The sequence below is a fragment of the Schistocerca piceifrons genome, chromosome 3, assembly GCF_021461385.2.
Source record: "Schistocerca piceifrons isolate TAMUIC-IGC-003096 chromosome 3, iqSchPice1.1, whole genome shotgun sequence".
Lineage (NCBI taxonomy): Eukaryota > Metazoa > Arthropoda > Insecta > Orthoptera > Acrididae > Schistocerca > Schistocerca piceifrons.
The window spans coordinates 600,901,499-601,043,609 of NC_060140.1; the positions used below are offsets into that span (position 1 = coordinate 600,901,499).

General features: G+C 47.4%; 55 non-coding genes across 55 annotated transcripts; all 55 read right to left on the reverse strand.

Moving 5' to 3' along the window:
• Positions 1-321: 321 nt before the first annotated feature.
• Positions 322-440, reverse strand: LOC124791051. The gene has a single exon (XR_007016488.1). It is a non-coding gene; the product is annotated as a U5 spliceosomal RNA (small nuclear RNA).
• A 953-nt stretch (positions 441-1,393) lies between these two features.
• On the reverse strand, positions 1,394-1,600 carry LOC124790999. Its single transcript, XR_007016445.1, has one exon. It is a non-coding gene; the product is annotated as a small nucleolar RNA U3 (small nucleolar RNA).
• Positions 1,601-9,577: 7,977 nt separating this feature from the next.
• On the reverse strand, positions 9,578-9,696 carry LOC124791052. The gene has a single exon (XR_007016489.1). It is a non-coding gene; the product is annotated as a U5 spliceosomal RNA (small nuclear RNA).
• An 8,076-nt stretch (positions 9,697-17,772) lies between these two features.
• On the reverse strand, positions 17,773-17,979 carry LOC124790920. Its single transcript, XR_007016376.1, has one exon. It is a non-coding gene; the product is annotated as a small nucleolar RNA U3 (small nucleolar RNA).
• A 2,411-nt stretch (positions 17,980-20,390) lies between these two features.
• Positions 20,391-20,509, reverse strand: LOC124791054. Its single transcript, XR_007016490.1, has one exon. It is a non-coding gene; the product is annotated as a U5 spliceosomal RNA (small nuclear RNA).
• A 953-nt stretch (positions 20,510-21,462) lies between these two features.
• LOC124790921 lies at positions 21,463-21,669 on the reverse strand. Its single transcript, XR_007016377.1, has one exon. It is a non-coding gene; the product is annotated as a small nucleolar RNA U3 (small nucleolar RNA).
• Positions 21,670-29,524: 7,855 nt separating this feature from the next.
• On the reverse strand, positions 29,525-29,643 carry LOC124791019. Its single transcript, XR_007016459.1, has one exon. It is a non-coding gene; the product is annotated as a U5 spliceosomal RNA (small nuclear RNA).
• Positions 29,644-36,078: 6,435 nt separating this feature from the next.
• On the reverse strand, positions 36,079-36,285 carry LOC124790922. Its single transcript, XR_007016378.1, has one exon. It is a non-coding gene; the product is annotated as a small nucleolar RNA U3 (small nucleolar RNA).
• Positions 36,286-38,695: 2,410 nt separating this feature from the next.
• LOC124791020 lies at positions 38,696-38,814 on the reverse strand. The gene has a single exon (XR_007016460.1). It is a non-coding gene; the product is annotated as a U5 spliceosomal RNA (small nuclear RNA).
• A 953-nt stretch (positions 38,815-39,767) lies between these two features.
• Positions 39,768-39,974, reverse strand: LOC124790923. Its single transcript, XR_007016379.1, has one exon. It is a non-coding gene; the product is annotated as a small nucleolar RNA U3 (small nucleolar RNA).
• Positions 39,975-47,863: 7,889 nt separating this feature from the next.
• Positions 47,864-47,982, reverse strand: LOC124791055. Its single transcript, XR_007016491.1, has one exon. It is a non-coding gene; the product is annotated as a U5 spliceosomal RNA (small nuclear RNA).
• A 953-nt stretch (positions 47,983-48,935) lies between these two features.
• LOC124790924 lies at positions 48,936-49,142 on the reverse strand. The gene has a single exon (XR_007016380.1). It is a non-coding gene; the product is annotated as a small nucleolar RNA U3 (small nucleolar RNA).
• A 2,411-nt stretch (positions 49,143-51,553) lies between these two features.
• On the reverse strand, positions 51,554-51,672 carry LOC124791105. The gene has a single exon (XR_007016533.1). It is a non-coding gene; the product is annotated as a U5 spliceosomal RNA (small nuclear RNA).
• A 953-nt stretch (positions 51,673-52,625) lies between these two features.
• LOC124790926 lies at positions 52,626-52,832 on the reverse strand. The gene has a single exon (XR_007016381.1). It is a non-coding gene; the product is annotated as a small nucleolar RNA U3 (small nucleolar RNA).
• A 2,410-nt stretch (positions 52,833-55,242) lies between these two features.
• LOC124791021 lies at positions 55,243-55,361 on the reverse strand. The gene has a single exon (XR_007016461.1). It is a non-coding gene; the product is annotated as a U5 spliceosomal RNA (small nuclear RNA).
• Positions 55,362-61,806: 6,445 nt separating this feature from the next.
• LOC124790927 lies at positions 61,807-62,013 on the reverse strand. The gene has a single exon (XR_007016382.1). It is a non-coding gene; the product is annotated as a small nucleolar RNA U3 (small nucleolar RNA).
• A 2,402-nt stretch (positions 62,014-64,415) lies between these two features.
• LOC124791056 lies at positions 64,416-64,534 on the reverse strand. Its single transcript, XR_007016492.1, has one exon. It is a non-coding gene; the product is annotated as a U5 spliceosomal RNA (small nuclear RNA).
• Positions 64,535-70,986: 6,452 nt separating this feature from the next.
• Positions 70,987-71,193, reverse strand: LOC124790928. The gene has a single exon (XR_007016383.1). It is a non-coding gene; the product is annotated as a small nucleolar RNA U3 (small nucleolar RNA).
• Positions 71,194-73,577: 2,384 nt separating this feature from the next.
• LOC124791057 lies at positions 73,578-73,696 on the reverse strand. The gene has a single exon (XR_007016493.1). It is a non-coding gene; the product is annotated as a U5 spliceosomal RNA (small nuclear RNA).
• A 953-nt stretch (positions 73,697-74,649) lies between these two features.
• LOC124790929 lies at positions 74,650-74,856 on the reverse strand. Its single transcript, XR_007016384.1, has one exon. It is a non-coding gene; the product is annotated as a small nucleolar RNA U3 (small nucleolar RNA).
• A 2,411-nt stretch (positions 74,857-77,267) lies between these two features.
• Positions 77,268-77,386, reverse strand: LOC124791058. The gene has a single exon (XR_007016494.1). It is a non-coding gene; the product is annotated as a U5 spliceosomal RNA (small nuclear RNA).
• A 953-nt stretch (positions 77,387-78,339) lies between these two features.
• LOC124790930 lies at positions 78,340-78,546 on the reverse strand. Its single transcript, XR_007016385.1, has one exon. It is a non-coding gene; the product is annotated as a small nucleolar RNA U3 (small nucleolar RNA).
• Positions 78,547-80,956: 2,410 nt separating this feature from the next.
• Positions 80,957-81,075, reverse strand: LOC124791059. The gene has a single exon (XR_007016495.1). It is a non-coding gene; the product is annotated as a U5 spliceosomal RNA (small nuclear RNA).
• Positions 81,076-82,028: 953 nt separating this feature from the next.
• LOC124790931 lies at positions 82,029-82,235 on the reverse strand. Its single transcript, XR_007016386.1, has one exon. It is a non-coding gene; the product is annotated as a small nucleolar RNA U3 (small nucleolar RNA).
• Positions 82,236-85,784: 3,549 nt separating this feature from the next.
• On the reverse strand, positions 85,785-85,903 carry LOC124791060. The gene has a single exon (XR_007016496.1). It is a non-coding gene; the product is annotated as a U5 spliceosomal RNA (small nuclear RNA).
• Positions 85,904-86,859: 956 nt separating this feature from the next.
• On the reverse strand, positions 86,860-87,066 carry LOC124790932. Its single transcript, XR_007016387.1, has one exon. It is a non-coding gene; the product is annotated as a small nucleolar RNA U3 (small nucleolar RNA).
• Positions 87,067-89,476: 2,410 nt separating this feature from the next.
• LOC124791022 lies at positions 89,477-89,595 on the reverse strand. The gene has a single exon (XR_007016462.1). It is a non-coding gene; the product is annotated as a U5 spliceosomal RNA (small nuclear RNA).
• Positions 89,596-90,548: 953 nt separating this feature from the next.
• LOC124790934 lies at positions 90,549-90,755 on the reverse strand. The gene has a single exon (XR_007016388.1). It is a non-coding gene; the product is annotated as a small nucleolar RNA U3 (small nucleolar RNA).
• Positions 90,756-93,166: 2,411 nt separating this feature from the next.
• On the reverse strand, positions 93,167-93,285 carry LOC124791023. The gene has a single exon (XR_007016463.1). It is a non-coding gene; the product is annotated as a U5 spliceosomal RNA (small nuclear RNA).
• A 956-nt stretch (positions 93,286-94,241) lies between these two features.
• LOC124790935 lies at positions 94,242-94,448 on the reverse strand. The gene has a single exon (XR_007016389.1). It is a non-coding gene; the product is annotated as a small nucleolar RNA U3 (small nucleolar RNA).
• A 2,412-nt stretch (positions 94,449-96,860) lies between these two features.
• LOC124791061 lies at positions 96,861-96,979 on the reverse strand. The gene has a single exon (XR_007016497.1). It is a non-coding gene; the product is annotated as a U5 spliceosomal RNA (small nuclear RNA).
• Positions 96,980-97,932: 953 nt separating this feature from the next.
• Positions 97,933-98,139, reverse strand: LOC124790936. The gene has a single exon (XR_007016390.1). It is a non-coding gene; the product is annotated as a small nucleolar RNA U3 (small nucleolar RNA).
• A 2,410-nt stretch (positions 98,140-100,549) lies between these two features.
• LOC124791062 lies at positions 100,550-100,668 on the reverse strand. Its single transcript, XR_007016498.1, has one exon. It is a non-coding gene; the product is annotated as a U5 spliceosomal RNA (small nuclear RNA).
• Positions 100,669-101,624: 956 nt separating this feature from the next.
• Positions 101,625-101,831, reverse strand: LOC124790938. Its single transcript, XR_007016391.1, has one exon. It is a non-coding gene; the product is annotated as a small nucleolar RNA U3 (small nucleolar RNA).
• Positions 101,832-104,230: 2,399 nt separating this feature from the next.
• Positions 104,231-104,349, reverse strand: LOC124791063. The gene has a single exon (XR_007016499.1). It is a non-coding gene; the product is annotated as a U5 spliceosomal RNA (small nuclear RNA).
• Positions 104,350-105,302: 953 nt separating this feature from the next.
• LOC124790939 lies at positions 105,303-105,509 on the reverse strand. Its single transcript, XR_007016392.1, has one exon. It is a non-coding gene; the product is annotated as a small nucleolar RNA U3 (small nucleolar RNA).
• A 2,411-nt stretch (positions 105,510-107,920) lies between these two features.
• On the reverse strand, positions 107,921-108,039 carry LOC124791065. Its single transcript, XR_007016500.1, has one exon. It is a non-coding gene; the product is annotated as a U5 spliceosomal RNA (small nuclear RNA).
• Positions 108,040-108,992: 953 nt separating this feature from the next.
• On the reverse strand, positions 108,993-109,199 carry LOC124790940. The gene has a single exon (XR_007016393.1). It is a non-coding gene; the product is annotated as a small nucleolar RNA U3 (small nucleolar RNA).
• Positions 109,200-111,609: 2,410 nt separating this feature from the next.
• On the reverse strand, positions 111,610-111,728 carry LOC124791025. The gene has a single exon (XR_007016465.1). It is a non-coding gene; the product is annotated as a U5 spliceosomal RNA (small nuclear RNA).
• A 953-nt stretch (positions 111,729-112,681) lies between these two features.
• On the reverse strand, positions 112,682-112,888 carry LOC124790941. The gene has a single exon (XR_007016394.1). It is a non-coding gene; the product is annotated as a small nucleolar RNA U3 (small nucleolar RNA).
• A 2,412-nt stretch (positions 112,889-115,300) lies between these two features.
• LOC124791066 lies at positions 115,301-115,419 on the reverse strand. The gene has a single exon (XR_007016501.1). It is a non-coding gene; the product is annotated as a U5 spliceosomal RNA (small nuclear RNA).
• Positions 115,420-116,372: 953 nt separating this feature from the next.
• LOC124790942 lies at positions 116,373-116,579 on the reverse strand. The gene has a single exon (XR_007016395.1). It is a non-coding gene; the product is annotated as a small nucleolar RNA U3 (small nucleolar RNA).
• A 2,413-nt stretch (positions 116,580-118,992) lies between these two features.
• LOC124791067 lies at positions 118,993-119,111 on the reverse strand. Its single transcript, XR_007016502.1, has one exon. It is a non-coding gene; the product is annotated as a U5 spliceosomal RNA (small nuclear RNA).
• A 953-nt stretch (positions 119,112-120,064) lies between these two features.
• Positions 120,065-120,271, reverse strand: LOC124790943. The gene has a single exon (XR_007016396.1). It is a non-coding gene; the product is annotated as a small nucleolar RNA U3 (small nucleolar RNA).
• A 2,413-nt stretch (positions 120,272-122,684) lies between these two features.
• Positions 122,685-122,803, reverse strand: LOC124791103. The gene has a single exon (XR_007016531.1). It is a non-coding gene; the product is annotated as a U5 spliceosomal RNA (small nuclear RNA).
• A 953-nt stretch (positions 122,804-123,756) lies between these two features.
• On the reverse strand, positions 123,757-123,963 carry LOC124790945. The gene has a single exon (XR_007016397.1). It is a non-coding gene; the product is annotated as a small nucleolar RNA U3 (small nucleolar RNA).
• A 2,410-nt stretch (positions 123,964-126,373) lies between these two features.
• On the reverse strand, positions 126,374-126,492 carry LOC124791068. The gene has a single exon (XR_007016503.1). It is a non-coding gene; the product is annotated as a U5 spliceosomal RNA (small nuclear RNA).
• A 953-nt stretch (positions 126,493-127,445) lies between these two features.
• Positions 127,446-127,652, reverse strand: LOC124790946. Its single transcript, XR_007016398.1, has one exon. It is a non-coding gene; the product is annotated as a small nucleolar RNA U3 (small nucleolar RNA).
• A 2,412-nt stretch (positions 127,653-130,064) lies between these two features.
• Positions 130,065-130,183, reverse strand: LOC124791106. The gene has a single exon (XR_007016534.1). It is a non-coding gene; the product is annotated as a U5 spliceosomal RNA (small nuclear RNA).
• A 953-nt stretch (positions 130,184-131,136) lies between these two features.
• Positions 131,137-131,343, reverse strand: LOC124790947. The gene has a single exon (XR_007016399.1). It is a non-coding gene; the product is annotated as a small nucleolar RNA U3 (small nucleolar RNA).
• Positions 131,344-133,753: 2,410 nt separating this feature from the next.
• On the reverse strand, positions 133,754-133,872 carry LOC124791107. Its single transcript, XR_007016535.1, has one exon. It is a non-coding gene; the product is annotated as a U5 spliceosomal RNA (small nuclear RNA).
• A 953-nt stretch (positions 133,873-134,825) lies between these two features.
• On the reverse strand, positions 134,826-135,032 carry LOC124790948. Its single transcript, XR_007016400.1, has one exon. It is a non-coding gene; the product is annotated as a small nucleolar RNA U3 (small nucleolar RNA).
• A 2,410-nt stretch (positions 135,033-137,442) lies between these two features.
• Positions 137,443-137,561, reverse strand: LOC124791026. The gene has a single exon (XR_007016466.1). It is a non-coding gene; the product is annotated as a U5 spliceosomal RNA (small nuclear RNA).
• A 953-nt stretch (positions 137,562-138,514) lies between these two features.
• On the reverse strand, positions 138,515-138,721 carry LOC124790950. Its single transcript, XR_007016401.1, has one exon. It is a non-coding gene; the product is annotated as a small nucleolar RNA U3 (small nucleolar RNA).
• A 2,411-nt stretch (positions 138,722-141,132) lies between these two features.
• On the reverse strand, positions 141,133-141,251 carry LOC124791070. The gene has a single exon (XR_007016504.1). It is a non-coding gene; the product is annotated as a U5 spliceosomal RNA (small nuclear RNA).
• Positions 141,252-142,111: the final 860 nt, after the last annotated feature.

A 142,111-nucleotide genomic window follows, 5' to 3' on the forward strand; every position in this document is an offset into this window, starting at 1 on the left:
CAGTGCAAGTAAACAGTCTCAAATCATCTAGAACTGAGGTACGGAAAGGGTTCACCAAGTGTTTCCAGGTAGTCCTGTAGCTCGCTCTCTCTCTCTCTCTCTCTCTCTCTCTCTCTCTCTCTACACAATCGTCTAACACACTGCACGCCATTTCAGGGCAAATGTACTTGTTTCATTATACTACGACACGGCCTATTACAATTTCAAATTTTAAAAAAACAAATATCTGCCTGATCCAACGTCATCCGCTACTCCACGCCCTTCATTCACACAACACAATCTACCTCTTGTTACTTACATTACGTTTTCACTTGTGATGATGGCTCAGCAATAGCCGAGCACTACGAAAGATACGTTATAGACTCATTTAATGTTCCCCTCCACGGAAATCTTTAGTAAAAGGCGAAAGATTTATTCGTTTTGAAGGGAAACCAGAGTGCCGATCAACGCCCTCACTTCAATACTTATGGCTGCTTCTCTATTACTTCTCCGCGAGAACGCGGAAAATTCTTTCCGTCTTGTCTACTTCTCTACCGTCAACAGACTTCCACTGTCATGCAAGCACACACCCCAAACTAACTGTCAACGCTGAAACACGTGTCTGCCAAATGTCGTCGCTATTACTCTTTAGTTAACTATTTCCATCATTTCTGTCACCATTCAAGCTGCTTCATTACCTCACCTGCCGACAGATGGCAGCACGCCTAATTCCTGTCGGCGACTCACCGTCCGACATACAACGTCCGACACACAACTGCCCGCACTGCTCTGCATCTAACACTAATCTCTCTCCTCCCTACCACACTCGTTCACTGAAAAAACTGACAACTAGACAGTTCTTTGTACGCAAATCTAGGCCACATCCGACGCAACGTGTATGTAGATGTATGGTGCAAGGGAAATATCCCCCTACTCCCACACATCTAATTAATACTAGTTGACAACAGAAATAAAATTTCTGTCGATAGTATTTGAACCAGTCTTATTCATTTGCCAATTTCATGCATTCCTTCTTGCAGATAACAGTGCCTTGCAGATCACTCAATTCATGTTTGCTAGCCAAACGTGCTCCTCCTAAATGTTTCGTACATCATGCATTAGTGGTGATTATCAAGACTGTGTTGTGTGTCAGCTTTTTATGGTCATCAATTGCACTCTTCTTGTGTTGCTCACTCATTCTTGTAACTCAAAAGTACGTCGTTGTCATCCAAGCCTAGCACTTGGAGCAGGCCAAATCAAATGGCTCGTCCCCGTGACACTCGAGAAACTTCCACAAGGCTTTCATGACATGTGGCAATCAAAGTCCTTCCACAACCTGCAGCGACATTTCTGCAACGACGCGTGTCCCGATACCAAAGGTATGACTTACGCTTCTAATCTATATAATAAAACCACCACTCGGAAAGCGCTATTCCCTTCCCACATCCCTCAGAATGTGGTAAACGATCATCGATTACAACCAAGATGCGATGAATCTCGATCGCAAGCCTCACGCTCAGGGAAAGTGCTACCACTCATCATCGTGGTTACGTCTACTCCAGCTTTGAACTAGAGAGAGTTGAAGACATACTACAGAAATGATCCTGCGAAGTATGATCTTGCTTGCAAGCTTTTTTTTTTTTTTTTTTTTTTTCTTTATTGTTATTTTCAAACCCGTACAAACAGGCAGGCTGTCAGCAGCATGGTACGCCGCTCTTCAGCCGTAGAGGAGATAAAGAAAGAACAGAAAGAATACACAAATGTGACAGAACGGTGGGTAATAAAACAGTAGACACATAAAGACAAACACGGAGCCGTTCACACTCGACGATAATGCACTACAAACTGGTGTCACGACGCACTAACACTGAAGATGGCGATGGCACAGGTGAACGATGGAGTATGACGGGAACACTGAACACGAAACACGACGGCACTCACGAGACACTGATGGCGATGATCTCCGGCGCGCGAATGTCCACTCAGCGTGTACGAGTCCGGGGACCTGCCAAGAGTGGAGGTGGAGGAGGAGGAAGGGGAAATGGGAGAGGGGAGAGCAGAGATGCCATGGGCAAAGGAGAGAGGGGGAGGGAGGAAGGGGGAGGGAAGCCCGGAGGAGAGGGTAGGAGGGAGGGGGGAAAGGAAAGAGAAGGGAAGGGAAAGGGGGGGGAGGGAGGGTGCCTGAAGGAAAGGACACAGGAGGGGGGGGGAGGATCAAAGTTGATAGGAGGGGTAGATGCAGGGGAAGAGGACATCATCAGGGAGGGGGAGCTGGCGGAAGCCACCTTGGGAGAGGGTAAGGAGGGTGGAGAGATGGAGACCGGGTGGGACGTGGGAGTACAGGCGCGGCAGCGGGCGGGGGTGGGAGAGGATCGGGGAGACGAGCGGGTGAGGAGGATCGAGTTTACGGGAGGTGTATAGGATTCGTATCCTTTCGAGGAAGAGGAGGAGGCGGGGGAAGGGGAGAAGGTCATATAGGATCCGCGTGGGGGAAGGGAGACGGATGCGATAGGCAAGGCGGAGAGCATGGCGTTCAAGGATTTGGAGGGATTTATAAAAGGAAGGGGGGGCGGAGATCCAGGCGGGATGGGCGTAACAGAGGATAGGGCGGATGAGGGACTTATAGGTGTGGAGGATGGTGGAGGGGTCCAGACCCCACGTTCGGCCGGAAAGGAGCTTGAGGAGACGGAGTCGGGAACGTGCCTTGGCTTGGATTGTCTGGAGATGGGGAGTCCAGGAGAGGCGACGGTCGAGGGTGACGCCAAGGTACTTAAGGGTGGGGGTGAGAGCGATGGGACGGCCATAAACGGTGAGATAGAAATCAAGGAGGCGGAAGGAGGGAGTGGTTTTGCCTACAATGATCGCCTGGGTTTTGGAAGGATTGACCTTGAGCAACCACTGGTTGCACCAAGCGGTGAACCGGTCAAGATGGGATTGGAGAAGGTGTTGGGAGCGTCGCAGGGTGGGGGCAAGGGCGAGGAAGGCGGTGTCATCGGCAAACTGGAGAAGGTGGACGGGGGGTGACGGCGGCGGCATGTCCGCCGTGTACAACAAGTACAGAAGGGGGGAGAGGACGGAGCCTTGGGGCACACCGGCGGAGGGGAAAAAGGTGTAGGAATCGGTGTTATGGATGGTGACATAGGAAGGACGGCGGGAGAGAAAGGAACCGATCAGACGAACGTAGTTAATGGGAAGGGCGAAGGTTTGGAGCTTGAAGAGGAGACCGGAATGCCAGACACGGTCATAAGCGCGTTCGAGGTCAAGGGAGAGGAAGATGGCGGAGCGACGGGAATTAAGCTGTTCGGAGAGGAGATGAGTGAGGTGAAGGAGAAGATCGTCGGAAGAGAAGGATGGCCGAAAGCCACACTGGGTGACGGGAAGGAGGCGGTGCTGGCGGAGATGCTGATGGATGCGGCGGGTGAGGATAGATTCCAGGACCTTGCTGAAGACCGAGGTAAGGCTGATAGGACGGTAAGAGGAGACGGCGGACGGCGGTTTGCTAGGTTTAAGGAACATGAGGATGCGGGAGGTTTTCCACAGGTCGGGGTAGTAACCGGTGGACAGGACTACATTGTAGAGCCTGGCCAGGGTGGAGAGGAAAGAGACAGGAGCTTCACGAAGGTGACGGTAGGTGGCACGATCGTGACCAGGAGCGGTGTTGCGTTTTGTGCGGAGTGTATCAATGAGATCCTGTGTAGTGATAGGGGTATTGAGTTCCGTGTGTGTAATGTTGTCCAAGTACTGGAAACCAGGAGCGAGGGGAGGGACAGAGGTGTCAGTTCGATCGCGGATATCCGGGAAGAGGGAGTAATCGAACTGAGGATCATCGGGGATGGAGAAAACATCGGAGAGGTAGGAGGCAAAGTGATTGGCCTTACTAAGGGCGTCAGGGAAGGGGTGATCATCGTGGAGAAGAGGATAGTAGGGGGAGGGTTTAGTTCCGGTAAGGCGACGGAAGGCCGACCAGAACTTGGACGAGTTGATTGGTAGGGTTTCATTCAAACGGGTGCATGTCTGTCGCCAGTCCCGGCGTTTCTTAGCCGCGAGCAAATTACGAACGTGTCGCTGGAGTTGCCGGTGGCGTCGTAGTGTGTCCGGGTCACGCGTGCGGAGGAAGGCACGGTAGAGACGACGGGATTCACGGAGGAGGAGAACGGCCTGCGGGGGTAAGGTAGGACGGTGGGGGTGGATGGCGACAGTAGGAACGTGGGCCTCCACGGCCTCAGACAAGGTCTGCTGGAGAAAGGAGGCGGCATGGGTGACATCGTCAGGGTGGTGGTAGGTGAGAGGGTGGCTATCGACCTGGGTGGAGAGGGTATCCCGGTAGGCATTCCAGTCGGCTCGGGAATAATCGTGGACATACTTAGGGGGAGGATCAGTACGAGGGTCGGGGCGAGGGCGACGACCGTCCGATACGGTGAGGAGGACAGGGAGATGGTCGCTACCAATGGGTTCCAGGACATCCACCGTTATGCGGCCAAGGAGGTTGGGGGAGGAGAGGATAACATCAGGAGTGGAGTTGGATGCGGGACGGGTGTGCTGGGGGATGGGAATGAGGTCGCCTTGAAGGGAGGAGAGGAACCGATGCCACCGCCGTAACTGGGCGGCGGAACGACTATGGATGTTGAGGTCGGCGGCGATCACGTAGGAGGAGAAGGTACGGTCAATGTGGGAGAGGAAGTCGAAGGGAAGAGGGGCGTTAGGGCGGACATAGATGGTGGCGCAGGTAATGGTAAGGCCAGGGAGGAAGAGACTAAGGATCAGGTGTTCGGTGGGGTCGGGAAGGAGAGGTTGGAGCCGAACGGGGATCTGGCGGTGGTGGCCAATGGCAACTCCGCCACGCGCAACTGGGAGGGGATTATCGGAGCGGTGGAGGAGATAGGGGGAGGTGTGGATGGAGTGGTGGGGTTGGAGGAAGGTTTCATTGAGGAGGAAGGCATCCACACGGTGGGTAGCAAGGGTGTGCAGGAAAAGGTTCTTGTTGGCGGGAAGGGAGCGGATATTGTTGAAAAGGATACGATGCTGTCGTGCCATGATAAGGATTTAGACGAGGGTGTCAAGGCGGGAGAAGGTGAAATGGGCCTGGTTATTGGAATAGGTGGCGTACATTTTAAGGTGGAATATGGAACGGGCGGCGAGGGAGATCTGTTGGAGGGTGTGGGGGCGCTGAAAGGGATGGACGTTTTGGAGGACAATGGTGAGGAACCTGATGATGTCCTCAGCAGTGGGAGGGGGACGAAGGGAATTGCCAGGAGGGGTGGGGGCGTCCAGGGGACGGACAGGGACGGTGAGTTCAGGGGTGGTGGGAGGGGGCCGGGCTTTACACTTTTGGGAGTAGGTAGGGTGGGGGAGGCTGCAGGTATTACAGGAGGGAGGGGATTGGAGGTTGGGGCACTGCCGGAGGAAGTGCGCTTGGCGACAATGCGGGCATGTGGGGGCCTCGCGGCACTCGGCTGTTGTGTGTGCATTATAGCGCAGACATCTCTGGCAGCGCAGGGATTGAGGGGGGGAACGGGAGGGGTCGACTTTGTACCGCTGATTGAAGAGGAGGGCACCCTCCTTCAGGAGACGGTCAATGGAGGGGGCGTCCTCAGAGAACACCCGCATAAGGCGGGTGGGGCCGGTCGCGTTAAAAATGCGGCGGACTGCCCGCACCTCCAGGGTGGGATGGGCCTTCAGCTCCGCCAACACCTCCTCCTCCGTGATCGACGGACTAAGCCGAGTGATCACGGCGGTGAGGGTCGGCGGGCGACGCGGGGGTTGGGGTTGGCGGGTAGGAGATGGGGAGGGAGCAGGGGTGAGGGAGGCGTTAGGGCCAAAACGGGTGATGGGGAGGCGGGAGAGGATGTCAGTATGGAGGGTTGGGCTGGGGGAGGAGATGAGAACGGAATCCCGTCTGGGAGTAAGGAGAGAGATGGGGGCGCCAGGGAAATGTTGGCGGAGGAGGAGGGAGAGATTCCGGGCCTCGAGGAATGAAGGATCGGGACGGGACAGGAGATATTTGTAGAGACCGGGTGGGGAGGAGGAGGAGGAGGAGGAGGAGGAGGAGGGAGCGGGGCCTGGTGGGGAGACGTCCATGGCATTTTGGGGTGGGGATGGGGGGCGGGGTGGAGCCTTTTTATGAGCAGAGGGAGTGGGGGCGGCACTAGGGCGTTTGACAGCGGCAGATGGGCGGGTGGTGACAAGAGGGACGGGAACAATGGGGAGGTGGTGGGAAGGGGCAGGTCCCGGCACGGATGCAGCAGGCGGCGCCGGAGATAATGACTGTGATGGTGCAGGCGAAGGTGGCAGTGACGGCGACGGTGAAGTCGATGAAGATGGCGGTGGTGGTGGTGGCGGCGGTGACGGCGATGGCGACGGGGAGAGCTGGGCGTGGGCAGTGGCCCGACGGGCCACCACCCGAGCCGGAGCGGCAGTGACAGGCTGGGGGAGGGGGGGGGAAGGGATCAGAACGAGAGGAAGAGGCGGGAGAGGGGGCGACAAAAAGCGAGGGCGAAGGGATAGAGAGGAGGGGAGGGATGGAAGGAGGGGGGTGGGACTGGGCACACCAAGTGATAGTGGTGGAGGCGGCGGAAGGGGACGTATACACGATGGCGGTGGTGGTGGTTGTGACGGTGGTGGTGGGGGCAGACATGACGACAAGGAGAAGAAAGAAAAAACACAGCACTAAAAGGACAGGACACACACTGGGGGACGACGGACGGCGACGGCGACGGCGAACGGCGAACGGCGAATGGCGAACGGCGACGGCGAACGGCGACGGCGAACGGCGACGGCGAACGGCGACGGCGAGAGGCAGGAACGCTGCTGCCGCGGACGGGGCCGGGGCGGCTGCGGCTGCTGCTGCTGCTGCTGCTGCTGCTGCCGCTGCTGCTGCCTGGACTGCTGCTGGCGGGACTGCTGCTGGCGGGACTGCTGCTGGCACCGGAGGGCTGCTGGCTGGCTGGCCGGCTGGCTGGCCGGCTGGCTGGCTGGCTGGCTGGCTGGCTGGCTGGCTGGCTGGCTGGCTGGCGGCGGGACCACTGCTGCAGGCCGGGACCGGGAACTGCTGCTGCTGCTGCTGCTGCTGCTGCTGCTGGGCTGGGCTGGGCTGGCTGGCTGGCTGGCACCTGTAAACCCTAACACTTCGATTAGCGCGAAAGATTGCACCATCGAAGGGCGGTAACCTTTCGGTGTACCGCCGGAGATGCTTGCAAGCTATCACCGCTCGCTACTTATGCCACGAGACCGTCAACACGCCCTACGAGAATACGACACACTCTTCCCATTTCGCGATTTACAAGCTCGGACATTCTGCAAAGAACCAACTTCTACTCTTACTTGGCCGCCATGATCTCACTCAGCTATTTTGTGCGCTACCAGTGCTTCTTGCGTTCCGAAATGAGAGACCATTGCCTCAGGCGAGACTGTATGTAAACACCGCTTGCACCTCCGGCCGCTAGATGGCGGCCTGGGGCACATACAGTAGCATTCTATGGCGCAAGCAGACATGCCAAATAGCCACTGAAAGAGAAACACACAAGAGGGCATTCATAGGACTCTTGTGCTTTCTTTAAAACCGCCTCTCTCTTCGAAAATTTTCGCACAGCACTAGCTCATTCACCTCACTCTAACAGTGCGAACTCTTGTCGATATTTGGCCTCTTTCATGCATACTTCCTCTTTCGTTTCACTTTGCGTCTTACTTGATACCCGCCCTTGGAGCTGCTGATATACAATACTCGCAACAAATGTGTTTCTCTCTGTATCTCTTTTCGCCTATCACGAGTATTGCTCTTCCTCACATGGCAATTATGAAAACACCCACAGCTGAACAAACACTTCCATTCAGCGCCACGTCCATACTATCAATCATACACCAGTAATTTCACAGCTACTTGCTCCACTAATACATTTCTTATGTCTACTGTTAAACAGATGAAGAATCAAAGTACACAACAAGTCTCTATGAACATCACTGTCAGGACATTTTACACACCTACGCATGCCATGCCAATCTGTATGCTTCAACTATGATGGCCCATGTGCTATGAATAAAGAAATTTCTCATAAAATAACAAATAATTTTACAACTATACAACTACTCCGACAAGCTCCTTACTAAAATGCTACATGTTTAGCAATCCCCCCATCATCTCAGAATAATCCCAAGCAGTGCTTTCATCCCATGAGCACTTCTTTGCTTGCAAAACCGCAAACTACTTTTTATACTAGCTTCCTTGTCACAGTGAACAGGAAACTAATGCTAGTGCCTCAGTTTACTAAAAAGCTTTTTTCGCTTGCAACATATAAACTACCAACTTGAACCTCTGGGATTTTCAAACACACACACATACAGAAAACTTTATTCCACAGAAATTTAGGAGTAACAGTGGTTACCTCACATTTTCATACATACTCAAATAGCTACTTCCGTGCACTTCACACAATGTTCTCATCGTGTTCCACCAGAGAACACAGTTATCACTATGCATGGATTCTGGTAAAAGAGCATTAAAAAAACAAACAGCCTGATCAAAGTGATTATCTGCACATCCTCTGCCAATATCATGTCACTCTATACCCGAGGGAAACTAGAATGCAGGGAAAGGAGCTTTGTTGTGAGCACTGTGTTGGTATTTCATCATTTACTGACCAAAGTCTTCTCAAGCCAAGTATGCACCAGCTCTGTGTATGGCTGGGTCAATCAAGAGCCCCTATCAATTTTACTTAAAAGACAAGCAGCATCAACAACTCACAGGAGGCACTGAACATTTTTACCATTATCTGCACCACCTTCCACTGATTTACTGAAGAAGAAACTGCAAAGTCTGCCCAATTTTGTACACAAGTAATCTTGAAAACATTGGAGTCAACAGCAGATACATAGTTTCCAAGACTGTAGCTAGGAACAACCCTTCAATTTCAAGATTTCTCTCTCACTGAGACACACCATACCCAAACTACACCTAGCAGGAAACTGCTACTTACTTCATTTCTAGCTATTTATGTCATATTCAACAACTGTCTCTTTCTCACCTAAATCTTCTACACAACTGAGTACACTGTTATGAACAAACACATTATGGCAACAAGCCAGTGTCACTAATATCCACTCTATTGAAAACAATTTAAATACTTATCCTGCCCAACTAACCACCATCTTCGGCCCAAAGCTCACTCACATCATACCTACAAATCACAAACTTCTGTGGTAAAAATAATTTTGGGTTTCAAAACATAATCTACTAATCACATACCAGTATTTCTTACAAAGCCTATCATTCATCATTCACTTCCAAATATCAGTTTATATGCTGTTGTGCAACTGCAGTGCAAGTAAACACTCTCAAATCATCTAGAACTGAGGTACGGCAAGGGTTCACCAAGTGTTTCCAGGTAGTCCTGTAGCTCTCTCTTTACACAATCGTCTAACACACTGCACGCCATTTCAGGGCAAATGTACTTGTTTCATTATACTACGACACGGCCTATTACAATTTCAAATTTTAAAAAAACAAATATCTGCCTGAACCAACGTCATCCGCTACTCCACGCCTTTCATTCACACAACACAATCTACCTCTTGCTACTTACATTACGTTTTCACTTGTGATGATGGCTCAGCAATAGCCGAGCACTACGAAAAATACCTTGTAGACTCATTTAATGTTCCCCTCCACGGAAATCTTTAGTAAAAGGCGAAAGATTTATTCGTTTTGAAGGGAAACCAGAGTGCCGATCAACGTTTTTTTTTTTTTTTTTTTTACTTTATTGTTATTTTAAAGCCTGTACAGCAGGCAGGCTGTCAGCAGCATACTACGCTGCTCTTCAGCCATAGAAGGTACAATTAGCAAAAACAGGAGAAAAACATAAAAGTTACAAAACGGTGGGCAATAAAACAGGAGACACAGAGAAACAAACACGGAGCCGTTCACACTCGACGATAAGCCACACTGCAAACTGTTGAGACGACGCACAAACACTGAAGGAGACGATGGCACTGGTGAACGATGGAGTGTGACGGTAAACACTGAACACTAAACATGACGGCACACACGATACACTGATGGCGGTGATCTCCGGCGCGCGAATGTCCACTGAGCGTGTGCGAGTCCGGGGACCTGCCAAGAGGGCAACAGGGATGAGGAGGGGGAGAGGGGAGGAAAAGAGGATGCCATGGCTTAGGAGACGGGGACAGGAGGATAGGGACAGGGGAGGGGGGGGCCCGGGGGACGAGGGACGAGAAAAGGAGGAGGGAGGGAAAAGGGAGAGAAGGGAGGGAGGGTGCCCCGAGGAGCAAGCACAGGAGGAGGGTGGGAGGATCAAAGTTGGTAGGAGGGGTAGATGGAGGGGAGGAGGGCATCATCAGGGAGGGGGAGCTGGCGGAAGCCACCTTGGGAGAGGGTAAGGAGGGTGGAGAGATGGAGACCGGGTGGGACGTGGGAGTACAGGCGTGGCAGCGGGCGGGGGTGGGAGAGGATCGGGGAGACGAGCGGGTGAGGAGGATCGAGTTTACGGGAGGTGTATAGGATGCGTATCCTTTCGAGGAAGAGGAGGAGGTGGGGGAAGGGGATAAGGTCATACAGGATCCGCGTGGGGGAAGGGAGACGGATGCGATAGGCAAGGCGGAGAGCATGGCGTTCAAGGATTTGGAGGGATTTATAAAAGGAAGGGGGGGCGGAGATCCAGGCGGGATGGGCGTAACAGAGGATAGGGCGGATGAGGGACTTATAGGTGTGGAGGATGGTGGAGGGGTCCAGACCCCACGTTCGGCCGGAAAGGAGCTTGAGGAGACGGAGTCGGGAACGTGCCTTGGCTTGGATTGTCTGGAGATGGGGAGTCCAGGAGAGGCGACGGTCGAGGGTGACGCCAAGGTACTTAAGGGTGGGGGTGAGAGCGATGGGACGGCCATAAATGGTGAGATAGAAATCAAGGAGGCGGAAGGAGGGAGTGGTTTTGCCTACAATGATCGCCTGGGTTTTGGAAGGATTGACCTTGAGCAACCACTGGTTGCACCAAGCGGTGAACCGGTCAAGATGGGATTGGAGAAGGTGTTGGGAGCGTCGCAGGGTGGGGGCAAGGGCAAGGAAGGCGGTGTCATCGGCAAACTGGAGAAGGTGGACGGGGGGCGACGGCGGCGGCATGTCCGCCGTGTACAACAAGTACAGAAGGGGGGAGAGGACGGAGCCTTGGGGCACACCGGCGGAGGGGAAAAAGGTGTAGGAATCGGTGTTATGGATGGTGACATAGGAAGGACGGCGGGAGAGAAAGGAACCGATCAGACGAACGTAGTTAATGGGAAGGGCGAAGGTTTGGAGCTTGAAGAGGAGACCGGAATGCCATACGCGGTCATATGCGCGTTCGAGGTCAAGAGAGAGGAAGATTGCGGAGCGACGGGAATTGAGCTGTTCGGAAAGGAGATGAGTGAGGTGAAGGAGAAGATCGTCAGAAGAGAAGGACGGCCGAAAGCCACACTGGGTAACGGGGAGGAGGCGGTGCTGGCGGAGATGCTGGTGGATGCGGCGGGTGAGGATAGATTCCAGGACCTTGCTGAAGACCGAGGTAAGGCTGATGGGACGGTAGGAGGAGACGGCGGACGGCGGTTTGCCAGGTTTGAGGAACATGAGGATACGGGAGGTTTTCCACAGGTCGTGGTAGTAACCGGTGGACAGGACTACATTGTAGAGCCTGGCCAGGGTGGAGAGAAAAGAGACAGGAGCTTCACGAAGGTGACGGTAGGTGACACGATCGTGACCAGGAGCGGTGTTGCGTTTGGTGCGGAGTGTATTGATGAGATCTTGTGTGGTGATGGGGGCATTAAGGTTCGTGTGTGGAATGTGGTCCAAGTACTGGAAACCAGGAGCGAGGGGAGGGACAGAGGTGTCAGTTCGATCGCGGATATCTGGGAAGAGGGAGTAATCGAACTGGGGATCATCAGGGATGGAAAACACATCGGACAGGTAGGAGGCAAAGTGATTGGCCTTACTAAGGGCGTCAGGGAAGGGGTGATCATCGTGGAGAAGAGGATAGTAGGGGGAGGGTTTAGTTCCGGTAAGGCGACGGAAAGCGGTCCAGAACTTGGACGAGTTTATAGGGAGGGTAGCAGTTAAACGGGTGCATGTCTGTCGCCAGTCCCGGCGTTTCTTGGCCGCGAGCAAATTTCGAATGTGTCGCTGTAGTTGCCGGTGGCGTCGTAGGGTGTCCGGGTCACGCGTGCGGAGGAAGGCACGGTAGAGACGACGGGATTCACGGAGGAGGAGGACGGCCTGTGGTGGTAAGGTAGGACGGTGGGGGTGGATGGCAACAGTAGGGACGTGGGCCTCCACGGCCTCAGACAAGGTCTGCTGGAGAAAGGAGGCGGCATGGGTGACATCATCGGGACGGCGGTAGGCGAGAGGGTGGCTATCGACCTGAGTGGAGAGGGTATCCCGGTAGGCATTCCAGTCGGCACGGGAATAGTCATGGATGTACTTAGGGGGAGGGTCATGACGAGGGTCGGGGCGGGGGCGACGGCCGTCTGAAACGGTGAGGAGGACAGGGAGATGGTCGCTACCAATAGGCTCCAGGACATCCACCGTAATGCGACCAAGGAGGTTGGGGGAGGAGAGGATAACATCGGGAGTGGAGTTGGATTCGGGACGAGTGTGCTGGGGTATGGGGATGAGGTCGCCTTGAAGGGAGGAGAGGAACCGATGCCACCGCCGTAACTGGGCAGCGGAGCGACTATGGATGTTGAGGTCAGCGGCGATCACATAGGAGGAGAAGGTACGGTCGATGTGGGAGAGGAAGTCGAAAGGAAGAGGGGCGTTGGGGCGGACATAGATGGTGGCACAGGTAATGGTAAGGCCGGGGAAGAAGAGACTAAGGATCAGGTGTTCGGTGGGGTCGGGAAGGAGAGGCTGGAGCCGAACGGGGATCTGGCGGTGGTGGCCAATGGCAACTCCGCCACGCGCAACTGGGAGGGGATTATCGGAGCGGTGGAGGAGATAGGGGGAGGTGTGGATGGAGTGGTGGGGTTGGAGGAAGGTTTCGTTGAGGAGGAAGGCATCCACACGGTGGGTAGCAAGGGTGTGCAGGAAGAGGTTCTTGTTGGCGGGAAGGGAGCGGATATTGTTGAAAAGGATACGATGCTGTCGCGCCATGATAAGGACTTATACGAGGGTGTCAAGGCGGGAGAAGGTGAAATGGGCCTGGTTATTGGAAAAGGTGGCGTACATTTTAAGGTGGAATATGGAACGGGCGGCGAGGGAGATCTGTTGGAGGGTGTGGGGGCGCTGAAAGGGATGGACGTTTTGGAGGACAATGGTGAGGAACCTGATGATGTCCTCAGCAGTGGGAGGGGGACGAAGGGAATTGCCAGGAGGGGTGGGGGCGTCCAGGGGACGGACAGGGACGGTGAGTTCAGGGGTGGTGGGAGGGGGCCGGGCTTTACACTTTTGGGAGTAGGTAGGGTGGGGGAGGCTGCAGGTATTACAGGAGGGAGGGGATTGGAGGTTGGGGCACTGCCGGAGGAAGTGCGCTTGGCGACAATGCGGGCATGTGGGGGCCTCGCGGCACTCGGCTGTTGTGTGTGCATTGTAGCGCAGACATCTCTGGCAGCGCAGGGATTGAGGGGGGGAACGGGAGGGGTCGACTTTGTACCGCTGATTGAAGAGGAGGGCACCCTCCTTCAGGAGACGGTCAATGGAGGGGGCGTCCTCAGAGAACACCCGCATAAGGCGGGTGGGGCCGGTCGCGTTAAAAATGCGGCGGACTGCCCGCACCTCCAGGGTGGGATGGGCCTTCAGCTCCGACAACACCTCCTCCTCCGTGATCGACGGACTAAGCCGAGTGATCACGGCGGTGAGGGTCGGCGGGCGACGCGGGGGTTGGGGTTGGCGGGTAGGAGATGGGGAGGGTGCAGGGGTGAGGGAGGCGTTAGGGCCAAAACGGGTGATGGGGAGGCGGGAGAGGATGTCAGTATGGAGGGTTGGGCTGGGGGAGGAGATGAGAACGGAATCCCGTCTGGGAGTAAGGAGAGAGATGGGGGCGCCAGGGAAATGTTGGCGGAGGAGGAGGGAGAGATTCCGGGCCTCGAGGAATGAAGGATCGGGACGGGACAGGAGATATTTGTAGAGACCGGGTGGGGAGGAGGAGGAGGAGGAGGAGGAGGGAGCGGGGCCTGGGGGGGAGACGTCCATGGCATTTTGGGGTGGGGATGGCGGGCGGGGTGGAGCCTTTTTAGGAGCAGAGGAAGTGGAGGCGCCACTAGGGCGTTTGACAGCGGCAGATGGGCGGGTGGTGACAGGAGGGACGGGAACGATGGGGAGGTGGTGGGAAGGGACAGGTCCCGGCACGGACGCAGCAGGCGGCGCCGGAGATAGTGACTGTGACGGTGCAGGCGAATGTGGCAGTGATGGTGATGGTGACGATGATGACGGTGGTGGCGGGGATGGCGATGGCGATGGCGATGGGGAGAGCTGGGCGTGGGCAGTGGCCCGACGGGCCACCACCCTAGCCGGAGCTGCAGTGACAGGCTGGGGGAGTGGGGGGAAGGGATCAGAACGAGAGGAAGAGGCGGGAGACGGGGAGACAAAGAGCGAGGGCGAAGGGATAGAGAGGAGGGGAGGGATGGAAGGAGGGGGGTGGGATTGGGCACACCAAGTGATAGTGGTGGAGGCGGCGGAAGGGGACGTATACACGATGGCGGTGGTGGTAGTAGTGACGGTGGTGGTGGGGGCGGACATGACGACAAGAAGAAGAAAGAAAAACACAGCACTAAAAGGACAGGACACACACTGGGGGACGACGGACGGCGACGGCGACGGCGACGGCGACGGCGACGGCGACGGCGACGGCGACGGCGACGGCGACGGCGACGGCGACGGCGACGGCGACGGCGACGGCGACGGCGACGGCGAGAGGCAGGGACGCTGCTGCCGCGGACGGGGCCGGGGCGGCTGCGGCGGCTGCTGCTGCTGCTGCTGCTGCTGGCTGGACTGCTGCTGGCTGGACTGCTGCTGGCTGGACTGCTGCTGGCTGGACTGCTGCTGCCACCGGAGGGCGGGCGGGCTGGCTGGCTGGCTGGCTGGCTGGCTGGCTGGCTGGCTGGCTGGCTGGCTGGCTGGCTGGCTGGCTGGCTGGCTGGCTGGCTGGCTGCGGGACCACTGCTGCAGGCCGGGACCGGGAACTGCTGGCTGGCTGGCTGGCTGGCTGGCTGGCTGGCTGGCTGGCTGGCTGGCTGGCACCTGGAACCCCTAACACTTCGATTAGCGCGAAAAAGGCACAATCGAAGGGCGGTAACCTTGCGGTGTACCGCCGGAGATGCCGATCAACGCTTTTTTTTTTTTTTTTACTTTATTGTTATTTTAAAGCCTGGACAGCAGGCAGGCTGTCAGCAGCATACTACGCTGCTCTTCAGCCATAGAAGGTACAATCAGCAAAAACAGGAGAAAAACATAAAAGTTACAAAATGGTGGGCAATAAAACAGGAGACACAGAGAAACAAACACGGAGCCGTTCACACTCGACGATAAGCCACACTGCAAACTGTTGAGACGACGCACAAACACTGAAGGAGACGATGGCACTGGTGAACGATGGAGTGTGACGGTAAACACTGAACACTAAACATGACGGCACACACGATACACTGATGGCGGTGATCTCCGGCGCGCGAATGTCCACTGAGCGTGTGCGAGTCCGGGGACCTGCCAAGAGGGCAACAGGGATGAGGAGGGGGAGAGGGGAGGAAAAGAGGATGCCATGGCTTAGGAGACGGGGACAGGAGGATAGGGACAGGGGAGGGGGGGGCCCGGGGGACGAGGGACGAGAAAAGGAGGAGGGAGGGAAAAGGGAGAGAAGGGAGGGAGGGTGCCCCGAGGAGCAAGCACAGGAGGAGGGTGGGAGGATCAAAGTTGGTAGGAGGGGTAGATGGAGGGGAGGAGGGCATCATCAGGGAGGGGGAGCTGGCGGAAGCCACCTTGGGAGAGGGTAAGGAGGGTGGAGAGATGGAGACCGGGTGGGACGTGGGAGTACAGGCGTGGCAGCGGGCGGGGGTGGGAGAGGATCGGGGAGACTAGCGGGTGAGGAGGATCGAGTTTACGGGAGGTGTATAGGATTCGTATCCTTTCGAGGAAGAGGAGGAGGTGGGGGAAGGGGATAAGGTCATACAGGATCCGCGTGGGGGAAGGGAGACGGATGCGATAGGCAAGGCGGAGAGCATGGCGTTCAAGGATTTGGAGGGATTTATAAAAGGAAGGGGGGGCGGAGATCCAGGCGGGATGGGCGTAACAGAGGATAGGGCGGATGAGGGACTTATAAGTGTGGAGGATGGTGGAGGGGTCCAGACCCCACATTCGGCCGGAAAGGAGCTTGAGGAGACGGAGTCGGGAACGTGCCTTGGCTTGGATGGTCTGGAGATGGGGAGTCCAGGAGAGGCGACGGTCGAGGGTGACGCCAAGGTACTTAAGGGTGGGGGTGAGAGCGATGGGACGGCCATAAACGGTGAGATAGAAATCAAGGAGGCGGAAGGAGGGAGTGGTTTTGCCTACAATGATCGCCTGGGTTTTGGAAGGATTGACCTTGAGCAACCACTGGTTGCACCAAGCGGTGAACCGGTCAAGATGGGATTGGAGAAGGTGTTGGGAGCGTCGCAGGGTGGGGGCAAGGGCAAGGAAGGCGGTGTCATCGGCAAACTGGAGAAGGTGGACGGGGGGTGACGGCGGCGGCATGTCCGCCGTGTACAACAAGTACAGAAGGGGGGAGAGGACGGAGCCTTGGGGCACACCGGCGGAGGGGAAAAAGGTGTAGGAATCGGTGTTATGGATGGTGACATAGGAAGGACGGCGGGAGAGAAAGGAACCGATCAGACGAACGTCCGATCAACGCCCTCACTTCAATACTTATGGCTGCTTCTCTATTACTTCTCCGCGAGAACGCGGAAAATTCTTTCCGTCTTGTCTACTTCTCTACCGTCAACAGACTTCCACTGTCATGCAAGCACACACCCCAAACTAACTGTCAACGCTGAAACACGTGTCTGCCAAATGTCGTCGCTATTACTCTTTAGTTAACTATTTCCATCATTTCTGTCACCATTCAAGCTGCTTCATTACCTCACCTGCCGACAGATGGCAGCACGCCTAATTCCTGTCGGCGACTCACCGTCCGACATACAACGTCCGACACACAACTGCCCGCACTGCTCTGCATCTAACACTAATCTCTCTCCTCCCTACCACACTCGTTCACTGAAAAAACTGACAACTAGACAGTTCTTTGTACGCAAATCTAGGCCACATCAGACGCAACGTGTATGTAGATGTATGGTGCAAGGGAAATATCCCCCTACTCCCACACATCTAATTAATACTAGTTGACAATAGAAATAAAATTTCTGTCGATAGTATTTGAACCAGTCTTATTCATTTGCCAATTTCATGCATTCCTTCTTGCAGATAACAGTGCCTTGCAAATCACTCAATTCATGTTTGCTAGCCAAACGTGCTCCTCCTAAATGTTTCGTACATCATGCATTAGTGGTGATTATCAAGACTGTGTTGTGTGTCAGCTTTTTATGGTCATCAATTGCACTCTTCTTGTGTTGCTCACTCATTCTTGTAACTCAAAAGTACGTCGTTGTCATCCAAGCCTAGCACTTGGAGCAGGCCAAATCAAATGGCTCGTCCCCGTGACACTCGAGAAACTTCCACAAAGCTTTCATGACATGTGGCAATCAAAGTCCTTCCACAACCTGCAGCGACATTTCTGCAACGACGCGTGTCCCGATACCAAAGGTATGACTTACGCTTCTAATCTATATAATAAAACCACCACTCGGAAAGCGCTATTCCCTTCCCACATCCCTCAGAATGTGGTGAACGATCATCGATTACAACCAAGATGCGATGAATCTCGATCGCAAGCCTCACGCTCAGGGAAAGTGCTACCACTCATCATCGTGGTTACGTCTACTCCAGCTTTGAACTAGAGAGAGTTGAAGACATACTACAGAAATGATCCTGTGAAGTATGATCTTGCTTGCAAGCTATCACCGCTCGCTACTTATGCCACGAGACCGTCAACACGCCCTACGAGAATACGACACACTCTTCACATTTCGCGATTTACAAGCTCGGACATTCTGCAAAGAACCAACTTCTACTCTTACTTGGCCGCCATGATCTCACTCAGCTATTTTGTGCGCTACCAGTGCTTCTTGCGTTCCGAAATGAGAGACCATTGCCTCAGGCGAGACTGTATGTAAACACCGCTTGCACCTCCGGCCGCTAGATGGCGGCCTGGGGCACATACAGTAGCATTCTATGGCGCAAGCAGACATGCCAAATAGCCACTGAAAGAGAAACACACAAGAGGGCATTCATAGGACTCTTGTGCTTTCTTTAAAACCGCCTCTCTCTTCGAAAATTTTCGCACAGCACTAGCTCATTCACCTCACTCTAACAGTGCGAACTCTTGTCGATATTTGGCCTCTTTCATGCATACTTCCTCTTTCGTTTCACTTTGCGTCTTACTTGATACCCGCCCTTGGAGCTGCTGATATACAATACTCGCAACAAATGTGTTTCTCTCTGTATCTCTTTTCGCCTATCACGAGTATTGCTCTTCCTCACATGGCAATTATGAAAACACCCACAGCTGAACAAACACTTCCATTCAGCGCCACGTCCATACTATCAATCATACACCAGTAATTTCACAGCTACTTGCTCCACTAATACATTTCTTATGTCTACTGTTAAACAGATGAAGAATCAAAGTACACAACAAGTCTCTATGAACATCACTGTCAGAACATTTTACACACCTACGCATGCCATGCCAATCTGTATGCTTCAACTATGATGGCCCATGTGCTATGAATAAAGAAATTTCTCATAAAATAACAAATAATTTTACAACTATACAACTACTCCGACAAGCTCCTTACTAAAATGCTACATGTTTAGCAATCCCCCCATCATCTCAGAATAATCCCAAGCAGTGCTTTCATCCCATGAGCACTTCTTTGCAAGCAAAACCGCAAACTACTTTTTATACTAGCTTCCTTGTCACAGTGAACAGGAAACTAATGCTAGTGCCTCAGTTTACTAAAAAGCTTTTTTCGCTTGCAACATATAAACTACCAACTTGAACCTCTGGGATTTTCAAACACACACACATACAGAAAACTTTATTCCACAGAAATTTAGGAGTAACAGTGGTTACCTCACATTTTCATACATACTCAAATAGCTACTTCCGTGCACTTCACACAATGTTCTCATCGTGTTCCACCAGAGAACACAGTTATCACTATGCATGGATTCTGGTAAAAGAGCATTAAAAAAAACAAACAGCCTGATCAAAGTGATTATCTGCACATCCTCTGCCAATATCATGTCACTCTATACCCGAGGGAAACTAGAATGCAGGGAAAGGAGCTTTGTTGTGAGCACTGTGTTGGTATTTCATCATTTACTGACCAAAGTCTTCTCAAGCCAAGTATGCACCAGCTCTGTGTATGGCTGGGTCAATCAAGAGCCCCTATCAATTTTACTTAAAAGACAAGCAGCATCAACAACTCACAGGAGGCACTGAACATTTTTACCATTATCTGCACCACCTTCCACTGATTTACTGAAGAAGAAACTGCAAAGTCTGCCCAATTTTGTACACAAGTAATCTTGAAAACATTGGAGTCAACAGCAGATACATAGTTTCCGAGACTGTAGCTAGGAACAACCCTTCAATTTCAAGATTTCTCTCTCACTGAGACACACCATACCCAAACTACACCTAGCAGGAAATTGCTACTTACTTCATTTCTAGCTATTTATGTCATATTCAACAACTGTCTCTTTCTCACCTAAATCTTCTACACAACTGAGTACACTGTTATGAACAAACACATTATGGCAACAAGCCAGTGTCACTAATATCCACTCTATTGAAAACCATTTAAATACTTATCCTGCCCAACTAACCACCATCTTCGGCCCAAAGCTCACTCACATCATACCTACAAATCACAAACTTCTGTGGTAAAAATAATTTTGGGTTTCAAAACATAATCTACTAATCACATACCAGTATTTCTTACAAAGCCTATCATTCATCATTCACTTCCAAATATCAGTTTATATGCTGTTGTGCAACTGCAGTGCAAGTAAACACTCTCAAATCATCTAGAACTGAGGTACGGCAAGGGTTCACCAAGTGTTTCCAGGTAGTCCTGTAGCTCTCTCTTTACACAATCGTCTAACACACTGCACGCCATTTCAGGGCAAATGTACTTGTTTCATTATACTACGACACGGCCTATTACAATTTCAAATTTTAAAAAAACAAATATCTGCCTGAACCAACGTCATCCGCTACTCCACGCCCTTCATTCACACAACACAATCTACCTCTTGCTACTTACATTACGTTTTCACTTGTGATGATGGCTCAGCAATAGCCGAGCACTACGAAAAATACCTTGTAGACTCATTTAATGTTCCCCTCCACGGAAATCTTTAGTAAAAGGCGAAAGATTTATTCGTTTTGAAGGGAAACCAGAGTGCCGATCAACGCCCTCACTTCAATACTTATGGCTGCTTCTCTATTACTTCTCCGCGAGAACGCGGAAAATTCTTTCCGTCTTGTCTACTTCTCTACCGTCAACAGACTTCCACTGTCATGCAAGCACACACCCCAAACTAACTGTCAACGCTGAAACACGTGTCTGCCAAATGTCGTCGCTATTACTCTTTAGTTAACTATTTCCATCATTTCTGTCACCATTCAAGCTGCTTCATTACCTCACCTGCCGACAGATGGCAGCACGCCTAATTCCTGTCGGCGACTCACCGTCCGACATACAACGTCCGACACACAACTGCCCGCACTGCTCTGCATCTAACACTAATCTCTCTCCTCCCTACCACACTCGTTCACTGAAAAAACTGACAACTAGACAGTTCTTTGTACGCAAATCTAGGCCACATCAGACGCAACGTGTATGTAGATGTATGGTGCAAGGGAAATATCCCCCTACTCCCACACATCTAATTAATACTAGTTGACAACAGAAATAAAATTTCTGTCGATAGTATTTGAACCAGTCTTATTCATTTGCCAATTTCATGCATTCCTTCTTGCAGATAACAGTGCCTTGCAAATCACTCAATTCATGTTTGCTAGCCAAACGTGCTCCTCCTAAATGTTTCGTACATCATGCATTAGTGGTGATTATCAAGACTGTGTTGTGTGTCAGCTTTTTATGGTCATCAATTGCACTCTTCTTGTGTTGCTCACTCATTCTTGTAACTCAAAAGTACGTCGTTGTCATCCAAGCCTAGCACTTGGAGCAGGCCAAATCAAATGGCTCGTCCCCGTGACACTCGAGAAACTTCCACAAAGCTTTCATGACATGTGGCAATCAAAGTCCTTCCACAACCTGCAGCGACATTTCTGCAACGACGCGTGTCCCGATACCAAAGGTATGACTTACGCTTCTAATCTATATAAAAAAACCACCACTCGGAAAGCGCTATTCCCTTCCCACATCCCTCAGAATGTGGTGAACGATCATCGATTACAACCAAGATGCGATGAATCTCGATCGCAAGCCTCACGCTCAGGGAAAGTGCTACCACTCATCATCGTGGTTACGTCTACTCCAGCTTTGAACTAGAGAGAGTTGAAGACATACTACAGAAATGATCCTGTGAAGTATGATCTTGCTTGCAAGCTATCACCGCTCGCTACTTATGCCACGAGACCGTCAACACGCCCTACGAGAATACGACACACTCTTCACATTTCGCGATTTACAAGCTCGGACATTCTGCAAAGAACCAACTTCTACTCTTACTTGGCCGCCATGATCTCACTCAGCTATTTTGTGCGCTACCAGTGCTTCTTGCGTTCCGAAATGAGAGACCATTGCCTCAGGCGAGACTGTATGTAAACACCGCTTGCACCTCCGGCCGCTAGATGGCGGCCTGGGGCACATACAGTAGCATTCTATGGCGCAAGCAGACATGCCAAATAGCCACTGAAAGAGAAACACACAAGAGGGCATTCATAGGACTCTTGTGCTTTCTTTAAAACCGCCTCTCTCTTCGAAAATTTTCGCACAGCACTAGCTCATTCACCTCACTCTAACAGTGCGAACTCTTGTCGATATTTGGCCTCTTTCATGCATACTTCCTCTTTCGTTTCACTTTGCGTCTTACTTGATACCCGCCCTTGGAGCTGCTGATATACAATACTCGCAACAAATGTGTTTCTCTCTGTATCTCTTTTCGCATCTCCGGCGGTACACCGCAAGGTTACCGCCCTTCGATTGTGCCTTTTTCGCGCTAATCGAAGTGTTAGGGGTTCCAGGTGCCAGCCAGCCAGCCAGCCAGCCAGCCAGCCAGCAGTTCCCGGTCCTGGCCTGCAGCAGTGGTCCCGCAGCCAGCCAGCCAGCCAGCCAGCCAGCCAGCCAGCCAGCCAGCCAGCCAGCCCGCCCGCCCTCCGGTGGCAGCAGCAGTCCAGCCAGCAGCAGTCCAGCCAGCAGCAGTCCAGCCAGCAGCAGCAGCAGCAGCAGCAGCAGCAGCAGCAGCCGCCGCAGCCGCCCCGGCCCCGTCCGCGGCAGCAGCGTCCCTGCCTCTCGCCGTCGCCGTCGCCGTCGCCGTCGCCGTCGCCGTCCGTCGTCCCCCAGTGTGTGTCCTGTCCTTTTAGTGCTGTGTTTTTCTTTCTTCTTCTTGTCGTCATGTCCGCCCCCACCACCACCGTCACTACTACCACCACCGCCATCGTGTATACGTCCCCTTCCGCCGCCTCCACCACTATCACTTGGTGTGCCCAATCCCACCCCCCTCCTTCCATCCCTCCCCTCCTCTCTATCCCTTCGCCCTCGCTCTTTGTCTCCCCGTCTCCCGCCTCTTCCTCTCGTTCTGATCCCTTCCCCCCACTCCCCCAGCCTGTCACTGCAGCTCCGGCTAGGGTGGTGGCCCGTCGGGCCACTGCCCACGCCCAGCTCTCCCCATCGCCATCGCCATCGCCATCACCGCCACCACCGTCATCATCGTCACCATCACCATCACTGCCACATTCGCCTGCACCGTCACAGTCACTATCTCCGGCGCCGCCTGCTGCGTCCGTGCCGGGACCTGTCCCTTCCCACCACCTCCCCATCGTTCCCGTCCCTCCTGTCACCACCCGCCCATCTGCCGCTGTCAAACGCCCTAGTGGCGCCTCCACTTCCTCTGCTCCTAAAAAGGCTCCACCCCGCCCGCCATCCCCACCCCAAAATGCCATGGACGTCTCCCCCCCAGGCCCCGCTCCCCCCTCCTCCTCCTCCTCCTCCTCCCCACCCGGTCTCTACAAATATCTCCTGTCCCGTCCCGATCCTTCATTCCTCGAGGCCCGGAATCTCTCCCTCCTCCTCCGCCAACATTTCCCTGGCGCCCCCATCTCTCTCCTTACTCCCAGACGGGATTCCGTTCTCATCTCCTCCCCCAGCCCAACCCTCCATACTGACATCCTCTCCCGCCTCCCCATCACCCGTTTTGGCCCTAACGCCTCCCTCACCCCTGCTCCCTCCCCATCTCCTACCCGCCAACCCCAACCCCCGCGTCGCCCGCCGACCCTCACCGCCGTGATCACTCGGCTTAGTCCGTCGATCACGGAGGAGGAGGTGTTGGCGGAGCTGAAGGCCCATCCCACCCTGGAGGTGCGGGCAGTCCGCCGCATTTTTAACGCGACCGGCCCCACCCGCCTTATGCGGGTGTTCTCTGAGGACGCCCCCTCCATTGACCGTCTCCTGAAGGAGGGTGCCCTCCTCTTCAATCAGCGGTACAAAGTCGACCCCTCCCGTTCCCCCCCTCAATCCCTGCGCTGCCAGAGATGTCTGCGCTACAATGCACACACAACAGCCGAGTGCCGCGAGGCCCCCACATGCCCGCATTGTCGCCAAGCGCACTTCCTCCGGCAGTGCCCCAACCTCCAATCCCCTCCCTCCTGTAATACCTGCAGCCTCCCCCACCCTACCTACTCCCAAAAGTGTAAAGCCCGGCCCCCTCCCACCACCCCTGAACTCACCGTCCCTGTCCGTCCCCTGGACGCCCCCACCCCTCCTGGCAATTCCCTTCGTCCCCCTCCCACTGCTGAGGACATCATCAGGTTCCTCACCATTGTCCTCCAAAACGTCCATCCCTTTCAGCGCCCCCACACCCTCCAACAGATCTCCCTCGCCGCCCGTTCCATATTCCACCTTAAAATGTACGCCACCTTTTCCAATAACCAGGCCCATTTCACCTTCTCCCGCCTTGACACCCTCGTATAAGTCCTTATCATGGCGCGACAGCATCGTATCCTTTTCAACAATATCCGCTCCCTTCCCGCCAACAAGAACCTCTTCCTGCACACCCTTGCTACCCACCGTGTGGATGCCTTCCTCCTCAACGAAACCTTCCTCCAACCCCACCACTCCATCCACACCTCCCCCTATCTCCTCCACCGCTCCGATAATCCCCTCCCAGTTGCGCGTGGCGGAGTTGCCATTGGCCACCACCGCCAGATCCCCGTTCGGCTCCAGCCTCTCCTTCCCGACCCCACCGAACACCTGATCCTTAGTCTCTTCTTCCCCGGCCTTACCATTACCTGTGCCACCATCTATGTCCGCCCCAACGCCCCTCTTCCTTTCGACTTCCTCTCCCACATCGACCGTACCTTCTCCTCCTATGTGATCGCCGCTGACCTCAACATCCATAGTCGCTCCGCTGCCCAGTTACGGCGGTGGCATCGGTTCCTCTCCTCCCTTCAAGGCGACCTCATCCCCATCCCCCAGCACACTCGTCCCGAATCCAACTCCACTCCCGATGTTATCCTCTCCTCCCCCAACCTCCTTGGTCGCATTACGGTGGATGTCCTGGAGCCTATTGGTAGCGACCATCTCCCTGTCCTCCTCACCGTTTCAGACGGCCGTCGCCCCCGCCCCGACCCTCGTCATGACCCTCCCCCTAAGTACATCCATGACTATTCCCGTGCCGACTGGAATGCCTACCGGGATACCCTCTCCACTCAGGTCGATAGCCACCCTCTCGCCTACCGCCGTCCCGATGATGTCACCCATGCCGCCTCCTTTCTCCAGCAGACCTTGTCTGAGGCCGTGGAGGCCCACGTCCCTACTGTTGCCATCCACCCCCACCGTCCTACCTTACCACCACAGGCCGTCCTCCTCCTCCGTGAATCCCGTCGTCTCTACCGTGCCTTCCTCCGCACGCGTGACCCGGACACCCTACGACGCCACCGGCAACTACAGCGACACATTCGAAATTTGCTCGCGGCCAAGAAACGCCGGGACTGGCGACAGACATGCACCCGTTTAACTGCTACCCTCCCTATAAACTCGTCCAAGTTCTGGACCGCTTTCCGTCGCCTTACCGGAACTAAACCCTCCCCCTACTATCCTCTTCTCCACGATGATCACCCCTTCCCTGACGCCCTTAGTAAGGCCAATCACTTTGCCTCCTACCTGTCCGATGTGTTTTCCATCCCTGATGATCCCCAGTTCGATTACTCCCTCTTCCCAGATATCCGCGATCGAACTGACACCTCTGTCCCTCCCCTCGCTCCTGGTTTCCAGTACTTGGACCACATTCCACACACGGACCTTAATGCCCCCATCACCACACAAGATCTCATCAATACACTCCGCACCAAACGCAACACCGCTCCTGGTCACGATCGTGTCACCTACCGTCACCTTCGTGAAGCTCCTGTCTCTTTTCTCTCCACCCTGGCCAGGCTCTACAATGTAGTCCTGTCCACCGGTTACTACCCCGACCTGTGGAAAACCTCCCGTATCCTCATGTTCCTCAAACCTGGCAAACCGCCGTCCGCCGTCTCCTCCTACCGTCCCATCAGCCTTACCTCGGTCTTCAGCAAGGTCCTGGAATCTATCCTCACCCGCCGCATCCACCAGCATCTCCGCCAGCACCGCCTCCTCCCCGTTACCCAGTGTGGCTTTCGGCCGTCCTTCTCTTCTGACGATCTTCTCCTTCACCTCACTCATCTCCTTTCCGAACAGCTCAATTCCCGTCGCTCCGCAATCTTCCTCTCTCTTGACCTCGAACGCGCATATGACCGCGTATGGCATTCCGGTCTCCTCTTCAAGCTCCACACCTTCGCCCTTCCCATTAACTACGTTCGTCTGATCGGTTCCTTTCTCTCCCGCCGTCCTTCCTATGTCACCATCCATAACACCGATTCCTACACCTTTTTCCCCTCCGCCGGTGTGCCCCAAGGCTCCGTCCTCTCCCCCCTTCTGTACTTGTTGTACACGGCGGACATGCCGCCGCCGTCACCCCCCGTCCACCTTCTCCAGTTTGCCGATGACACCGCCTTCCTTGCCCTTGCCCCCACCCTGCGACGCTCCCAACACCTTCTCCAATCCCATCTTGACCGGTTCACCGTTTGGTGCAACCAGTGGTTGCTCAAGGTCAATCCTTCCAAAACCCAGGCGATCATTGTAGGCAAAACCACTCCCTCCTTCCGCCTCCTTGATTTCTATCTCACCGTTTATGGCCGTCCCATCGCTCTCACCCCCACCCTTAAGTACCTTGGCGTCACCCTCGACCGTCGCCTCTCCTGGACTCCCCATCTCCAGACAATCCAAGCCAAGGCACGTTCCCGACTCCGTCTCCTCAAGCTCCTTTCCGGCCGAACGTGGGGTCTGGACCCCTCCACCATCCTCCACACCTATAAGTCCCTCATCCGCCCTATCCTCTGTTACGCCCATCCCGCCTGGATCTCCGCCCCCCCTTCCTTTTATAAATCCCTCCAAATCCTTGAACGCCATGCTCTCCGCCTTGCCTATCGCATCCGTCTCCCTTCCCCCACGCGGATCCTGTATGACCTTATCCCCTTCCCCCACCTCCTCCTCTTCCTCGAAAGGATACGAATCCTATACACCTCCCGTAAACTCGATCCTCCTCACCCGCTAGTCTCCCCGATCCTCACCCACCCCCGCCCGCTGCCACGCCTGTACTCCCACGTCCCACCCGGTCTCCATCTCTCCACCCTCCTTACCCTCTCCCAAGGTGGCTTCCGCCAGCTCCCCCTCCCTGATGATGCCCTCCTCCCCTCCATCTACCCCTCCTACCAACTTTGATCCTCCCACCCTCCTCCTGTGCTTGCTCCTCGGGGCACCCTCCCTCCCTTCTCTCCCTTTTCCCTCCCTCCTCCTTTTCTCGTCCCTCGTCCCCCGGGCCCCCCCCTCCCCTGTCCCTATCCTCCTGTCCCCGTCTCCTAAGCCATGGCATCCTCTTTTCCTCCCCTCTCCCCCTCCTCATCCCTGTTGCCCTCTTGGCAGGTCCCCGGACTCGCACACGCTCAGTGGTCATTCGCGCGCCGGAGATCACCGCCATCAGTGTATCGTGTGTGCCGTCATGTTTAGTGTTCAGTGTTTACCGTCACACTCCATCGTTCACCAGTGCCATCGTCTCCTTCAGTGTTTGTGCGTCGTCTCAACAGTTTGCAGTGTGGCTTATCGTCGAGTGTGAACGGCTCCGTGTTTGTTTCTCTGTGTCTCCTGTTTTATTGCCCACCATTTTGTAACTTTTATGTTTTTCTCCTGTTTCTGCTGATTGTACCTTCTATGGCTGAAGAGCAGCGTAGTATGCTGCTGACAGCCTGCCTGCTGTCCAGGCTTTAAAATAACAATAAAGTAAAAAAAAAAAAAATATCTCTTTTCGCCTATCACGAGTATTGCTCTTCCTCACATGGCAATTATGAAAACACCCACAGCTGAACAAACACTTCCATTCAGCGCCACGTCCATACTATCAATCATACACCAGTAATTTCACAGCTACTTGCTCCACTAATACATTTCTTATGTCTACTGTTAAACAGATGAAGAATCAAAGTACACAACAAGTCTCTATGAACATCACTGTCAGAACATTTTACACACCTACGCATGCCATGCCAATCTGTATGCTTCAACTATGATGGCCCATGTGCTATGAATAAAGAAATTTCTCATAAAATAACAAATAATTTTACAACTATACAACTACTCCGACAAGCTCCTTACTAAAATGCTACATGTTTAGCAATCCCCCCATCATCTCAGAATAATCCCAAGCAGTGCTTTCATCCCATGAGCACTTCTTTGCAAGCAAAACCACAAACTACTTTTTATACTAGCTTCCTTGTCACAGTGAACAGGAAACTAATGCTAGTGCCTCAGTTTACTAAAAAGCTTTTTTCGCTTGCAACATATAAACTACCAACTTGAACCTCTGGGATTTTCAAACACACACACACACACACATACAGAAAACTTTATTCCACAGAAATTTAGGAGTAACAGTGGTTACCTCACATTTTCATACATACTCAAATAGCTACTTCCGTGCACTTCACACAATGTTCTCATCGTGTTCCACCAGAGAACACAGTTATCACTATGCATGGATTCTGGTAAAAGAGCATTAAAAAAAACAAACAGCCTGATCAAAGTGATTATCTGCACATCCTCTGCCAATATCATGTCACTCTATACCCGAGGGAAACTAGAATGCAGGGAAAGGAGCTTTGTTGTGAGCACTGTGTTGGTATTTCATCATTTACTGACCAAAGTCTTCTCAAGCCAAGTATGCACCAGCTCTGTGTATGGCTGGGTCAATCAAGAGCCCCTATCAATTTTACTTAAAAGACAAGCAGCATCAACAACTCACAGGAGGCACTGAACATTTTTACCATTATCTGCACCACCTTCCACTGATTTACTGAAGAAGAAACTGCAAAGTCTGCCCAATTTTGTACACAAGTAATCTTGAAAACATTGGAGTCAACAGCAGATACATAGTTTCCAAGACTGTAGCTAGGAACAACCCTTCAATTTCAAGATTTCTCTCTCACTGAGACACACCATACCCAAACTACACCTAGCAGGAAATTGCTACTTACTTCATTTCTAGCTATTTATGTCATATTCAACAACTGTCTCTTTCTCACCTAAATCTTCTACACAACTGAGTACACTGTTATGAACAAACACATTATGGCAACAAGCCAGTGTCACTAATATCCACTCTATTGAAAACCATTTAAATACTTATCCTGCCCAACTAACCACCATCTTCGGCCCAAAGCTCACTCACATCATACCTACAAATCACAAACTTCTGTGGTAAAAATAATTTTGGGTTTCAAAACATAATCTACTAATCACATACCAGTATTTCTTACAAAGCCTATCATTCATCATTCACTTCCAAATATCAGTTTATATGCTGTTGTGCAACTGCAGTGCAAGTAAACACTCTCAAATCATCTAGAACTGAGGTACGGCAAGGGTTCACCAAGTGTTTCCAGGTAGTCCTGTAGCTCTCTCTTTACACAATCGTCTAACACACTGCACGCCATTTCAGGGCAAATGTACTTGTTTCATTATACTACGACACGGCCTATTACAATTTCAAATTTTAAAAAAACAAATATCTGCCTGAACCAACGTCATCCGCTACTCCACGCCCTTCATTCACACAACACAATCTACCTCTTGCTACTTACATTACGTTTTCACTTGTGATGATGGCTCAGCAATAGCCGAGCACTACGAAAAATACCTTATAGACTCATTTAATGTTCCCCTCCACGGAAATCTTTAGTAAAAGGCGAAAGATTTATTCGTTTTGAAGGGAAACCAGAGTGCCGATCAACGCTTTTTTTTTTTTTTTTTTTTCTTTATTGTTATTTTCAAACCCGTACAAACAGGCAGGCTGTCAGCAGCATGGTACGCCGCTCTTCAGCCGTAGAGGAGATAAAGATAGAACAGAAAGAATACACAAATGTGACATAACGGTGGGTAATAAAACAGTAGACACATAAAGACAAACACGGAGCCGTTCACACTTGACGAAAATTCACTACAAACTGTTGTCACGACGCACTAACACTGAAGATGGCGATGGCACAGGTGAACGATGGAGTATGACGGGAACACTGAACACGAAACACGACGGCACTCACGAGACACTGATGGCGACGATCTCCGGCGCGCGAATGTCCACTCAGCGTGTACGAGTCCGGGGACCTGCCAAGAGAGGAGGTGGAGGAGGAGGAAGGGGAAATGGGAGAGGGGAGAGCAGAGATGCCATGGGCAAAGGAGAGAGGGGGAGGGAGGTAGGGGGAGTGAAGCCCGGAGGAGAGGGTAGGAGGGAGGGGGGAAAGGAAAGAGAAGGGAAGGGAAAAGGGGGGGGAGGGAGGGTGCCTGAAGGAAAGGACACAGGAGAGGGGGGGAGGATCAAAGTTGATAGGAGGGGTAGATGCAGGGGAGGAGGACATCATCAGGGAGGGGGAGCTGGCGGAAACCACCTTGGGAGAGGGTAAGGAGGGTGGAGAGATGGAGACCGGGTGGGACGTGGGAGTACAGGCGTGGCAGCGGGCGGGGGTGGGAGAGGATCGGGGAGACTAGCGGGTGAGGAGGATCGAGTTTACGGGAGGTGTATAGGATTCGTATCCTTTCGAGGAAGAGGAGGAGGTGGGGGAAGGGGATAAGGTCATACAGGATCCGCGTGGGGGAAGGGAGACGGATGCGATAGGCAAGGCGGAGAGCATGACGTTCAAGGATTTGGAGGGATTTATAAAAGGAAGGGGGGGCGGAGATCCAGGCGGGATGGGCGTAACAGAGGATAGGGCGGATGAGGGACTTATAGGTGTGGAGGATGGTGGAGGGGTCCAGACCCCACGTTCGGCCGGAAAGGAGCTTGAGGAGACGGAGTCGGGAACGTGCCTTGGCTTGGATTGTCTGGAGATGGGGAGTCCAGGAGAGGCGACGGTCGAGGGTGACGCCAAGGTACTTAAGGGTGGGGGTGAGAGCGATGGGACGGCCATAAACGGTGAGATAGAAATCAAGGAGGCGGAAGGAGGGAGTGGTTTTGCCTACAATGATCGCCTGGGTTTTGGAAGGATTGACCTTGAGCAACCACTGGTTGCACCAAGCGGTGAAACGGTCAAGATGGGATTGGAGAAGGTGTTGGGAGCGTCGCAGGGTGGGGGCAAGGGCAAGGAAGGCGGTGTCATCGGCAAACTGGAGAAGGTGGACGGGGGGTGACGGCGGCGGCATGTCCGCCGTGTACAACAAGTACAGAAGGGGGGAGAGGACGGAGCCTTGGGGCACACCGGCGGAGGGGAAAAAGGTGTAGGAATCGGTGTTATGGATGGTGACATAGGAAGGACGGCGGGAGAGAAAGGAACCGATCAGACGAACGTAGTTAATGGGAAGGGCGAAGGTTTGGAGCTTGAAGAGGAGACCGGAATGCCATACGCGGTCATATGCGCGTTCGAGGTCAAGAGAGAGGAAGATTGCGGAGCGACGGGAATTGAGCTGTTCGGAAAGGAGATGAGTGAGGTGAAGGAGAAGATCGTCAGAAGAGAAGGACGGCCGAAAGCCACACTGGGTAACGGGGAGGAGGCGGTGCTGGCGGAGATGCTGGTGGATGCGGCGGGTGAGGATAGATTCCAGGACCTTGCTGAAGACCGAGGTAAGGCTGATGGGACGGTAGGAGGAGACGGCGGACGGCGGTTTGCCAGGTTTGAGGAACATGAGGATACGGGAGGTTTTCCACAGGTCGGGGTAGTAACCGGTGGACAGGACTACATTGTAGAGCCTGGCCAGGGTGGAGAGAAAAGAGACAGGAGCTTCACGAAGGTGACGGTAGGTGACACGATCGTGACCAGGAGCGGTGTTGCGTTTGGTGCGGAGTGTATTGATGAGATCTTGTGTGGTGATGGGGGCATTAAGGTCCGTGTGTGGAATGTGGTCCAAGTACTGGAAACCAGGAGCGAGGGGAGGGACAGAGGTGTCAGTTCGATCGCGGATATCTGGGAAGAGGGAGTAATCGAACTGGGGATCATCAGGGATGGAAAACACATCAGACAGGTAGGAGGCAAAGTGATTGGCCTTACTAAGGGCGTCAGGGAAGGGGTGATCATCGTGGAGAAGAGGATAGTAGGGGGAGGGTTTAGTTCCGGTAAGGCGACGGAAAGCGGTCCAGAACTTGGACGAGTTTATAGGGAGGGTAGCAGTTAAACGGGTGCATGTCTGTCGCCAGTCCCGGCGTTTCTTGGCCGCGAGCAAATTTCGAATGTGTCGCTGTAGTTGCCGGTGGCGTCGTAGGGTGTCCGGGTCACGCGTGCGGAGGAAGGCACGGTAGAGACGACGGGATTCACGGAGGAGGAGGACGGCCTGTGGTGGTAAGGTAGGACGGTGGGGGTGGATGGCAACAGTAGGGACGTGGGCCTCCACGGCCTCAGACAAGGTCTGCTGGAGAAAGGAGGCGGCATGGGTGACATCATCGGGACGGCGGTAGGCAAGAGGGTGGCTATCGACCTGAGTGGAGAGGGTATCCCGGTAGGCATTCCAGTCGGCACGGGAATAGTCATGGATGTACTTAGGGGGAGGGTCATGACGAGGGTCGGGGCGGGGGCGACGGCCGTCTGAAACGGTGAGGAGGACAGGGAGATGGTCGCTACCAATAGGCTCCAGGACATCCACCGTAATGCGACCAAGGAGGTTGGGGGAGGAGAGGATAACATCGGGAGTGGAGTTGGATTCGGGACGAGTGTGCTGGGGGATGGGGAGGAGGTCGCCTTGAAGGGAGGAGAGGAACCGATGCCACCGCCGTAACTGGGCAGCGGAGCGACTATGGATGTTGAGGTCAGCGGCGATCACATAGGAGGAGAAGGTACGGTCGATGTGGGAGAGGAAGTCGAAAGGAAGAGGGGCGTTGGGGCGGACATAGATGGTGGCACAGGTAATGGTAAGGCCGGGGAAGAAGAGACTAAGGATCAGGTGTTCGGTGGGGTCGGGAAGGAGAGGCTGGAGCCGAACGGGGATCTGGCGGTGGTGGCCAATGGCAACTCCGCCACGCGCAACTGGGAGGGGATTATCGGAGCGGTGGAGGAGATAGGGGGAGGTGTGGATGGAGTGGTGGGGTTGGAGGAAGGTTTCGTTGAGGAGGAAGGCATCCACACGGTGGGTAGCAAGGGTGTGCAGGAAGAGGTTCTTGTTGGCGGGAAGGGAGCGGATATTGTTGAAAAGGATACGATGCTGTCGCGCCATGATAAGGACTTATACGAGGGTGTCAAGGCGGGAGAAGGTGAAATGGGCCTGGTTATTGGAAAAGGTGGCGTACATTTTAAGGTGGAATATGGAACGGGCGGCGAGGGAGATCTGTTGGAGGGTGTGGGGGCGCTGAAAGGGATGGACGTTTTGGAGGACAATGGTGAGGAACCTGATGATGTCCTCAGCAGTGGGAGGGGGACGAAGGGAATTGCCAGGAGGGGTGGGGGCGTCCAGGGGACGGACAGGGACGGTGAGTTCAGGGGTGGTGGGAGGGGGCCGGGCTTTACACTTTTGGGAGTAGGTAGGGTGGGGGAGGCTGCAGGTATTACAGGAGGGAGGGGATTGGAGGTTGGGGCACTGCCGGAGGAAGTGCGCTTGGCGACAATGCGGGCATGTGGGGGCCTCGCGGCACTCGGCTGTTGTGTGTGCATTGTAGCGCAGACATCTCTGGCAGCGCAGGGATTGAGGGGGGGAACGGGAGGGGTCGACTTTGTACCGCTGATTGAAGAGGAGGGCACCCTCCTTCAGGAGACGGTCAATGGAGGGGGCGTCCTCAGAGAACACCCGCATAAGGCGGGTGGGGCCGGTCGCGTTAAAAATGCGGCGGACTGCCCGCACCTCCAGGGTGGGATGGGCCTTCAGCTCCGCCAACACCTCCTCCTCCGTGATCGACGGACTAAGCCGAGTGATCACGGCGGTGAGGGTCGGCGGGCGACGCGGGGGTTGGGGTTGACGGGTAGGAGATGGGGAGGGAGCAGGGGTGAGGGAGGCGTTAGGGCCAAAACGGGTGATGGGGAGGCGGGAGAGGATGTCAGTATGGAGGGTTGGGCTGGGGGAGGAGATGAGAACGGAATCCCGTCTGGGAGTAAGGAGAGAGATGGGGGCGCCAGGGAAATGTTGGCGGAGGAGGAGGGAGAGATTCCGGGCCTCGAGGAATGAAGGATCGGGACGGGACAGGAGATATTTGTAGAGACCGGGTGGGGAGGAGGAGGAGGAGGAGGAGGAGGGAGCGGGGCCTGGGGGGGAGACGTCCATGGCATTTTGGGGTGGGGATGGCGGGCGGGGTGGAGCCTTTTTAGGAGCAGAGGAAGTGGAGGCGCCACTAGGGCGTTTGACAGCGGCAGATGGGCGGGTGGTGACAGGAGGGACGGGAACGATGGGGAGGTGGTGGGAAGGGACAGGTCCCGGCACGGACGCAGCAGGCGGCGCCGGAGATAGTGACTGTGACGGTGCAGGCGAATGTGGCAGTGATGGTGATGGTGACGATGATGACGGTGGTGGCGGTGATGGCGATGGCGATGGCGATGGCGATGGGGAGAGCTGGGCGTGGGCAGTGGCCCGACGGGCCACCACCCTAGCCGGAGCTGCAGTGACAGGCTGGGGGAGTGGGGGGAAGGGATCAGAACGAGAGGAAGAGGCGGGAGACGGGGAGACAAAGAGCGAGGGCGAAGGGATAGAGAGGAGGGGAGGGATGGAAGGAGGGGGGTGGGATTGGGCACACCAAGTGATAGTGGTGGAGGCGGCGGAAGGGGACGTATACACGATGGCGGTGGTGGTAGTAGTGACGGTGGTGGTGGGGGCGGACATGACGACAAGAAGAAGAAAGAAAAACACAGCACTAAAAGGACAGGACACACACTGGGGGACGACGGCGACGGCGACGGCGACGGCGACGGCGACGGCGACGGCGACGGCGAGAGGCAGGGACGCTGCTGCCGCGGACGGGGCCGGGGCGGCTGCGGCGGCTGCTGCTGCTGCTGCTGCTGCTGCTGCTGCTGCTGCTGGCTGGACTGCTGCTGGCTGGACTGCTGCTGGCTGGACTGCTGCTGCCACCGGAGGGCGGGCGGGCTGGCTGGCTGGCTGGCTGGCTGGCTGGCTGGCTGGCGGGCTGGCTGGCTGGCTGCGGGACCACTGCTGCAGGCCGGGACCGGGAACTGCTGGCTGGCTGGCTGGCTGGCTGGCTGGCTGGCTGGCTGGCTGGCTGGCTGGCACCTGGAACCCCTAACACTTCGATTAGCGCGAAAAAGGCACAATCGAAGGGCGGTAACCTTGCGGTGTACCGCCGGAGATGCCGATCAACGCCCTCACTTCAATACTTATGGCTGCTTCTCTATTACTTCTCCGCGAGAACGCGGAAAATTCTTTCCGTCTTGTCTACTTCTCTACCGTCAACAGACTTCCACTGTCATGCAAGCACACACCCCAAACTAACTGTCAACGCTGAAACACGTGTCTGCCAAATGTCGTCGCTATTACTCTTTAGTTAACTATTTCCATCATTTCTGTCACCATTCAAGCTGCTTCATTACCTCACCTGCCGACAGATGGCAGCACGCCTAATTCCTGTCGGCGACTCACCGTCCGACATACAACGTCCGACACACAACTGCCCGCACTGCTCTGCATCTAACACTAATCTCTCTCCTCCCTACCACACTCGTTCACTGAAAAAACTGACAACTAGACAGTTCTTTGTACGCAAATCTAGGCCACATCAGACGCAACGTGTATGTAGATGTATGGTGCAAGGGAAATATCCCCCTACTCCCACACATCTAATTAATACTAGTTGACAACAGAAATAAAATTTCTGTCGTATTTGAACCAGTCTTATTCATTTGCCAATTTCATGCATTCCTTCTTGCAGATAACAGTGCCTTGCAAATCACTCAATTCATGTTTGCTAGCCAAACGTGCTCCTCCTAAATGTTTCGTACATCATGCATTAGTGGTGATTATCAAGACTGTGTTGTGTGTCAGCTTTTTATGGTCATCAATTGCACTCTTCTTGTGTTGCTCACTCATTCTTGTAACTCAAAAGTACGTCGTTGTCATCCAAGCCTAGCACTTGGAGCAGGCCAAATCAAATGGCTCGTCCCCGTGACACTCGAGAAACTTCCACAAAGCTTTCATGACATGTGGCAATCAAAGTCCTTCCACAACCTGCAGCGACATTTCTGCAACGACGCGTGTCTCGATACCAAAGGTATGACTTACGCTTCTAATCTATATAATAAAACCACCACTCGGAAAGCGCTATTCCCTTCCCACATCCCTCAGAATGTGGTGAACGATCATCGATTACAACCAAGATGCGATGAATCTCGATCGCAAGCCTCACGCTCAGGGAAAGTGCTACCACTCATCATCGTGGTTACGTCTACTCCAGCTTTGAACTAGAGAGAGTTGAAGACATACTACAGAAATGATCCTGTGAAGTATGATCTTGCTTGCAAGCTATCACCGCTCGCTACTTATGCCACGAGACCGTCAACACGCCCTACGAGAATACGACACACTCTTCACATTTCGCGATTTACAAGCTCGGACATTCTGCAAAGAACCAACTTCTACTCTTACTTGGCCGCCATGATCTCACTCAGCTATTTTGTGCGCTACCAGTGCTTCTTGCGTTCCGAAATGAGAGACCATTGCCTCAGGCGAGACTGTATGTAAACACCGCTTGCACCTCCGGCCGCTAGATGGCGGCCTGGGGCACATACAGTAGCATTCTATGGCGCAAGCAGACATGCCAAATAGCCACTGAAAGAGAAACACACAAGAGGGCATTCATAGGACTCTTGTGCTTTCTTTAAAACCGCCTCTCTCTTCGAAAATTTTCGCACAGCACTAGCTCATTCACCTCACTCTAACAGTGCGAACTCTTGTCGATATTTGGCCTCTTTCATGCATACTTCCTCTTTCGTTTCACTTTGCGTCTTACTTGATACCCGCCCTTGGAGCTGCTGATATACAATACTCGCAACAAATGTGTTTCTCTCTGTATCTCTTTTCGCCTATCACGAGTATTGCTCTTCCTCACATGGCAATTATGAAAACACCCACAGCTGAACAAACACTTCCATTCAGCGCCACGTCCATACTATCAATCATACACCAGTAATTTCACAGCTACTTGCTCCACTAATACATTTCTTATGTCTACTGTTAAACAGATGAAGAATCAAAGTACACAACAAGTCTCTATGAACATCACTGTCAGGACATTTTACAGACCTACGCATGCCATGCCAATCTGTATGCTTCAACTATGATGGCCCATGTGCTATGAATAAAGAAATTTCTCATAAAATAACAAATAATTTTACAACTATACAACTACTCCGACAAGCTCCTTACTAAAATGCTACATGTTTAGCAATCCCCCCATCATCTCAGAATAATCCCAAGCAGTGCTTTCATCCCATGAGCACTTCTTTGCAAGCAAAACCGCAAACTACTTTTTATACTAGCTTCCTTGTCACAGTGAACAGGAAACTAATGCTAGTGCCTCAGTTTACTAAAAAGCTTTTTTCGCTTGCAACATATAAACTACCAACTTGAACCTCTGGGATTTTCAAACACACACACATACAGAAAACTTTATTCCACAGAAATTTAGGAGTAACAGTGGTTACCTCACATTTTCATACATACTCAAATAGCTACTTCCGTGCACTTCACACAATGTTCTCATCGTGTTCCACCAGAGAGCACAGTTATCACTATGCATGGATTCTGGTAAAAGAGCATTAAAAAAACAAACAGCCTGATCAAAGTGATTATCTGCACATCCTCTGCCAATATCATGTCACTCTATACCCGAGGGAAACTAGAATGCAGGGAAAGGAGCTTTGTTGTGAGCACTGTGTTGGTATTTCATCATTTACTGACCAAAGTCTTCTCAAGCCAAGTATGCACCAGCTCTGTGTATGGCTGGGTCAATCAAGAGCCCCTATCAATTTTACTTAAAAGACAAGCAGCATCAACAACTCACAGGAGGCACTGAACATTTTTACCATTATCTGCACCACCTTCCACTGATTTACTGAAGAAGAAACTGCAAAGTCTGCCCAATTTTGTACACAAGTAATCTTGAAAACATTGGAGTCAACAGCAGATACATAGTTTCCAAGACTGTAGCTAGGAACAACCCTTCAATTTCAAGATTTCTCTCTCACTGAGACACACCATACCCAAACTACACCTAGCAGGAAATTGCTACTTACTTCATTTCTAGCTATTTATGTCATATTCAACAACTGTCTCTTTCTCACCTAAATCTTCTACACAACTGAGTACACTGTTATGAACAAACACATTATGGCAACAAGCCAGTGTCACTAATATCCACTCTATTGAAAACCATTTAAATACTTATCCTGCCCAACTAACCACCATCTTCGGCCCAAAGCTCACTCACATCATACCTACAAATCACAAACTTCTGTGGTAAAAATAATTTTGGGTTTCAAAACATAATCTACTAATCACATACCAGTATTTCTTACAAAGCCTATCATTCATCATTCACTTCCAAATATCAGTTTATATGCTGTTGTGCAACTGCAGTGCAAGTAAACACTCTCAAATCATCTAGAACTGAGGTACGGCAAGGGTTCACCAAGTGTTTCCAGGTAGTCCTGTAGCTCTCTCTTTACACAATCGTCTAACACACTGCACGCCATTTCAGGGCAAATGTACTTGTTTCATTATACTACGACACGGCCTATTACAATTTCAAATTTTAAAAAAACAAATATCTGCCTGAACCAACGTCATCCGCTACTCCACGCCCTTCATTCACACAACACAATCTACCTCTTGCTACTTACATTACGTTTTCACTTGTGATGATGGCTCAGCAATAGCCGAGCACTACGAAAAATACCTTATAGACTCATTTAATGTTCCCCTCCACGGAAATCTTTAGTAAAAGGCGAAAGATTTATTCGTTTTGAAGGGAAACCAGAGTGCCGATCAACGCCCTCACTTCAATACTTATGGCTGCTTCTCTATTACTTCTCCGCGAGAACGCGGAAAATTCTTTCCGTCTTGTCTACTTCTCTACCGTCAACAGACTTCCACTGTCATGCAAGCACACACCCCAAACTAACTGTCAACGCTGAAACACGTGTCTGCCAAATGTCGTCGCTATTACTCTTTAGTTAACTATTTCCATCATTTCTGTCACCATTCAAGCTGCTTCATTACCTCACCTGCCGACAGATGGCAGCACGCCTAATTCCTGTCGGCGACTCACCGTCCGACATACAACGTCCGACACACAACTGCCCGCACTGCTCTGCATCTAACACTAATCTCTCTCCTCCCTACCACACTCGTTCACTGAAAAAACTGACAACTAGACAGTTCTTTGTACGCAAATCTAGGCCACATCAGACGCAACGTGTATGTAGATGTATGGTGCAAGGGAAATATCCCCCTACTCCCACACATCTAATTAATACTAGTTGACAACAGAAATAAAATTTCTGTCGATAGTATTTGAACCAGTCTTATTCATTTGCCAATTTCATGCATTCCTTCTTGCAGATAACAGTGCCTTGCAAATCACTCAATTCATGTTTGCTAGCCAAACGTGCTCCTCCTAAATGTTTCGTACATCATGCATTAGTGGTGATTATCAAGACTGTGTTGTGTGTCAGCTTTTTATGGTCATCAATTGCACTCTTCTTGTGTTGCTCACTCATTCTTGTAACTCAAAAGTACGTCGTTGTCATCCAAGCCTAGCACTTGGAGCAGGCCAAATCAAATGGCTCGTCCCCGTGACACTCGAGAAACTTCCACAAAGCTTTCATGACATGTGGCAATCAAAGTCCTTCCACAACCTGCAGCGACATTTCTGCAACGACGCGTGTCCCGATACCAAAGGTATGACTTACGCTTCTAATCTATATAAAAAAACCACCACTCGGAAAGCGCTATTCCCTTCCCACATCCCTCAGAATGTGGTGAACGATCATCGATTACAACCAAGATGCGATGAATCTCGATCGCAAGCCTCACGCTCAGGGAAAGTGCTACCACTCATCATCGTGGTTACGTCTACTCCAGCTTTGAACTAGAGAGAGTTGAAGACATACTACAGAAATGATCCTGTGAAGTATGATCTTGCTTGCAAGCTATCACCGCTCGCTACTTATGCCACGAGACCGTCAACACGCCCTACGAGAATACGACACACTCTTCACATTTCGCGATTTACAAGCTCGGACATTCTGCAAAGAACCAACTTCTACTCTTACTTGGCCGCCATGATCTCACTCAGCTATTTTGTGCGCTACCAGTGCTTCTTGCGTTCCGAAATGAGAGACCATTGCCTCAGGCGAGACTGTATGTAAACACCGCTTGCACCTCCGGCCGCTAGATGGCGGCCTGGGGCACATACAGTAGCATTCTATGGCGCAAGCAGACATGCCAAATAGCCACTGAAAGAGAAACACACAAGAGGGCATTCATAGGACTCTTGTGCTTTCTTTAAAACCGCCTCTCTCTTCGAAAATTTTCGCACAGCACTAGCTCATTCACCTCACTCTAACAGTGCGAACTCTTGTCGATATTTGGCCTCTTTCATGCATACTTCCTCTTTCGTTTCACTTTGCGTCTTACTTGATACCCGCCCTTGGAGCTGCTGATATACAATACTCGCAACAAATGTGTTTCTCTCTGTATCTCTTTTCGCCATCTCCGGCGGTACACCGAAAGGTTACCGCCCTTCGATGGTGCAATTTTCGCGCTAATCGAAGTGTTAGGGTTTACAGGTGCCGGCCAGCCCAGCAGCAGCAGCAGCAGCAGCAGCAGCAGCAGCAGTTCCCGGTCCCGGCCTGCAGCAGTGGTCCCGCCGCCAGCCAGCCAGCCAGCCAGCCAGCCAGCCAGCCAGCAGCCCTCCGGTGCCAGCAGCAGTCCAGCCAGCAGCAGTCCAGCCAGCAGCAGTCCAGGCAGCAGCGGCAGCAGCAGCAGCAGCAGCAGCAGCCGCAGCCGCAGCCGCCCCGGCCCCGTCCGCGGCAGCAGCGTTCCTGCCTCTCGCCGTCGCCGTCGCCGTTCGCCGTCGCCGTTCGCCGTCGCCGTTCGCCGTCGCCGTTCGCCGTCGCCGTCGCCGTCCGTCGTCCCCCAGTGTGTGTCCTGTCCTTTTAGTGCTGTGTTTTTTCTTTCTTCTCCTTGTCGTCATGTCTGCCCCCACCACCACCGTCACAACCACCACCACCGCCATCGTGTATACGTCCCCTTCCGCCGCCTCCACCACTATCACTTGGTGTGCCCAGTCCCACCCCCCTCCTTCCATCCCTCCCCTCCTCTCTATCCCTTCGCCCTCGCTTTTTGTCGCCCCCTCTCCCGCCTCTTCCTCTCGTTCTGATCCCTTCCCCCCCCCTCCCCCAGCCTGTCACTGCCGCTCCGGCTCGGGTGGTGGCCCGTCGGGCCACTGCCCACGCCCAGCTCTCCCCGTCGCCATCGCCGTCACCGCCGCCACCACCACCACCGCCATCTTCATCGACTTCACCGTCGCCGTCACTGCCACCTTCGCCTGCACCGTCACAGTCATTATCTCCGGCGCCGCCTGCTGCATCCGTGCCGGGACCTGCCCCTTCCCACCACCTCCCCATTGTTCCCGTCCCTCTTATCACCACCCGCCCATCTGCCGCTGTCAAACGCCCTAGTGCCGCCCCCACTCCCTCTGCTCCTAAAAAGGCTCCACCCCGCCCCCCAACCCCACCCCAAAATGCCATGGACGTCTCCCCACCAGGCCCCGCTCCCTCCTCCTCCTCCTCCTCCTCCTCCCCACCCGGTCTCTACAAATATCTCCTGTCCCGTCCCGATCCTTCATTCCTCGAGGCCCGGAATCTCTCCCTCCTCCTCCGCCAACATTTCCCTGGCGCCCCCATCTCTCTCCTTACTCCCAGACGGGATTCCGTTCTCATCTCCTCCCCCAGCCCAACCCTCCATACTGACATCCTCTCCCGCCTCCCCATCACCCGTTTTGGCCCTAACGCCTCCCTCACCCCTGCTCCCTCCCCATCTCCTACCCGCCAACCCCAACCCCCGCGTCGCCCGCCGACCCTCACCGCCGTGATCACTCGGCTTAGTCCGTCGATCACGGAGGAGGAGGTGTTGGCGGAGCTGAAGGCCCATCCCACCCTGGAGGTGCGGGCAGTCCGCCGCATTTTTAACGCGACCGGCCCCACCCGCCTTATGCGGGTGTTCTCTGAGGACGCCCCCTCCATTGACCGTCTCCTGAAGGAGGGTGCCCTCCTCTTCAATCAGCGGTACAAAGTCGACCCCTCCCGTTCCCCCCCTCAATCCCTGCGCTGCCAGAGATGTCTGCGCTACAATGCACACACAACAGCCGAGTGCCGCGAGGCCCCCACATGCCCGCATTGTCGCCAAGCGCACTTCCTCCGGCAGTGCCCCAACCTCCAATCCCCTCCCTCCTGTAATACCTGCAGCCTCCCCCACCCTACCTACTCCCAAAAGTGTAAAGCCCGGCCCCCTCCCACCACCCCTGAACTCACCGTCCCTGTCCGTCCCCTGGACGCCCCCACCCCTCCTGGCAATTCCCTTCGTCCCCCTCCCACTGCTGAGGACATCATCAGGTTCCTCACCATTGTCCTCCAAAACGTCCATCCCTTTCAGCGCCCCCACACCCTCCAACAGATCTCCCTCGCCGCCCGTTCCATATTCCACCTTAAAATGTACGCCACCTATTCCAATAACCAGGCCCATTTCACCTTCTCCCGCCTTGACACCCTCGTCTAAATCCTTATCATGGCACGACAGCATCGTATCCTTTTCAACAATATCCGCTCCCTTCCCGCCAACAAGAACCTTTTCCTGCACACCCTTGCTACCCACCGTGTGGATGCCTTCCTCCTCAATGAAACCTTCCTCCAACCCCACCACTCCATCCACACCTCCCCCTATCTCCTCCACCGCTCCGATAATCCCCTCCCAGTTGCGCGTGGCGGAGTTGCCATTGGCCACCACCGCCAGATCCCCGTTCGGCTCCAACCTCTCCTTCCCGACCCCACCGAACACCTGATCCTTAGTCTCTTCTTCCCTGGCCTTACCATTACCTGCGCCACCATCTATGTCCGCCCTAACGCCCCTCTTCCCTTCGACTTCCTCTCCCACATTGACCGTACCTTCTCCTCCTACGTGATCGCCGCCGACCTCAACATCCATAGTCGTTCCGCCGCCCAGTTACGGCGGTGGCATCGGTTCCTCTCCTCCCTTCAAGGCGACCTCATCCCCATCCCCCAGCACACTCGTCCCGAATCCAACTCCACTCCCGATGTTATCCTCTCCTCCCCCAACCTCCTTGGCCGCATAACGGTGGATGTCCTGGAACCTATTGGTAGCGACCATCTCCCTGTCCTCCTCACCGTATCGGACGGTCGTCGCCCTCGCCCCGACCCTCGTACTGATCCTCCCCCTAAGTATGTCCACGATTATTCCCGAGCCGACTGGAATGCCTACCGGGATACCCTCTCCACCCAGGTCGATAGCCACCCTCTCACCTACCACCACCCTGACGATGTCACCCATGCCGCCTCCTTTCTCCAGCAGACCTTGTCTGAGGCCGTGGAGGCCCACGTTCCTACTGTCGCCATCCACCCCCACCGTCCTACCTTACCCCCGCAGGCCGTTCTCCTCCTCCGTGAATCCCGTCGTCTCTACCGTGCCTTCCTCCGCACGCGTGACCCGGACACACTACGACGCCACCGGCAACTCCAGCGACACGTTCGTAATTTGCTCGCGGCTAAGAAACGCCGGGACTGGCGACAGACATGCACCCGTTTAAATGAAACCCTACCAATCAACTCGTCCAAGTTCTGGTCGGCCTTCCGTCGCCTTACCGGAACTAAACCCTCCCCCTACTATCCTCTTCTCCACGATGATCACCCCTTCCCTGACGCCCTTAGTAAGGCCAATCACTTTGCCTCCTACCTCTCCGATGTTTTCTCCATCCCCGATGATCCTCAGTTCGATTACTCCCTCTTCCCGGATATCCGCGATCGAACTGACACCTCTGTCCCTCCCCTCGCTCCTGGTTTCCAGTACTTGGACAACATTACACACACGGAACTCAATACCCCTATCACTACACAGGATCTCATTGATACACTCCGCACAAAACGCAACACCGCTCCTGGTCACGATCGTGCCACCTACCGTCACCTTCGTGAAGCTCCTGTCTCTTTCCTCTCCACCCTGGCCAGGCTCTACAATGTAGTCCTGTCCACCGGTTACTACCCCGACCTGTGGAAAACCTCCCGCATCCTCATGTTCCTTAAACCTAGCAAACCGCCGTCCGCCGTCTCCTCTTACCGTCCTATCAGCCTTACCTCGGTCTTCAGCAAGGTCCTGGAATCTATCCTCACCCGCCGCATCCACCAGCATCTCCGCCAGCACCGCCTCCTTCCCGTCACCCAGTGTGGCTTTCGGCCATCCTTCTCTTCCGACGATCTTCTCCTTCACCTCACTCATCTCCTCTCCGAACAGCTTAATTCCCGTCGCTCCGCCATCTTCCTCTCCCTTGACCTCGAACGCGCTTATGACCGTGTCTGGCATTCCGGTCTCCTCTTCAAGCTCCAAACCTTTGCCCTTCCCATTAACTACGTCCGTCTGATCGGTTCCTTTCTCTCCCGCCGTCCTTCCTATGTCACCATCCATAACACAGATTCCTACACTTTTTTTCCCTCCGCCGGTGTGCCCCAAGGCTCCGTCCTCTCCCCCCTTCTGTACCTTTTGTACACGGCGGACATGCCGCCGCCGTCACCCCCCGTCCACCTTCTCCAGTTTGCCGATGACACTGCCTTCCTTGCTCTTGCCCCCACCCTACAACGCTCCCAACGCCTTCTCCAATCCCATCTTGACCGCTTCACTGCTTGGTGCAACCAGTGGTTGCTTAAGGTCAATCCCTCCAAAACCCAGGCGATCATTGTAGGCAAAACCACCCCTTCCTTCCGCCTCCTTGATTTCTATCTCACCGTTTATGGCCGTCCTATCGCTCTCACCCCCACCCTTAAGTACCTTGGCGTCACCCTCGACCGTCGCCTCTCCTGGACTCCCCATCTCCAGACAATCCAAGCCAAGGCACGTTCCCGACTCCGTCTCCTCAAGCTCCTTTCCGGCCGTACGTGGGGTCTGGACCCCTCCACCATCCTCCACACCTATAAGTCCCTCATCCGCCCTATCCTCTGTTACGCCCATCCCGCCTGGATCTCCGCCCCCCCTTCCTTTTATAAATCCCTCCAAATCCTTGAACGCCATGCTCTCCGCCTTGCCTATCGCATCCGTCTCCCCTCCCCCACGCGGATCCTGTATGATCTTATCTCCTTCCCTCACCTCCTCCTCTTCCTCGAAAGGATACGCATCCTCTACACCTCCCGTAAACTCGATCCTCCCCACCCGCTCGTCTCCCCGATCCTCTCCCACCCCCGCCCGCTGCCGCGCCTGTACTCTCATGTCCCACCCGGTCTCCATCTCTCCACCCTCCTTACCCTCTCCCAAGGTGGCTTCCGCCAGCTCCCCCTACCTGATGATGCCCTCCTCCCCTCCATCTACCCCTCCTACCAACTTTGATCCTCCCGCCCTCCTCCCGTGCTTGCTCCTCCGGGCACCCTCCCTCCCTTCTCTCCCTTTTTCCCTCCCTCCTCCTTTTCTCTCCCCTTCTCCCCCCGGCCTCCCCTCCCCTGTACCTCTCCCTCTTGCCCCCGTCTCCCCCGCCGTTGGCATCCTTTTCTCCCCTCTCCCCCCACCTCCCCCCTGTTCCACTCTTGGCAGGTCCCCGGACTCGCACACGCTACGTGGACTTTCGCGCGCCGGAGATCGCCGCCATCAGTGTCTTGTGTGTGCCGTCATGTTTCGTGTTCAGTGTTTCCCGTCACGCTCCGTTGTTCACCAGTGCCATCGTCTTCTTCAGTATCTGTGCGTCGTCTCAACAGTTTGCAGTGTGGTTTATCGTCAAGTGTGAACGGCTCCGTGTTTGTCTCTCTGTGTCTCCTATTTTATCGCCCACCATTTTGTGACTTTTCTGTTTTTCTCCTGTTTTTTTGTGCTTCTGTCTCATTTGGCTGAAGAGCAGCGTAGTGTGCTGCTGCCAGCCTGCTTATTGTATAGGCATTAAAATGACAATAAAGTAAAAAAAAAAAAAATCTTTTCGCCTATCACGAGTATTGCTCTTCCTCACATGGCAATTATGAAAACACCCACAGCTGAACAAACACTTCCATTCAGCGCCACGTCCATACTATCAATCATACACCAGTAATTTCACAGCTACTTGCTCCACTAATACATTTCTTATGTCTACTGTTAAACAGATGAAGAATCAAAGTACACAACAAGTCTCTATGAACATCACTGTCAGGACATTTTACAGACCTACGCATGCCATGCCAATCTGTATGCTTCAACTATGATGGCCCATGTGCTATGAATAAAGAAATTTCTCATAAAATAACAAATAATTTTACAACTATACAACTACTCCGACAAGCTCCTTACTAAAATGCTACATGTTTAGCAATCCCCCCATCATCTCAGAATAATCCCAAGCAGTGCTTTCATCCCATGAGCACTTCTTTGCAAGCAAAACCGCAAACTACTTTTTATACTAGCTTCCTTGTCACAGTGAACAGGAAACTAATGCTAGTGCCTCAGTTTACTAAAAAGCTTTTTTCGCTTGCAACATATAAACTACCAACTTGAACCTCTGGGATTTTCAAACACACACACATACAGAAAACTTTATTCCACAGAAATTTAGGAGTAACAGTGGTTACCTCACATTTTCATACATACTCAAATAGCTACTTCCGTGCACTTCACACAATGTTCTCATCGTGTTCCACCAGAGAGCACAGTTATCACTATGCATGGATTCTGGTAAAAGAGCATTAAAAAAACAAACAGCCTGATCAAAGTGATTATCTGCACATCCTCTGCCAATATCATGTCACTCTATACCCGAGGGAAACTAGAATGCAGGGAAAGGAGCTTTGTTGTGAGCACTGTGTTGGTATTTCATCATTTACTGACCAAAGTCTTCTCAAGCCAAGTATGCACCAGCTCTGTGTATGGCTGGGTCAATCAAGAGCCCCTATCAATTTTACTTAAAAGACAAGCAGCATCAACAACTCACAGGAGGCACTGAACATTTTTACCATTATCTGCACCACCTTCCACTGATTTACTGAAGAAGAAACTGCAAAGTCTGCCCAATTTTGTACACAAGTAATCTTGAAAACATTGGAGTCAACAGCAGATACATAGTTTCCAAGACTGTAGCTAGGAACAACCCTTCAATTTCAAGATTTCTCTCTCACTGAGACACACCATACCCAAACTACACCTAGCAGGAAATTGCTACTTACTTCATTTCTAGCTATTTATGTCATATTCAACAACTGTCTCTTTCTCACCTAAATCTTCTACACAACTGAGTACACTGTTATGAACAAACACATTATGGCAACAAGCCAGTGTCACTAATATCCACTCTATTGAAAACCATTTAAATACTTATCCTGCCCAACTAACCACCATCTTCGGCCCAAAGCTCACTCACATCATACCTACAAATCACAAACTTCTGTGGTAAAAATAATTTTGGGTTTCAAAACATAATCTACTAATCACATACCAGTATTTCTTACAAAGCCTATCATTCATCATTCACTTCCAAATATCAGTTTATATGCTGTTGTGCAACTGCAGTGCAAGTAAACACTCTCAAATCATCTAGAACTGAGGTACGGCAAGGGTTCACCAAGTGTTTCCAGGTAGTCCTGTAGCTCTCTCTTTACACAATCGTCTAACACACTGCACGCCATTTCAGGGCAAATGTACTTGTTTCATTATACTACGACACGGCCTATTACAATTTCAAATTTTAAAAAAACAAATATCTGCCTGAACCAACGTCATCCGCTACTCCACGCCCTTCATTCACACAACACAATCTACCTCTTGCTACTTACATTACGTTTTCACTTGTGATGATGGCTCAGCAATAGCCGAGCACTACGAAAAATACCTTGTAGACTCATTTAATGTTCCCCTCCACGGAAATCTTTAGTAAAAGGCGAAAGATTTATTCGTTTTGAAGGGAAACCAGAGTGCCGATCAACGCCCTCACTTCAATACTTATGGCTGCTTCTCTATTACTTCTCCGCGAGAACGCGGAAAATTCTTTCCGTCTTGTCTACTTCTCTACCGTCAACAGACTTCCACTGTCATGCAAGCACACACCCCAAACTAACTGTCAACGCTGAAACACGTGTCTGCCAAATGTCGTCGCTATTACTCTTTAGTTAACTATTTCCATCATTTCTGTCACCATTCAAGCTGCTTCATTACCTCACCTGCCGACAGATGGCAGCACGCCTAATTCCTGTCGGCGACTCACCGTCCGACATACAACGTCCGACACACAACTGCCCGCACTGCTCTGCATCTAACACTAATCTCTCTCCTCCCTACCACACTCGTTCACTGAAAAAACTGACAACTAGACAGTTCTTTGTACGCAAATCTAGGCCACATCAGACGCAACGTGTATGTAGATGTATGGTGCAAGGGAAATATCCCCCTACTCCCACACATCTAATTAATACTAGTTGACAACAGAAATAAAATTTCTGTCGATAGTATTTGAACCAGTCTTATTCATTTGCCAATTTCATGCATTCCTTCTTGCAGATAACAGTGCCTTGCAAATCACTCAATTCATGTTTGCTAGCCAAACGTGCTCCTCCTAAATGTTTCGTACATCATGCATTAGTGGTGATTATCAAGACTGTGTTGTGTGTCAGCTTTTTATGGTCATCAATTGCACTCTTCTTGTGTTGCTCACTCATTCTTGTAACTCAAAAGTACGTCGTTGTCATCCAAGCCTAGCACTTGGAGCAGGCCAAATCAAATGGCTCGTCCCCGTGACACTCGAGAAACTTCCACAAAGCTTTCATGACATGTGGCAATCAAAGTCCTTCCACAACCTGCAGCGACATTTCTGCAACGACGCGTGTCCCGATACCAAAGGTATGACTTACGCTTCTAATCTATATAATAAAACCACCACTCGGAAAGCGCTATTCCCTTCCCACATCCCTCAGAATGTGGTGAACGATCATCGATTACAACCAAGATGCGATGAATCTCGATCGCAAGCCTCACGCTCAGGGAAAGTGCTACCACTCATCATCGTGGTTACGTCTACTCCAGCTTTGAACTAGAGAGAGTTGAAGACATACTACAGAAATGATCCTGTGAAGTATGATCTTGCTTGCAAGCTATCACCGCTCGCTACTTATGCCACGAGACCGTCAACACGCCCTACGAGAATACGACACACTCTTCACATTTCGCGATTTACAAGCTCGGACATTCTGCAAAGAACCAACTTCTACTCTTACTTGGCCGCCATGATCTCACTCAGCTATTTTGTGCGCTACCAGTGCTTCTTGCGTTCCGAAATGAGAGACCATTGCCTCAGGCGAGACTGTATGTAAACACCGCTTGCACCTCCGGCCGCTAGATGGCGGCCTGGGGCACATACAGTAGCATTCTATGGCGCAAGCAGACATGCCAAATAGCCACTGAAAGAGAAACACACAAGAGGGCATTCATAGGACTCTTGTGCTTTCTTTAAAACCGCCTCTCTCTTCGAAAATTTTCGCACAGCACTAGCTCATTCACCTCACTCTAACAGTGCGAACTCTTGTCGATATTTGGCCTCTTTCATGCATACTTCCTCTTTCGTTTCACTTTGCGTCTTACTTGATACCCGCCCTTGGAGCTGCTGATATACAATACTCGCAACAAATGTGTTTCTCTCTGTATCTCTTTTCGCCTATCACGAGTATTGCTCTTCCTCACATGGCAATTATGAAAACACCCACAGCTGAACAAACACTTCCATTCAGCGCCACGTCCATACTATCAATCATACACCAGTAATTTCACAGCTACTTGCTCCACTAATACATTTCTTATGTCTACTGTTAAACAGATGAAGAATCAAAGTACACAACAAGTCTCTATGAACATCACTGTCAGGACATTTTACAGACCTACGCATGCCATGCCAATCTGTATGCTTCAACTATGATGGCCCATGTGCTATGAATAAAGAAATTTCTCATAAAATAACAAATAATTTTACAACTATACAACTACTCCGACAAGCTCCTTACTAAAATGCTACATGTTTAGCAATCCCCCCATCATCTCAGAATAATCCCAAGCAGTGCTTTCATCCCATGAGCACTTCTTTGCAAGCAAAACCACAAACTACTTTTTATACTAGCTTCCTTGTCACAGTGAACAGGAAACTAATGCTAGTGCCTCAGTTTACTAAAAAGCTTTTTTCGCTTGCAACATATAAACTACCAACTTGAACCTCTGGGATTTTCAAACACACACACATACAGAAAACTTTATTCCACAGAAATTTAGGAGTAACAGTGGTTACCTCACATTTTCATACATACTCAAATAGCTACTTCCGTGCACTTCACACAATGTTCTCATCGTGTTCCACCAGAGAACACAGTTATCACTATGCATGGATTCTGGTAAAAGAGCATTAAAAAAAACAAACAGCCTGATCAAAGTGATTATCTGCACATCCTCTGCCAATATCATGTCACTCTATACCCGAGGGAAACTAGAATGCAGGGAAAGGAGCTTTGTTGTGAGCACTGTGTTGGTATTTCATCATTTACTGACCAAAGTCTTCTCAAGCCAAGTATGCACCAGCTCTGTGTATGGCTGGGTCAATCAAGAGCCCCTATCAATTTTACTTAAAAGACAAGCAGCATCAACAACTCACAGGAGGCACTGAACATTTTTACCATTATCTGCACCACCTTCCACTGATTTACTGAAGAAGAAACTGCAAAGTCTGCCCAATTTTGTACACAAGTAATCTTGAAAACATTGGAGTCAACAGCAGATACATAGTTTCCAAGACTGTAGCTAGGAACAACCCTTCAATTTCAAGATTTCTCTCTCACTGAGACACACCATACCCAAACTACACCTAGCAGGAAATTGCTACTTACTTCATTTCTAGCTATTTATGTCATATTCAACAACTGTCTCTTTCTCACCTAAATCTTCTACACAACTGAGTACACTGTTATGAACAAACACATTATGGCAACAAGCCAGTGTCACTAATATCCACTCTATTGAAAACCATTTAAATACTTATCCTGCCCAACTAACCACCATCTTCGGCCCAAAGCTCACTCACATCATACCTACAAATCACAAACTTCTGTGGTAAAAATAATTTTGGGTTTCAAAACATAATCTACTAATCACATACCAGTATTTCTTACAAAGCCTATCATTCATCATTCACTTCCAAATATCAGTTTATATGCTGTTGTGCAACTGCAGTGCAAGTAAACACTCTCAAATCATCTAGAACTGAGGTACGGCAAGGGTTCACCAAGTGTTTCCAGGTAGTCCTGTAGCTCTCTCTTTACACAATCGTCTAACACACTGCACGCCATTTCAGGGCAAATGTACTTGTTTCATTATACTACGACACGGCCTATTACAATTTCAAATTTTAAAAAAACAAATATCTGCCTGAACCAACGTCATCCGCTACTCCACGCCCTTCATTCACACAACACAATCTACCTCTTGCTACTTACATTACGTTTTCACTTGTGATGATGGCTCAGCAATAGCCGAGCACTACGAAAAATACCTTGTAGACTCATTTAATGTTCCCCTCCACGGAAATCTTTAATAAAAGGCGAAAGATTTATTCGTTTTGAAGGGAAACCAGAGTGCCGATCAACGCCCTCACTTCAATACTTATAGCTGCTTCTCTATTACTTCTCCGCGAGAACGCGGAAAATTCTTTCCGTCTTGTCTACTTCTCTACCGTCAACAGACTTCCACTGTCATGCAAGCACACACCCCAAACTAACTGTCAACGCTGAAACACGTGTCTGCCAAATGTCGTCGCTATTACTCTTTAGTTAACTATTTCCATCATTTCTGTCACCATTCAAGCTGCTTCATTACCTCACCTGCCGACAGATGGCAGCACGCCTAATTCCTGTCGGCGACTCACCGTCCGACATACAACGTCCGACACACAACTGCCCGCACTGCTCTGCATCTAACACTAATCTCTCTCCTCCCTACCACACTCGTTCACTGAAAAAACTGACAACTAGACAGTTCTTTGTACGCAAATCTAGGCCACATCAGACGCAACGTGTATGTAGATGTATGGTGCAAGGGAAATATCCCCCTACTCCCACACATCTAATTAATACTAGTTGACAACAGAAATAAAATTTCTGTCGATAGTATTTGAACCAGTCTTATTCATTTGCCAATTTCATGCATTCCTTCTTGCAGATAACAGTGCCTTGCAAATCACTCAATTCATGTTTGCTAGCCAAACGTGCTCCTCCTAAATGTTTCGTACATCATGCATTAGTGGTGATTATCAAGACTGTGTTGTGTGTCAGCTTTTTATGGTCATCAATTGCACTCTTCTTGTGTTGCTCACTCATTCTTGTAACTCAAAAGTACGTCGTTGTCATCCAAGCCTAGCACTTGGAGCAGGCCAAATCAAATGGCTCGTCCCCGTGACACTCGAGAAACTTCCACAAAGCTTTCATGACATGTGGCAATCAAAGTCCTTCCACAACCTGCAGCGACATTTCTGCAACGACGCGTGTCCCGATACCAAAGGTATGACTTACGCTTCTAATCTATATAATAAAACCACCACTCGGAAAGCGCTATTCCCTTCCCACATCCCTCAGAATGTGGTGAACGATCATCGATTACAACCAAGATGCGATGAATCTCGATCGCAAGCCTCACGCTCAGGGAAAGTGCTACCACTCATCATCGTGGTTACGTCTACTCCAGCTTTGAACTAGAGAGAGTTGAAGACATACTACAGAAATGATCCTGTGAAGTATGATCTTGCTTGCAAGCTATCACCGCTCGCTACTTATGCCACGAGACCGTCAACACGCCCTACGAGAATACGACACACTCTTCACATTTCGCGATTTACAAGCTCGGACATTCTGCAAAGAACCAACTTCTACTCTTACTTGGCCGCCATGATCTCACTCAGCTATTTTGTGCGCTACCAGTGCTTCTTGCGTTCCGAAATGAGAGACCATTGCCTCAGGCGAGACTGTATGTAAACACCGCTTGCACCTCCGGCCGCTAGATGGCGGCCTGGGGCACATACAGTAGCATTCTATGGCGCAAGCAGACATGCCAAATAGCCACTGAAAGAGAAACACACAAGAGGGCATTCATAGGACTCTTGTGCTTTCTTTAAAACCGCCTCTCTCTTCGAAAATTTTCGCACAGCACTAGCTCATTCACCTCACTCTAACAGTGCGAACTCTTGTCGATATTTGGCCTCTTTCATGCATACTTCCTCTTTCGTTTCACTTTGCGTCTTACTTGATACCCGCCCTTGGAGCTGCTGATATACAATACTCGCAACAAATGTGTTTCTCTCTGTATCTCTTTTCGCCTATCACGAGTATTGCTCTTCCTCACATGGCAATTATGAAAACACCCACAGCTGAACAAACACTTCCATTCAGCGCCACGTCCATACTATCAATCATACACCAGTAATTTCACAGCTACTTGCTCCACTAATACATTTCTTATGTCTACTGTTAAACAGATGAAGAATCAAAGTACACAACAAGTCTCTATGAACATCACTGTCAGAACATTTTACAGACCTACGCATGCCATGCCAATCTGTATGCTTCAACTATGATGGCCCATGTGCTATGAATAAAGAAATTTCTCATAAAATAACAAATAATTTTACAACTATACAACTACTCCGACAAGCTCCTTACTAAAATGCTACATGTTTAGCAATCCCCCCATCATCTCAGAATAATCCCAAGCAGTGCTTTCATCCCATGAGCACTTCTCTGCAAGCAAAACCGCAAACTACTTTTTATACTAGCTTCCTTGTCACAGTGAACAGGAAACTAATGCTAGTGCCTCAGTTTACTAAAAAGCTTTTTTCGCTTGCAACATATAAACTACCAACTTGAACCTCTGGGATTTTCAAACACACACACATACAGAAAACTTTATTCCACAGAAATTTAGGAGTAACAGTGGTTACCTCACATTTTCATACATACTCAAATAGCTACTTCCGTGCACTTCACACAATGTTCTCATCGTGTTCCACCAGAGAACACAGTTATCACTATGCATGGATTCTGGTAAAAGAGCATTAAAAAAACAAACAGCCTGATCAAAGTGATTATCTGCACATCCTCTGCCAATATCATGTCACTCTATACCCGAGGGAAACTAGAATGCAGGGAAAGGAGCTTTGTTGTGAGCACTGTGTTGGTATTTCATCATTTACTGACCAAAGTCTTCTCAAGCCAAGTATGCACCAGCTCTGTGTATGGCTGGGTCAATCAAGAGCCCCCATCAATTTTACTTAAAAGACAAGCAGCATCAACAACTCACAGGAGGCACTGAACATTTTTACCATTATCTGCACCACCTTCCACTGATTTACTGAAGAAGAAACTGCAAAGTCTGCCCAATTTTGTACACAAGTAATCTTGAAAACATTGGAGTCAACAGCAGATACATAGTTTCCAAGACTGTAGCTAGGAACAACCCTTCAATTTCAAGATTTCTCTCTCACTGAGACACACCATACCCAAACTACACCTAGCAGGAAATTGCTACTTACTTCATTTCTAGCTATTTATGTCATATTCAACAACTGTCTCTTTCTCACCTAAATCTTCTACACAACTGAGTACACTGTTATGAACAAACACATTATGGCAACAAGCCAGTGTCACTAATATCCACTCTATTGAAAACCATTTAAATACTTATCCTGCCCAACTAACCACCATCTTCGGCCCAAAGCTCACTCACATCATACCTACAAATCACAAACTTCTGTGGTAAAAATAATTTTGGGTTTCAAAACATAATCTACTAATCACATACCAGTATTTCTTACAAAGCCTATCATTCATCATTCACTTCCAAATATCAGTTTATATGCTGTTGTGCAACTGCAGTGCAAGTAAACACTCTCAAATCATCTAGAACTGAGGTACGGCAAGGGTTCACCAAGTGTTTCCAGGTAGTCCTGTAGCTCTCTCTTTACACAATCGTCTAACACACTGCACGCCATTTCAGGGCAAATGTACTTGTTTCATTATACTACGACACGGCCTATTACAATTTCAAATTTTAAAAAAACAAATATCTGCCTGAACCAACGTCATCCGCTACTCCACGCCCTTCATTCACACAACACAATCTACCTCTTGCTACTTACATTACGTTTTCACTTGTGATGATGGCTCAGCAATAGCCGAGCACTACGAAAAATACCTTATAGACTCATTTAATGTTCCCCTCCACGGAAATCTTTAGTAAAAGGCGAAAGATTTATTCGTTTTGAAGGGAAACCAGAGTGCCGATCAACGTTTTTTGTTTTTTTTTTTTACTTTATTGTCATTTTAATGCCTATACAATAAGCAGGCTGGCAGCAGCACAATACGCTGCTCTTCAGCCAAATGAGACAGAAGCACAAAAACAGGAGAAAAACAGAAAAGTCACAAAATGGTGGGCGATAAAATAGGAGACACAGAGAGACAAACACGGAGCCGTTCACACTTGACGATAAACCACACTGCAAACTGTTGAGACGACGCACAGATACTGAAGAAGACGATGGCACTGGTGAACAACGGAGCATGACGGGAAACACTGAACACGAAACATGACGGCACACACAAGACACTGATGGCGGCCATCTCCGGCGCGCGAAAGTCCACGTAGCGTGTGCGAGTCCGGGGACCTGCCAAGAGTGGAACAGGGGGGAGGTGGGGGGAGAGGGGAGAAAAGGATGCCAACGGCGGGGGAGACGGGGGCAAGAGGGAGAGGGACAGGGGAGGGGAGGCCGGGGGGAGAAGGGGAGAGAAAAGGAGGAGGGAGGGAAAAAGGGAGAGAAGGGAGGGAGGGTGCCCGGAGGAGCAAGCACGGGAGGAGGGCGGGAGGATCAAAGTTGGTAGGAGGGGTAGATGGAGGGGAGGAGGGCATCATCAGGTAGGGGGAGCTGGCGGAAGCCACCTTGGGAGAGGGTAAGGAGGGTGGAGAGATGGAGACCGGGTGGGACATGAGAGTACAGGCGCGGCAGCGGGCGGGGGTGGGAGAGGATCGGGGAGACGAGCGGGTGGGGAGGATCGAGTTTACGGGAGGTGTAGAGGATTCGTATCCTTTCGAGGAAGAGGAGGAGGTGAGGGAAGGAGATAAGATCATACAGGATCCGCGTGGGGGAGGGGAGACGGATGCGATAGGCAAGGCGGAGAGCATGGCGTTCAAGGATTTGGAGGGATTTATAAAAGGAAGGGGGGGCGGAGATCCAGGCGGGATGGGCGTAACAGAGGATAGGGCGGATGAGGGACTTATAGGTGTGTAGGATGGTGGAGGGGTCCAGACCCCACGTACGGCCGGAAAGGAGCTTGAGGAGACGGAGTCGGGAACGTGCCTTGGCTTGGATGGTCTGGAGATGGGGAGTCCAGGAGAGGCGACGGTCGAGGGTGACGCCAAGGTACTTAAGGGTGGGGGTGAGAGCGAGAGGACGGCCAGAAACGGTGAGATAGAAATCAAGGAGGCGGAAGGAAGGGGTGGTTTTGCCTACAATGATCGCCTGGGTTTTGGAGGGATTGACCTTAAGCAACCACTGGTTGCACCAAGCAGTGAAGCGGTCAAGATGGGATTGGAGAAGGCGTTGGGAGCGTTGTAGGGTGGGGGCAAGAGCAAGGAAGGCAGTGTCATCGGCAAACTGGAGAAGGTGGACGGGGGGTGACGGCGGCGGCATGTCCGCCGTGTACAAAAGGTACAGAAGGGGGGAGAGGACGGAGCCTTGGGGCACACCGGCGGAGGGAAAAAAAGTGTAGGAATCTGTGTTATGGATGGTGACATAGGAAGGACGGCGGGAGAGAAAGGAACCGATCAGACGGACGTAGTTAATGGGAAGGGCAAAGGTTTGGAGCTTGAAGAGGAGACCGGAATGCCAGACACGGTCATAAGCGCGTTCGAGGTCAAGGGAGAGGAAGATGGCGGAGCGACGGGAATTAAGCTGTTCGGAGAGGAGATGAGTGAGGTGAAGGAGAAGATCGTCGGAAGAGAAGGATGGCCGAAAGCCACACTGGGTGACGGGAAGGAGGCGGTGCTGGCGGAGATGCTGGTGGATGCGGCGGGTGAGGATAGATTCCAGGACCTTGCTGAAGACCGAGGTAAGGCTGATAGGACGGTAAGAGGAGACGGCGGACGGCGGTTTGCTAGGTTTAAGGAACATGAGGATGCGGGAGGTTTTCCACAGGTCGGGGTAGTAACCGGTGGACAGGACTACATTGTAGAGCCTGGCCAGGGTGGAGAGGAAAGAGACAGGAGCTTCACGAAGGTGACGGTAGGTGGCACGATCGTGACCAGGAGCGGTGTTGCGTTTTGTGCGGAGTGTATCAATGAGATCCTGTGTAGTGATAGGGGTATTGAGTTCCGTGTGTGTAATGTTGTCCAAGTACTGGAAACCAGGAGCGAGGGGAGGGACAGAGGTGTCAGTTCGATCGCGGATATCCGGGAAGAGGGAGTAATCGAACTGAGGATCATCGGGGATGGAGAAAACATCGGAGAGGTAGGAGGCAAAGTGATTGGCCTTACTAAGGGCGTCAGGGAAGGGGTGATCATCGTGGAGAAGAGGATAGTAGGGGGAGGGTTTAGTTCCGGTAAGGCGACGGAAGGCCGACCAGAACTTGGACGAGTTGATTGGTAGGGTTTCATTCAAACGGGTGCATGTCTGTCGCCAGTCCCGGCGTTTCTTAGCCGCGAGCAAATTACGAACGTGTCGCTGGAGTTGCCGGTGGCGTCGTAGTGTGTCCGGGTCACGCGTGCGGAGGAAGGCACGGTAGAGACGACGGGATTCACGGAGGAGGAGAACGGCCTGCGGGGGTAAGGTAGGACGGTGGGGGTGGATGGCGACAGTAGGAACGTGGGCCTCCACGGCCTCAGACAAGGTCTGCTGGAGAAAGGAGGCGGCATGGGTGACATCGTCAGGGTGGTGGTAGGTGAGAGGGTGGCTATCGACCTGGGTGGAGAGGGTATCCCGGTAGGCATTCCAGTCGGCTCGGGAATAATCGTGGACATACTTAGGGGGAGGATCAGTACGAGGGTCGGGGCGAGGGCGACGACCGTCCGATACGGTGAGGAGGACAGGGAGATGGTCGCTACCAATAGGTTCCAGGACATCCACCGTTATGCGGCCAAGGAGGTTGGGGGAGGAGAGGATAACATCAGGAGTGGAGTTGGATTCGGGACGGGTGTGCTGGGGGATGGGAATGAGGTCGCCTTGAAGGGAGGAGAGGAACCGATGCCACCGCCGTAACTGGGCGGCGGAACGACTATGGATGTTGAGGTCGGCGGCGATCACGTAGGAGGAGAAGGTACGGTCAATGTGGGAGAGGAAGTCGAAGGGAAGAGGGGCGTTAGGGCGGACATAGATGGTGGCGCAGGTAATGGTAAGGCCAGGGAAGAAGAGACTAAGGATCAGGTGTTCGGTGGGGTCGGGAAGGAGAGGTTGGAGCCGAACGGGGATCTGGCGGTGGTGGCCAATGGCAACTCCGCCACGCGCAACTGGGAGGGGATTATCGGAGCGGTGGAGGAGATAGGGGGAGGTGTGGATGGAGTGGTGGGGTTGGAGGAAGGTTTCATTGAGGAGGAAGGCATCCACACGGTGGGTAGCAAGGGTGTGCAGGAAAAGGTTCTTGTTGGCGGGAAGGGAGCGGATATTGTTGAAAAGGATACGATGCTGTCGTGCCATGATAAGGATTTAGACGAGGGTGTCAAGGCGGGAGAAGGTGAAATGGGCCTGGTTATTGGAATAGGTGGCGTACATTTTAAGGTGGAATATGGAACGGGCGGCGAGGGAGATCTGTTGGAGGGTGTGGGGGCGCTGAAAGGGATGGACGTTTTGGAGGACAATGGTGAGGAACCTGATGATGTCCTCAGCAGTGGGAGGGGGACGAAGGGAATTGCCAGGAGGGGTGGGGGCGTCCAGGGGACGGACAGGGACGGTGAGTTCAGGGGTGGTGGGAGGGGGCCGGGCTTTACACTTTTGGGAGTAGGTAGGGTGGGGGAGGCTGCAGGTATTACAGGAGGGAGGGGATTGGAGGTTGGGGCACTGCCGGAGGAAGTGCGCTTGGCGACAATGCGGGCATGTGGGGGCCTCGCGGCACTCGGCTGTTGTGTGTGCATTATAGCGCAGACATCTCTGGCAGCGCAGGGATTGAGGGGGGGAACGGGAGGGGTCGACTTTGTACCGCTGATTGAAGAGGAGGGCACCCTCCTTCAGGAGACGGTCAATGGAGGGGGCGTCCTCAGAGAACACCCGCATAAGGCGGGTGGGGCCGGTCGCGTTAAAAATGCGGCGGACTGCCCGCACCTCCAGGGTGGGATGGGCCTTCAGCTCCGCCAACACCTCCTCCTCCGTGATCGACGGACTAAGCCGAGTGATCACGGCGGTGAGGGTCGGCGGGCGACGCGGGGGTTGGGGTTGGCGGGTAGGAGATGGGGAGGGAGCAGGGGTGAGGGAGGCGTTAGGGCCAAAACGGGTGATGGGGAGGCGGGAGAGGATGTCAGTATGGAGGGTTGGGCTGGGGGAGGAGATGAGAACGGAATCCCGTCTGGGAGTAAGGAGAGAGATGGGGGCGCCAGGGAAATGTTGGCGGAGGAGGAGGGAGAGATTCCGGGCCTCGAGGAATGAAGGATCGGGACGGGACAGGAGATATTTGTAGAGACCGGGTGGGGAGGAGGAGGAGGAGGAGGAGGGAGCGGGGCCTGGTGGGGAGACGTCCATGGCATTTTGGGGTGGGGATGGGGGGCGGGGTGGAGCCTTTTTATGAGCAGAGGGAGTGGGGGCGGCACTAGGGCGTTTGACAGCGGCAGATGGGCGGGTGGTGACAAGAGGGACGGGAACAATGGGGAGGTGGTGGGAAGGGGCAGGTCCCGGCACGGATGCAGCAGGCGGCGCCGGAGATAATGACTGTGATGGTGCAGGCGAAGGTGGCAGTGACGGCGACGGTGAAGTCGATGAAGATGGCGGTGGTGGTGGTGGCGGCGGTGACGGCGATGGCGACGGGGAGAGCTGGGCGTGGGCAGTGGCCCGACGGGCCACCACCCGAGCCGGAGCGGCAGTGACAGGCTGGGGGAGGGGGGGGAAGGGATCAGAACGAGAGGAAGAGGCGGGAGAGGGGGCGACAAAAAGCGAGGGCGAAGGGATAGAGAGGAGGGGAGGGATGGAAGGAGGGGGGTGGGACTGGGCACACCAAGTGATAGTGGTGGAGGCGGCGGAAGGGGACGTATACACGATGGCGGTGGTGGTGGTTGTGACGGTGGTGGTGGGGGCAGACATGACGACAAGGAGAAGAAAGAAAAAACACAGCACTAAAAGGACAGGACAAACACTGGGGGACGACGGACGGCGACGGCGACGGCGAACGTCGAACGGCGACGGCGACGGCGACGGCGAGAGGCAGGAACGCTGCTGCCGCGGACGGGGCCGGGGCGGCTGCGGCTGCGGCTGCTGCTGCTGCTGCTGCTGCTGCTGCCGCTGCTGCTGCCTGGACTGCTGCTGGCGGGACTGCTGCTGGCGGGACTGCTGCTGGCACCGGAGGGCTGCTGGCTGGCTGGCTGGCTGGCTGGCTGGCTGGCTGGCTGGCTGGCTGGCTGGCTGGCGGCGGGACCACTGCTGCAGGCCGGGACCGGGAACTGCTGTTGCTGCTGCTGCTGCTGCTGCTGCTGGGCTGGGCTGGCTGGCTGGCTGGCACCTGTAAACCCTAACACTTCGATTAGCGCGAAAGATTGCACCATCGAAGGGCGGTAACCTTTCGGTGTACCGCCGGAGATGGGCCGATCAACGCCCTCACTTCAATACTTATGGCTGCTTCTCTATTACTTCTCCGCGAGAACGCGGAAAATTCTTTCCGTCTTGTCTACTTCTCTACCGTCAACAGACTTCCACTGTCATGCAAGCACACACCCCAAACTAACTGTCAACGCTGAAACACGTGTCTGCCAAATGTCGTCGCTATTACTCTTTAGTTAACTATTTCCATCATTTCTGTCACCATTCAAGCTGCTTCATTACCTCACCTGCCGACAGATGGCAGCACGCCTAATTCCTGTCGGCGACTCACCGTCCGACATACAACGTCCGACACACAACTGCCCGCACTGCTCTGCATCTAACACTAATCTCTCTCCTCCCTACCACACTCGTTCACTGAAAAAACTGACAACTAGACAGTTCTTTGTACGCAAATCTAGGCCACATCAGACGCAACGTGTATGTAGATGTATGGTGCAAGGGAAATATCCCCCTACTCCCACACATCTAATTAATACTAGTTGACAACAGAAATAAAATTTCTGTCGATAGTATTTGAACCAGTCTTATTCATTTGCCAATTTCATGCATTCCTTCTTGCAGATAACAGTGCCTTGCAAATCACTCAATTCATGTTTGCTAGCCAAACGTGCTCCTCCTAAATGTTTCGTACATCATGCATTAGTGGTGATTATCAAGACTGTGTTGTGTGTCAGCTTTTTATGGTCATCAATTGCACTCTTCTTGTGTTGCTCACTCATTCTTGTAACTCAAAAGTACGTCGTTGTCATCCAAGCCTAGCACTTGGAGCAGGCCAAATCAAATGGCTCGTCCCCGTGACACTCGAGAAACTTCCACAAAGCTTTCATGACATGTGGCAATCAAAGTCCTTCCACAACCTGCAGCGACATTTCTGCAACGACGCGTGTCCCGATACCAAAGGTATGACTTACGCTTCTAATCTATATAATAAAACCACCACTCGGAAAGCGCTATTCCCTTCCCACATCCCTCAGAATGTGGTGAACGATCATCGATTACAACCAAGATGCGATGAATCTCGATCGCAAGCCTCACGCTCAGGGAAAGTGCTACCACTCATCATCGTGGTTACGTCTACTCCAGCTTTGAACTAGAGAGAGTTGAAGACATACTACAGAAATGATCCTGTGAAGTATGATCTTGCTTGCAAGCTATCACCGCTCGCTACTTATGCCACGAGACCGTCAACACGCCCTACGAGAATACGACACACTCTTCACATTTCGCGATTTACAAGCTCGGACATTCTGCAAAGAACCAACTTCTACTCTTACTTGGCCGCCATGATCTCACTCAGCTATTTTGTGCGCTACCAGTGCTTCTTGCGTTCCGAAATGAGAGACCATTGCCTCAGGCGAGACTGTATGTAAACACCGCTTGCACCTCCGGCCGCTAGATGGCGGCCTGGGGCACATACAGTAGCATTCTATGGCGCAAGCAGACATGCCAAATAGCCACTGAAAGAGAAACACACAAGAGGGCATTCATAGGACTCTTGTGCTTTCTTTAAAACCGCCTTTCTCTTCGAAAATTTTCGCACAGCACTAGCTCATTCACCTCACTCTAACAGTGCGAACTCTTGTCGATATTTGGCCTCTTTCATGCATACTTCCTCTTTCGTTTCACTTTGCGTCTTACTTGATACCCGCCCTTGGAGCTGCTGATATACAATACTCGCAACAAATGTGTTTCTCTCTGTATCTCTTTTCGCCTATCACGAGTATTGCTCTTCCTCACATGGCAATTATGAAAACACCCACAGCTGAACAAACACGTCCATACTATCAATCATACACCAGTAATTTCACAGCTACTTGCTCCACTAATACATTTCTTATGTCTACTGTTAAACAGATGAAGAATCAAAGTACACAACAAGTCTCTATGAACATCACTGTCAGAACATTTTACACACCTACGCATGCCATGCCAATCTGTATGCTTCAACTATGATGGCCCATGTGCTATGAATAAAGAAATTTCTCATAAAATAACAAATAATTTTACAACTATACAACTACTCCGACAAGCTCCTTACTAAAATGCTACATGTTTAGCAATCCCCCCATCATCTCAGAATAATCCCAAGCAGTGCTTTCATCCCATGAGCACTTCTTTGCAAGCAAAACCACAAACTACTTTTTATACTAGCTTCCTTGTCACAGTGAACAGGAAACTAATGCTAGTGCCTCAGTTTACTAAAAAGCTTTTTTCGCTTGCAACATATAAACTACCAACTTGAACCTCTGGGATTTTCAAACACACACACACACACACATACAGAAAACTTTATTCCACAGAAATTTAGGAGTAACAGTGGTTACCTCACATTTTCATACATACTCAAATAGCTACTTCCGTGCACTTCACACAATGTTCTCATCGTGTTCCACCAGAGAACACAGTTATCACTATGCATGGATTCTGGTAAAAGAGCATTAAAAAAACAAACAGCCTGATCAAAGTGATTATCTGCACATCCTCTGCCAATATCATGTCACTCTATACCCGAGGGAAACTAGAATGCAGGGAAAGGAGCTTTGTTGTGAGCACTGTGTTGGTATTTCATCATTTACTGACCAAAGTCTTCTCCAGCCAAGTATGCACCAGCTCTGTGCATGGCTGGGTCAATCAAGAGCCCCTATCAATTTTACTTAAAAGACAAGCAGCATCAACAACTCACAGGAGGCACTGAACATTTTTACCATTATCTGCACCACCTTCCACTGATTTACTGAAGAAGAAACTGCAAAGTCTGCCCAATTTTGTACACAAGTAATCTTGAAAACATTGGAGTCAACAGCAGATACATAGTTTCCAAGACTGTAGCTAGGAACAACCCTTCAATTTCAAGATTTCTCTCTCACTGAGACACACCATACCCAAACTACACCTAGCAGGAAATTGCTACTTACTTCATTTCTAGCTATTTATGTCATATTCAACAACTGTCTCTTTCTCACCTAAATCTTCTACACAACTGAGTACACTGTTATGAACAAACACATTATGGCAACAAGCCAGTGTCACTAATATCCACTCTATTGAAAACCATTTAAATACTTATCCTGCCCAACTAACCACCATCTTCGGCCCAAAGCTCACTCACATCATACCTACAAATCACAAACTTCTGTGGTAAAAATAATTTTGGGTTTCAAAACATAATCTACTAATCACATACCAGTATTTCTTACAAAGCCTATCATTCATCATTCACTTCCAAATATCAGTTTATATGCTGTTGTGCAACTGCAGTGCAAGTAAACACTCTCAAATCATCTAGAACTGAGGTACGGCAAGGGTTCACCAAGTGTTTCCAGGTAGTCCTGTAGCTCTCTCTTTACACAATCGTCTAACACACTGCACGCCATTTCAGGGCAAATGTACTTGTTTCATTATACTACGACACGGCCTATTACAATTTCAAATTTTAAAAAAACAAATATCTGCCTGAACCAACGTCATCCGCTACTCCACGCCCTTCATTCACACAACACAATCTACCTCTTGCTACTTACATTACGTTTTCACTTGTGATGATGGCTCAGCAATAGCCGAGCACTACGAAAAATACCTTGTAGACTCATTTAATGTTCCCCTCCACGGAAATCTTTAGTAAAAGGCGAAAGATTTATTCGTTTTGAAGGGAAACCAGAGTGCCGATCAACGCTTTTTTTTTTTTTTTTTTTTTACTTTATTGTCATTTTAATGCCTATACAATAAGCAGGCTGGCAGCAGCACAATACGCTGCTCTTCAGCCAAATGAGACAGAAGCACAAAAAACAGGAGAAAAACAGAAAAGTCACAAAATGGTGGGCGATAAAATAGGAGACACAGAGAGACAAACACGGAGCCGTTCACACTTGACGATAAACCACACTGCAAACTGTTGAGACGACGCACAGATACTGAAGAAGACGATGGCACTGGTGAACAACGGAGCATGACGGGAAACACTGAACACGAAACATGACGGCACACACAAGACACTGATGGCGGCCATCTCCGGCGCGCGAAAGTCCACGTAGCGTGTGCGAGTCCGGGGACCTGCCAAGAGTGGAACAGGGGGGAGGTGGGGGGAGAGGGGAGAAAAGGATGCCAACGGCGGGGGAGACGGGGGCAAGAGGGAGAGGGACAGGGGAGGGGAGGCCCGGGGGAGAAGGGGAGAGAAAAGGAGGAGGGAGGGAAAAAGGGAGAGAAGGGAGGGAGGGTGCCCGGAGGAGCAAGCACGGGAGGAGGGCGGGAGGATCAAAGTTGGTAGGAGGGGTAGATGGAGGGGAGGAGGGCATCATCAGGTAGGGGGAGCTGGCGGAAGCCACCTTGGGAGAGGGTAAGGAGGGTGGAGAGATGGAGACCGGGTGGGACATGAGAGTACAGGCGCGGCAGCGGGCGGGGGTGGGAGAGGATCGGGGAGACGAGCGGGTGGGGAGGATCGAGTTTACGGGAGGTGTAGAGGATTCGTATCCTTTCGAGGAAGAGGAGGAGGTGAGGGAAGGAGATAAGATCATACAGGATCCGCGTGGGGGAGGGGAGACGGATGCGATAGGCAAGGCGGAGAGCATGGCGTTCAAGGATTTGGAGGGATTTATAAAAGGAAGGGGGGGCGGAGATCCAGGCGGGATGGGCGTAACAGAGGATAGGGCGGATGAGGGACTTATAGGTGTGTAGGATGGTGGAGGGGTCCAGACCCCACGTACGGCCGGAAAGGAGCTTGAGGAGACGGAGTCGGGAACGTGCCTTGGCTTGGATGGTCTGGAGATGGGGAGTCCAGGAGAGGCGACGGTCGAGGGTGACGCCAAGGTACTTAAGGGTGGGGGTGAGAGCGATAGGACGGCCATAAACGGTGAGATAGAAATCAAGGAGGCGGAAGGAAGGGGTGGTTTTGCCTACAATGATCGCCTGGGTTTTGGAGGGATTGACCTTAAGCAACCACTGGTTGCACCAAGCAGTGAAGCGGTCAAGATGGGATTGGAGAAGGCGTTGGGAGCGTTGTAGGGTGGGGGCAAGAGCAAGGAAGGCAGTGTCATCGGCAAACTGGAGAAGGTGGACGGGGGGTGACGGCGGCGGCATGTCCGCCGTGTACAAAAGGTACAGAAGGGGGGAGAGGACGGAGCCTTGGGGCACACCGGCGGAGGGAAAAAAAGTGTAGGAATCTGTGTTATGGATGGTGACATAGGAAGGACGGCGGGAGAGAAAGGAACCGATCAGACGGACGTAGTTAATGGGAAGGGCAAAGGTTTGGAGCTTGAAGAGGAGACCGGAATGCCAGACACGGTCATAAGCGCGTTCGAGGTCAAGGGAGAGGAAGATGGCGGAGCGACGGGAATTAAGCTGTTCGGAGAGGAGATGAGTGAGGTGAAGGAGAAGATCGTCGGAAGAGAAGGATGGCCGAAAGCCACACTGGGTGACGGGAAGGAGGCGGTGCTGGCGGAGATGCTGGTGGATGCGGCGGGTGAGGATAGATTCCAGGACCTTGCTGAAGACCGAGGTAAGGCTGATAGGACGGTAAGAGGAGACGGCGGACGGCGGTTTGCTAGGTTTAAGGAACATGAGGATGCGGGAGGTTTTCCACAGGTCGGGGTAGTAACCGGTGGACAGGACTACATTGTAGAGCCTGGCCAGGGTGGAGAGGAAAGAGACAGGAGCTTCACGAAGGTGACGGTAGGTGGCACGATCGTGACCAGGAGCGGTGTTGCGTTTTGTGCGGAGTGTATCAATGAGATCCTGTGTAGTGATAGGGGTATTGAGTTCCGTGTGTGTAATGTTGTCCAAGTACTGGAAACCAGGAGCGAGGGGAGGGACAGAGGTGTCAGTTCGATCGCGGATATCCGGGAAGAGGGAGTAATCGAACTGAGGATCATCGGGGATGGAGAAAACATCGGAGAGGTAGGAGGCAAAGTGATTGGCCTTACTAAGGGCGTCAGGGAAGGGGTGATCATCGTGGAGAAGAGGATAGTAGGGGGAGGGTTTAGTTCCGGTAAGGCGACGGAAGGCCGACCAGAACTTGGACGAGTTGATTGGTAGGGTTTCATTCAAACGGGTGCATGTCTGTCGCCAGTCCCGGCGTTTCTTAGCCGCGAGCAAATTACGAACGTGTCGCTGGAGTTGCCGGTGGCGTCGTAGTGTGTCCGGGTCACGCGTGCGGAGGAAGGCACGGTAGAGACGACGGGATTCACGGAGGAGGAGAACGGCCTGCGGGGGTAAGGTAGGACGGTGGGGGTGGATGGCGACAGTAGGAACGTGGGCCTCCACGGCCTCAGACAAGGTCTGCTGGAGAAAGGAGGCGGCATGGGTGACATCGTCAGGGTGGTGGTAGGTGAGAGGGTGGCTATCGACCTGGGTGGAGAGGGTATCCCGGTAGGCATTCCAGTCGGCTCGGGAATAATCGTGGACATACTTAGGGGGAGGATCAGTACGAGGGTCGGGGCGAGTGCGACGACCGTCCGATACGGTGAGGAGGACAGGGAGATGGTCGCTACCAATAGGTTCCAGGACATCCACCGTTATGCGGCCAAGGAGGTTGGGGGAGGAGAGGATAACATCAGGAGTGGAGTTGGATTCGGGACGGGTGTGCTGGGGGATGGGAATGAGGTCGCCTTGAAGGGAGGAGAGGAACCGATGCCACCGCCGTAACTGGGCGGCGGAACGACTATGGATGTTGAGGTCGGCGGCGATCACGTAGGAGGAGAAGGTACGGTCAATGTGGGAGAGGAAGTCGAAGGGAAGAGGGGCGTTAGGGCGGACATAGATGGTGGCGCAGGTAATGGTAAGGCCAGGGAAGAAGAGACTAAGGATCAGGTGTTCGGTGGGGTCGGGAAGGAGAGGTTGGAGCCGAACGGGGATCTGGCGGTGGTGGCCAATGGCAACTCCGCCACGCGCAACTGGGAGGGGATTATCGGAGCGGTGGAGGAGATAGGGGGAGGTGTGGATGGAGTGGTGGGGTTGGAGGAAGGTTTCATTGAGGAGGAAGGCATCCACACGGTGGGTAGCAAGGGTGTGCAGGAAAAGGTTCTTGTTGGCGGGAAGGGAGCGGATATTGTTGAAAAGGATACGATGCTGTCGTGCCATGATAAGGATTTAGACGAGGGTGTCAAGGCGGGAGAAGGTGAAATGGGCCTGGTTATTGGAATAGGTGGCGTACATTTTAAGGTGGAATATGGAACGGGCGGCGAGGGAGATCTGTTGGAGGGTGTGGGGGCGCTGAAAGGGATGGACGTTTTGGAGGACAATGGTGAGGAACCTGATGATGTCCTCAGCAGTGGGAGGGGGACGAAGGGAATTGCCAGGAGGGGTGGGGGCGTCCAGGGGACGGACAGGGACGGTGAGTTCAGGGGTGGTGGGAGGGGGCCGGGCTTTACACTTTTGGGAGTAGGTAGGGTGGGGGAGGCTGCAGGTATTACAGGAGGGAGGGGATTGGAGGTTGGGGCACTGCCGGAGGAAGTGCGCTTGGCGACAATGCGGGCATGTGGGGGCCTCGCGGCACTCGGCTGTTGTGTGTGCATTATAGCGCAGACATCTCTGGCAGCGCAGGGATTGAGGGGGGGGACGGGAGGGGTCGACTTTGTACCGCTGATTGAAGAGGAGGGCACCCTCCTTCAGGAGACGGTCAATGGAGGGGGCGTCCTCAGAGAACACCCGCATAAGGCGGGTGGGGCCGGTCGCGTTAAAAATGCGGCGGACTGCCCGCACCTCCAGGGTGGGATGGGCCTTCAGCTCCGCCAACACCTCCTCCTCCGTGATCGACGGACTAAGCCGAGTGATCACGGCGGTGAGGGTCGGCGGGCGACGCGGGGGTTGGGGTTGGCGGGTAGGAGATGGGGAGGGAGCAGGGGTGAGGGAGGCGTTAGGGCCAAAACGGGTGATGGGGAGGCGGGAGAGGATGTCAGTATGGAGGGTTGGGCTGGGGGAGGAGATGAGAACGGAATCCCGTCTGGGAGTAAGGAGAGAGATGGGGGCGCCAGGGAAATGTTGGCGGAGGAGGAGGGAGAGATTCCGGGCCTCGAGGAATGAAGGATCGGGACGGGACAGGAGATATTTGTAGAGACCGGGTGGGGAGGAGGAGGAGGAGGAGGAGGAGGAGGAGGGAGCGGGGCCTGGTGGGGAGACGTCCATGGCATTTTGGGGTGGGGATGGGGGGCGGGGTGGAGCCTTTTTATGAGCAGAGGGAGTGGGGGCGGCACTAGGGCGTTTGACAGCGGCAGATGGGCGGGTGGTGACAAGAGGGACGGGAACAATGGGGAGGTGGTGGGAAGGGGCAGGTCCCGGCACGGATGCAGCAGGCGGCGCCGGAGATAATGACTGTGATGGTGCAGGCGAAGGTGGCAGTGACGGCGACGGTGAAGTCGATGAAGATGGCGGTGGTGGTGGTGGCGGCGGTGACGGCGATGGCGACGGGGAGAGCTGGGCGTGGGCAGTGGCCCGACGGGCCACCACCCGAGCCGGAGCGGCAGTGACAGGCTGGGGGAGGGGGGGGAAGGGATCAGAACGAGAGGAAGAGGCGGGAGAGGGGGCGAGAAAAAGCGAGGGCGAAGGGATAGAGAGGAGGGGAGGGATGGAAGGAGGGGGGTGGGACTGGGCACACCAAGTGATAGTGGTGGAGGCGGCGGAAGGGGACGTATACACGATGGCGGTGGTGGTGGTTGTGACGGTGGTGGTGGGGGCAGACATGACGACAAGGAGAAGAAAGAAAAAACACAGCACTAAAAGGACAGGACACACACTGGGGGACGACGGACGGCGACGGCGACGGCGAACGGCGACGGCGAACGGCGAACGTCGAACGGCGACGGCGACGGCGACGGCGAGAGGCAGGAACGCTGCTGCCGCGGACGGGGCCGGGGCGGCTGCGGCTGCGGCTGCGGCTGCTGCTGCTGCTGCTGCTGCTGCTGCTGCCGCTGCTGCTGCCTGGACTGCTGCTGGCGGGACTGCTGCTGGCGGGACTGCTGCTGGCACCGGAGGGCTGCTGGCTGGCTGGCTGGCTGGCTGGCTGGCTGGCTGGCTGGCTGGCGGCGGGACCACTGCTGCAGGCCGGGACCGGGAACTGCTGCTGCTGCTGCTGCTGGGCTGGCTGGCTGGCACCTGTAAACCCTAACACTTCGATTAGCGCGAAAGATTGCACCATCGAAGGGCGGTAACCTTTCGGTGTACCGCCGGAGATGCCGATCAACGCCCTCACTTCAATACTTATGGCTGCTTCTCTATTACTTCTCCGCGAGAACGCGGAAAATTCTTTCCGTCTTGTCTACTTCTCTACCGTCAACAGACTTCCACTGTCATGCAAGCACACACCCCAAACTAACTGTCAACGCTGAAACACGTGTCTGCCAAATGTCGTCGCTATTACTCTTTAGTTAACTATTTCCATCATTTCTGTCACCATTCAAGCTGCTTCATTACCTCACCTGCCGACAGATGGCAGCACGCCTAATTCCTGTCGGCGACTCACCGTCCGACATACAACGTCCGACACACAACTGCCCGCACTGCTCTGCATCTAACACTAATCTCTCTCCTCCCTACCACACTCGTTCACTGAAAAAACTGACAACTAGACAGTTCTTTGTACGCAAATCTAGGCCACATCAGACGCAACGTGTATGTAGATGTATGGTGCAAGGGAAATATCCCCCTACTCCCACACATCTAATTAATACTAGTTGACAACAGAAATAAAATTTCTGTCGATAGTATTTGAACCAGTCTTATTCATTTGCCAATTTCATGCATTCCTTCTTGCAGATAACAGTGCCTTGCAAATCACTCAATTCATGTTTGCTAGCCAAACGTGCTCCTCCTAAATGTTTCGTACATCATGCATTAGTGGTGATTATCAAGACTGTGTTGTGTGTCAGCTTTTTATGGTCATCAATTGCACTCTTCTTGTGTTGCTCACTCATTCTTGTAACTCAAAAGTACGTCGTTGTCATCCAAGCCTAGCACTTGGAGCAGGCCAAATCAAATGGCTCGTCCCCGTGACACTCGAGAAACTTCCACAAAGCTTTCATGACATGTGGCAATCAAAGTCCTTCCACAACCTGCAGCGACATTTCTGCAACGACGCGTGTCCCGATACCAAAGGTATGACTTACGCTTCTAATCTATATAATAAAACCACCACTCGGAAAGCGCTATTCCCTTCCCACATCCCTCAGAATGTGGTGAACGATCATCGATTACAACCAAGATGCGATGAATCTCGATCGCAAGCCTCACGCTCAGGGAAAGTGCTACCACTCATCATCGTGGTTACGTCTACTCCAGCTTTGAACTAGAGAGAGTTGAAGACATACTACAGAAATGATCCTGTGAAGTATGATCTTGCTTGCAAGCTATCACCGCTCGCTACTTATGCCACGAGACCGTCAACACGCCCTACGAGAATACGACACACTCTTCACATTTCGCGATTTACAAGCTCGGACATTCTGCAAAGAACCAACTTCTACTCTTACTTGGCCGCCATGATCTCACTCAGCTATTTTGTGCGCTACCAGTGCTTCTTGCGTTCCGAAATGAGAGACCATTGCCTCAGGCGAGACTGTATGTAAACACCGCTTGCACCTCCGGCCGCTAGATGGCGGCCTGGGGCACATACAGTAGCATTCTATGGCGCAAGCAGACATGCCAAATAGCCACTGAAAGAGAAACACACAAGAGGGCATTCATAGGACTCTTGTGCTTTCTTTAAAACCGCCTCTCTCTTCGAAAATTTTCGCACAGCACTAGCTCATTCACCTCACTCTAACAGTGCGAACTCTTGTCGATATTTGGCCTCTTTCATGCATACTTCCTCTTTCGTTTCACTTTGCGTCTTACTTGATACCCGCCCTTGGAGCTGCTGATATACAATACTCGCAACAAATGTGTTTCTCTCTGTATCTCTTTTCGCCTATCACGAGTATTGCTCTTCCTCACATGGCAATTATGAAAACACCCACAGCTGAACAAACACGTCCATACTATCAATCATACACCAGTAATTTCACAGCTACTTGCTCCACTAATACATTTCTTATGTCTACTGTTAAACAGATGAAGAATCAAAGTACACAACAAGTCTCTATGAACATCACTGTCAGGACATTTTACAGACCTACGCATGCCATGCCAATCTGTATGCTTCAACTATGATGGCCCATGTGCTATGAATAAAGAAATTTCTCATAAAATAACAAATAATTTTACAACTATATAACTACTCCGACAAGCTCCTTACTAAAATGCTACATGTTTAGCAATCCCCCCATCATCTCAGAATAATCCCAAGCAGTGCTTTCATCCCATGAGCACTTCTTTGCAAGGAAAACCACAAACTACTTTTTATACTAGCTTCCTTGTCACAGTGAACAGGAAACTAATGCTAGTGCCTCAGTTTACTAAAAAGCTTTTTTCGCTTGCAACATATAAACTACCAACTTGAACCTCTGGGATTTTCAAACACACACACATACAGAAAACTTTATTCCACAGAAATTTAGGAGTAACAGTGGTTACCTCACATTTTCATACATACTCAAATAGCTACTTCCGTGCACTTCACACAATGTTCTCATCGTGTTCCACCAGAGAACACAGTTATCACTATGCATGGATTCTGGTAAAAGAGCATTAAAAAAAACAAACAGCCTGATCAAAGTGATTATCTGCACATCCTCTGCCAATATCATGTCACTCTATACCCGAGGGAAACTAGAATGCAGGGAAAGGAGCTTTGTTGTGAGCACTGTGTTGGTATTTCATCATTTACTGACCAAAGTCTTCTCAAGCCAAGTATGCACCAGCTCTGTGTATGGCTGGGTCAATCAAGAGCCCCTATCAATTTTACTTAAAAGACAAGCAGCATCAACAACTCACAGGAGGCACTGAACATTTTTACCATTATCTGCACCACCTTCCACTGATTTACTGAAGAAGAAACTGCAAAGTCTGCCCAATTTTGTACACAAGTAATCTTGAAAACATTGGAGTCAACAGCAGATACATAGTTTCCAAGACTGTAGCTAGGAACAACCCTTCAATTTCAAGATTTCTCTCTCACTGAGACACACCATACCCAAACTACACCTAGCAGGAAATTGCTACTTACTTCATTTCTAGCTATTTATGTCATATTCAACAACTGTCTCTTTCTCACCTAAATCTTCTACACAACTGAGTACACTGTTATGAACAAACACATTATGGCAACAAGCCAGTGTCACTAATATCCACTCTATTGAAAACCATTTAAATACTTATCCTGCCCAACTAACCACCATCTTCGGCCCAAAGCTCACTCACATCATACCTACAAATCACAAACTTCTGTGGTAAAAATAATTTTGGGTTTCAAAACATAATCTACTAATCACATACCAGTATTTCTTACAAAGCCTATCATTCTTCATTCACTTCCAAATATCAGTTTATATGCTGTTGTGCAAGTAAACACTCTCAAATCATCTAGAACTGAGGTACGGCAAGGGTTCACCAAGTGTTTCCAGGTAGTCCTGTAGCTCTCTCTTTACACAATCGTCTAACACACTGCACGCCATTTCAGGGCAAATGTACTTGTTTCATTATACTACGACACGGCCTATTACAATTTCAAATTTTAAAAAAACAAATATCTGCCTGAACCAACGTCATCCGCTACTCCACGCCCTTCATTCACACAACACAATCTACCTCTTGCTACTTACATTACGTTTTCACTTGTGATGATGGCTCAGCAATAGCCGAGCACTACGAAAAATACCTTGTAGACTCATTTAATGTTCCCCTCCACGGAAATCTTTAGTAAAAGGCGAAAGATTTATTCGTTTTGAAGGGAAACCAGAGTGCCGATCAACGCCCTCACTTCAATACTTATGGCTGCTTCTCTATTACTTCTCCGCGAGAACGCGGAAAATTCTTTCCGTCTTGTCTACTTCTCTACCGTCAACAGACTTCCACTGTCATGCAAGCACACACCCCAAACTAACTGTCAACGCTGAAACACGTGTCTGCCAAATGTCGTCGCTATTACTCTTTAGTTAACTATTTCCATCATTTCTGTCACCATTCAAGCTGCTTCATTACCTCACCTGCCGACAGATGGCAGCACGCCTAATTCCTGTCGGCGACTCACCGTCCGACATACAACGTCCGACACACAACTGCCCGCACTGCTCTGCATCTAACACTAATCTCTCTCCTCCCTACCACACTCGTTCACTGAAAAAACTGACAACTAGACAGTTCTTTGTACGCAAATCTAGGCCACATCAGACGCAACGTGTATGTAGATGTATGGTGCAAGGGAAATATCCCCCTACTCCCACACATCTAATTAATACTAGTTGACAACAGAAATAAAATTTCTGTCGATAGTATTTGAACCAGTCTTATTCATTTGCCAATTTCATGCATTCCTTCTTGCAGATAACAGTGCCTTGCAAATCACTCAATTCATGTTTGCTAGCCAAACGTGCTCCTCCTAAATGTTTCGTACATCATGCATTAGTGGTGATTATCAAGACTGTGTTGTGTGTCAGCTTTTTATGGTCATCAATTGCACTCTTCTTGTGTTGCTCACTCATTCTTGTAACTCAAAAGTACGTCGTTGTCATCCAAGCCTAGCACTTGGAGCAGGCCAAATCAAATGGCTCGTCCCCGTGACACTCGAGAAACTTCCACAAAGCTTTCATGACATGTGGCAATCAAAGTCCTTCCACAACCTGCAGCGACATTTCTGCAACGACGCGTGTCCCGATACCAAAGGTATGACTTACGCTTCTAATCTATATAATAAAACCACCACTCGGAAAGCGCTATTCCCTTCCCACATCCCTCAGAATGTGGTGAACGATCATCGATTACAACCAAGATGCGATGAATCTCGATCGCAAGCCTCACGCTCAGGGAAAGTGCTACCACTCATCATCGTGGTTACGTCTACTCCAGCTTTGAACTAGAGAGAGTTGAAGACATACTACAGAAATGATCCTGTGAAGTATGATCTTGCTTGCAAGCTATCACCGCTCGCTACTTATGCCACGAGACCGTCAACACGCCCTACGAGAATACGACACACTCTTCACATTTCGCGATTTACAAGCTCGGACATTCTGCAAAGAACCAACTTCTACTCTTACTTGGCCGCCATGATCTCACTCAGCTATTTTGTGCGCTACCAGTGCTTCTTGCGTTCCGAAATGAGAGACCATTGCCTCAGGCGAGACTGTATGTAAACACCGCTTGCACCTCCGGCCGCTAGATGGCGGCCTGGGGCACATACAGTAGCATTCTATGGCGCAAGCAGACATGCCAAATAGCCACTGAAAGAGAAACACACAAGAGGGCATTCATAGGACTCTTGTGCTTTCTTTAAAACCGCCTCTCTCTTCGAAAATTTTCGCACAGCACTAGCTCATTCACCTCACTCTAACAGTGCGAACTCTTGTCGATATTTGGCCTCTTTCATGCATACTTCCTCTTTCGTTTCACTTTGCGTCTTACTTGATACCCGCCCTTGGAGCTGCTGATATACAATACTCGCAACAAATGTGTTTCTCTCTGTATCTCTTTTCGCCTATCACGAGTATTGCTCTTCCTCACATGGCAATTATGAAAACACCCACAGCTGAACAAACACTTCCATTCAGCGCCACGTCCATACTATCAATCATACACCAGTAATTTCACAGCTACTTGCTCCACTAATACATTTCTTATGTCTACTGTTAAACAGATGAAGAATCAAAGTACACAACAAGTCTCTATGAACATCACTGTCAGGACATTTTACAGACCTACGCATGCCATGCCAATCTGTATGCTTCAACTATGATGGCCCATGTGCTATGAATAAAGAAATTTCTCATAAAATAACAAATAATTTTACAACTATACAACTACTCCGACAAGCTCCTTACTAAAATGCTACATGTTTAGCAATCCCCCCATCATCTCAGAATAATCCCAAGCAGTGCTTTCATCCCATGAGCACTTCTTTGCTTGCAAAACCGCAAACTACTTTTTATACTAGCTTCCTTGTCACAGTGAACAGGAAACTAATGCTAGTGCCTCAGTTTACTAAAAAGCTTTTTTCGCTTGCAACATATAAACTACCAACTTGAACCTCTGGGATTTTCAAACACACACACATACAGAAAACTTTATTCCACAGAAATTTAGGAGTAACAGTGGTTACCTCACATTTTCATACATACTCAAATAGCTACTTCCGTGCACTTCACACAATGTTCTCATCGTGTTCCACCAGAGAACACAGTTATCACTATGCATGGATTCTGGTAAAAGAGCATTAAAAAAAACAAACAGCCTGATCAAAGTGATTATCTGCACATCCTCTGCCAATATCATGTCACTCTATACCCGAGGGAAACTAGAATGCAGGGAAAGGAGCTTTGTTGTGAGCACTGTGTTGGTATTTCATCATTTACTGACCAAAGTCTTCTCAAGCCAAGTATGCACCAGCTCTGTGTATGGCTGGGTCAATCAAGAGCCCCTATCAATTTTACTTAAAAGACAAGCAGCATCAACAACTCACAGGAGGCACTGAACATTTTTACCATTATCTGCACCACCTTCCACTGATTTACTGAAGAAGAAACTGCAAAGTCTGCCCAATTTTGTACACAAGTAATCTTGAAAACATTGGAGTCAACAGCAGATACATAGTTTCCAAGACTGTAGCTAGGAACAACCCTTCAATTTCAAGATTTCTCTCTCACTGAGACACACCATACCCAAACTACACCTAGCAGGAAATTGCTACTTACTTCATTTCTAGCTATTTATGTCATATTCAACAACTGTCTCTTTCTCACCTAAATCTTCTACACAACTGAGTACACTGTTATGAACAAACACATTATGGCAACAAGCCAGTGTCACTAATATCCACTCTATTGAAAACCATTTAAATACTTATCCTGCCCAACTAACCACCATCTTCGGCCCAAAGCTCACTCACATCATACCTACAAATCACAAACTTCTGTGGTAAAAATAATTTTGGGTTTCAAAACATAATCTACTAATCACATACCAGTATTTCTTACAAAGCCTATCATTCATCATTCACTTCCAAATATCAGTTTATATGCTGTTGTGCAACTGCAGTGCAAGTAAACACTCTCAAATCATCTAGAACTGAGGTACGGCAAGGGTTCACCAAGTGTTTCCAGGTAGTCCTGTAGCTCTCTCTTTACACAATCGTCTAACACACTGCACGCCATTTCAGGGCAAATGTACTTGTTTCATTATACTACGACACGGCCTATTACAATTTCAAATTTTAAAAAAACAAATATCTGCCTGAACCAACGTCATCCGCTACTCCACGCCCTTCATTCACACAACACAATCTACCTCTTGCTACTTACATTACGTTTTCACTTGTGATGATGGCTCAGCAATAGCCGAGCACTACGAAAAATACCTTGTAGACTCATTTAATGTTCCCCTCCACGGAAATCTTTAGTAAAAGGCGAAAGATTTATTCGTTTTGAAGGGAAACCAGAGTGCCGATCAACGCCCTCACTTCAATACTTATGGCTGCTTCTCTATTACTTCTCCGCGAGAACGCGGAAAATTCTTTCCGTCTTGTCTACTTCTCTACCGTCAACAGACTTCCACTGTCATGCAAGCACACACCCCAAACTAACTGTCAACGCTGAAACACGTGTCTGCCAAATGTCGTCGCTATTACTCTTTAGTTAACTATTTCCATCATTTCTGTCACCATTCAAGCTGCTTCATTACCTCACCTGCCGACAGATGGCAGCACGCCTAATTCCTGTCGGCGACTCACCGTCCGACATACAACGTCCGACACACAACTGCCCGCACTGCTCTGCATCTAACACTAATCTCTCTCCTCCCTACCACACTCGTTCACTGAAAAAACTGACAACTAGACAGTTCTTTGTACGCAAATCTAGGCCACATCAGACGCAACGTGTATGTAGATGTATGGTGCAAGGGAAATATCCCCCTACTCCCACACATCTAATTAATACTAGTTGACAACAGAAATAAAATTTCTGTCGATAGTATTTGAACCAGTCTTATTCATTTGCCAATTTCATGCATTCCTTCTTGCAGATAACAGTGCCTTGCAAATCACTCAATTCATGTTTGCTAGCCAAACGTGCTCCTCCTAAATGTTTCGTACATCATGCATTAGTGGTGATTATCAAGACTGTGTTGTGTGTCAGCTTTTTATGGTCATCAATTGCACTCTTCTTGTGTTGCTCACTCATTCTTGTAACTCAAAAGTACGTCGTTGTCATCCAAGCCTAGCACTTGGAGCAGGCCAAATCAAATGGCTCGTCCCCGTGACACTCGAGAAACTTCCACAAAGCTTTCATGACATGTGGCAATCAAAGTCCTTCCACAACCTGCAGCGACATTTCTGCAACGACGCGTGTCCCGATACCAAAGGTATGACTTACGCTTCTAATCTATATAATAAAACCACCACTCGGAAAGCGCTATTCCCTTCCCACATCCCTCAGAATGTGGTGAACGATCATCGATTACAACCAAGATGCGATGAATCTCGATCGCAAGCCTCACGCTCAGGGAAAGTGCTACCACTCATCATCGTGGTTACGTCTACTCCAGCTTTGAACTAGAGAGAGTTGAAGACATACTACAGAAATGATCCTGTGAAGTATGATCTTGCTTGCAAGCTATCACCGCTCGCTACTTATGCCACGAGACCGTCAACACGCCCTACGAGAATACGACACACTCTTCACATTTCGCGATTTACAAGCTCGGACATTCTGCAAAGAACCAACTTCTACTCTTACTTGGCCGCCATGATCTCACTCAGCTATTTTGTGCGCTACCAGTGCTTCTTGCGTTCCGAAATGAGATACCATTGCCTCAGGCGAGACTGTATGTAAACACCGCTTGCACCTCCGGCCGCTAGATGGCGGCCTGGGGCACATACAGTAGCATTCTATGGCGCAAGCAGACATGCCAAATAGCCACTGAAAGAGAAACACACAAGAGGGCATTCATAGGACTCTTGTGCTTTCTTTAAAACCGCCTCTCTCTTCGAAAATTTTCGCACAGCACTAGCTCATTCACCTCACTCTAACAGTGCGAACTCTTGTCGATATTTGGCCTCTTTCATGCATACTTCCTCTTTCGTTTCACTTTGCGTCTTACTTGATACCCGCCCTTGGAGCTGCTGATATACAATACTCGCAACAAATGTGTTTCTCTCTGTATCTCTTTTCGCCTATCACGAGTATTGCTCTTCCTCACATGGCAATTATGAAAACACCCACAGCTGAACAAACACTTCCATTCAGCGCCACGTCCATACTATCAATCATACACCAGTAATTTCACAGCTACTTGCTCCACTAATACATTTCTTATGTCTACTGTTAAACAGATGAAGAATCAAAGTACACAACAAGTCTCTATGAACATCACTGTCAGGACATTTTACAGACCTACGCATGCCATGCCAATCTGTATGCTTCAACTATGATGGCCCATGTGCTATGAATAAAGAAATTTCTCATAAAATAACAAATAATTTTACAACTATACAACTACTCCGACAAGCTCCTTACTAAAATGCTACATGTTTAGCAATCCCCCCATCATCTCAGAATAATCCCAAGCAGTGCTTTCATCCCATGAGCACTTCTTTGCAAGCAAAACCACAAACTACTTTTTATACTAGCTTCCTTGTCACAGTGAACAGGAAACTAATGCTAGTGCCTCAGTTTACTAAAAAGCTTTTTTCGCTTGCAACATATAAACTACCAACTTGAACCTCTGGGATTTTCAAACACACACACATACAGAAAACTTTATTCCACAGAAATTTAGGAGTAACAGTGGTTACCTCACATTTTCATACATACTCAAATAGCTACTTCCGTGCACTTCACACAATGTTCTCATCGTGTTCCACCAGAGAACACAGTTATCACTATGCATGGATTCTGGTAAAAGAGCATTAAAAAAACAAACAGCCTGATCAAAGTGATTATCTGCACATCCTCTGCCAATATCATGTCACTCTATACCCGAGGGAAACTAGAATGCAGGGAAAGGAGCTTTGTTGTGAGCACTGTGTTGGTATTTCATCATTTACTGACCAAAGTCTTCTCAAGCCAAGTATGCACCAGCTCTGTGTATGGCTGGGTCAATCAGGAGCCCCTATCAATTTTACTTAAAAGACAAGCAGCATCAACAACTCACAGGAGGCACTGAACATTTTTACCATTATCTGCACCACCTTCCACTGATTTACTGAAGAAGAAACTGCAAAGTCTGCCCAATTTTGTACACAAGTAATCTTGAAAACATTGGAGTCAACAGCAGATACATAGTTTCCAAGACTGTAGCTAGGAACAACCCTTCAATTTCAAGATTTCTCTCTCACTGAGACACACCATACCCAAACTACACCTAGCAGGAAATTGCTACTTACTTCATTTCTAGCTATTTATGTCATATTCAACAACTGTCTCTTTCTCACCTAAATCTTCTACACAACTGAGTACACTGTTATGAACAAACACATTATGGCAACAAGCCAGTGTCACTAATATCCACTCTATTGAAAACCATTTAAATACTTATCCTGCCCAACTAACCACCATCTTCGGCCCAAAGCTCACTCACATCATACCTACAAATCACAAACTTCTGTGGTAAAAATAATTTTGGGTTTCAAAACATAATCTACTAATCACATACCAGTATTTCTTACAAAGCCTATCATTCATCATTCACTTCCAAATATCAGTTTATATGCTGTTGTGCAACTGCAGTGCAAGTAAACACTCTCAAATCATCTAGAACTGAGGTACGGCAAGGGTTCACCAAGTGTTTCCAGGTAGTCCTGTAGCTCTCTCTTTACACAATCGTCTAACACACTGCACGCCATTTCAGGGCAAATGTACTTGTTTCATTATACTACGACACGGCCTATTACAATTTCAAATTTAAAAAAAACAAATATCTGCCTGAACCAACGTCATCCGCTACTCCACGCCCTTCATTCACACAACACAATCTACCTCTTGCTACTTACATTACGTTTTCACTTGTGATGATGGCTCAGCAATAGCCGAGCACTACGAAAAATACCTTGTAGACTCATTTAATGTTCCCCTCCACGGAAATCTTTAGTAAAAGGCGAAAGATTTATTCGTTTTGAAGGGAAACCAGAGTGCCGATCAACGCCCTCACTTCAATACTTATGGCTGCTTCTCTATTACTTCTCCGCGAGAACGCGGAAAATTCTTTCCGTCTTGTCTGCTTCTCTACCGTCAACAGACTTCCACTGTCATGCAAGCACACACCCCAAACTAACTGTCAACGCTGAAACACGTGTCTGCCAAATGTCGTCGCTATTACTCTTTAGTTAACTATTTCCATCATTTCTGTCACCATTCAAGCTGCTTCATTACCTCACCTGCCGACAGATGGCAGCACGCCTAATTCCTGTCGGCGACTCACCGTCCGACATACAACGTCCGACACACAACTGCCCGCACTGCTCTGCATCTAACACTAATCTCTCTCCTCCCTACCACACTCGTTCACTGAAAAAACTGACAACTAGACAGTTCTTTGTACGCAAATCTAGGCCACATCAGACGCAACGTGTATGTAGATGTATGGTGCAAGGGAAATATCCCCCTACTCCCACACATCTAATTAATACTAGTTGACAACAGAAATAAAATTTCTGTCGATAGTATTTGAACCAGTCTTATTCATTTGCCAATTTCATGCATTCCTTCTTGCAGATAACAGTGCCTTGCAAATCACTCAATTCATGTTTGCTAGCCAAACGTGCTCCTCCTAAATGTTTCGTACATCATGCATTAGTGGTGATTATCAAGACTGTGTTGTGTGTCAGCTTTTTATGGTCATCAATTGCACTCTTCTTGTGTTGCTCACTCATTCTTGTAACTCAAAAGTACGTCGTTGTCATCCAAGCCTAGCACTTGGAGCAGGCCAAATCAAATGGCTCGTCCCCGTGACACTCGAGAAACTTCCACAAAGCTTTCATGACATGTGGCAATCAAAGTCCTTCCACAACCTGCAGCGACATTTCTGCAACGACGCGTGTCCCGATACCAAAGGTATGACTTACGCTTCTAATCTATATAATAAAACCACCACTCGGAAAGCGCTATTCCCTTCCCACATCCCTCAGAATGTGGTGAACGATCATCGATTACAACCAAGATGCGATGAATCTCGATCGCAAGCCTCACGCTCAGGGAAAGTGCTACCACTCATCATCGTGGTTACGTCTACTCCAGCTTTGAACTAGAGAGAGTTGAAGACATACTACAGAAATGATCCTGTGAAGTATGATCTTGCTTGCAAGCTTTTTTTTTTTTTTTTTTACTTTATTGTTATTTTAAAGCCTGTACAGCAGGCAGGCTGTCAGCAGCATACTACGCTGCTCTTCAGCCATAGAAGGTACAATCAGCAAAAACAGGAGAAAAACATAAAAGTTACAAAACGGTGGGCAATAAAGAGGAGACACAGAGAAACAAACACGGAGCCGTTCACACCCGACGAGAAGCCACACTGCAAACTGTTGAGACGACGCACAAACACTGAAGGAGACGATGGCACTGGTGAACGATGGAGTGTGACGGTAAACACTGAACACTAAACATGACGGCACACACGATACACTGATGGCGGTGATCTCCGGCGCGCGAATGTCCACTGAGCGTGTGCGAGTCCGGGGACCTGCCAAGAGGGCAACAGGGATGAGGAGGGGGAGAGGGGAGGAGAAGAGGATGCCATGGCTTAGGAAACGGGGACAGGAGGATAGGGACAGGGGAGGGGGGGGGCCGGGGGACGAGGGACGAGAAAAGGAGGAGGGAGGGAAAGGGGAGAGAAGGGAGGGAGGGTGCCCCGAGGAGCAAGCACAGGAGGAGGGTGGGAGGATCAAAGTTGGTAGGAGGGGTAGATGGAGGGGAGGAGGGCATCATCAGGGAGGGGGAGCTGGCGGAAGCCACCTTGGGAGAGGGTAAGGAGGGTGGAGAGATGGAGACCGGGTGGGACGTGGGAGTACAGGCGTGGCAGCGGGCGGGGGTGGGAGAGGATCGGGGAGACGAGCGGGTGAGGAGGATCGAGTTTACGGGAGGTGTATAGGATGCGTATCCTTTCGAGGAAGAGGAGGAGGTGGGGGAAGGGGATAAGGTCATACAGGATCCGCGTGGGGGAAGGGAGACGGATGCGATAGGCAAGGCGGAGAGCATGGCGTTCAAGGATTTGGAGGGATTTATAAAAGGAAGGGGGGGCGGAGATCCAGGCGGGATGGGCGTAACAGAGGATAGGGCGGATGAGGGACTTATAGGTGTGGAGGATGGTGGAGGGGTCCAGACCCCACGTTCGGCCGGAAAGGAGCTTGAGGAGACGGAGTCGGGAACGTGCCTTGGCTTGGATTGTCTGGAGATGGGGAGTCCAGGAGAGGCGACGGTCGAGGGTGACGCCAAGGTACTTGCAAGCTATCACCGCTCGCTACTTATGCCACGAGACCGTCAACACGCCCTACGAGAATACGACACACTCTTCACATTTCGCGATTTACAAGCTCGGACATTCTGCAAAGAACCAACTTCTACTCTTACTTGGCCGCCATGATCTCACTCAGCTATTTTGTGCGCTACCAGTGCTTCTTGCGTTCCGAAATGAGAGACCATTGCCTCAGGCGAGACTGTATGTAAACACCGCTTGCACCTCCGGCCGCTAGATGGCGGCCTGGGGCACATACAGTAGCATTCTATGGCGCAAGCAGACATGCCAAATAGCCACTGAAAGAGAAACACACAAGAGGGCATTCATAGGACTCTTGTGCTTTCTTTAAAACCGCCTCTCTCTTCGAAAATTTTCGCACAGCACTAGCTCATTCACCTCACTCTAACAGTGCGAACTCTTGTCGATATTTGGCCTCTTTCATGCATACTTCCTCTTTCGTTTCACTTTGCGTCTTACTTGATACCCGCCCTTGGAGCTGCTGATATACAATACTCGCAACAAATGTGTTTCTCTCTGTATCTCTTTTCGCCTATCACGAGTATTGCTCTTCCTCACATGGCAATTATGAAAACACCCACAGCTGAACAAACACTTCCATTCAGCGCCACGTCCATACTATCAATCATACACCAGTAATTTCACAGCTACTTGCTCCACTAATACATTTCTTATGTCTACTGTTAAACAGATGAAGAATCAAAGTACACAACAAGTCTCTATGAACATCACTGTCAGGACATTTTACAGACCTACGCATGCCATGCCAATCTGTATGCTTCAACTATGATGGCCCATGTGCTATGAATAAAGAAATTTCTCATAAAATAACAAATAATTTTACAACTATACAACTACTCCGACAAGCTCCTTACTAAAATGCTACATGTTTAGCAATCCCCCCATCATCTCAGAATAATCCCAAGCAGTGCTTTCATCCCATGAGCACTTCTTTGCAAGCAAAACCACAAACTACTTTTTATACTAGCTTCCTTGTCACAGTGAACAGGAAACTAATGCTAGTGCCTCAGTTTACTAAAAAGCTTTTTTCGCTTGCAACATATAAACTACCAACTTGAACCTCTGGGATTTTCAAACACACACACATACAGAAAACTTTATTCCACAGTAATTTAGGAGTAACAGTGGTTACCTCACATTTTCATACATACTCAAATAGCTACTTCCGTGCACTTCACACAATGTTCTCATCGTGTTCCACCAGAGAACACAGTTATCACTATGCATGGATTCTGGTAAAAGAGCATTAAAAAAACAAACAGCCTGATCAAAGTGATTATCTGCACATCCTCTGCCAATATCATGTCACTCTATACCCGAGGGAAACTAGAATGCAGGGAAAGGAGCTTTGTTGTGAGCACTGTGTTGGTATTTCATCATTTACTGACCAAAGTCTTCTCAAGCCAAGTATGCACCAGCTCTGTGTATGGCTGGGTCAATCAGGAGCCCCTATCAATTTTACTTAAAAGACAAGCAGCATCAACAACTCACAGGAGGCACTGAACATTTTTACCATTATCTGCACCACCTTCCACTGATTTACTGAAGAAGAAACTGCAAAGTCTGCCCAATTTTGTACACAAGTAATCTTGAAAACATTGGAGTCAACAGCAGATACATAGTTTCCAAGACTGTAGCTAGGAACAACCCTTCAATTTCAAGATTTCTCTCTCACTGAGACACACCATACCCAAACTACACCTAGCAGGAAATTGCTACTTACTTCATTTCTAGCTATTTATGTCATATTCAACAACTGTCTCTTTCTCACCTAAATCTTCTACACAACTGAGTACACTGTTATGAACAAACACATTATGGCAACAAGCCAGTGTCACTAATATCCACTCTATTGAAAACCATTTAAATACTTATCCTGCCCAACTAACCACCATCTTCGGCCCAAAGCTCACTCACATCATACCTACAAATCACAAACTTCTGTGGTAAAAATAATTTTGGGTTTCAAAACATAATCTACTAATCACATACCAGTATTTCTTACAAAGCCTATCATTCATCATTCACTTCCAAATATCAGTTTATATGCTGTTGTGCAACTGCAGTGCAAGTAAACACTCTCAAATCATATAGAACTGAGGTACGGCAAGGGTTCACCAAGTGTTTCCAGGTAGTCCTGTAGCTCTCTCTTTACACAATCGTCTAACACACTGCACGCCATTTCAGGGCAAATGTACTTGTTTCATTATACTACGACACGGCCTATTACAATTTCAAATTTAAAAAAAAACAAATATCTGCCTGAACCAACGTCATCCGCTACTCCACGCCCTTCATTCACACAACACAATCTACCTCTTGCTACTTACATTACGTTTTCACTTGTGATGATGGCTCAGCAATAGCCGAGCACTACGAAAAATACCTTGTAGACTCATTTAATGTTCCCCTCCACGGAAATCTTTAGTAAAAGGCGAAAGATTTATTCGTTTTGAAGGGAAACCAGAGTGCCGATCAACGCCCTCACTTCAATACTTATGGCTGCTTCTCTATTACTTCTCCGCGAGAACGCGGAAAATTCTTTCCGTCTTGTCTACTTCTCTACCGTCAACAGACTTCCACTGTCATGCAAGCACACACCCCAAACTAACTGTCAACGCTGAAACACGTGTCTGCCAAATGTCGTCGCTATTACTCTTTAGTTAACTATTTCCATCATTTCTGTCACCATTCAAGCTGCTTCATTACCTCACCTGCCGACAGATGGCAGCACGCCTAATTCCTGTCGGCGACTCACCGTCCGACATACAACAACGTCCGACACACAACTGCCCGCACTGCTCTGCATCTAACACTAATCTCTCTCCTCCCTACCACACTCGTTCACTGAAAAAACTGACAACTAGACAGTTCTTTGTACGCAAATCTAGGCCACATCAGACGCAACGTGTATGTAGATGTAAGGTGCAAGGGAAATATCCCCCTACTCCCACACATCTAATTAATACTAGTTGACAACAGAAATAAAATTTCTGTCGATAGTATTTGAACCAGTCTTATTCATTTGCCAATTTCATGCATTCCTTCTTGCAGATAACAGTGCCTTGCAAATCACTCAATTCATGTTTGCTAGCCAAACGTGCTCCTCCTAAATGTTTCGTACATCATGCATTAGTGGTGATTATCAAGACTGTGTTGTGTGTCAGCTTTTTATGGTCATCAATTGCACTCTTCTTGTGTTGCTCACTCATTCTTGTAACTCAAAAGTACGTCGTTGTCATCCAAGCCTAGCACTTGGAGCAGGCCAAATCAAATGGCTCGTCCCCGTGACACTCGAGAAACTTCCACAAAGCTTTCATGACATGTGGCAATCAAAGTCCTTCCACAACCTGCAGCGACATTTCTGCAACGACGCGTGTCCCGATACCAAAGGTATGACTTACGCTTCTAATCTATATAATAAAACCACCACTCGGAAAGCGCTATTCCCTTCCCACATCCCTCAGAATGTGGTGAACGATCATCGATTACAACCAAGATGCGATGAATCTCGATCGCAAGCCTCACGCTCAGGGAAAGTGCTACCACTCATCATCGTGGTTACGTCTACTCCAGCTTTGAACTAGAGAGAGTTGAAGACATACTACAGAAATGATCCTGTGAAGTATGATCTTGCTTGCAAGCTATCACCGCTCGCTACTTATGCCACGAGACCGTCAACACGCCCTACGAGAATACGACACACTCTTCACATTTCGCGATTTACAAGCTCGGACATTCTGCAAAGAACCAACTTCTACTCTTACTTGGCCGCCATGATCTCACTCAGCTATTTTGTGCGCTACCAGTGCTTCTTGCGTTCCGAAATGAGAGACCACTGCCTCAGGCGAGACTGTATGTAAACACCGCTTGCACCTCCGGCCACTAGATGGCGGCCTGGGGCACATACAGTAGCATTCTATGGCGCAAGCAGACATGCCAAATAGCCACTGAAAGAGAAACACACAAGAGGGCATTCATAGGACTCTTGTGCTTTCTTTAAAACCGCCTCTCTCTTCGAAAATTTTCGCACAGCACTAGCTCATTCACCTCACTCTAACAGTGCGAACTCTTGTCGATATTTGGCCTCTTTCATGCATACTTCCTCTTTCGTTTCACTTTGCGTCTTACTTGATACCCGCCCTTGGAGCTGCTGATATACAATACTCGCAACAAATGTGTTTCTCTCTGTATCTCTTTTCGCCTATCACGAGTATTGCTCTTCCTCACATGGCAATTATGAAAACACCCACAGCTGAACAAACACTTCCATTCAGCGCCACGTCCATACTATCAATCATACACCAGTAATTTCACAGCTACTTGCTCCACTAATACATTTCTTATGTCTACTGTTAAACAGATGAAGAATCAAAGTACACAACAAGTCTCTATGAACATCACTGTCAGGACATTTTACAGACCTACGCATGCCATGCCAATCTGTATGCTTCAACTATGATGGCCCATGTGCTATGAATAAAGAAATTTCTCATAAAATAACAAATAATTTTACAACTATACAACTACTCCGACAAGCTCCTTACTAAAATGCTACATGTTTAGCAATCCCCCCATCATCTCAGAATAATCCCAAGCAGTGCTTTCATCCCATGAGCACTTCTTTGCAAGCAAAACCACAAACTACTTTTTATACTAGCTTCCTTGTCACAGTGAACAGGAAACTAATGCTAGTGCCTCAGTTTACTAAAAAGCTTTTTTCGCTTGCAACATATAAACTACCAACTTGAACCTCTGGGATTTTCAAACACACACACATACAGAAAACTTTATTCCACAGAAATTTAGGAGTAACAGTGGTTACCTCACATTTTCATACATACTCAAATAGCTACTTCCGTGCACTTCACACAATGTTCTCATCGTGTTCCACCAGAGAACACAGTTATCACTATGCATGGATTCTGGTAAAAGAGCATTAAAAAAACAAACAGCCTGATCAAAGTGATTATCTGCACATCCTCTGCCAATATCATGTCACTCTATACCCGAGGGAAACTAGAATGCAGGGAAAGGAGCTTTGTTGTGAGCACTGTGTTGGTATTTCATCATTTACTGACCAAAGTCTTCTCAAGCCAAGTATGCACCAGCTCTGTGTATGGCTGGGTCAATCAAGAGCCCCTATCAATTTTACTTAAAAGACAAGCAGCATCAACAACTCACAGGAGGCACTGAACATTTTTACCATTATCTGCACCACCTTCCACTGATTTACTGAAGAAGAAACTGCAAAGTCTGCCCAATTTTGTACACAAGTAATCTTGAAAACATTGGAGTCAACAGCAGATACATAGTTTCCAAGACTGTAGCTAGGAACAACCCTTCAATTTCAAGATTTCTCTCTCACTGAGACACACCATACCCAAACTACACCTAGCAGGAAATTGCTACTTACTTCATTTCTAGCTATTTATGTCATATTCAACAACTGTCTCTTTCTCACCTAAATCTTCTACACAACTGAGTACACTGTTATGAACAAACACATTATGGCAACAAGCCAGTGTCACTAATATCCACTCTATTGAAAACCATTTAAATACTTATCCTGCCCAACTAACCACCATCTTCGGCCCAAAGCTCACTCACATCATACCTACAAATCACAAACTTCTGTGGTAAAAATAATTTTGGGTTTCAAAACATAATCTACTAATCACATACCAGTATTTCTTACAAAGCCTATCATTCATCATTCACTTCCAAATATCAGTTTATATGCTGTTGTGCAACTGCAGTGCAAGTAAACACTCTCAAATCATCTAGAACTGAGGTACGGCAAGGGTTCACCAAGTGTTTCCAGGTAGTCCTGTAGCTCTCTCTTTACACAATCGTCTAACACACTGCACGCCATTTCAGGGCAAATGTACTTGTTTCATTATACTACGACACGGCCTATTACAATTTCAAATTTTAAAAAAACAAATATCTGCCTGAACCAACGTCATCCGCTACTCCACGCCCTTCATTCACACAACACAATCTACCTCTTGCTACTTACATTACGTTTTCACTTGTGATGATGGCTCAGCAATAGCCGAGCACTACGAAAAATACCTTATAGACTCATTTAATGTTCCCCTCCACGGAAATCTTTAGTAAAAGGCGAAAGATTTATTCGTTTTGAAGGGAAACCAGAGTGCCGATCAACGCCCTCACTTCAATACTTATGGCTGCTTCTCTATTACTTCTCCGCGAGAACGCGGAAAATTCTTTCCGTCTTGTCTACTTCTCTACCGTCAACAGACTTCCACTGTCATGCAAGCACACACCCCAAACTAACTGTCAACGCTGAAACACGTGTCTGCCAAATGTCGTCGCTATTACTCTTTAGTTAACTATTTCCATCATTTCTGTCACCATTCAAGCTGCTTCATTACCTCACCTGCCGACAGATGGCAGCACGCCTAATTCCTGTCGGCGACTCACCGTCCGACATACAACGTCCGACACACAACTGCCCGCACTGCTCTGCATCTAACACTAATCTCTCTCCTCCCTACCACACTCGTTCACTGAAAAAACTGACAACTAGACAGTTCTTTGTACGCAAATCTAGGCCACATCAGACGCAACGTGTATGTAGATGTATGGTGCAAGGGAAATATCCCCCTACTCCCACACATCTAATTAATACTAGTTGACAACAGAAATAAAATTTCTGTCGATAGTATTTGAACCAGTCTTATTCATTTGCCAATTTCATGCATTCCTTCTTGCAGATAACAGTGCCTTGCAAATCACTCAATTCATGTTTGCTAGCCAAACGTGCTCCTCCTAAATGTTTCGTACATCATGCATTAGTGGTGATTATCAAGACTGTGTTGTGTGTCAGCTTTTTATGGTCATCAATTGCACTCTTCTTGTGTTGCTCACTCATTCTTGTAACTCAAAAGTACGTCGTTGTCATCCAAGCCTAGCACTTGGAGCAGGCCAAATCAAATGGCTCGTCCCCGTGACACTCGAGAAACTTCCACAAAGCTTTCATGACATGTGGCAATCAAAGTCCTTCCACAACCTGCAGCGACATTTCTGCAACGACGCGTGTCCCGATACCAAAGGTATGACTTACGCTTCTAATCTATATAATAAAACCACCACTCGGAAAGCGCTATTCCCTTCCCACATCCCTCAGAATGTGGTGAACGATCATCGATTACAACCAAGATGCGATGAATCTCGATCGCAAGCCTCACGCTCAGGGAAAGTGCTACCACTCATCATCGTGGTTACGTCTACTCCAGCTTTGAACTAGAGAGAGTTGAAGACATACTACAGAAATGATCCTGTGAAGTATGATCTTGCTTGCAAGCTATCACCGCTCGCTACTTATGCCACGAGACCGTCAACACGCCCTACGAGAATACGACACACTCTTCACATTTCGCGATTTACAAGCTCGGACATTCTGCAAAGAACCAACTTCTACTCTTACTTGGCCGCCATGATCTCACTCAGCTATTTTGTGCGCTACCAGTGCTTCTTGCGTTCCGAAATGAGAGACCATTGCCTCAGGCGAGACTGTATGTAAACACCGCTTGCACCTCCGGCCGCTAGATGGCGGCCTGGGGCACATACAGTAGCATTCTATGGCGCAAGCAGACATGCCAAATAGCCACTGAAAGAGAAACACACAAGAGGGCATTCATAGGACTCTTGTGCTTTCTTTAAAACCGCCTCTCTCTTCGAAAATTTTCGCACAGCACTAGCTCATTCACCTCACTCTTAACAGTGCGAACTCTTGTCGATATTTGGCCTCTTTCATGCATACTTCCTCTTTCGTTTCACTTTGCGTCTTACTTGATACCCGCCCTTGGAGCTGCTGATATACAATACTCGCAACAAATGTGTTTCTCTCTGTATCTCTTTTCGCCTATCACGAGTATTGCTCTTCCTCACATGGCAATTATGAAAACACCCACAGCTGAACAAACACTTCCATTCAGCGCCACGTCCATACTATCAATCATACACCAGTAATTTCACAGCTACTTGCTCCACTAATACATTTCTTATGTCTACTGTTAAACAGATGAAGAATCAAAGTACACAACAAGTCTCTATGAACATCACTGTCAGGACATTTTACAGACCTACGCATGCCATGCCAATCTGTATGCTTCAACTATGATGGCCCATGTGCTATGAATAAAGAAATTTCTCATAAAATAACAAATAATTTTACAACTATACAACTACTCCGACAAGCTCCTTACTAAAATGCTACATGTTTAGCAATCCCCCCATCATCTCAGAATAATCCCAAGCAGTGCTTTCATCCCATGAGCACTTCTTTGCAAGCAAAACCACAAACTACTTTTTATACTAGCTTCCTTGTCACAGTGAACAGGAAACTAATGCTAGTGCCTCAGTTTACTAAAAAGCTTTTTTCGCTTGCAACATATAAACTACCAACTTGAACCTCTGGGATTTTCAAACACACACACATACAGAAAACTTTATTCCACAGAAATTTAGGAGTAACAGTGGTTACCTCACATTTTCATACATACTCAAATAGCTACTTCCGTGCACTTCACACAATGTTCTCATCGTGTTCCACCAGAGAACACAGTTATCACTATGCATGGATTCTGGTAAAAGAGCATTAAAAAAACAAACAGCCTGATCAAAGTGATTATCTGCACATCCTCTGCCAATATCATGTCACTCTATACCCGAGGGAAACTAGAATGCAGGGAAAGGAGCTTTGTTGTGAGCACTGTGTTGGTATTTCATCATTTACTGACCAAAGTCTTCTCAAGCCAAGTATGCACCAGCTCTGTGTATGGCTGGGTCAATCAAGAGCCCCTATCAATTTTACTTAAAAGACAAGCAGCATCAACAACTCACAGGAGGCACTGAACATTTTTACCATTATCTGCACCACCTTCCACTGATTTACTGAAGAAGAAACTGCAAAGTCTGCCCAATTTTGTACACAAGTAATCTTGAAAACATTGGAGTCAACAGCAGATACATAGTTTCCAAGACTGTAGCTAGGAACAACCCTTCAATTTCAAGATTTCTCTCTCACTGAGACACACCATACCCAAACTACACCTAGCAGGAAATTGCTACTTACTTCATTTCTAGCTATTTATGTCATATTCAACAACTGTCTCTTTCTCACCTAAATCTTCTACACAACTGAGTACACTGTTATGAACAAACACATTATGGCAACAAGCCAGTGTCACTAATATCCACTCTATTGAAAACCATTTAAATACTTATCCTGCCCAACTAACCACCATCTTCGGCCCAAAGCTCACTCACATCATACCTACAAATCACAAACTTCTGTGGTAAAAATAATTTTGGGTTTCAAAGCATAATCTACTAATCACATACCAGTATTTCTTACAAAGCCTATCATTCATCATTCACTTCCAAATATCAGTTTATATGCTGTTGTGCAACTGCAGTGCAAGTAAACACTCTCAAATCATCTAGAACTGAGGTACGGCAAGGGTTCACCAAGTGTTTCCAGGTAGTCCTGTAGCTCTCTCTTTACACAATCGTCTAACACACTGCACGCCATTTCAGGGCAAATGTACTTGTTTCATTATACTACGACACGGCCTATTACAATTTCAAATTTTAAAAAAACAAATATCTGCCTGAACCAACGTCATCCGCTACTCCACGCCCTTCATTCACACAACACAATCTACCTCTTGCTACTTACATTACGTTTTCACTTGTGATGATGGCTCAGCAATAGCCGAGCACTACGAAAAATACCTTATAGACTCATTTAATGTTCCCCTCCACGGAAATCTTTAGTAAAAGGCGAAAGATTTATTCGTTTTGAAGGGAAACCAGAGTGCCGATCAACGCCCTCACTTCAATACTTATGGCTGCTTCTCTATTACTTCTCCGCGAGAACGCGGAAAATTCTTTCCGTCTTGTCTACTTCTCTACCGTCAACAGACTTCCACTGTCATGCAAGCACACACCCCAAACTAACTGTCAACGCTGAAACACGTGTCTGCCAAATGTCGTCGCTATTACTCTTTAGTTAACTATTTCCATCATTTCTGTCACCATTCAAGCTGCTTCATTACCTCACCTGCCGACAGATGGCAGCACGCCTAATTCCTGTCGGCGACTCACCGTCCGACATACAACAACGTCCGACACACAACTGCCCGCACTGCTCTGCATCTAACACTAATCTCTCTCCTCCCTACCACACTCGTTCACTGAAAAAACTGACAACTAGACAGTTCTTTGTACGCAAATCTAGGCCACATCAGACGCAACGTGTATGTAGATGTAAGGTGCAAGGGAAATATCCCCCTACTCCCACACATCTAATTAATACTAGTTGACAACAGAAATAAAATTTCTGTCGATAGTATTTGAACCAGTCTTATTCATTTGCCAATTTCATGCATTCCTTCTTGCAGATAACAGTGCCTTGCAAATCACTCAATTCATGTTTGCTAGCCAAACGTGCTCCTCCTAAATGTTTCGTACATCATGCATTAGTGGTGATTATCAAGACTGTGTTGTGTGTCAGCTTTTTATGGTCATCAATTGCACTCTTCTTGTGTTGCTCACTCATTCTTGTAACTCAAAAGTACGTCGTTGTCATCCAAGCCTAGCACTTGGAGCAGGCCAAATCAAATGGCTCGTCCCCGTGACACTCGAGAAACTTCCACAAAGCTTTCATGACATGTGGCAATCAAAGTCCTTCCACAACCTGCAGCGACATTTCTGCAACGACGCGTGTCCCGATACCAAAGGTATGACTTACGCTTCTAATCTATATAATAAAACCACCACTCGGAAAGCGCTATTCCCTTCCCACATCCCTCAGAATGTGGTGAACGATCATCGATTACAACCAAGATGCGATGAATCTCGATCGCAAGCCTCACGCTCAGGGAAAGTGCTACCACTCATCATCGTGGTTACGTCTACTCCAGCTTTGAACTAGAGAGAGTTGAAGACATACTACAGAAATGATCCTGTGAAGTATGATCTTGCTTGCAAGCTATCACCGCTCGCTACTTATGCCACGAGACCGTCAACACGCCCTACGAGAATACGACACACTCTTCACATTTCGCGATTTACAAGCTCGGACATTCTGCAAAGAACCAACTTCTACTCTTACTTGGCCGCCATGATCTCACTCAGCTATTTTGTGCGCTACCAGTGCTTCTTGCGTTCCGAAATGAGAGACCATTGCCTCAGGCGAGACTGTATGTAAACACCGCTTGCACCTCCGGCCGCTAGATGGCGGCCTGGGGCACATACAGTAGCATTCTATGGCGCAAGCAGACATGCCAAATAGCCACTGAAAGAGAAACACACAAGAGGGCATTCATAGGACTCTTGTGCTTTCTTTAAAACCGCCTCTCTCTTCGAAAATTTTCGCACAGCACTAGCTCATTCACCTCACTCTAACAGTGCGAACTCTTGTCGATATTTGGCCTCTTTCATGCATACTTCCTCTTTCGTTTCACTTTGCGTCTTACTTGATACCCGCCCTTGGAGCTGCTGATATACAATACTCGCAACAAATGTGTTTCTCTCTGTATCTCTTTTCGCCTATCACGAGTATTGCTCTTCCTCACATGGCAATTATGAAAACACCCACAGCTGAACAAACACTTCCATTCAGCGCCACGTCCATACTATCAATCATACACCAGTAATTTCACAGCTACTTGCTCCACTAATACATTTCTTATGTCTACTGTTAAACAGATGAAGAATCAAAGTACACAACAAGTCTCTATGAACATCACTGTCAGGACATTTTACAGACCTACGCATGCCATGCCAATCTGTATGCTTCAACTATGATGGCCCATGTGCTATGAATAAAGAAATTTCTCATAAAATAACAAATAATTTTACAACTATACAACTACTCCGACAAGCTCCTTACTAAAATGCTACATGTTTAGCAATCCCCCCATCATCTCAGAATAATCCCAAGCAGTGCTTTCATCCCATGAGCACTTCTTTGCAAGCAAAACCACAAACTACTTTTTATACTAGCTTCCTTGTCACAGTGAACAGGAAACTAATGCTAGTGCCTCAGTTTACTAAAAAGCTTTTTTCGCTTGCAACATATAAACTACCAACTTGAACCTCTGGGATTTTCAAACACACACACATACAGAAAACTTTATTCCACAGAAATTTAGGAGTAACAGTGGTTACCTCACATTTTCATACATACTCAAATAGCTACTTCCGTGCACTTCACACAATGTTCTCATCGTGTTCCACCAGAGAACACAGTTATCACTATGCATGGATTCTGGTAAAAGAGCATTAAAAAAAACAAACAGCCTGATCAAAGTGATTATCTGCACATCCTCTGCCAATATCATGTCACTCTATACCCGAGGGAAACTAGAATGCAGGGAAAGGAGCTTTGTTGTGAGCACTGTGTTGGTATTTCATCATTTACTGACCAAAGTCTTCTCAAGCCAAGTATGCACCAGCTCTGTGTATGGCTGGGTCAATCAAGAGCCCCTATCAATTTTACTTAAAAGACAAGCAGCATCAACAACTCACAGGAGGCACTGAACATTTTTACCATTATCTGCACCACCTTCCACTGATTTACTGAAGAAGAAACTGCAAAGTCTGCCCAATTTTGTACACAAGTAATCTTGAAAACATTGGAGTCAACAGCAGATACATAGTTTCCAAGACTGTAGCTAGGAACAACCCTTCAATTTCAAGATTTCTCTCTCACTGAGACACACCATACCCAAACTACACCTAGCAGGAAATTGCTACTTACTTCATTTCTAGCTATTTATGTCATATTCAACAACTGTCTCTTTCTCACCTAAATCTTCTACACAACTGAGTACACTGTTATGAACAAACACATTATGGCAACAAGCCAGTGTCACTAATATCCACTCTATTGAAAACCATTTAAATACTTATCCTGCCCAACTAACCACCATCTTCGGCCCAAAGCTCACTCACATCATACCTACAAATCACAAACTTCTGTGGTAAAAATAATTTTGGGTTTCAAAACATAATCTACTAATCACATACCAGTATTTCTTACAAAGCCTATCATTCATCATTCACTTCCAAATATCAGTTTATATGCTGTTGTGCAACTGCAGTGCAAGTAAACACTCTCAAATCATCTAGAACTGAGGTACGGCAAGGGTTCACCAAGTGTTTCCAGGTAGTCCTGTAGCTCTCTCTTTACACAATCGTCTAACACACTGCACGCCATTTCAGGGCAAATGTACTTGTTTCATTATACTACGACACGGCCTATTACAATTTCAAATTTAAAAAAAAACAAATATCTGCCTGAACCAACGTCATCCGCTACTCCACGCCCTTCATTCACACAACACAATCTACCTCTTGCTACTTACATTACGTTTTCACTTGTGATGATGGCTCAGCAATAGCCGAGCACTACGAAAAATACCTTGTAGACTCATTTAATGTTCCCCTCCACGGAAATCTTTAGTAAAAGGCGAAAGATTTATTCGTTTTGAAGGGAAACCAGAGTGCCGATCAACGCCCTCACTTCAATACTTATGGCTGCTTCTCTATTACTTCTCCGCGAGAACGCGGAAAATTCTTTCCGTCTTGTCTACTTCTCTACCGTCAACAGACTTCCACTGTCATGCAAGCACACACCCCAAACTAACTGTCAACGCTGAAACACGTGTCTGCCAAATGTCGTCGCTATTACTCTTTAGTTAACTATTTCCATCATTTCTGTCACCATTCAAGCTGCTTCATTACCTCACCTGCCGACAGATGGCAGCACGCCTAATTCCTGTCGGCGACTCACCGTCCGACATACAACGTCCGACACACAACTGCCCGCACTGCTCTGCATCTAACACTAATCTCTCTCCTCCCTACCACACTCGTTCACTGAAAAAACTGACAACTAGACAGTTCTTTGTACGCAAATCTAGGCCACATCAGACGCAACGTGTATGTAGATGTATGGTGCAAGGGAAATATCCCCCTACTCCCACACATCTAATTAATACTAGTTGACAACAGAAATAAAATTTCTGTCGATAGTATTTGAACCAGTCTTATTCATTTGCCAATTTCATGCATTCCTTCTTGCAGATAACAGTGCCTTGCAAATCACTCAATTCATGTTTGCTAGCCAAACGTGCTCCTCCTAAATGTTTCGTACATCATGCATTAGTGGTGATTATCAAGACTGTGTTGTGTGTCAGCTTTTTATGGTCATCAATTGCACTCTTCTTGTGTTGCTCACTCATTCTTGTAACTCAAAAGTACGTCGTTGTCATCCAAGCCTAGCACTTGGAGCAGGCCAAATCAAATGGCTCGTCCCCGTGACACTCGAGAAACTTCCACAAAGCTTTCATGACATGTGGCAATCAAAGTCCTTCCACAACCTGCAGCGACATTTCTGCAACGACGCGTGTCCCGATACCAAAGGTATGACTTACGCTTCTAATCTATATAATAAAACCACCACTCGGAAAGCGCTATTCCCTTCCCACATCCCTCAGAATGTGGTGAACGATCATCGATTACAACCAAGATGCGATGAATCTCGATCGCAAGCCTCACGCTCAGGGAAAGTGCTACCACTCATCATCGTGGTTACGTCTACTCCAGCTTTGAACTAGAGAGAGTTGAAGACATACTACAGAAATGATCCTGTGAAGTATGATCTTGCTTGCAAGCTATCACCGCTCGCTACTTATGCCACGAGACCGTCAACACGCCCTACGAGAATACGACACACTCTTCACATTTCGCGATTTACAAGCTCGGACATTCTGCAAAGAACCAACTTCTACTCTTACTTGGCCGCCATGATCTCACTCAGCTATTTTGTGCGCTACCAGTGCTTCTTGCGTTCCGAAATGAGAGACCATTGCCTCAGGCGAGACTGTATGTAAACACCGCTTGCACCTCCGGCCGCTAGATGGCGGCCTGGGGCACATACAGTAGCATTCTATGGCGCAAGCAGACATGCCAAATAGCCACTGAAAGAGAAACACACAAGAGGGCATTCATAGGACTCTTGTGCTTTCTTTAAAACCGCCTCTCTCTTCGAAAATTTTCGCACAGCACTAGCTCATTCACCTCACTCTAACAGTGCGAACTCTTGTCGATATTTGGCCTCTTTCATGCATACTTCCTCTTTCGTTTCACTTTGCGTCTTACTTGATACCCGCCCTTGGAGCTGCTGATATACAATACTCGCAACAAATGTGTTTCTCTCTGTATCTCTTTTCGCCTATCACGAGTATTGCTCTTCCTCACATGGCAATTATGAAAACACCCACAGCTGAACAAACACTTCCATTCAGCGCCACGTCCATACTATCAATCATACACCAGTAATTTCACAGCTACTTGCTCCACTAATACATTTCTTATGTCTACTGTTAAACAGATGAAGAATCAAAGTACACAACAAGTCTCTATGAACATCACTGTCAGGACATTTTACAGACCTACGCATGCCATGCCAATCTGTATGCTTCAACTATGATGGCCCATGTGCTATGAATAAAGAAATTTCTCATAAAATAACAAATAATTTTACAACTATACAACTACTCCGACAAGCTCCTTACTAAAATGCTACATGTTTAGCAATCCCCCCATCATCTCAGAATAATCCCAAGCAGTGCTTTCATCCCATGAGCACTTCTTTGCAAGCAAAACCACAAACTACTTTTTATACTAGCTTCCTTGTCACAGTGAACAGGAAACTAATGCTAGTGCCTCAGTTTACTAAAAAGCTTTTTTCGCTTGCAACATATAAACTACCAACTTGAACCTCTGGGATTTTCAAACACACACACATACAGAAAACTTTATTCCACAGAAATTTAGGAGTAACAGTGGTTACCTCACATTTTCATACATACTCAAATAGCTACTTCCGTGCACTTCACACAATGTTCTCATCGTGTTCCACCAGAGAACACAGTTATCACTATGCATGGATTCTGGTAAAAGAGCATTAAAAAAACAAACAGCCTGATCAAAGTGATTATCTGCACATCCTCTGCCAATATCATGTCACTCTATACCCGAGGGAAACTAGAATGCAGGGAAAGGAGCTTTGTTGTGAGCACTGTGTTGGTATTTCATCATTTACTGACCAAAGTCTTCTCAAGCCAAGTATGCACCAGCTCTGTGTATGGCTGGGTCAATCAGGAGCCCCTATCAATTTTACTTAAAAGACAAGCAGCATCAACAACTCACAGGAGGCACTGAACATTTTTACCATTATCTGCACCACCTTCCACTGATTTACTGAAGAAGAAACTGCAAAGTCTGCCCAATTTTGTACACAAGTAATCTTGAAAACATTGGAGTCAACAGCAGATACATAGTTTCCAAGACTGTAGCTAGGAACAACCCTTCAATTTCAAGATTTCTCTCTCACTGAGACACACCATACCCAAACTACACCTAGCAGGAAATTGCTACTTACTTCATTTCTAGCTATTTATGTCATATTCAACAACTGTCTCTTTCTCACCTAAATCTTCTACACAACTGAGTACACTGTTATGAACAAACACATTATGGCAACAAGCCAGTGTCACTAATATCCACTCTATTGAAAACCATTTAAATACTTATCCTGCCCAACTAACCACCATCTTCGGCCCAAAGCTCACTCACATCATACCTACAAATCACAAACTTCTGTGGTAAAAATAATTTTGGGTTTCAAAACATAATCTACTAATCACATACCAGTATTTCTTACAAAGCCTATCATTCATCATTCACTTCCAAATATCAGTTTATATGCTGTTGTGCAACTGCAGTGCAAGTAAACACTCTCAAATCATCTAGAACTGAGGTACGGCAAGGGTTCACCAAGTGTTTCCAGGTAGTCCTGTAGCTCTCTCTTTACACAATCGTCTAACACACTGCACGCCATTTCAGGGCAAATGTACTTGTTTCATTATACTACGACACGGCCTATTACAATTTCAAATTTTAAAAAAACAAATATCTGCCTGAACCAACGTCATCCGCTACTCCACGCCCTTCATTCACACAACACAATCTACCTCTTGCTACTTACATTACGTTTTCACTTGTGATGATGGCTCAGCAATAGCCGAGCACTACGAAAAATACCTTGTAGACTCATTTAATGTTCCCCTCCACGGAAATCTTTAGTAAAAGGCGAAAGATTTATTCGTTTTGAAGGGAAACCAGAGTGCCGATCAACGCCCTCACTTCAATACTTATGGCTGCTTCTCTATTACTTCTCCGCGAGAACGCGGAAAATTCTTTCCGTCTTGTCTACTTCTCTACCGTCAACAGACTTCCACTGTCATGCAAGCACACACCCCAAACTAACTGTCAACGCTGAAACACGTGTCTGCCAAATGTCGTCGCTATTACTCTTTAGTTAACTATTTCCATCATTTCTGTCACCATTCAAGCTGCTTCATTACCTCACCTGCCGACAGATGGCAGCACGCCTAATTCCTGTCGGCGACTCACCGTCCGACATACAACAACGTCCGACACACAACTGCCCGCACTGCTCTGCATCTAACACTAATCTCTCTCCTCCCTACCACACTCGTTCACTGAAAAAACTGACAACTAGACAGTTCTTTGTACGCAAATCTAGGCCACATCAGACGCAACGTGTATGTAGATGTAAGGTGCAAGGGAAATATCCCCCTACTCCCACACATCTAATTAATACTAGTTGACAACAGAAATAAAATTTCTGTCGATAGTATTTGAACCAGTCTTATTCATTTGCCAATTTCATGCATTCCTTCTTGCAGATAACAGTGCCTTGCAAATCACTCAATTCATGTTTGCTAGCCAAACGTGCTCCTCCTAAATGTTTCGTACATCATGCATTAGTGGTGATTATCAAGACTGTGTTGTGTGTCAGCTTTTTATGGTCATCAATTGCACTCTTCTTGTGTTGCTCACTCATTCTTGTAACTCAAAAGTACGTCGTTGTCATCCAAGCCTAGCACTTGGAGCAGGCCAAATCAAATGGCTCGTCCCCGTGACACTCGAGAAACTTCCACAAAGCTTTCATGACATGTGGCAATCAAAGTCCTTCCACAACCTGCAGCGACATTTCTGCAACGACGCGTGTCCCGATACCAAAGGTATGACTTACGCTTCTAATCTATATAATAAAACCACCACTCGGAAAGCGCTATTCCCTTCCCACATCCCTCAGAATGTGGTGAACGATCATCGATTACAACCAAGATGCGATGAATCTCGATCGCAAGCCTCACGCTCAGGGAAAGTGCTACCACTCATCATCGTGGTTACGTCTACTCCAGCTTTGAACTAGAGAGAGTTGAAGACATACTACAGAAATGATCCTGTGAAGTATGATCTTGCTTGCAAGCTATCACCGCTCGCTACTTATGCCACGAGACCGTCAACACGCCCTACGAGAATACGACACACTCTTCACATTTCGCGATTTACAAGCTCGGACATTCTGCAAAGAACCAACTTCTACTCTTACTTGGCCGCCATGATCTCACTCAGCTATTTTGTGCGCTACCAGTGCTTCTTGCGTTCCGAAATGAGAGACCATTGCCTCAGGCGAGACTGTATGTAAACACCGCTTGCACCTCCGGCCGCTAGATGGCGGCCTGGGGCACATACAGTAGCATTCTATGGCGCAAGCAGACATGCCAAATAGCCACTGAAAGAGAAACACACAAGAGGGCATTCATAGGACTCTTGTGCTTTCTTTAAAACCGACTCTCTCTTCGAAAATTTTCGCACAGCACTAGCTCATTCACCTCACTCTAACAGTGCGAACTCTTGTCGATATTTGGCCTCTTTCATGCATACTTCCTCTTTCGTTTCACTTTGCGTCTTACTTGATACCCGCCCTTGGAGCTGCTGATATACAATACTCGCAACAAATGTGTTTCTCTCTGTATCTCTTTTCGCCTATCACGAGTATTGCTCTTCCTCACATGGCAATTATGAAAACACCCACAGCTGAACAAACACTTCCATTCAGCGCCACGTCCATACTATCAATCATACACCAGTAATTTCACAGCTACTTGCTCCACTAATACATTTCTTATGTCTACTGTTAAACAGATGAAGAATCAAAGTACACAACAAGTCTCTATGAACATCACTGTCAGGACATTTTACAGACCTACGCATGCCATGCCAATCTGTATGCTTCAACTATGATGGCCCATGTGCTATGAATAAAGAAATTTCTCATAAAATAACAAATAATTTTACAACTATACAACTACTCCGACAAGCTCCTTACTAAAATGCTACATGTTTAGCAATCCCCCCATCATCTCAGAATAATCCCAAGCAGTGCTTTCATCCCATGAGCACTTCTTTGCTTGCAAAACCGCAAACTACTTTTTATACTAGCTTCCTTGTCACAGTGAACAGGAAACTAATGCTAGGGCCTCAGTTTACTAAAAAGCTTTTTTCGCTTGCAACATATAAACTACCAACTTGAACCTCTGGGATTTTCAAACACACACACATACAGAAAACTTTATTCCACAGAAATTTAGGAGTAACAGTGGTTACCTCACATTTTCATACATACTCAAATAGCTACTTCCGTGCACTTCACACAATGTTCTCATCGTGTTCCACCAGAGAACACAGTTATCACTATGCATGGATTCTGGTAAAAGAGCATTAAAAAAACAAACAGCCTGATCAAAGTGATTATCTGCACATCCTCTGCCAATATCATGTCACTCTATACCCGAGGGAAACTAGAATGCAGGGAAAGGAGCTTTGTTGTGAGCACTGTGTTGGTATTTCATCATTTACTGACCAAAGTCTTCTCAAGCCAAGTATGCACCAGCTCTGTGTATGGCTGGGTCAATCAAGAGCCCCTATCAATTTTACTTAAAAGACAAGCAGCATCAACAACTCACAGGAGGCACTGAACATTTTTACCATTATCTGCACCACCTTCCACTGATTTACTGAAGAAGAAACTGCAAAGTCTGCCCAATTTTGTACACAAGTAATCTTGAAAACATTGGAGTCAACAGCAGATACATAGTTTCCAAGACTGTAGCTAGGAACAACCCTTCAATTTCAAGATTTCTCTCTCACTGAGACACACCATACCCAAACTACACCTAGCAGGAAATTGCTACTTACTTCATTTCTAGCTATTTATGTCATATTCAACAACTGTCTCTTTCTCACCTAAATCTTCTACACAACTGAGTACACTGTTATGAACAAACACATTATGGCAACAAGCCAGTGTCACTAATATCCACTCTATTGAAAACCATTTAAATACTTATCCTGCCCAACTAACCACCATCTTCGGCCCAAAGCTCACTCACATCATACCTACAAATCACAAACTTCTGTGGTAAAAATAATTTTGGGTTTCAAAGCATAATCTACTAATCACATACCAGTATTTATTACAAAGCCTATCATTCATCATTTACTTCCAAATATCAGTTTATATGCTGTTGTGCAAGTAAACACTCTCAAATCATCTAGAACTGAGGTACGGCAAGGGTTCACCAAGTGTTTCCAGGTAGTCCTGTAGCTCTCTCTTTACACAATCGTCTAACACACTGCACGCCATTTCAGGGCAAATGTACTTGTTTCATTATACTACGACACGGCCTATTACAATTTCAAATTTTAAAAAAACAAATATCTGCCTGAACCAACGTCATCCGCTACTCCACGCCCTTCATTCACACAACACAATCTACCTCTTGCTACTTACATTACGTTTTCACTTGTGATGATGGCTCAGCAATAGCCGAGCACTACGAAAAATACCTTGTAGACTCATTTAATGTTCCCCTCCACGGAAATCTTTAGTAAAAGGCGAAAGATTTATTCGTTTTGAAGGGAAACCAGAGTGCCGATCAACGCCCTCACTTCAATACTTATGGCTGCTTCTCTATTACTTCTCCGCGAGAACGCGGAAAATTCTTTCCGTCTTGTCTACTTCTCTACCGTCAACAGACTTCCACTGTCATGCAAGCACACACCCCAAACTAACTGTCAACGCTGAAACACGTGTCTGCCAAATGTCGTCGCTATTACTCTTTAGTTAACTATTTCCATCATTTCTGTCACCATTCAAGCTGCTTCATTACCTCACCTGCCGACAGATGGCAGCACGCCTAATTCCTGTCGGCGACTCACCGTCCGACATACAACGTCCGACACACAACTGCCCGCACTGCTCTGCATCTAACACTAATCTCTCTCCTCCCTACCACACTCGTTCACTGAAAAAACTGACAACTAGACAGTTCTTTGTACGCAAATCTAGGCCACATCAGACGCAACGTGTATGTAGATGTATGGTGCAAGGGAAATATCCCCCTACTCCCACACATCTAATTAATACTAGTTGACAACAGAAATAAGATTTCTGTCGATAGTATTTGAACCAGTCTTATTCATTTGCCAATTTCATGCATTCCTTCTTGCAGATAACAGTGCCTTGCAAATCACTCAATTCATGTTTGCTAGCCAAACGTGCTCCTCCTAAATGTTTCGTACATCATGCATTAGTGGTGATTATCAAGACTGTGTTGTGTGTCAGCTTTTTATGGTCATCAATTGCACTCTTCTTGTGTTGCTCACTCATTCTTGTAACTCAAAAGTACGTCGTTGTCATCCAAGCCTAGCACTTGGAGCAGGCCAAATCAAATGGCTCGTCCCCGTGACACTCGAGAAACTTCCACAAAGCTTTCATGACATGTGGCAATCAAAGTCCTTCCACAACCTGCAGCGACATTTCTGCAACGACGCGTGTCCCGATACCAAAGGTATGACTTACGCTTCTAATCTATATAATAAAACCACCACTCGGAAAGCGCTATTCCCTTCCCACATCCCTCAGAATGTGGTGAACGATCATCGATTACAACCAAGATGCGATGAATCTCGATCGCAAGCCTCACGCTCAGGGAAAGTGCTACCACTCATCATCGTGGTTACGTCTACTCCAGCTTTGAACTAGAGAGAGTTGAAGACATACTACAGAAATGATCCTGTGAAGTATGATCTTGCTTGCAAGCTATCACCGCTCGCTACTTATGCCACGAGACCGTCAACACGCCCTACGAGAATACGACACACTCTTCACATTTCGCGATTTACAAGCTCGGACATTCTGCAAAGAACCAACTTCTACTCTTACTTGGCCGCCATGATCTCACTCAGCTATTTTGTGCGCTACCAGTGCTTCTTGCGTTCCGAAATGAGAGACCATTGCCTCAGGCGAGACTGTATGTAAACACCGCTTGCACCTCCGGCCGCTAGATGGCGGCCTGGGGCACATACAGTAGCATTCTATGGCGCAAGCAGACATGCCAAATAGCCACTGAAAGAGAAACACACAAGAGGGCATTCATAGGACTCTTGTGCTTTCTTTAAAACCGCCTCTCTCTTCGAAAATTTTCGCACAGCACTAGCTCATTCACCTCACTCTTAACAGTGCGAACTCTTGTCGATATTTGGCCTCTTTCATGCATACTTCCTCTTTCGTTTCACTTTGCGTCTTACTTGATACCCGCCCTTGGAGCTGCTGATATACAATACTCGCAACAAATGTGTTTCTCTCTGTATCTCTTTTCGCCTATCACGAGTATTGCTCTTCCTCACATGGCAATTATGAAAACACCCACAGCTGAACAAACACTTCCATTCAGCGCCACGTCCATACTATCAATCATACACCAGTAATTTCACAGCTACTTGCTCCACTAATACATTTCTTATGTCTACTGTTAAACAGATGAAGAATCAAAGTACACAACAAGTCTCTATGAACATCACTGTCAGGACATTTTACAGACCTACGCATGCCATGCCAATCTGTATGCTTCAACTATGATGGCCCATGTGCTATGAATAAAGAAATTTCTCATAAAATAACAAATAATTTTACAACTATACAACTACTCCGACAAGCTCCTTACTAAAATGCTACATGTTTAGCAATCCCCCCATCATCTCAGAATAATCCCAAGCAGTGCTTTCATCCCATGAGCACTTCTTTGCAAGCAAAACCACAAACTACTTTTTATACTAGCTTCCTTGTCACAGTGAACAGGAAACTAATGCTAGTGCCTCAGTTTACTAAAAAGCTTTTTTCGCTTGCAACATATAAACTACCAACTTGAACCTCTGGGATTTTCAAACACACACACATACAGAAAACTTTATTCCACAGAAATTTAGGAGTAACAGTGGTTACCTCACATTTTCATACATACTCAAATAGCTACTTCCGTGCACTTCACACAATGTTCTCATCGTGTTCCACCAGAGAACACAGTTATCACTATGCATGGATTCTGGTAAAAGAGCATTAAAAAAACAAACAGCCTGATCAAAGTGATTATCTGCACATCCTCTGCCAATATCATGTCACTCTATACCCGAGGGAAACTAGAATGCAGGGAAAGGAGCTTTGTTGTGAGCACTGTGTTGGTATTTCATCATTTACTGACCAAAGTCTTCTCAAGCCAAGTATGCACCAGCTCTGTGTATGGCTGGGTCAATCAAGAGCCCCTATCAATTTTACTTAAAAGACAAGCAGCATCAACAACTCACAGGAGGCACTGAACATTTTTACCATTATCTGCACCACCTTCCACTGATTTACTGAAGAAGAAACTGCAAAGTCTGCCCAATTTTGTACACAAGTAATCTTGAAAACATTGGAGTCAACAGCAGATACATAGTTTCCAAGACTGTAGCTAGGAACAACCCTTCAATTTCAAGATTTCTCTCTCACTGAGACACACCATACCCAAACTACACCTAGCAGGAAATTGCTACTTACTTCATTTCTAGCTATTTATGTCATATTCAACAACTGTCTCTTTCTCACCTAAATCTTCTACACAACTGAGTACACTGTTATGAACAAACACATTATGGCAACAAGCCAGTGTCACTAATATCCACTCTATTGAAAACCATTTAAATACTTATCCTGCCCAACTAACCACCATCTTCGGCCCAAAGCTCACTCACATCATACCTACAAATCACAAACTTCTGTGGTAAAAATAATTTTGGGTTTCAAAGCATAATCTACTAATCACATACCAGTATTTCTTACAAAGCCTATCATTCATCATTCACTTCCAAATATCAGTTTATATGCTGTTGTGCAACTGCAGTGCAAGTAAACACTCTCAAATCATCTAGAACTGAGGTACGGCAAGGGTTCACCAAGTGTTTCCAGGTAGTCCTGTAGCTCTCTCTTTACACAATCGTCTAACACACTGCACGCCATTTCAGGGCAAATGTACTTGTTTCATTATACTACGACACGGCCTATTACAATTTCAAATTTTAAAAAAACAAATATCTGCCTGAACCAACGTCATCCGCTACTCCACGCCCTTCATTCACACAACACAATCTACCTCTTGCTACTTACATTACGTTTTCACTTGTGATGATGGCTCAGCAATAGCCGAGCACTACGAAAAATACCTTGTAGACTCATTTAATGTTCCCCTCCACGGAAATCTTTAGTAAAAGGCGAAAGATTTATTCGTTTTGAAGGGAAACCAGAGTGCCGATCAACGCCCTCACTTCAATACTTATGGCTGCTTCTCTATTACTTCTCCGCGAGAACGCGGAAAATTCTTTCCGTCTTGTCTACTTCTCTACCGTCAACAGACTTCCACTGTCATGCAAGCACACACCCCAAACTAACTGTCAACGCTGAAACACGTGTCTGCCAAATGTCGTCGCTATTACTCTTTAGTTAACTATTTCCATCATTTCTGTCACCATTCAAGCTGCTTCATTACCTCACCTGCCGACAGATGGCAGCACGCCTAATTCCTGTCGGCGACTCACCGTCCGACATACAACGTCCGACACACAACTGCCCGCACTGCTCTGCATCTAACACTAATCTCTCTCCTCCCTACCACACTCGTTCACTGAAAAAACTGACAACTAGACAGTTCTTTGTACGCAAATCTAGGCCACATCAGACGCAACGTGTATGTAGATGTATGGTGCAAGGGAAATATCCCCCTACTCCCACACATCTAATTAATACTAGTTGACAACAGAAATAAAATTTCTGTCGATAGTATTTGAACCAGTCTTATTCATTTGCCAATTTCATGCATTCCTTCTTGCAGATAACAGTGCCTTGCAAATCACTCAATTCATGTTTGCTAGCCAAACGTGCTCCTCCTAAATGTTTCGTACATCATGCATTAGTGGTGATTATCAAGACTGTGTTGTGTGTCAGCTTTTTATGGTCATCAATTGCACTCTTCTTGTGTTGCTCACTCATTCTTGTAACTCAAAAGTACGTCGTTGTCATCCAAGCCTAGCACTTGGAGCAGGCCAAATCAAATGGCTCGTCCCCGTGACACTCGAGAAACTTCCACAAAGCTTTCATGACATGTGGCAATCAAAGTCCTTCCACAACCTGCAGCGACATTTCTGCAACGACGCGTGTCCCGATACCAAAGGTATGACTTACGCTTCTAATCTATATAATAAAACCACCACTCGGAAAGCGCTATTCCCTTCCCACATCCCTCAGAATGTGGTGAACGATCATCGATTACAACCAAGATGCGATGAATCTCGATCGCAAGCCTCACGCTCAGGGAAAGTGCTACCACTCATCATCGTGGTTACGTCTACTCCAGCTTTGAACTAGAGAGAGTTGAAGACATACTACAGAAATGATCCTGTGAAGTATGATCTTGCTTGCAAGCTATCACCGCTCGCTACTTATGCCACGAGACCGTCAACACGCCCTACGAGAATACGACACACTCTTCACATTTCGCGATTTACAAGCTCGGACATTCTGCAAAGAACCAACTTCTACTCTTACTTGGCCGCCATGATCTCACTCAGCTATTTTGTGCGCTACCAGTGCTTCTTGCGTTCCGAAATGAGAGACCATTGCCTCAGGCGAGACTGTATGTAAACACCGCTTGCACCTCCGGCCGCTAGATGGCGGCCTGGGGCACATACAGTAGCATTCTATGGCGCAAGCAGACATGCCAAATAGCCACTGAAAGAGAAACACACAAGAGGGCATTCATAGGACTCTTGTGCTTTCTTTAAAACCGCCTCTCTCTTCGAAAATTTTCGCACAGCACTAGCTCATTCACCTCACTCTAACAGTGCGAACTCTTGTCGATATTTGGCCTCTTTCATGCATACTTCCTCTTTCGTTTCACTTTGCGTCTTACTTGATACCCGCCCTTGGAGTTGCTGATATACAATACTCGCAACAAATGTGTTTCTCTCTGTATCTCTTTTCGCCTATCACGAGTATTGCTCTTCCTCACATGGCAATTATGAAAACACCCACAGCTGAACAAACACTTCCATTCAGCGCCACGTCCATACTATCAATCATACACCAGTAATTTCACAGCTACTTGCTCCACTAATACATTTCTTATGTCTACTGTTAAACAGATGAAGAATCAAAGTACACAACAAGTCTCTATGAACATCACTGTCAGGACATTTTACAGACCTACGCATGCCATGCCAATCTGTATGCTTCAACTATGATGGCCCATGTGCTATGAATAAAGAAATTTCTCATAAAATAACAAATAATTTTACAACTATACAACTACTCCGACAAGCTCCTTACTAAAATGCTACATGTTTAGCAATCCCCCCATCATCTCAGAATAATCCCAAGCAGTGCTTTCATCCCATGAGCACTTCTTTGCAAGCAAAACCACAAACTACTTTTTATACTAGCTTCCTTGTCACAGTGAACAGGAAACTAATGCTAGTGCCTCAGTTTACTAAAAAGCTTTTTTCGCTTGCAACATATAAACTACCAACTTGAACCTCTGGGATTTTCAAACACACACACATACAGAAAACTTTATTCCACAGAAATTTAGGAGTAACAGTGGTTACCTCACATTTTCATACATACTCAAATAGCTACTTCCGTGCACTTCACACAATGTTCTCATCGTGTTCCACCAGAGAACACAGTTATCACTATGCATGGATTCTGGTAAAAGAGCATTAAAAAAACAAACAGCCTGATCAAAGTGATTATCTGCACACCCTCTGCCAATATCATGTCACTCTATACCCGAGGGAAACTAGAATGCAGGGAAAGGAGCTTTGTTGTGAGCACTGTGTTGGTATTTCATCATTTACTGACCAAAGTCTTCTCAAGCCAAGTATGCACCAGCTCTGTGTATGGCTGGGTCAATCAAGAGCCCCTATCAATTTTACTTAAAAGACAAGCAGCATCAACAACTCACAGGAGGCACTGAACATTTTTACCATTATCTGCACCACCTTCCACTGATTTACTGAAGAAGAAACTGCAAAGTCTGCCCAATTTTGTACACAAGTAATCTTGAAAACATTGGAGTCAACAGCAGATACATAGTTTCCAAGACTGTAGCTAGGAACAACCCTTCAATTTCAAGATTTCTCTCTCACTGAGACACACCATACCCAAACTACACCTAGCAGGAAATTGCTACTTACTTCATTTCTAGCTATTTATGTCATATTCAACAACTGTCTCTTTCTCACCTAAATCTTCTACACAACTGAGTACACTGTTATGAACAAACACATTATGGCAACAAGCCAGTGTCACTAATATCCACTCTATTGAAAACCATTTAAATACTTATCCTGCCCAACTAACCACCATCTTCGGCCCAAAGCTCACTCACATCATACCTACAAATCACAAACTTCTGTGGTAAAAATAATTTTGGGTTTCAAAACATAATCTACTAATCACATACCAGTATTTCTTACAAAGCCTATCATTCATCATTCACTTCCAAATATCAGTTTATATGCTGTTGTGCAACTGCAGTGCAAGTAAACACTCTCAAATCATCTAGAACTGAGGTACGGCAAGGGTTCACCAAGTGTTTCCAGGTAGTCCTGTAGCTCTCTCTTTACACAATCGTCTAACACACTGCACGCCATTTCAGGGCAAATGTACTTGTTTCATTATACTACGACACGGCCTATTACAATTTCAAATTTTAAAAAAACAAATATCTGCCTGAACCAACGTCATCCGCTACTCCACGCCCTTCATTCACACAACACAATCTACCTCTTGCTACTTACATTACGTTTTCACTTGTGATGATGGCTCAGCAATAGCCGAGCACTACGAAAAATACCTTATAGACTCATTTAATGTTCCCCTCCACGGAAATCTTTAGTAAAAGGCGAAAGATTTATTCGTTTTGAAGGGAAACCAGAGTGCCGATCAACGCCCTCACTTCAATACTTATGGCTGCTTCTCTATTACTTCTCCGCGAGAACGCGGAAAATTCTTTCCGTCTTGTCTACTTCTCTACCGTCAACAGACTTCCACTGTCATGCAAGCACACACCCCAAACTAACTGTCAACGCTGAAACACGTGTCTGCCAAATGTCGTCGCTATTACTCTTTAGTTAACTATTTCCATCATTTCTGTCACCATTCAAGCTGCTTCATTACCTCACCTGCCGACAGATGGCAGCACGCCTAATTCCTGTCGGCGACTCACCGTCCGACATACAACGTCCGACACACAACTGCCCGCACTGCTCTGCATCTAACACTAATCTCTCTCCTCCCTACCACACTCGTTCACTGAAAAAACTGACAACTAGACAGTTCTTTGTACGCAAATCTAGGCCACATCAGACGCAACGTGTATGTAGATGTATGGTGCAAGGGAAATATCCCCCTACTCCCACACATCTAATTAATACTAGTTGACAACAGAAATAAAATTTCTGTCGATAGTATTTGAACCAGTCTTATTCATTTGCCAATTTCATGCATTCCTTCTTGCAGATAACAGTGCCTTGCAAATCACTCAATTCATGTTTGCTAGCCAAACGTGCTCCTCCTAAATGTTTCGTACATCATGCATTAGTGGTGATTATCAAGACTGTGTTGTGTGTCAGCTTTTTATGGTCATCAATTGCACTCTTCTTGTGTTGCTCACTCATTCTTGTAACTCAAAAGTACGTCGTTGTCATCCAAGCCTAGCACTTGGAGCAGGCCAAATCAAATGGCTCGTCCCCGTGACACTCGAGAAACTTCCACAAAGCTTTCATGACATGTGGCAATCAAAGTCCTTCCACAACCTGCAGCGACATTTCTGCAACGACGCGTGTCCCGATACCAAAGGTATGACTTACGCTTCTAATCTATATAATAAAACCACCACTCGGAAAGCGCTATTCCCTTCCCACATCCCTCAGAATGTGGTGAACGATCATCGATTACAACCAAGATGCGATGAATCTCGATCGCAAGCCTCACGCTCAGGGAAAGTGCTACCACTCATCATCGTGGTTACGTCTACTCCAGCTTTGAACTAGAGAGAGTTGAAGACATACTACAGAAATGATCCTGTGAAGTATGATCTTGCTTGCAAGCTATCACCGCTCGCTACTTATGCCACGAGACCGTCAACACGCCCTACGAGAATACGACACACTCTTCACATTTCGCGATTTACAAGCTCGGACATTCTGCAAAGAACCAACTTCTACTCTTACTTGGCCGCCATGATCTCACTCAGCTATTTTGTGCGCTACCAGTGCTTCTTGCGTTCCGAAATGAGAGACCATTGCCTCAGGCGAGACTGTATGTAAACACCGCTTGCACCTCCGGCCGCTAGATGGCGGCCTGGGGCACATACAGTAGCATTCTATGGCGCAAGCAGACATGCCAAATAGCCACTGAAAGAGAAACACACAAGAGGGCATTCATAGGACTCTTGTGCTTTCTTTAAAACCGCCTCTCTCTTCGAAAATTTTCGCACAGCACTAGCTCATTCACCTCACTCTTAACAGTGCGAACTCTTGTCGATATTTGGCCTCTTTCATGCATACTTCCTCTTTCGTTTCACTTTGCGTCTTACTTGATACCCGCCCTTGGAGCTGCTGATATACAATACTCGCAACAAATGTGTTTCTCTCTGTATCTCTTTTCGCCTATCACGAGTATTGCTCTTCCTCACATGGCAATTATGAAAACACCCACAGCTGAACAAACACTTCCATTCAGCGCCACGTCCATACTATCAATCATACACCAGTAATTTCACAGCTACTTGCTCCACTAATACATTTCTTATGTCTACTGTTAAACAGATGAAGAATCAAAGTACACAACAAGTCTCTATGAACATCACTGTCAGGACATTTTACAGACCTACGCATGCCATGCCAATCTGTATGCTTCAACTATGATGGCCCATGTGCTATGAATAAAGAAATTTCTCATAAAATAACAAATAATTTTACAACTATACAACTACTCCGACAAGCTCCTTACTAAAATGCTACATGTTTAGCAATCCCCCCCATCATCTCAGAATAATCCCAAGCAGTGCTTTCATCCCATGAGCACTTCTTTGCAAGCAAAACCACAAACTACTTTTTATACTAGCTTCCTTGTCACAGTGAACAGGAAACTAATGCTAGTGCCTCAGTTTACTAAAAAGCTTTTTTCGCTTGCAACATATAAACTACCAACTTGAACCTCTGGGATTTTCAAACACACACACATACAGAAAACTTTATTCCACAGAAATTTAGGAGTAACAGTGGTTACCTCACATTTTCATACATACTCAAATAGCTACTTCCGTGCACTTCACACAATGTTCTCATCGTGTTCCACCAGAGAACACAGTTATCACTATGCATGGATTCTGGTAAAAGAGCATTAAAAAAACAAACAGCCTGATCAAAGTGATTATCTGCACATCCTCTGCCAATATCATGTCACTCTATACCCGAGGGAAACTAGAATGCAGGGAAAGGAGCTTTGTTGTGAGCACTGTGTTGGTATTTCATCATTTACTGACCAAAGTCTTCTCAAGCCAAGTATGCACCAGCTCTGTGTATGGCTGGGTCAATCAAGAGCCCCTATCAATTTTACTTAAAAGACAAGCAGCATCAACAACTCACAGGAGGCACTGAACATTTTTACCATTATCTGCACCACCTTCCACTGATTTACTGAAGAAGAAACTGCAAAGTCTGCCCAATTTTGTACACAAGTAATCTTGAAAACATTGGAGTCAACAGCAGATACATAGTTTCCAAGACTGTAGCTAGGAACAACCCTTCAATTTCAAGATTTCTCTCTCACTGAGACACACCATACCCAAACTACACCTAGCAGGAAATTGCTACTTACTTCATTTCTAGCTATTTATGTCATATTCAACAACTGTCTCTTTCTCACCTAAATCTTCTACACAACTGAGTACACTGTTATGAACAAACACATTATGGCAACAAGCCAGTGTCACTAATATCCACTCTATTGAAAACCATTTAAATACTTATCCTGCCCAACTAACCACCATCTTCGGCCCAAAGCTCACTCACATCATACCTACAAATCACAAACTTCTGTGGTAAAAATAATTTTGGGTTTCAAAGCATAATCTACTAATCACATACCAGTATTTCTTACAAAGCCTATCATTCATCATTCACTTCCAAATATCAGTTTATATGCTGTTGTGCAACTGCAGTGCAAGTAAACACTCTCAAATCATCTAGAACTGAGGTACGGCAAGGGTTCACCAAGTGTTTCCAGGTAGTCCTGTAGCTCTCTCTTTACACAATCGTCTAACACACTGCACGCCATTTCAGGGCAAATGTACTTGTTTCATTATACTACGACACGGCCTATTACAATTTCAAATTTTAAAAAAACAAATATCTGCCTGAACCAACGTCATCCGCTACTCCACGCCCTTCATTCACACAACACAATCTACCTCTTGCTACTTACATTACGTTTTCACTTGTGATGATGGCTCAGCAATAGCCGAGCACTACGAAAAATACCTTGTAGACTCATTTAATGTTCCCCTCCACGGAAATCTTTAGTAAAAGGCGAAAGATTTATTCGTTTTGAAGGGAAACCAGAGTGCCGATCAACGCCCTCACTTCAATACTTATGGCTGCTTCTCTATTACTTCTCCGCGAGAACGCGGAAAATTCTTTCCGTCTTGTCTACTTCTCTACCGTCAACAGACTTCCACTGTCATGCAAGCACACACCCCAAACTAACTGTCAACGCTGAAACACGTGTCTACCAAATGTCGTCGCTATTACTCTTTAGTTAACTATTTCCATCATTTCTGTCACCATTCAAGCTGCTTCATTACCTCACCTGCCGACAGATGGCAGCACGCCTAATTCCTGTCGGCGACTCACCGTCCGACATACAACGTCCGACACACAACTGCCCGCACTGCTCTGCATCTAACACTAATCTCTCTCCTCCCTACCACACTCGTTCACTGAAAAAACTGACAACTAGACAGTTCTTTGTACGCAAATCTAGGCCACATCAGACGCAACGTGTATGTAGATGTATGGTGCAAGGGAAATATCCCCCTACTCCCACACATCTAATTAATACTAGTTGACAACAGAAATAAAATTTCTGTCGATAGTATTTGAACCAGTCTTATTCATTTGCCAATTTCATGCATTCCTTCTTGCAGATAACAGTGCCTTGCAAATCACTCAATTCATGTTTGCTAGCCAAACGTGCTCCTCCTAAATGTTTCGTACATCATGCATTAGTGGTGATTATCAAGACTGTGTTGTGTGTCAGCTTTTTATGGTCATCAATTGCACTCTTCTTGTGTTGCTCACTCATTCTTGTAACTCAAAAGTACGTCGTTGTCATCCAAGCCTAGCACTTGGAGCAGGCCAAATCAAATGGCTCGTCCCCGTGACACTCGAGAAACTTCCACAAAGCTTTCATGACATGTGGCAATCAAAGTCCTTCCACAACCTGCAGCGACATTTCTGCAACGACGCGTGTCCCGATACCAAAGGTATGACTTACGCTTCTAATCTATATAATAAAACCACCACTCGGAAAGCGCTATTCCCTTCCCACATCCCTCAGAATGTGGTGAACGATCATCGATTACAACCAAGATGCGATGAATCTCGATCGCAAGCCTCACGCTCAGGGAAAGTGCTACCACTCATCATCGTGGTTACGTCTACTCCAGCTTTGAACTAGAGAGAGTTGAAGACATACTACAGAAATGATCCTGTGAAGTATGATCTTGCTTGCAAGCTATCACCGCTCGCTACTTATGCCACGAGACCGTCAACACGCCCTACGAGAATACGACACACTCTTCACATTTCGCGATTTACAAGCTCGGACATTCTGCAAAGAACCAACTTCTACTCTTACTTGGCCGCCATGATCTCACTCAGCTATTTTGTGCGCTACCAGTGCTTCTTGCGTTCCGAAATGAGAGACCATTGCCTCAGGCGAGACTGTATGTAAACACCGCTTGCACCTCCGGCCGCTAGATGGCGGCCTGGGGCACATACAGTAGCATTCTATGGCGCAAGCAGACATGCCAAATAGCCACTGAAAGAGAAACACACAAGAGGGCATTCATAGGACTCTTGTGCTTTCTTTAAAACCGCCTCTCTCTTCGAAAATTTTCGCACAGCACTAGCTCATTCACCTCACTCTTAACAGTGCGAACTCTTGTCGATATTTGGCCTCTTTCATGCATACTTCCTCTTTCGTTTCACTTTGCGTCTTACTTGATACCCGCCCTTGGAGCTGCTGATATACAATACTCGCAACAAATGTGTTTCTCTCTGTATCTCTTTTCGCCTATCACGAGTATTGCTCTTCCTCACATGGCAATTATGAAAACACCCACAGCTGAACAAACACTTCCATTCAGCGCCACGTCCATACTATCAATCATACACCAGTAATTTCACAGCTACTTGCTCCACTAATACATTTCTTATGTCTACTGTTAAACAGATGAAGAATCAAAGTACACAACAAGTCTCTATGAACATCACTGTCAGGACATTTTACAGACCTACGCATGCCATGCCAATCTGTATGCTTCAACTATGATGGCCCATGTGCTATGAATAAAGAAATTTCTCATAAAATAACAAATAATTTTACAACTATACAACTACTCCGACAAGCTCCTTACTAAAATGCTACATGTTTAGCAATCCCCCCCATCATCTCAGAATAATCCCAAGCAGTGCTTTCATCCCATGAGCACTTCTTTGCAAGCAAAACCACAAACTACTTTTTATACTAGCTTCCTTGTCACAGTGAACAGGAAACTAATGCTAGTGCCTCAGTTTACTAAAAAGCTTTTTTCGCTTGCAACATATAAACTACCAACTTGAACCTCTGGGATTTTCAAACACACACACATACAGAAAACTTTATTCCACAGAAATTTAGGAGTAACAGTGGTTACCTCACATTTTCATACATACTCAAATAGCTACTTCCGTGCACTTCACACAATGTTCTCATCGTGTTCCACCAGAGAACACAGTTATCACTATGCATGGATTCTGGTAAAAGAGCATTAAAAAAACAAACAGCCTGATCAAAGTGATTATCTGCACATCCTCTGCCAATATCATGTCACTCTATACCCGAGGGAAACTAGAATGCAGGGAAAGGAGCTTTGTTGTGAGCACTGTGTTGGTATTTCATCATTTACTGACCAAAGTCTTCTCAAGCCAAGTATGCACCAGCTCTGTGTATGGCTGGGTCAATCAAGAGCCCCTATCAATTTTACTTAAAAGACAAGCAGCATCAACAACTCACAGGAGGCACTGAACATTTTTACCATTATCTGCACCACCTTCCACTGATTTACTGAAGAAGAAACTGCAAAGTCTGCCCAATTTTGTACACAAGTAATCTTGAAAACATTGGAGTCAACAGCAGATACATAGTTTCCAAGACTGTAGCTAGGAACAACCCTTCAATTTCAAGATTTCTCTCTCACTGAGACACACCATACCCAAACTACACCTAGCAGGAAATTGCTACTTACTTCATTTCTAGCTATTTATGTCATATTCAACAACTGTCTCTTTCTCACCTAAATCTCCTACACAACTGAGTACACTGTTATGAACAAACACATTATGGCAACAAGCCAGTGTCACTAATATCCACTCTATTGAAAACCATTTAAATACTTATCCTGCCCAACTAACCACCATCTTCGGCCCAAAGCTCACTCACATCATACCTACAAATCACAAACTTCTGTGGTAAAAATAATTTTGGGTTTCAAAGCATAATCTACTAATCACATACCAGTATTTCTTACAAAGCCTATCATTCATCATTCACTTCCAAATATCAGTTTATATGCTGTTGTGCAACTGCAGTGCAAGTAAACACTCTCAAATCATCTAGAACTGAGGTACGGCAAGGGTTCACCAAGTGTTTCCAGGTAGTCCTGTAGCTCTCTCTTTACACAATCGTCTAACACACTGCACGCCATTTCAGGGCAAATGTACTTGTTTCATTATACTACGACACGGCCTATTACAATTTCAAATTTTAAAAAAAACAAATATCTGCCTGAACCAACGTCATCCGCTACTCCACGCCCTTCATTCACACAACACAATCTACCTCTTGCTACTTACATTACGTTTTCACTTGTGATGATGGCTCAGCAATAGCCGAGCACTACGAAAAATACCTTGTAGACTCATTTAATGTTCCCCTCCACGGAAATCTTTAGTAAAAGGCGAAAGATTTATTCGTTTTGAAGGGAAACCAGAGTGCCGATCAACGCCCTCACTTCAATACTTATGGCTGCTTCTCTATTACTTCTCCGCGAGAACGCGGAAAATTCTTTCCGTCTTGTCTACTTCTCTACCGTCAACAGACTTCCACTGTCATGCAAGCACACACCCCAAACTAACTGTCAACGCTGAAACACGTGTCTGCCAAATGTCGTCGCTATTACTCTTTAGTTAACTATTTCCATCATTTCTGTCACCATTCAAGCTGCTTCATTACCTCACCTGCCGACAGATGGCAGCACGCCTAATTCCTGTCGGCGACTCACCGTCCGACATACAACGTCCGACACACAACTGCCCGCACTGCTCTGCATCTAACACTAATCTCTCTCCTCCCTACCACACTCGTTCACTGAAAAAACTGACAACTAGACAGTTCTTTGTACGCAAATCTAGGCCACATCAGACGCAACGTGTATGTAGATGTATGGTGCAAGGGAAATATCCCCCTACTCCCACACATCTAATTAATACTAGTTGACAACAGAAATAAAATTTCTGTCGATAGTATTTGAACCAGTCTTATTCATTTGCCAATTTCATGCATTCCTTATTGCAGATAACAGTGCCTTGCAAATCACTCAATTCATGTTTGCTAGCCAAACGTGCTCCTCCTAAATGTTTCGTCCATCATGCATTAGTGGTGATTATCAAGACTGTGTTGTGTGTCAGCTTTTTATGGTCATCAATTGCACTCTTCTTGTGTTGCTCACTCATTCTTGTAACTCAAACGTACGTCGTTGTCATCCAAGCCTAGCACTTGGAGCAGGCCAAATCAAATGGCTCGTCCCCGTGACACTCGAGAAACTTCCACAAAGCTTTCATGACATGTGGCAATCAAAGTCCTTCCACAACCTGCAGCGACATTTCTGCAACGACGCGTGTCCCGATACCAAAGGTATGACTTACGCTTCTAATCTATATAATAAAACCACCACTCGGAAAGCGCTATTCCCTTCCCACATCCCTCAGAATGTGGTGAACGATCATCGATTACAACCAAGATGCGATGAATCTCGATCGCAAGCCTCACGCTCAGGGAAAGTGCTACCACTCATCATCGTGGTTACGTCTACTCCAGCTTTGAACTAGAGAGAGTTGAAGACATACTACAGAAATGATCCTGTGAAGTATGATCTTGCTTGCAAGCTATCACCGCTCGCTACTTATGCCACGAGACCGTCAACACGCCCTACGAGAATACGACACACTCTTCACATTTCGCGATTTACAAGCTCGGACATTCTGCAAAGAACCAACTTCTACTCTTACTTGGCCGCCATGATCTCACTCAGCTATTTTGTGCGCTACCAGTGCTTCTTGCGTTCCGAAATGAGAGACCATTGCCTCAGGCGAGACTGTATGTAAACACCGCTTGCACCTCCGGCCGCTAGATGGCGGCCTGGGGCACATACAGTAGCATTCTATGGCGCAAGCAGACATGCCAAATAGCCACTGAAAGAGAAACACACAAGAGGGCATTCATAGGACTCTTGTGCTTTCTTTAAAACCGCCTCTCTCTTCGAAAATTTTCGCACAGCACTAGCTCATTCACCTCACTCTAACAGTGCGAACTCTTGTCGATATTTGGCCTCTTTCATGCATACTTCCTCTTTCGTTTCACTTTGCGTCTTACTTGATACCCGCCCTTGGAGCTGCTGATATACAATACTCGCAACAAATGTGTTTCTCTCTGTATCTCTTTTCGCCTATCACGAGTATTGCTCTTCCTCACATGGCAATTATGAAAACACCCACAGCTGAACAAACACTTCCATTCAGCGCCACGTCCATACTATCAATCATACACCAGTAATTTCACAGCTACTTGCTCCACTAATACATTTCTTATGTCTACTGTTAAACAGATGAAGAATCAAAGTACACAACAAGTCTCTATGAACATCACTGTCAGGACATTTTACAGACCTACGCATGCCATGCCAATCTGTATGCTTCAACTATGATGGCCCATGTGCTATGAATAAAGAAATTTCTCATAAAATAACAAATAATTTTACAACTATACAACTACTCCGACAAGCTCCTTACTAAAATGCTACATGTTTAGCAATCCCCCCATCATCTCAGAATAATCCCAAGCAGTGCTTTCATCCCATGAGCACTTCTTTGCAAGCAAAACCACAAACTACTTTTTATACTAGCTTCCTTGTCACAGTGAACAGGAAACTAATGCTAGTGCCTCAGTTTACTAAAAAGCTTTTTTCGCTTGCAACATATAAACTACCAACTTGAACCTCTGGGATTTTCAAACACACACACACATACAGAAAACTTTATTCCACAGAAATTTAGGAGTAACAGTGGTTACCTCACATTTTCATACATACTCAAATAGCTACTTCCGTGCACTTCACACAATGTTCTCATCGTGTTCCACCAGAGAACACAGTTATCACTATGCATGGATTCTGGTAAAAGAGCATTAAAAAAACAAACAGCCTGACCAAAGTGATTATCTGCACATCCTCTGCCAATATCATGTCACTCTATACCCGAGGGAAACTAGAATGCAGGGAAAGGAGCTTTGTTGTGAGCACTGTGTTGGTATTTCATCATTTACTGACCAAAGTCTTCTCAAGCCAAGTATGCACCAGCTCTGTGTATGGCTGGGTCAATCAAGAGCCCCTATCAATTTTACTTAAAAGACAAGCAGCATCAACAACTCACAGGAGGCACTGAACATTTTTACCATTATCTGCACCACCTTCCACTGATTTACTGAAGAAGAAACTGCAAAGTCTGCCCAATTTTGTACACAAGTAATCTTGAAAACATTGGAGTCAACAGCAGATACATAGTTTCCAAGACTGTAGCTAGGAACAACCCTTCAATTTCAAGATTTCTCTCTCACTGAGACACACCATACCCAAACTACACCTAGCAGGAAATTGCTACTTACTTCATTTCTAGCTATTTATGTCATATTCAACAACTGTCTCTTTCTCACCTAAATCTTCTACACAACTGAGTACACTGTTATGAACAAACACATTATGGCAACAAGCCAGTGTCACTAATATCCACTCTATTGAAAACCATTTAAATACTTATCCTGCCCAACTAACCACCATCTTCGGCCCAAAGCTCACTCACATCATACCTACAAATCACAAACTTCTGTGGTAAAAATAATTTTGGGTTTCAAAACATAATCTACTAATCACATACCAGTATTTCTTACAAAGCCTATCATTCATCATTCACTTCCAAATATCAGTTTATATGCTGTTGTGCAACTGCAGTGCAAGTAAACACTCTCAAATCATCTAGAACTGAGGTACGGCAAGGGTTCACCAAGTGTTTCCAGGTAGTCCTGTAGCTCTCTCTTTACACAATCGTCTAACACACTGCACGCCATTTCAGGGCAAATGTACTTGTTTCATTATACTACGACACGGCCTATTACAATTTCAAATTTAAAAAAAAACAAATATCTGCCTGAACCAACGTCATCCGCTACTCCACGCCCTTCATTCACACAACACAATCTACCTCTTGCTACTTACATTACGTTTTCACTTGTGATGATGGCTCAGCAATAGCCGAGCACTACGAAAAATACCTTGTAGACTCATTTAATGTTCCCCACCACGGAAATCTTTAGTAAAAGGCGAAAGATTTATTCGTTTTGAAGGGAAACCAGAGTGCCGATCAACGCCCTCACTTCAATACTTATGGCTGCTTCTCTATTACTTCTCCGCGAGAACGCGGAAAATTCTTTCCGTCTTGTCTACTTCTCTACCGTCAACAGACTTCCACTGTCATGCAAGCACACACCCCAAACTAACTGTCAACGCTGAAACACGTGTCTGCCAAATGTCGTCGCTATTACTCTTTAGTTAACTATTTCCATCATTTCTGTCACCATTCAAGCTGCTTCATTACCTCACCTGCCGACAGATGGCAGCACGCCTAATTCCTGTCGGCGACTCACCGTCCGACATACAACGTCCGACACACAACTGCCCGCACTGCTCTGCATCTAACACTAATCTCTCTCCTCCCTACCACACTCGTTCACTGAAAAAACTGACAACTAGACAGTTCTTTGTACGCAAATCTAGGCCACATCAGACGCAACGTGTATGTAGATGTATGGTGCAAGGGAAATATCCCCCTACTCCCACACATCTAATTAATACTAGTTGACAACAGAAATAAAATTTCTGTCGATAGTATTTGAACCAGTCTTATTCATTTGCCAATTTCATGCATTCCTTCTTGCAGATAACAGTGCCTTGCAAATCACTCAATTCATGTTTGCTAGCCAAACGTGCTCCTCCTAAATGTTTCGTACATCATGCATTAGTGGTGATTATCAAGACTGTGTTGTGTGTCAGCTTTTTATGGTCATCAATTGCACTCTTCTTGTGTTGCTCACTCATTCTTGTAACTCAAAAGTACGTCGTTGTCATCCAAGCCTAGCACTTGGAGCAGGCCAAATCAAATGGCTCGTCCCCGTGACACTCGAGAAACTTCCACAAAGCTTTCATGACATGTGGCAATCAAAGTCCTTCCACAACCTGCAGCGACATTTCTGCAACGACGCGTGTCCCGATACCAAAGGTATGACTTACGCTTCTAATCTATATAATAAAACCACCACTCGGAAAGCGCTATTCCCTTCCCACATCCCTCAGAATGTGGTGAACGATCATCGATTACAACCAAGATGCGATGAATCTCGATCGCAAGCCTCACGCTCAGGGAAAGTGCTACCACTCATCATCGTGGTTACGTCTACTCCAGCTTTGAACTAGAGAGAGTTGAAGACATACTACAGAAATGATCCTGTGAAGTATGATCTTGCTTGCAAGCTATCACCGCTCGCTACTTATGCCACGAGACCGTCAACACGCCCTACGAGAATACGACACACTCTTCACATTTCGCGATTTACAAGCTCGGACATTCTGCAAAGAACCAACTTCTACTCTTACTTGGCCGCCATGATCTCACTCAGCTATTTTGTGCGCTACCAGTGCTTCTTGCGTTCCGAAATGAGAGACCATTGCCTCAGGCGAGACTGTATGTAAACACCGCTTGCACCTCCGGCCGCTAGATGGCGGCCTGGGGCACATACAGTAGCATTCTATGGCGCAAGCAGACATGCCAAATAGCCACTGAAAGAGAAACACACAAGAGGGCATTCATAGGACTCTTGTGCTTTCTTTAAAACCGCCTCTCTCTTCGAAAATTTTCGCACAGCACTAGCTCATTCACCTCACTCTAACAGTGCGAACTCTTGTCGATATTTGGCCTCTTTCATGCATACTTCCTCTTTCGTTTCACTTTGCGTCTTACTTGATACCCGCCCTTGGAGCTGCTGATATACAATACTCGCAACAAATGTGTTTCTCTCTGTATCTCTTTTCGCCTATCACGAGTATTGCTCTTCCTCACATGGCAATTATGAAAACACCCACAGCTGAACAAACACTTCCATTCAGCGCCACGTCCATACTATCAATCATACACCAGTAATTTCACAGCTACTTGCTCCACTAATACATTTCTTATGTCTACTGTTAAACAGATGAAGAATCAAAGTACACAACAAGTCTCTATGAACATCACTGTCAGGACATTTTACAGACCTACGCATGCCATGCCAATCTGTATGCTTCAACTATGACGGCCCATGTGCTATGAATAAAGAAATTTCTCATAAAATAACAAATAATTTTACAACTATACAACTACTCCGACAAGCTCCTTACTAAAATGCTACATGTTTAGCAATCCCCCCATCATCTCAGAATAATCCCAAGCAGTGCTTTCATCCCATGAGCACTTCTTTGCAAGCAAAACCACAAACTACTTTTTATACTAGCTTCCTTGTCACAGTGAACAGGAAACTAATGCTAGTGCCTCAGTTTACTAAAAAGCTTTTTTCGCTTGCAACATATAAACTACCAACTTGAACCTCTGGGATTTTCAAACACACACACATACAGAAAACTTTATTCCACAGAAATTTAGGAGTAACAGTGGTTACCTCACATTTTCATACATACTCAAATAGCTACTTCCGTGCACTTCACACAATGTTCTCATCGTGTTCCACCAGAGAACACAGTTATCACTATGCATGGATTCTGGTAAAAGAGCATTAAAAAAACAAACAGCCTGATCAAAGTGATTATCTGCACATCCTCTGCCAATATCATGTCACTCTATACCCGAGGGAAACTAGAATGCAGGGAAAGGAGCTTTGTTGTGAGCACTGTGTTGGTATTTCATCATTTACTGACCAAAGTCTTCTCAAGCCAAGTATGCACCAGCTCTGTGTATGGCTGGGTCAATCAAGAGCCCCTATCAATTTTACTTAAAAGACAAGCAGCATCAACAACTCACAGGAGGCACTGAACATTTTTACCATTATCTGCACCACCTTCCACTGATTTACTGAAGAAGAAACTGCAAAGTCTGCCCAATTTTGTACACAAGTAATCTTGAAAACATTGGAGTCAACAGCAGATACATAGTTTCCAAGACTGTAGCTAGGAACAACCCTTCAATTTCAAGATTTCTCTCTCACTGAGACACACCATACCCAAACTACACCTAGCAGGAAATTGCTACTTACTTCATTTCTAGCTATTTATGTCATATTCAACAACTGTCTCTTTCTCACCTAAATCTTCTACACAACTGAGTACACTGTTATGAACAAACACATTATGGCAACAAGCCAGTGTCACTAATATCCACTCTATTGAAAACCATTTAAATACTTATCCTGCCCAACTAACCACCATCTTCGGCCCAAAGCTCACTCACATCATACCTACAAATCACAAACTTCTGTGGTAAAAATAATTTTGGGTTTCAAAACATAATCTACTAATCACATACCAGTATTTCTTACAAAGCCTATCATTCATCATTCACTTCCAAATATCAGTTTATATGCTGTTGTGCAACTGCAGTGCAAGTAAACACTCTCAAATCATCTAGAACTGAGGTACGGCAAGGGTTCACCAAGTGTTTCCAGGTAGTCCTGTAGCTCTCTCTTTACACAATCGTCTAACACACTGCACGCCATTTCAGGGCAAATGTACTTGTTTCATTATACTACGACACGGCCTATTACAATTTCAAATTTTAAAAAAACAAATATCTGCCTGAACCAACGTCATCCGCTACTCCACGCCCTTCATTCACACAACACAATCTACCTCTTGCTACTTACATTACGTTTTCACTTGTGATGATGGCTCAGCAATAGCCGAGCACTACGAAAAATACCTTGTAGACTCATTTAATGTTCCCCTCCACGGAAATCTTTAGTAAAAGGCGAAAGATTTATTCGTTTTGAAGGGAAACCAGAGTGCCGATCAACGCCCTCACTTCAATACTTATGGCTGCTTCTCTATTACTTCTCCGCGAGAACGCGGAAAATTCTTTCCGTCTTGTCTACTTCTCTACCGTCAACAGACTTCCACTGTCATGCAAGCACACACCCCAAACTAACTGTCAACGCTGAAACACGTGTCTACCAAATGTCGTCGCTATTACTCTTTAGTTAACTATTTCCATCATTTCTGTCACCATTCAAGCTGCTTCATTACCTCACCTGCCGACAGATGGCAGCACGCCTAATTCCTGTCGGCGACTCACCGTCCGACATACAACGTCCGACACACAACTGCCCGCACTGCTCTGCATCTAACACTAATCTCTCTCCTCCCTACCACACTCGTTCACTGAAAAAACTGACAACTAGACAGTTCTTTGTACGCAAATCTAGGCCACATCAGACGCAACGTGTATGTAGATGTATGGTGCAAGGGAAATATCCCCCTACTCCCACACATCTAATTAATACTAGTTGACAACAGAAATAAAATTTCTGTCGATAGTATTTGAACCAGTCTTATTCATTTGCCAATTTCATGCATTCCTTCTTGCAGATAACAGTGCCTTGCAAATCACTCAATTCATGTTTGCTAGCCAAACGTGCTCCTCCTAAATGTTTCGTACATCATGCATTAGTGGTGATTATCAAGACTGTGTTGTGTGTCAGCTTTTTATGGTCATCAATTGCACTCTTCTTGTGTTGCTCACTCATTCTTGTAACTCAAAAGTACGTCGTTGTCATCCAAGCCTAGCACTTGGAGCAGGCCAAATCAAATGGCTCGTCCCCGTGACACTCGAGAAACTTCCACAAAGCTTTCATGACATGTGGCAATCAAAGTCCTTCCACAACCTGCAGCGACATTTCTGCAACGACGCGTGTCCCGATACCAAAGGTATGACTTACGCTTCTAATCTATATAATAAAACCACCACTCGGAAAGCGCTATTCCCTTCCCACATCCCTCAGAATGTGGTGAACGATCATCGATTACAACCAAGATGCGATGAATCTCGATCGCAAGCCTCACGCTCAGGGAAAGTGCTACCACTCATCATCGTGGTTACGTCTACTCCAGCTTTGAACTAGAGAGAGTTGAAGACATACTACAGAAATGATCCTGTGAAGTATGATCTTGCTTGCAAGCTATCACCGCTCGCTACTTATGCCACGAGACCGTCAACACGCCCTACGAGAATACGACACACTCTTCACATTTCGCGATTTACAAGCTCGGACATTCTGCAAAGAACCAACTTCTACTCTTACTTGGCCGCCATGATCTCACTCAGCTATTTTGTGCGCTACCAGTGCTTCTTGCGTTCCGAAATGAGAGACCATTGCCTCAGGCGAGACTGTATGTAAACACCGCTTGCACCTCCGGCCGCTAGATGGCGGCCTGGGGCACATACAGTAGCATTCTATGGCGCAAGCAGACATGCCAAATAGCCACTGAAAGAGAAACACACAAGAGGGCATTCATAGGACTCTTGTGCTTTCTTTAAAACCGCCTCTCTCTTCGAAAATTTTCGCACAGCACTAGCTCATTCACCTCACTCTAACAGTGCGAACTCTTGTCGATATTTGGCCTCTTTCATGCATACTTCCTCTTTCGTTTCACTTTGCGTCTTACTTGATACCCGCCCTTGGAGCTGCTGATATACAATACTCGCAACAAATGTGTTTCTCTCTGTATCTCTTTTCGCCTATCACGAGTATTGCTCTTCCTCACATGGCAATTATGAAAACACCCACAGCTGAACAAACACTTCCATTCAGCGCCACGTCCATACTATCAATCATACACCAGTAATTTCACAGCTACTTGCTCCACTAATACATTTCTTATGTCTACTGTTAAACAGATGAAGAATCAAAGTACACAACAAGTCTCTATGAACATCACTGTCAGGACATTTTACAGACCTACGCATGCCATGCCAATCTGTATGCTTCAACTATGATGGCCCATGTGCTATGAATAAAGAAATTTCTCATAAAATAACAAATAATTTTACAACTATACAACTACTCCGACAAGCTCCTTACTAAAATGCTACATGTTTAGCAATCCCCCCATCATCTCAGAATAATCCCAAGCAGTGCTTTCATCCCATGAGCACTTCTTTGCAAGCAAAACCACAAACTACTTTTTATACTAGCTTCCTTGTCACAGTGAACAGGAAACTAATGCTAGTGCCTCAGTTTACTAAAAAGCTTTTTTCGCTTGCAACATATAAACTACCAACTTGAACCTCTGGGATTTTCAAACACACACACATACAGAAAACTTTATTCCACAGAAATTTAGGAGTAACAGTGGTTACCTCACATTTTCATACATACTCAAATAGCTACTTCCGTGCACTTCACACAATGTTCTCATCGTGTTCCACCAGAGAACACAGTTATCACTATGCATGGATTCTGGTAAAAGAGCATTAAAAAAAACAAACAGCCTGATCAAAGTGATTATCTGCACATCCTCTGCCAATATCATGTCACTCTATACCCGAGGGAAACTAGAATGCAGGGAAAGGAGCTTTGTTGTGAGCACTGTGTTGGTATTTCATCATTTACTGACCAAAGTCTTCTCAAGCCAAGTATGCACCAGCTCTGTGTATGGCTGGGTCAATCAAGAGCCCCTATCAATTTTACTTAAAAGACAAGCAGCATCAACAACTCACAGGAGGCACTGAACATTTTTACCATTATCTGCACCACCTTCCACTGATTTACTGAAGAAGAAACTGCAAAGTCTGCCCAATTTTGTACACAAGTAATCTTGAAAACATTGGAGTCAACAGCAGATACATAGTTTCCAAGACTGTAGCTAGGAACAACCCTTCAATTTCAAGATTTCTCTCTCACTGAGACACACCATACCCAAACTACACCTAGCAGGAAATTGCTACTTACTTCATTTCTAGCTATTTATGTCATATTCAACAACTGTCTCTTTCTCACCTAAATCTTCTACACAACTGAGTACACTGTTATGAACAAACACATTATGGCAACAAGCCAGTGTCACTAATATCCACTCTATTGAAAACCATTTAAATACTTATCCTGCCCAACTAACCACCATCTTCGGCCCAAAGCTCACTCACATCATACCTACAAATCACAAACTTCTGTGGTAAAAATAATTTTGGGTTTCAAAGCATAATCTACTAATCACATACCAGTATTTCTTACAAAGCCTATCATTCATCATTCACTTCCAAATATCAGTTTATATGCTGTTGTGCAACTGCAGTGCAAGTAAACACTCTCAAATCATCTAGAACTGAGGTACGGCAAGGGTTCACCGAGTGTTTCCAGGTAGTCCTGTAGCTCTCTCTTTACACAATCGTCTAACACACTGCACGCCATTTCAGGGCAAATGTACTTGTTTCATTATACTACGACACGGCCTATTACAATTTCAAATTTTAAAAAAAACAAATATCTGCCTGAACCAACGTCATCCGCTACTCCACGCCCTTCATTCACACAACACAATCTACCTCTTGCTACTTACATTACGTTTTCACTTGTGATGATGGCTCAGCAATAGCCGAGCACTACGAAAAATACCTTGTAGACTCATTTAATGTTCCCCTCCACGGAAATCTTTAGTATAAGGCGAAAGATTTATTCGTTTTGAAGGGAAACCAGAGTGCCGATCAACGCCCTCACTTCAATACTTATGGCTGCTTCTCTATTACTTCTCCGCGAGAACGCGGAAAATTCTTTCCGTCTTGTCTACTTCTCTACCGTCAACAGACTTCCACTGTCATGCAAGCACACACCCCAAACTAACTGTCAACGCTGAAACACGTGTCTGCCAAATGTCGTCGCTATTACTCTTTAGTTAACTATTTCCATCATTTCTGTCACCATTCAAGCTGCTTCATTACCTCACCTGCCGACAGATGGCAGCACGCCTAATTCCTGTCGGCGACTCACCGTCCGACATACAACGTCCGACACACAACTGCCCGCACTGCTCTGCATCTAACACTAATCTCTCTCCTCCCTACCACACTCGTTCACTGAAAAAACTGACAACTAGACAGTTCTTTGTACGCAAATCTAGGCCACATCAGACGCAACGTGTATGTAGATGTATGGTGCAAGGGAAATATCCCCCTACTCCCACACATCTAATTAATACTAGTTGACAACAGAAATAAAATTTCTGTCGATAGTATTTGAACCAGTCTTATTCATTTGCCAATTTCATGCATTCCTTCTTGCAGATAACAGTGCCTTGCAAATCACTCAATTCATGTTTGCTAGCCAAACGTGCTCCTCCTAAATGTTTCGTACATCATGCATTAGTGGTGATTATCAAGACTGTGTTGTGTGTCAGCTTTTTATGGTCATCAATTGCACTCTTCTTGTGTTGCTCACTCATTCTTGTAACTCAAAAGTACGTCGTTGTCATCCAAGCCTAGCACTTGGAGCAGGCCAAATCAAATGGCTCGTCCCCGTGACACTCGAGAAACTTCCACAAAGCTTTCATGACATGTGGCAATCAAAGTCCTTCCACAACCTGCAGCGACATTTCTGCAACGACGCGTGTCCCGATACCAAAGGTATGACTTACGCTTCTAATCTATATAATAAAACCACCACTCGGAAAGCGCTATTCCCTTCCCACATCCCTCAGAATGTGGTGAACGATCATCGATTACAACCAAGATGCGATGAATCTCGATCGCAAGCCTCACGCTCAGGGAAAGTGCTACCACTCATCATCGTGGTTACGTCTACTCCAGCTTTGAACTAGAGAGAGTTGAAGACATACTACAGAAATGATCCTGTGAAGTATGATCTTGCTTGCAAGCTATCACCGCTCGCTACTTATGCCACGAGACCGTCAACACGCCCTACGAGAATACGACACACTCTTCACATTTCGCGATTTACAAGCTCGGACATTCTGCAAAGAACCAACTTCTACTCTTACTTGGCCGCCATGATCTCACTCAGCTATTTTGTGCGCTACCAGTGCTTCTTGCGTTCCGAAATGAGAGACCATTGCCTCAGGCGAGACTGTATGTAAACACCGCTTGCACCTCCGGCCGCTAGATGGCGGCCTGGGGCACATACAGTAGCATTCTATGGCGCAAGCAGACATGCCAAATAGCCACTGAAAGAGAAACACACAAGAGGGCATTCATAGGACTCTTGTGCTTTCTTTAAAACCGCCTCTCTCTTCGAAAATTTTCGCACAGCACTAGCTCATTCACCTCACTCTAACAGTGCGAACTCTTGTCGATATTTGGCCTCTTTCATGCATACTTCCTCTTTCGTTTCACTTTGCGTCTTACTTGATACCCGCCCTTGGAGCTGCTGATATACAATACTCGCAACAAATGTGTTTCTCTCTGTATCTCTTTTCGCCTATCACGAGTATTGCTCTTCCTCACATGGCAATTATGAAAACACCCACAGCTGAACAAACACTTCCATTCAGCGCCACGTCCATACTATCAATCATACACCAGTAATTTCACAGCTACTTGCTCCACTAATACATTTCTTATGTCTACTGTTAAACAGATGAAGAATCAAAGTACACAACAAGTCTCTATGAACATCACTGTCAGGACATTTTACAGACCTACGCATGCCATGCCAATCTGTATGCTTCAACTATGATGGCCCATGTGCTATGAATAAAGAAATTTCTCATAAAATAACAAATAATTTTACAACTATACAACTACTCCGACAAGCTCCTTACTAAAATGCTACATGTTTAGCAATCCCCCCATCATCTCAGAATAATCCCAAGCAGTGCTTTCATCCCATGAGCACTTCTTTGCAAGCAAAACCACAAACTACTTTTTATACTAGCTTCCTTGTCACAGTGAACAGGAAACTAATGCTAGTGCCTCAGTTTACTAAAAAGCTTTTTTCGCTTGCAACATATAAACTACCAACTTGAACCTCTGGGATTTTCAAACACACACACATACAGAAAACTTTATTCCACAGAAATTTAGGAGTAACAGTGGTTACCTCACATTTTCATACATACTCAAATAGCTACTTCCGTGCACTTCACACAATGTTCTCATCGTGTTCCACCAGAGAACACAGTTATCACTATGCATGGATTCTGGTAAAAGAGCATTAAAAAAACAAACAGCCTGATCAAAGTGATTATCTGCACATCCTCTGCCAATATCATGTCACTCTATACCCGAGGGAAACTAGAATGCAGGGAAAGGAGCTTTGTTGTGAGCACTGTGTTGGTACTTCATCATTTACTGACCAAAGTCTTCTCAAGCCAAGTATGCACCAGCTCTGTGTATGGCTGGGTCAATCAAGAGCCCCTATCAATTTTACTTAAAAGACAAGCAGCATCAACAACTCACAGGAGGCACTGAACATTTTTACCATTATCTGCACCACCTTCCACTGATTTACTGAAGAAGAAACTGCAAAGTCTGCCCAATTTTGTACACAAGTAATCTTGAAAACATTGGAGTCAACAGCAGATACATAGTTTCCAAGACTGTAGCTAGGAACAACCCTTCAATTTCAAGATTTCTCTCTCACTGAGACACACCATACCCAAACTACACCTAGCAGGAAATTGCTACTTACTTCATTTCTAGCTATTTATGTCATATTCAACAACTGTCTCTTTCTCACCTAAATCTCCTACACAACTGAGTACACTGTTATGAACAAACACATTATGGCAACAAGCCAGTGTCACTAATATCCACTCTATTGAAAACCATTTAAATACTTATCCTGCCCAACTAACCACCATCTTCGGCCCAAAGCTCACTCACATCATACCTACAAATCACAAACTTCTGTGGTAAAAATAATTTTGGGTTTCAAAACATAATCTACTAATCACATACCAGTATTTCTTACAAAGCCTATCAGTCATCATTCACTTCCAAATATCAGTTTATATGCTGTTGTGCAACTGCAGTGCAAGTAAACACTCTCAAATCATCTAGAACTGAGGTACGGCAAGGGTTCACCAAGTGTTTCCAGGTAGTCCTGTAGCTCTCTCTTTACACAATCGTCTAACACACTGCACGCCATTTCAGGGCAAATGTACTTGTTTCATTATACTACGACACGGCCTATTACAATTTCAAATTTTAAAAAAACATATATCTGCCTGAACCAACGTCATCCGCTACTCCACGCCCTTCATTCACACAACACAATCTACCTCTTGCTACTTACATTACGTTTTCACTTGTGATGATGGCTCAGCAATAGCCGAGCACTACGAAAAATACCTTGTAGACTCATTTAATGTTCCCCTCCACGGAAATCTTTAGTATAAGGCGAAAGATTTATTCGTTTTGAAGGGAAACCAGAGTGCCGATCAACGCCCTCACTTCAATACTTATGGCTGCTTCTCTATTACTTCTCCGCGAGAACGCGGAAAATTCTTTCCGTCTTGTCTACTTCTCTACCGTCAACAGACTTCCACTGTCATGCAAGCACACACCCCAAACTAACTGTCAACGCTGAAACACGTGTCTGCCAAATGTCGTCGCTATTACTCTTTAGTTAACTATTTCCATCATTTCTGTCACCATTCAAGCTGCTTCATTACCTCACCTGCCGACAGATGGCAGCACGCCTAATTCCTGTCGGCGACTCACCGTCCGACATACAACGTCCGACACACAACTGCCCGCACTGCTCTGCATCTAACACTAATCTCTCTCCTCCCTACCACACTCGTTCACTGAAAAAACTGACAACTAGACAGTTCTTTGTACGCAAATCTAGGCCACATCAGACGCAACGTGTATGTAGATGTATGGTGCAAGGGAAATATCCCCCTACTCCCACACATCTAATTAATACTAGTTGACAACAGAAATAAAATTTCTGTCGATAGTATTTGAACCAGTCTTATTCATTTGCCAATTTCATGCATTCCTTCTTGCAGATAACAGTGCCTTGCAAATCACTCAATTCATGTTTGCTAGCCAAACGTGCTCCTCCTAAATGTTTCGTACATCATGCATTAGTGGTGATTATCAAGACTGTGTTGTGTGTCAGCTTTTTATGGTCATCAATTGCACTCTTCTTGTGTTGCTCACTCATTCTTGTAACTCAAAAGTACGTCGTTGTCATCCAAGCCTAGCACTTGGAGCAGGCCAAATCAAATGGCTCGTCCCCGTGACACTCGAGAAACTTCCACAAAGCTTTCATGACATGTGGCAATCAAAGTCCTTCCACAACCTGCAGCGACATTTCTGCAACGACGCGTGTCCCGATACCAAAGGTATGACTTACGCTTCTAATCTATATAATAAAACCACCACTCGGAAAGCGCTATTCCCTTCCCACATCCCTCAGAATGTGGTGAACGATCATCGATTACAACCAAGATGCGATGAATCTCGATCGCAAGCCTCACGCTCAGGGAAAGTGCTACCACTCATCATCGTGGTTACGTCTACTCCAGCTTTGAACTAGAGAGAGTTGAAGACATACTACAGAAATGATCCTGTGAAGTATGATCTTGCTTGCAAGCTATCACCGCTCGCTACTTATGCCACGAGACCGTCAACACGCCCTACGAGAATACGACACACTCTTCACATTTCGCGATTTACAAGCTCGGACATTCTGCAAAGAACCAACTTCTACTCTTACTTGGCCGCCATGATCTCACTCAGCTATTTTGTGCGCTACCAGTGCTTCTTGCGTTCCGAAATGAGAGACCATTGCCTCAGGCGAGACTGTATGTAAACACCGCTTGCACCTCCGGCCGCTAGATGGCGGCCTGGGGCACATACAGTAGCATTCTATGGCGCAAGCAGACATGCCAAATAGCCACTGAAAGAGAAACACACAAGAGGGCATTCATAGGACTCTTGTGCTTTCTTTAAAACCGCCTCTCTCTTCGAAAATTTTCGCACAGCACTAGCTCATTCACCTCACTCTAACAGTGCGAACTCTTGTCGATATTTGGCCTCTTTCATGCATACTTCCTCTTTCGTTTCACTTTGCGTCTTACTTGATACCCGCCCTTGGAGCTGCTGATATACAATACTCGCAACAAATGTGTTTCTCTCTGTATCTCTTTTCGCCTATCACGAGTATTGCTCTTCCTCACATGGCAATTATGAAAACACCCACAGCTGAACAAACACTTCCATTCAGCGCCACGTCCATACTATCAATCATACACCAGTAATTTCACAGCTACTTGCTCCACTAATACATTTCTTATGTCTACTGTTAAACAGATGAAGAATCAAAGTACACAACAAGTCTCTATGAACATCACTGTCAGGACATTTTACAGACCTACGCATGCCATGCCAATCTGTATGCTTCAACTATGATGGCCCATGTGCTATGAATAAAGAAATTTCTCATAAAATAACAAATAATTTTACAACTATACAACTACTCCGACAAGCTCCTTACTAAAATGCTACATGTTTAGCAATCCCCCCATCATCTCAGAATAATCCCAAGCAGTGCTTTCATCCCATGAGCACTTCTTTGCAAGCAAAACCACAAACTACTTTTTATACTAGCTTCCTTGTCACAGTGAACAGGAAACTAATGCTAGTGCCTCAGTTTACTAAAAAGCTTTTTTCGCTTGCAACATATAAACTACCAACTTGAACCTCTGGGATTTTCAAACACACACACATACAGAAAACTTTATTCCACAGAAATTTAGGAGTAACAGTGGTTACCTCACATTTTCATACATACTCAAATAGCTACTTCCGTGCACTTCACACAATGTTCTCATCGTGTTCCACCAGAGAACACAGTTATCACTATGCATGGATTCTGGTAAAAGAGCATTAAAAAAACAAACAGCCTGATCAAAGTGATTATCTGCACATCCTCTGCCAATATCATGTCACTCTATACCCGAGGGAAACTAGAATGCAGGGAAAGGAGCTTTGTTGTGAGCACTGTGTTGGTACTTCATCATTTACTGACCAAAGTCTTCTCAAGCCAAGTATGCACCAGCTCTGTGTATGGCTGGGTCAATCAAGAGCCCCTATCAATTTTACTTAAAAGACAAGCAGCATCAACAACTCACAGGAGGCACTGAACATTTTTACCATTATCTGCACCACCTTCCACTGATTTACTGAAGAAGAAACTGCAAAGTCTGCCCAATTTTGTACACAAGTAATCTTGAAAACATTGGAGTCAACAGCAGATACATAGTTTCCAAGACTGTAGCTAGGAACAACCCTTCAATTTCAAGATTTCTCTCTCACTGAGACACACCATACCCAAACTACACCTAGCAGGAAATTGCTACTTACTTCATTTCTAGCTATTTATGTCATATTCAACAACTGTCTCTTTCTCACCTAAATCTTCTACACAACTGAGTACACTGTTATGAACAAACACATTATGGCAACAAGCCAGTGTCACTAATATCCACTCTATTGAAAACCATTTAAATACTTATCCTGCCCAACTAACCACCATCTTCGGCCCAAAGCTCACTCACATCATACCTACAAATCACAAACTTCTGTGGTAAAAATAATTTTGGGTTTCAAAACATAATCTACTAATCACATACCAGTATTTCTTACAAAGCCTATCATTCATCATTCACTTCCAAATATCAGTTTATATGCTGTTGTGCAACTGCAGTGCAAGTAAACACTCTCAAATCATCTAGAACTGAGGTACGGCAAGGGTTCACCAAGTGTTTCCAGGTAGTCCTGTAGCTCTCTCTTTACACAATCGTCTAACACACTGCACGCCATTTCAGGGCAAATGTACTTGTTTCATTATACTACGACACGGCCTATTACAATTTCAAATTTTAAAAAAACAAATATCTGCCTGAACCAACGTCATCCGCTACTCCACGCCCTTCATTCACACAACACAATCTACCTCTTGCTACTTACATTACGTTTTCACTTGTGATGATGGCTCAGCAATAGCCGAGCACTACGAAAAATACCTTATAGACTCATTTAATGTTCCCCTCCACGGAAATCTTTAGTAAAAGGCGAAAGATTTATTCGTTTTGAAGGGAAACCAGAGTGCCGATCAACGCCCTCACTTCAATACTTATGGCTGCTTCTCTATTACTTCTCCGCGAGAACGCGGAAAATTCTTTCCGTCTTGTCTACTTCTCTACCGTCAACAGACTTCCACTGTCATGCAAGCACACACCCCAAACTAACTGTCAACGCTGAAACACGTGTCTGCCAAATGTCGTCGCTATTACTCTTTAGTTAACTATTTCCATCATTTCTGTCACCATTCAAGCTGCTTCATTACCTCACCTGCCGACAGATGGCAGCACGCCTAATTCCTGTCGGCGACTCACCGTCCGACATACAACGTCCGACACACAACTGCCCGCACTGCTCTGCATCTAACACTAATCTCTCTCCTCCCTACCACACTCGTTCACTGAAAAAACTGACAACTAGACAGTTCTTTGTACGCAAATCTAGGCCACATCAGACGCAACGTGTATGTAGATGTATGGTGCAAGGGAAATATCCCCCTACTCCCACACATCTAATTAATACTAGTTGACAACAGAAATAAAATTTCTGTCGATAGTATTTGAACCAGTCTTATTCATTTGCCAATTTCATGCATTCCTTCTTGCAGATAACAGTGCCTTGCAAATCACTCAATTCATGTTTGCTAGCCAAACGTGCTCCTCCTAAATGTTTCGTACATCATGCATTAGTGGTGATTATCAAGACTGTGTTGTGTGTCAGCTTTTTATGGTCATCAATTGCACTCTTCTTGTGTTGCTCACTCATTCTTGTAACTCAAAAGTACGTCGTTGTCATCCAAGCCTAGCACTTGGAGCAGGTCAAATCAAATGGCTCGTCCCCGTGACACTCGAGAAACTTCCACAAAGCTTTCATGACATGTGGCAATCAAAGTCCTTCCACAACCTGCAGCGACATTTCTGCAACGACGCGTGTCCCGATACCAAAGGTATGACTTACGCTTCTAATCTATATAATAAAACCACCACTCGGAAAGCGCTATTCCCTTCCCACATCCCTCAGAATGTGGTGAACGATCATCGATTACAACCAAGATGCGATGAATCTCGATCGCAAGCCTCACGCTCAGGGAAAGTGCTACCACTCATCATCGTGGTTACGTCTACTCCAGCTTTGAACTAGAGAGAGTTGAAGACATACTACAGAAATGATCCTGTGAAGTATGATCTTGCTTGCAAGCTATCACCGCTCGCTACTTATGCCACGAGACCGTCAACACGCCCTACGAGAATACGACACACTCTTCACATTTCGCGATTTACAAGCTCGGACATTCTGCAAAGAACCAACTTCTACTCTTACTTGGCCGCCATGATCTCACTCAGCTATTTTGTGCGCTACCAGTGCTTCTTGCGTTCCGAAATGAGAGACCATTGCCTCAGGCGAGACTGTATGTAAACACCGCTTGCACCTCCGGCCGCTAGATGGCGGCCTGGGGCACATACAGTAGCATTCTATGGCGCAAGCAGACATGCCAAATAGCCACTGAAAGAGAAACACACAAGAGGGCATTCATAGGACTCTTGTGCTTTCTTTAAAACCGCCTCTCTCTTCGAAAATTTTCGCACAGCACTAGCTCATTCACCTCACTCTAACAGTGCGAACTCTTGTCGATATTTGGCCTCTTTCATGCATACTTCCTCTTTCGTTTCACTTTGCGTCTTACTTGATACCCGCCCTTGGAGCTGCTGATATACAATACTCGCAACAAATGTGTTTCTCTCTGTATCTCTTTTCGCCTATCACGAGTATTGCTCTTCCTCACATGGCAATTATGAAAACACCCACAGCTGAACAAACACTTCCATTCAGCGCCACGTCCATACTATCAATCATACACCAGTAATTTCACAGCTACTTGCTCCACTAATACATTTCTTATGTCTACTGTTAAACAGATGAAGAATCAAAGTACACAACAAGTCTCTATGAACATCACTGTCAGGACATTTTACAGACCTACGCATGCCATGCCAATCTGTATGCTTCAACTATGATGGCCCATGTGCTATGAATAAAGAAATTTCTCATAAAATAACAAATAATTTTACAACTATACAACTACTCCGACAAGCTCCTTACTAAAATGCTACATGTTTAGCAATCCCCCCATCATCTCAGAATAATCCCAAGCAGTGCTTTCATCCCATGAGCACTTCTTTGCAAGCAAAACCACAAACTACTTTTTATACTAGCTTCCTTGTCACAGTGAACAGGAAACTAATGCTAGTGCCTCAGTTTACTAAAAAGCTTTTTTCGCTTGCAACATATAAACTACCAACTTGAACCTCTGGGATTTTCAAACACACACACATACAGAAAACTTTATTCCACAGAAATTTAGGAGTAACAGTGGTTACCTCACATTTTCATACATACTCAAATAGCTACTTCCGTGCACTTCACACAATGTTCTCATCGTGTTCCACCAGAGAACACAGTTATCACTATGCATGGATTCTGGTAAAAGAGCATTAAAAAAAACAAACAGCCTGATCAAAGTGATTATCTGCACATCCTCTGCCAATATCATGTCACTCTATACCCGAGGGAAACTAGAATGCAGGGAAAGGAGCTTTGTTGTGAGCACTGTGTTGGTATTTCATCATTTACTGACCAAAGTCTTCTCAAGCCAAGTATGCACCAGCTCTGTGTATGGCTGGGTCAATCAAGAGCCCCTATCAATTTTACTTAAAAGACAAGCAGCATCAACAACTCACAGGAGGCACTGAACATTTTTACCATTATCTGCACCACCTTCCACTGATTTACTGAAGAAGAAACTGCAAAGTCTGCCCAATTTTGTACACAAGTAATCTTGAAAACATTGGAGTCAACAGCAGATACATAGTTTCCAAGACTGTAGCTAGGAACAACCCTTCAATTTCAAGATTTCTCTCTCACTGAGACACACCATACCCAAACTACACCTAGCAGGAAATTGCTACTTACTTCATTTCTAGCTATTTATGTCATATTCAACAACTGTCTCTTTCTCACCTAAATCTTCTACACAACTGAGTACACTGTTATGAACAAACACATTATGGCAACAAGCCAGTGTCACTAATATCCACTCTATTGAAAACCATTTAAATACTTATCCTGCCCAACTAACCACCATCTTCGGCCCAAAGCTCACTCACATCATACCTACAAATCACAAACTTCTGTGGTAAAAATAATTTTGGGTTTCAAAACATAATCTACTAATCACATACCAGTATTTCTTACAAAGCCTATCATTCATCATTCACTTCCAAATATCAGTTTATATGCTGTTGTGCAACTGCAGTGCAAGTAAACACTCTCAAATCATCTAGAACTGAGGTACGGCAAGGGTTCACCAAGTGTTTCCAGGTAGTCCTGTAGCTCTCTCTTTACACAATCGTCTAACACACTGCACGCCATTTCAGGGCAAATGTACTTGTTTCATTATACTACGACACGGCCTATTACAATTTCAAATTTTAAAAAAACAAATATCTGCCTGAACCAACGTCATCCGCTACTCCACGCCCTTCATTCACACAACACAATCTACCTCTTGCTACTTACATTACGTTTTCACTTGTGATGATGGCTCAGCAATAGCCGAGCACTACGAAAAATACCTTGTAGACTCATTTAATGTTCCCCTCCACGGAAATCTTTAGTAAAAGGCGAAAGATTTATTCGTTTTGAAGGGAAACCAGAGTGCCGATCAACGCCCTCACTTCAATACTTATGGCTGCTTCTCTATTACTTCTCCGCGAGAACGCGGAAAATTCTTTCCGTCTTGTCTACTTCTCTACCGTCAACAGACTTCCACTGTCATGCAAGCACACACCCCAAACTAACTGTCAACGCTGAAACACGTGTCTACCAAATGTCGTCGCTATTACTCTTTAGTTAACTATTTCCATCATTTCTGTCACCATTCAAGCTGCTTCATTACCTCACCTGCCGACAGATGGCAGCACGCCTAATTCCTGTCGGCGACTCACCGTCCGACACACAACGTCCGACACACAACTGCCCGCACTGCTCTGCATCTAACACTAATCTCTCTCCTCCCTACCACACTCGTTCACTGAAAAAACTGACAACTAGACAGTTCTTTGTACGCAAATCTAGGCCACATCAGACGCAACGTGTATGTAGATGTATGGTGCAAGGGAAATATCCCCCTACTCCCACACATCTAATTAATACTAGTTGACAACAGAAATAAAATTTCTGTCGATAGTATTTGAACCAGTCTTATTCATTTGCCAATTTCATGCATTCCTTCTTGCAGATAACAGTGCCTTGCAAATCACTCAATTCATGTTTGCTAGCCAAACGTGCTCCTCCTAAATGTTTCGTACATCATGCATTAGTGGTGATTATCAAGACTGTGTTGTGTGTCAGCTTTTTATGGTCATCAATTGCACTCTTCTTGTGTTGCTCACTCATTCTTGTAACTCAAAAGTACGTCGTTGTCATCCAAGCCTAGCACTTGGAGCAGGCCAAATCAAATGGCTCGTCCCCGTGACACTCGAGAAACTTCCACAAAGCTTTCATGACATGTGGCAATCA